The 144,179-nt window shown below is 42.2% G+C and overlaps 1 protein-coding gene across 1 annotated transcript; it reads right to left on the bottom strand.

Annotated features, from left to right (window-relative positions):
• Positions 1-47,607: 47,607 nt before the first annotated feature.
• On the bottom strand, positions 47,608-120,253 carry LOC126458207 (uncharacterized). Its single transcript, XM_050095102.1, has 8 exons — positions 120,165-120,253; positions 110,100-110,225; positions 100,090-100,225; positions 98,543-98,667; positions 70,129-70,257; positions 61,214-61,345; positions 60,907-60,960; positions 47,608-47,883 (listed from the first exon to the last, which is right to left on the bottom strand). The coding sequence occupies exons 1-8, from the start codon at positions 120,238-120,240 to the stop codon at positions 47,732-47,734; spliced, it is 930 nt and encodes a 309-aa protein (XP_049951059.1). The 5' UTR covers positions 120,241-120,253; the 3' UTR covers positions 47,608-47,731.
• Between the last annotated feature and the right edge of the window lie 23,926 nt (positions 120,254-144,179).

Below are 144,179 nucleotides of genomic sequence, written 5' to 3'. Positions count from 1 at the left end.
TTTTATTTTTTTCACATATACAGTTTACTTCCAGAGATGAAAATAAATGGTTTGAATCCAGACTCTTTAGAAACTAACAGTTACCCATTGTGCCAGCCAAACAACCATTATTTATATCCCGATAAACTAAAAAATTTGATGATATGTTAAATTTTTCAGAGTTTATGTTCAGGGAGACATCGTTACCCCTACCCAAGAGGTACACCTCGCCATTCACTGACGAATTTCCCCCGTTTTGTTTTCCTTTAATTTGACTCTGCCGTTCGTCATTTTACTTCTATACTTTTCGCTTTATTTTTTTCTCACTTCATGAGCAAATAGTGCGTTAGGAAAAACGTAATAAATGTTAAATCTTCTACAAACAACTCTCTTTACTATTCGAAAAGCAAGCTGTTTATGCGATTTGTTTTTTCCTGTATCGGAGACGCGAGGTTCATCTGCGCAGTTGGTGACTGTGCAGGTTACCGTGTGCCCGAAGGAAAGGAATCTTTCTGTTACTCGACCTACACAGTTGATCACTGCTGTGGTATTGGAATTAAGTGCAGTAAGTGGGAACAACCAAACTAAACACTATTAAAAGTATCAGCTTTTCGTATTTCTACTGGTATTAATTTGCTTACAACCTACTATATTCGCGTAATTCCTCTTAAAGCATTGTCCATAATGTTATTAATTAGCTGTTAAATATGCTAGATGAAATGATAGGTGCTTCCTTACTCTTGGTATCTGGACCGATCTCGTCAAGCATCTTCGCTTCTAGATTGAGGAAAAAGGTCCGAAAGAGATTAGAAGAAGCGTAATTTGGCTTTCAGTGGAACCGAGAAGGACACCCAACATCTGATCTTCACTCTGATGAAGGTCATCAAAAAATGCTACAAATTGTGTTCATCAGAGGCTGGTTACAGGTACTACTTGCCCCATTCCGTAGTAACACTCAAGTCCACACAGGAAGTATTTAGTCGGTGTACAGTGAAGCCTCGGTATGTTTCTTGGAGCTAATTTTTTGAAAGCTAATAATGAGAGAACAAATAGCACGAAACATGAAATAAATGTGATTCGATATTGCATTGCCTGTGTTATTCAGACGAATTACCATGAAATGTTCCTTTGGACATGCACGTATGACCTAAGGAATGGGCACTGTGGCGAATATTGCCGTTATGAAATACAGTAAATGTATTCGCAACTGCGAATACGGACAACCATCAACTTTGTAATGGAGTGACAATGAAAATTCGTGCTGGACCCCGACTCAAACCCGGATTTTCCGCTTACCGCTAGCGCTCGCCTTACGAGATGACTATCCAAGCACGACTCGCTATCAGACACAAACTTCCTTACGTCATCAGCCAAGTGTCTATAAGCTGTACTTGTACATCAGTTATGTATATTTCAGTGCAAGAGGGACGTTTTAATGTTCGCTTCATCCTACTTGTGAATAACACAGGCACTGCAACATGGTACTTATCCGCCGAAACCAGGCAAATGACTTTGAATTAAAATATCTGTCCCCTCACGGGAATGCAGATAATGGATGTACGATTGTAGACTGTAGACGCATGATTTACGACATCATACAATTGATGGTTGTCGACATTCGCAATTGCGGATACATTTCATGAAACAGATGTTGTCACATTTCGGAAAGTTCGTAAACGCTTCCGTTAGGATAAAACTTATAATTTCGAAATAGTGTAGTTCGGAGCAATAAGCCTCAGTTCTATTCTTGCCAGAAATTTACTTACAGCCAGTAACAAACCCGTGTCTTTTTGTAACACCGAAAATGCAGATAAAATGCCTTCTGCACCAGAGAAAATTTTCGCCGTTAATATCCGTTGATAACTTGTACTGTACTTCTGATTCCGGAGCTGTAACCTTATTACAAAACTATATTTCTGATTGTATACAGTTGATTGTAATTATAACGAAAATATTGTAAATTTCTAGGTAATAGCCTAGGGAAAAACTTTATTTAAATGTACCGATAGTAACGACGAAATGTTTGTAGCTGTGCCGTTCATTATCTTTGCGTGTGGCGAGTCTCGGTCGCGCTGCGAGCACAGAGGAAGCAGAGCAGCTTGAGCCACGAAAGAGTGCGGAAGTGTTTGTTGGGAGCTCCCGCCGAAGCGGTGTGCAGCTATGCTCGCGCCAGTGTAGGCGCGCTTGATTTGTTAACCCGCCAGTATTGAACGCAAGGTAGGAGTCGAGAGGCGGAGGAAGTTGCAGTTCCAACTATTGCCTGTCCCATAATTATCCGGGCTTCCGGAGGCGACTCGGGGTTCTCATCGAACAGCAGCAGCTACAGCAACGGCAACTCAGCATTGTCGTCGGCTACATTCTTGGTCGTCCGCACAGCTACAACATCGTAAGACCGTTAAGTGAAAAATTATAAACTGACGTAGGCATTAGCAGCAACATTTATTTCACAAAGTATGAGTAACCTGAATAATAACCTGCAATAGTAATAACATTTAGTGCACCTGTGTTGTCATTGTCCTCAGATATTATTATCAAGCAGGGTTCCTTTCCTTTCCATTCAATCACCGAGTGTCGTAAAATTATGAAAATTTATTAACTATTTACTGCCAGTTTTGTGTGCTTGCTAATGACACGTTACAGTCTAAATTTTCTGTCACAATAACTGTTCTTCTTGTTTTGAACAACAGAGGTTACTTGAAGTAAAGTAAAATTTCACCGGCAAAACTAATAACTAAAGATATAGCACAAATTAAGAGTGCGCAATTTCATTTATTCTGTATTCAGCCTAGCGAATGACTTCTGGTGGCTTGGTATGTATTTTATTGCTGTTATTTTAAAATTAAAATCAGTTGTTCGTTTGCTTAAACTAAATTCAGTTCAATCTTCCAATAACCAAAATAAATTGCTTGCCACTTTCTAAAGTTTGCATTACGTTACACTGAGGTTACTGAAAGTAATCTTTTTTACATAACAGACTTAGTTAAGCTAGTGATTCATTTAACCAGTAATTTCATTTACCGTTATTTTCTAAATTTCAGAATAAGTAACTGCAAACTCAGTGGTTTTTAATCACCTATGTTCTCGTGAACTGTTGTGCTGTGAAAAACCGTGGCAACCTTCTGCTACCACGCCAGTGATTATTTGCTTAAATTTCGTTGCCATTACCTTGCTTAAGATTCTGGAGGTTCATTGCCCTAGTGGCCTGGCGACCGTTTAGTTATCCCCTTTTTAGCTAATCAGTGTTTTCTTTGCGTTATCAGTGATTTTTGTAGTAAATATTACGTGGTACCCCTTCTCCCCCCCCCCCCTCACCCTCTGTGCAATTCGTAAGCGATTGCACTATATTCCACCCATTTCAAAATTATCATCAGTATTTAGCTTTAGTTTAGAATAGATTCTCCCTTCAGAAGAGTTCGTTGTACACTTCGCTCCAACTAACCGGTGTTATTTTACTTCGGTAACGATAGCCTTACTCACTATAAAAGTTCATTAGGCATATGCGATCAAGGTCAGTTATGTCGCATTCCAGGAGGCCGATTAGGAAGGGGAAGGTTATATTCTCATACCGACAACTGCAACAACTCTGACCCCGTGGAGTTGCCCGAGCCACACCGCTCCACTAGCTGCAACAGCCCTGTCCATTCGCAGTTGCCTGAGACTGCCACGGGGCATTGCTGTATATGGTGTCTGTTAGTCGTGGTTCCACTGCTGGCAACCCCTTTTCGCCCGACGAACCGGCTCGCGCGTACGATATGTCACTGGAGTAAGTGCACTCAGCTCCACAGTTCTCCAATAACTTGTTCCTACGGTACAGTGAACATCGAGTTTGTTGAGCTGCATTTGCGTTATGCCGTTGGGAGTATGTAAACTCTTTCACGTGGACCCACAACCAAAAGTCACAGGGCATGGGATCGGGAGATCGTTCTTGCCATAAGGCACGTCCGTTACGCCCAGTCTGATCTGTAAACGTACTTGGATCGATATCCTCGCCAGCAAGCTACATAGCAGCAGAGAGATCCTAGACCACTTCATTCTTCATCTTTCGGACTTGTTTGACCACGCTGGCAGTTCCTGTGCCACCAGAGAGCTGCGTTACATGATGCTTCATTGTTGCTGTAGACGCTCATAAACTCATCATAGACTATTGGAACGTTGTTCGTCTTTAAACGGAGAAAACGATTTACTGCACGATGCTGTACAATATCAATGGATGTACCATTTTACATTGTCTCCACTGTGCACACGGATTTCACTGTGAACCAAGAACGCACACTTACATCTACGAACAAATAAGAATTTATTTATGTAACCACATTTTTATGTATCGATCAGTGAAACTTTAGGGCTATTCTCTTACTTTGACTTTTCCCAACAAATCGTTTGACGACTTCTAGCTCTTTTATCTTTCGGAATGTGCCCAACCTGTCGTACGTGCGTCATTGTGGTGCCATACATTACAGGTATTAGCTGGGCCGGCCGTTGTGGCCGAGCGGTTCTAGGCGCTTCAGTCTGGAACCGCGCGACCACTACGGTCGCAGGTTCGAATCCCGCCTCGGGCATGGATGATATCCTCAGGTTAGTTAGGTTTAAGTAGTTCGAAGTTCTAGGGGACTGATGACCTCAGATGTTAAGTCCCATTGTGCTAAGAGCAACTTTATTAGCTGAATAGGCAAGTATAAGATTTAACAAGTACCTAAATGCTTTCTTCCGTAATTACGTATAGATTACATCACGAATTTTCAAATTCCAGTTAAGAATGCACTGTATCTTCCACAGGTACTTGTTTCAGTTATGCTGACGATGCATTGCAGGTCATTAAAGGTGAAACTGTGACTTCGATATGTATATAAATGTCACAAAAACTGTATTGAAAAGACGGATTTTGTAAACTAATACACTTATATCACTGTCTAGTTTTTACTAAGAATAACACTATGGCTCACATTGAGTAATTCATTTATAACGGCTACCTCGTATTGCAAAACATGACTGTCCAAACATGCAAATAAATCTCTGCTAAGGTATAAATAATCGGCAAAATTCTCAGACAATGTTACTATTTAGAGATATATTGCCATGCACTATCTCATTACCTTAGTAGTATTTTATATATAGTTGTACGTTTTTTTTGCAGCGAATGACACCAAGAGCCCACGAGACGTCGCCGAGTGTACTTACAAAGGGAGGACACTCCTGGAGGGCCAGTTCATTGAAGGAACACAATCTGAGTGCGAAAGGTGTGTTTGCCAGGAGGGATATGACGGTAAGTTAACAAATAATCGTTTATAAACAGAGCACTTATAGAGTAAAGAAATCGGTTTCCCTTTCGTAACTTCAATAAACAGACATAAGAGAATAGAGGCGATGACCTACCACAAGCTGCAAACTACTACACTCCATAATGCCAACACCATGTTACGAAGGCTTTTTCACCAAAGTCTACTCGTTTCATACAAAGAAAAGTATCACGCATACAATACAAGACACACATCTACACTGAAGAGCCAAAGAAACTTGTACAGGAATGCGTACTGAAGTACAGAGATACAGTATGTAAACTGGGAAAATACGGCGCTGCGGTCGGCAACGCCTATAGAAGACAACAAATGTCTGGCGCAGTCGTTAGATCGGTTACTGCTGCTACAATGGCAAGTTATCAAGATTTAAGTGAGTTTGAACGTAGTGTTATAGTCGGCACACGAGCAATGGGACATGGTAGCTCTGAGGTTGCGATCAAGTGGGGATTTTCCAGAACGATCATTTCACGAGTGTATCGTGATTATCACGAACCCGGTAAAACATCAAATATCCGACATCGCTGCGGCCGGAAAAAGATCCTGCAAGAACGGGACCCTCTAGGACTGAAAGAATCTTTCAGCGCGACAGAAATGAAACCCTTCCCCAAATTGCTGCAGATTTCAGTGCAGGGCCATCAACAACTGTCAGCGTGTAAAACATTCAACGAAACATAATTTATATGGGCCTTCGGAGCCGAAGGCCCATTCGTGTATCCTTGATGACTGCACGACACAAAGCCTTAAGCCTCGCCTGGACTCGTCAACACCTGCATTGGGCCGTTGATGTCTGGGAACTTGTTTCCCGGTCGGACGAGTGTCGTTTCATATTGTATCGAGTGGATGGACGCGTACGGGTGTTGATACAACCTCATGAATCCATGGACCCTGCATGTCAGCAGAGAACTTTTCAAGCTGGTGGAGGCTCGTAATGGTATGAGGCGAGTGCAGTTGGCGTGATATGGGACCCATGATACGTCCAGATACGACTCTGACAGATGACACGTAGGTAAGCATCCTGTCGGATCAACAGCATCCGCTCATGTACATTGTGCATTCCGAAGGACTTGGGCAGTTCCAGTAGAACAATGCGACACCCTACACGTTCAGAATTGCTACAGAGTGGCTCCAGGAACACTCTTCTGAGTTTAAACACTTCCGCTGGCCACCAGACTCCCCAGACATGAACATTATTGAACATATCTGGATTGTCTTGCAATGAGCTGTTCAGAAGAAATCTCCACCCCCTAGTATTCTTACGGATTTATGGACAGTCCTGCAGGATTCATGGTGTCAATTTCCTCCAGCACTACTTCAGACATTAGTCGACTCCATACTACGTCATGTTGCGGCACTTTTGCGTGCTCGCGGGTACCCTTCACGATATTAGTCAGGTATACCAGTTTCTTTGGCTTCACAGTGTGAGACTTCTTTTGTTATTTTTAAATAAATCACTCTTCTTACAGTGGCGGTGTGGACATAAACATCAGATATGTGAACACTAATTAGACAGAAAGTAATAACTAACAAAAATCAGCTCTGTTGAACTCATTCCTTCATATCAATTGAAGAAAGATGGATGTACTTTTACAGCATTTGTAGATTTAAGAATAGCAGGAAATAGCAAAACAATATTTAGATATCTGACTTTAGGTACACAATACAAAAAGAGGAAACTTATCCACAATTTGTACGGAAACTGGACTGCAGTTGTAGGAGGTGAAGGACACAGAAGCAGTAATTGAGATGGGAGTGAGACAGGGGTGTAGCCAATCTCCGATGTTATTCACTCCGAACTTAGAGTAAGCAGTAAAGAAAACGAAGGAGAAATAAGGGAAGGCAACTGAAGCTCAGTGACAACAAATAAAGATTCTGAGGTTGCCGATGTCATTGAAGTTCTCTCACATACGGCGAAGGAGTAGAAAGAGCAGTAGAATCAATTCGACACTGTGTTGTGGATACATGCTCTGCGTAGTGGGTAGGTAAAAGACAGCATTGTGCCACAGCAGGTAGTAGCCTAGTCGACTACTTACGAGGGAACAGTTTATTACTGTGAGCAGATCAAGCACTATTTCAGTGCCCAGTCACAGAACCATGTTCGTCGGTGGAATGCATATTTGTTTATGGTACCGAAGGCTTTCCTCAATCTGACACCAAAGTAACACAGTTAAGTGTTACATAGACATTTCTAAAAGTAATTGTTTCTTAGGTTGCCTTATAAGACTTGAAGCGAAGACCGGAAGCACCAGTGTCAAGCGCTGGAGAGGAGGTTTGAAATCGGGTGCACCAGATGAATGCTGTAAATTATTTGATTGATCGGATAACCAGTGAAGAGGTACTGAATCCAAGCGGACAAAAAACAGGTTTATTTCAGAACGTGACTAAGAAAAAGAATCTGTTGATAGAACACATCATGTGGAGCCAGTGAACAGTAATGAGCTAATGAGGGGAGGGATCTTAAAAATTGTAAAGGGACTGAGATAGCAGTATGAATGTTGAAGGATAGACAGCTTGTAGTAGTTATGTGGAGATCAAGAGATTTAAGCAAGTTAGACTAACGTGGAGAGGTGAAGGAGACTTATCTTCAGACTAAAGGCTACACTGGCGACACACTGAAATTGGCCCACGAAATGCTCGCCACCTACCCGTAAACTTGACAAAAGAATTTAGTTTATGCATTTCGCTGCTGTTGTCAAATTCTAGCCAAACTGATGTTCCAGGGACCTTGAAAGAGCCTTGGTGTCGTAGGCACAGCTGTGACTATAGTTCTGGTGGACGGTTTCAAGGTTGTGCGCCAATATTCAGTGAAGACGACAAGTGTTGTGCTAAGGTCTTCCACTGCCGTAAATAGTTCCAAATGAACTTCTAGCATTTTCCAGTTCTAAGCTTTTGTTATGTAAAATAGAAAAACACGAGCGCTTTTGGTATAATAAAGGCCACTTTCAAGCGTCATCAAGTACAGTTTCAGTTTTGTGACCAATATCAAGAATTTAGTTCAGAAAATCTCTTCACTGATTAAACGAACTGTAATATGTTTTATTTTGTAGGTTACAGTATACAATTTATTCATATACTTTATTCTTTTCGCAGCCTTCACTGATCCTATTTCAGTGCAGCATTCTGAGACTTCAACGGCCAATGAAGGTCAGTCTCTAAAATATTTCCATTTAAGTATTTAGAAAAACAGAAATAACGGAAATTTGGTCTTTATCACTACAAAATCGAATATCTAGCTGTTCCGTCAATCAGACAATTTAATGGGGTTTATATTGATGAGGATCCAAAGTCGAGAGATCATATTGGAACTACGAAGTTCAGATATTTTCCTTACCACCATTTATCGACACCCGAACAGAGCCTTTTTTACATTGAGTTAAAAATTTTCATTAAAATACACTCCTGGAAATGGAAAAAAGAACACATTGACACCGGTGTGTCAGACCCACCATACTTGCTCCGGACACTGCGAGAGGGCTGTACAAGCAATGATCACACGCACGGCACAGCGGACACACCAGGAACCGCGGTGTTGGCCGTCGAATGGCGCTAGCTGCGCAGCATTTGTGCACCGCCGCCGTCAGTGTCAGCCAGTTTGCCGTGGCATACGGAGCTCCATCGCAGTCTTTAACACTGGTAGCATGCCGCGACAGCGTGGACGTGAACCGTATGTGCAGTTGACGGACTTTGAGCGAGGGCGTATAGTGGGCATGCGGGATGCCGGGTGGACGTACCGCCGAATTGCTCAACACGTGGGGCGTGAGGTCTCCACAGTACATCGATGTTGTCGCCAGTGGTCGGCGGAAGGTGCACCTGGGACCGGACCGCAGCGACGCAAGGATGCACGCCAAGACCGTAGGATCCTACGCAGTGCCGTAGGGGACCGCACCGCCACTTCCCAGCAAATTAGGGACACTGTTGCTCCTGGGGTATCGGCGAGGACCATTCGCAACCGTCTCCATGAAGCTGGGCTACGGTCCCGCACACCGCTAGGCCGTCTTCCGCTCACGCCCCAACATCGTGCAGCCCGCCTCCAGTGGTGTCGCGACAGGCGTGAATGGAGGGACGAATGGAGACGTGTCGTCTTCAGCGATGAGAGTCGCTTCTGCCTTGGTGCCAATGATGGTCGTATGCGTGTTTGGCGCCGTGCAGGTGAGCGCCACAATCAGGACTGCATACGACCGAGGCAGACAGGGCCAACACCTGGCATCATGGTGTGGGGAGCGATCTCCTACACTGGCCGTACACCACTGGTGATCGTCGCGGGGACACTGAATAGTGCACGGTACATCCAAACCGTCATCGAACCCATCGTTCTACCATTCCTAGACCGGCAAGGGAACTTGCTGTTCCAACAGGACAATGCACGTCCGCATGTATCCCGTGCCACCCAACGTGCTCTAGAAGGTGTAAGTCAACTACCCTGGCCAGCAAGATCTGCGGATCTGTCCCCCATTGAGCATGTTTGGGACTGGATGAAGCGTCGTCTCACGCGGTCTGCACGTCCAGCACGAACGCTGGTCCAACTGAGGCGCCAGGTGGAAATGGCATGGCAAGCCGTTCCACAGGACTACATCCAGCATCTCTACAATCGTCTCCATGGGAGAATAGCAGCCTGCATTGCTGCGAAAGGTGCATATACACTGTACTAGTGCCGACATTGTGCATGCTCTGTTGCCTGTGTCTATGTGCCTGTGGTTCTGTAGTGTGATCATGTGATGTATCTGACCCCAGAAATGTGTCAATAAAGTTTCCCCTTCCTGGGACAATGAATTCACGGTGTTCTTATTTCAATTTCCAGGAGTGTACAAATTTATTCATGATCGAAAGAGAGTACCTCTAAATGAAGAGTGGAAATCGAAAACCTTCTACGCGTAATTTTTCCAAAAACACCGTTTACAGTGATAATGCTTTCTCGGTGTGTCCCTAGACATGATTCAGGTGCCAAACCACGTGAAAAGTCTTTCAAACATGAGTTACAAGACTGTACATGGTCTTTGCGCGAAGCTGTGCTTCCCTCTCCATATCCAAATTTTAAATTATACGAAATACGTCTTGTGTCGACAGCAGTTCTACCAGCTACAAACCTAACTCTTTTCTTTACCTGTATTAACACAAATAAAACGTGGAGCCTCATATTAATGGTACTTGGAACAACAACTTTGTTCCTGCTGTTTTGTTGAAAACTGACATATCTGAGATAGTGGCTGTATACAGAATACATACAGATTCTTGGAAAGAAGGAAACAGCCAGCCACTGTTAATAATGCTGTTTATTTCTACAAATAGCGCTTTTACCGCTTTCGAACCGACAAGTTCTTCTTCAGACGTTTGTTCACGTGTATATTGCATTTGTTGTTGTTTACATTAGCAGTTGGAAAATAACAGCCAACAAACAATGTAAACTACAAGAAATGTAATATAGAAATGTACAACCGTGGGAAGATAAACCTATCGGTTTGAAGCCGGTAATGTCGCTGTTTAAGTAACTACATCTACATCTACACACATACTCCGGAAGCCACCATATATTGTGTGGTGGAGAGTACCCTGTACCACAGCTAATCATTTCCTTTCCTGTTACACTTGCAAACAGTGCGGGGGAAAAGCTACTGCATATGAGCCCAAATTCCTCGTATCTTATCTTCGTGGTCCTTACGCGAAATGTATGTAGGCGGCAGAACCCTTGTGCAGTCAGTTTCACTTTCTCGAAGCAAATACGTAATACTTGCATGTTTTTCGAACATATCGGGAACAAATGTAGAAGCCCGCATTTAATTAAGCTTGGTGGGGATCCCAAACACTCGAGCAGTACTCAAGAATAGGTCGCACCAGAATCCTACATGCGGTCTTCTTTACAGATGAAACACACTTTCCAAAACTTCCCCCAATAACCGAAGTATACCCTTCGCCTTCCATATCACAATACTGACCTCCTCATTCTGTTTCATATCGCTTTGCAAACTTATGCTCAGATGTTTAATCGACGGGACCGTGTCAGTCAGCACACTACCAGTGCTGCAGCAGAGTATTAAAGGTTTGTTTTCCCTACTCATCCGCATTAACTTACATTTTTCCACATTTAGGACTAGATGCCATTCATCACACCAACTGGAAATCTTGTATAAATCATCTTGTATCCTACTACAGTCACTCAGTTTCGACACCTTCCCATGCACCAAAGCAACATCAGCAAACAACACTAGTTCTTGCCCACTCTGCCCGCCAGATCATTTATGTGTATAGAGAACAACAGCGGTCCTGTCACAATTCTCTGGGACACTCCTGACGAAATCCTTGTCTCTGATAAACACTCACCGTCGAGAACAAAACACTGGGTTCTATTACTTACGAGCTCTTTGAACCACTCATATAGCTGTGGACCCTACTCCGTATGCACGCACCTTCGTTAACAGTCTGCAGTGGGGTATCATGTCGAATGCTTTTCGGAAATTTAGAAATATGGAGTCTGCCTGTTGCTCTTCATCCATAGTTCGCAGTATATCATGTGAGAAAAGAGCAAGATGCGGTTCGCACGAATGACACTTGAGCTTTTCAGTCTCTGGGAAATTTATTGTTTTCGAGCTGAGAATGTGTTCAAGTGTTCTACACAAAACCGATGTTAAGGATATTGGTCTGCAATTTTGCGGCTCCGTTCTTTTACGCTTCTTATATGCAACAGCCACTTCTTTCAGTCGCTTGGGACCTTGCACTGAGCGACAGATTTGCTATAAAGTTAGGGGCCAATGCTATGAAGTACTCTTTGTAAAACAGGGTTTTGCTTCCATCTCGACCTGTCGACTTATTTGTTTTCAACTCTTTCAATTACTGTGACGGTCATACGGAAGTCTGTTTACGGAAGTCTGTTCTATGGTCAAACGACGCCATGTTTGTATGATTCTCCTTTGTGAACGGTTTATGAAACGCGAAATTTAAAACTATGCTGTCTTTAACTGTCGCACCAGACAGGTCAAAGAGTGACTGCTTGGAAGCCTCAGAACCGCTTAGTGATTGTACGTGCGACCAGAATTTTCTCGGGTTCTCCGACAGATTGGTTGCGAAGGTATGACGGTGACAGTTCTTGTATGCTTCGCGCACAGATATTTTTAAAGCCGCACGAATCTCTACTGAGCTTTGCCTGCATGATTACCGGTGTCTGGTTTCTGTCTCCTTCTTTGCAATAATCAACTAATGAAAACTTCCTTATTGGCATCTAGATCCAATCAAATGGTTCAAATGGCTCTGAGCACTATGGGACTCAACAGCTGAGGTCATTAGTCCCCTAGAACTTAGAACTAGTTAAACCTAACTAACCTAAGGACATCACAAACATCCATGCCCGAGGCAGGATTCGAACCTGCGACCGTAGCGGTCTTGCGGTTCCAGACTGCAGCGCCTTTAACCGCACGGCCACTTCGGCCGGCAAGATCCAATCACGTACCTGGTATGGCACTTCAGAACGTTACCTATAGTGTATTAATTTTCTAATAAATTTCCCGATAACGGTCTCTTTAGTTTTTGCGATGATGTGGTGACCAGTGTAATTCTGTGGTATCAGGATACCTTCTCAGTTTATCGGAAACAATTTAGCTATGTACATATACACTGATTTTCATTCTCCTTAGAAACGTGAGATTTGGCACTTAGAATCTAGTAGTTTTCCAGTCATCAATTGCTGGTACCTATCTCCATAAACACCTGCAACAGCAATATAGGAAATAGTAATAATGGTAAAAATGTTAGATGAGCTTTTATTATGGTAGATGTGTTTTTTTTTATCAGTCACGATTTTCTTTTATTTGTATTTTACATGAGGGTTTTTTATCTTAATAATCTGGACTATAAGTTGCTTATATCTGTTTACATCACTGAAACAGTGAATTTGTTCAAGCACTTTGACAGTATATTTGAATAATAATATAATTGAATAATGTTAAATCACCATTGTAAATAGATGTAAGAAAATTGTAATCCCGATTATTAAGATAAATGACTACTGTACCAAATTATATCTATGGCATTATCAATGTTAACTACATCTAAAAACAACATTGTAATTGTTTGTTTACGTAAGTTCGTTAGTTTCGATGTATACTCTACACAGAAAATTGTGTGTGATGTTTAATATCTGTAAGATTCTGCAGAAACGGACCGCAAGAAACTGTAAATACAAGCATTTTTACAAATTTCGACACTAACTATACATCAAGATCAAAAATCAATTAAAATTGGGTACTTTTATTTCAGTAAAGGTCACAGAATATTGGAGAATCTCACACATCAAAAACATTGCAAAAAATCTCATAGAACGCAGGGAAAAAACGCACTTTAAAATGGGCACCACACGCGTTGTGTGAAATGTAAATAAAAGAAAATCATGAGTGGTAGCAGATCTGCTCGATTTTTGAAGGTCTTACTCTTGAACAAATCATCCAACTTTTATGAAATTGTAATCATTTGTTTGTCTTTGCATGTACGCCTCATGTATCGATTTCCATCACAATCTGATAGTTCCTTCGTGGTGCGTAGTTTATTTTCTCTTTTTTGCCTTCATTTTCTTGAAGTATATATCAATGTCTGTTTGGACACTTGCGAAGTTGAGAGGAACTCTGGGGACTTCCGTCTGTACAGATTATTTTGCGTGTTGAATCAGTTCAAAATATAGATCATAAATATCGATAACATTTTGCTACGAAGTACACGCTGTGAACAGATAGTTATACGAAATCAACACCCTAGCAAGGGAAATAGAAAATGTGTATGGTTACGCTAAGTGGTCTGAGCGATTGTCACAATTTCTGTCAAAAATAAGACAAGGGAACACAAAATATCTCGTTTGTAGTAACCCTAGCATCATTTTGACTTACTCCTCCCTTGCCTACTAATGAACGTTGGGTTATTATTTCCAGTTTCACTAAATGTACTGAGAAAGAAATCTAAGAATTTAGAGTAGCCCTTAACAGTCTAACAGGTTTGACCTCCTACTGAAATTTTTGCAAAGATAATTTAAATAATAAAATCTAACTGTGTTTCAGATCACGTCAATTTTAGCAGATATTATGCTTTTAACTTCTTGCCATATTTTCAGCTTAATAGTTTTTGTGCAGGTATTTGTTTATAGGTACATATTTTCTTATCTATAGTTCTTTAATTATGATAAACTTATATCTCTGAAACATCGCAGGTGAGTAGTGCTCGTTTGGAGATCACAGACTGAAGATAGGTGACTATTTTCTTTCTTATGGCAGAAACTGCATAAAGTGCACATGTGATACACCACCGTTTATAACCTGTGAGAAGCTTCCTGACAAAGACTGTCCAATAGACAAGAAATTAGATGAAATTATGGAGAACATGTATTGGATATCTATCACAATCAAGAAGAAATATAGATTGTTAAAGAGCAAATATAACAAGAGCTTGTAATTAAAATTACAGAAAAAGTAAATTTTGGCATCTCTGCATTTAATTACATTTTCTATACCACACTACAAACTGACAGATTTACCTTCAGACAGTGTGACTGTATAACAAAAAGCAGTCCGTATTGGATTAGTATTTGCTTTGGTGAATATTTTAGGAACGAAATATCTTCATTCAGACATCCTTTTAAGATGTTTAGTATCTGCACAGTCATGACGATACCATTCAATAACGCTTTCGGCACAAAGTACTGGATGGTATGACGGTGGCTCCACAACAACCTGGGAAACAGGACACTGGAGGAGGAGATGAAAGCTCACCATCCGATTTAGTCTACAGGGAAGTAGAACGTCCGTAACAGCACAGCGATGTGTACAGGGATGAACACATGGACAACTGAGCCTATGGATATGGCGCAGGGTGAATCCAGCGTTAGAACTGCCCCATCTGGCTTAATGTCACCCGATGGTACTCTAACGAACAACCTACTCTACTCCAGCACTTTCTACTTATTTGGATTTTGTTTAATACTTAACACAGTGCCATGGCTCGTGTAAAGTACAAAATTAAAGGAGTACATGTAACTCAGTGTCCACAACAAATCTAATTGAAATACTACAGTACCTTCCTCAGAACGCCACTTACATGTTAACTCGCCAAATTTTGCAAGCATTGAATAATATTATTATTATTTTCTGTGACTTGTCTAAGGCATTTGACTGTATGAAACGCAGTACTCTCCTAGAGAAATTGAAGTTATGTGGGATTGACGATTTAGCCAATCAATGGATAACGCCATACCTAATTATAAGAATGCAGAAAGCTGTAATTGGTAATTCAATTAATATAGTCTGGAGACGTAATTCTGACTGGGGAAAGAAAGTCACATATGGGGTTTCTCAAGATTTAATCGTAAATCCGCCGTTGTTCCTCATACTTGTAAACGATCTTCTATCTAATATAAAACAAACAGAATTAGTTCTTTTTGCAGATGACACTAGTTTTGCGACCAGTCCAAGGTTACATGCGGAACTAGAAGAAATGATAAACAAAGTTCATTATTATTGGCTGATTTTTTGTGAGCGGTCTCAGACTCAATTTTAAAAAGGTACAATGTATTTGGTTCTGCCATCTTGGTGTCCTACACTAGTGATAAGCGCAGCTCCAGGTGAAGAAATAATAAGATGGAATCTTCAAAACTCTTAGGTTTCCATATTGATGAGAATTTAAATGGGAAGAAGTACATTTAGGAACTCCTAAAACAACTTAGTTTAGCCACATTTGCAATTGAGACCATTGCAAATCTTGGGAAGAGACAAATCAGTAAGATAAATACTTTGCCAATAATATCACATGGAATAATGTTCTGCAGTAACTCATCTTTATGACGGGAAATCTTCATTGCTCAAAAACGTGCTGTAAAAATAATATGTGATGCTCACCCATGACCATTTTTAGATATGTTTTTAAAAAATTGGGCATTCTGATTTCTGGTTCGTAGAACATTTATCCCCTCATGAAACTTGTAAATAATCGACTTCCATTCAAAAGGAACAGTGAAGTACAGAGTTTCAATACCAGAAGAAAAAATTACATTCATTACTCCAAATTAAGGCTGTCTTTAGCACAAAAAGAGGTGCACAATGCACAATTTAAAATCTTAGATCACTTACCAAGTGATATAAAATGTCTGTCAGAAAGCAAAGTAAAAATTGAACACAAACTGAGAAAATTTCTCCTTCACAATTCCTTGAATTCCCTTGCATAAGTTCTGTTATTGTAATGTGTATAAAGTGGTGGTTAGCATTTACTTAAATCTGTGCATCTTTTTTTAATAACAAAAAACCTTAACAATGTTAATTTGAAATGTGAATGAAAAATTACTTGTTCTGCATCATTACCATTTGTCATACAAAATTATCCATGGAATATTTGGGCACTGTCTGTTCAATAACCGATAATGCAGACAGCAATGCAGACGCAGTTGTTTCACTATACATGTGGCCACAGATGATTTACACACGTTTCTGGTAACACAACACGTTACAAAATAATAATAAACAAAGAAACACATTGTCCTATATCGCTAATACTTGGATGTGTTAATTCTAGCCTGCCGGAGTGGCCGAGTGGTTCTAGGCGCTGCAGACTGGAACCGCGCGACTGCTACGGTCGCAGGTTCGAATCCTGCCTCGGACGTGGATGTGTGTGATGTCCTTAGGTTAGTTAGGTTTAAGTAGTTCTAAGTTCTAGGGGACTGATGACCACAGTGGTTTAGTCCCATAGTGCTCAGAGCCATTTGAACCATTTGTTAATTTCTAAAATATATTTAACCACATTATTGAAAAGTAAATAGTTGAATGAAGGTAACTCTTCTGTTACGACAATAATTTGCACACGCTCAGACTACTGTTAACTTACATTTAAAAGTTTCATGATATTGTAAGCAACGTACTTTGAATGGATTGCAGTTACTATGAAAATTCACTGAATTTAATAATGAACTACTGGCTTCCAACAGGCTGCCAAAGCTGAAACAGCATTGTTACATTAGACACAGAGATGAAACATATAGACTTAACTTATTCTTTCTTACATTTGTGATTCCTAGACTTACTCTAAGTTACTTTAATTTTTCTTCACTCAGTTATCAAGAATAGTTATGCCGCTATATATTATTAATCAACACTGAAAACTTATTGACACTTCATTATTAATTAATTTCAGTTATCTTTTTTGAAACAAAGAAAATTGGCCATAATAGCGTTTTGTTACGTTCCTTTTAGCTACTTAAACGACGACACTAGGCTATTCAATAACTGGAAATGAATGGCGCCTACATAGGTGACAATGACTGAGGGCAAACATAAGATCAGGTAACTACATTTTTTTGGTACAGCTTTTATCACGGGAATTAAGTTCACTTAGAATGTATCTGAGTAGTGCCTCAGAATTTTTCTAAAGTGAACGAAAATAAAACGCCATTACAATTCGCTGCAGATGTTCAGACGCCGTCTTTGTTGTTGTCTACAATGTAATCACTGCTCCATCTATTATTGCGATCACTCCCTGATTCGCCGTGACCAGGTATGGGGCAGGATTTTGACCTAACTGAATACTCCTACATCTGGCCATACCCGTCATGCTCTTGATGTCCCGCTTGTAACAAGTGCGCCTCACATAGGCCCGACAGGCACTCCACTTGCTTGTGTCCACTCTTACGTCCCACCACCAACCAAGTCACACTCGCGCCAGAGGCAGCGCTCCTACACAAGTCTTCTCTCTCTGCCAACGATACTGTAATGCTTTTCCTAAGTTTCCCTAGTGGCATTAACACAGAATAATTTTAACACAGTGAAGAGTAATCTACACAAGTTACAATACATATTTCATTTTCATTTAACACATAGTATCTAAAGGTTTACAGAATAAAACAAACACGCCATATTTATAAATAAACAAAATTGGCAAACTAAATTTAGGTAGCCCTTCTGTATAATAGTACGACAAGTGGAGTCAAAACAACAAAAAATGTGGAAGATTTTCGGTGCCATAATTTAGTTACTTATATGTAAGGTACAACAGCTAGGAAATGCCACTTGAAACATATCAAAAACAAATAAACATACAGAGGACTCATTTTCTCTAATTTTCTGCCATAGAGCAACCAATCTTTAACGCTTGTAGCTACAGTAGTATAGCACCAACTTCTTTTAAATTTAACCGTGCACTTTTTCTTTGGCATTGGAAAGAACCTACGCAAATACCTACAACGATACAATATATGTGGAACTTGAAGAAACAATGACAAGATAACAGCACTTCAGACTATTGTCTCGCTGTTAGGAGAACAGCTCAAGTGTCTATCCCACTACATCAAATGTATGCATACACGAAACTCGGGTACGATTCACGTTTTAATATCATAGTTGTGGCGTCAAGTTATCAAAATGTTGACCCTGAGCAATGACACATACTGTAGAGCGACTGTGCGCAGAGAATGTAAGCAAGCACGAAACTTAAGTACATTTCGTGTGTTAATTATCATGGCCGTCACACTAGGTGGTCGAAACACTGATCTTGAACACTGATACATACTGTAAAACGATCAGGCAGAGACAATGTAAGCAAACTTGAAACTCAGGTATGGTTAGTGTGTTAATTATTATGAGTGTCACATCAAGTAATCAATCAGTGAGTGAGTGTAGTATAAAAGAGAAATCGATAATACTGCTATGATATAACATCAGCGTTGCAGTGTACAGAGGCTTTGGGGTTACTTATTTACATATCGGTGTAATATGTTCGCAGATGATGCAGTTTCTATAGGAACACTGTAGCGTATTGTTATATGATATGTGGGGCATGTATGATTGGGACAAGGACTGGTAGGAGACGCAGTCATAAATGTATATAACTGTTGCATATAAATAGACATAGAAATCCACGACTACAGAATTTCATTAGCTCCGGTAACAGTAACTACCGCAAAATACCTAAAAATGGCTGTTAATTCTCTTGAAAAGGGATTATTTAATTTAGTATGATAGCTTCATCTCACAGATTTTAATTTTTTTTTCTTCCCAGAATTTTTGGGTTCTTTGTGGAATATCTATAGGTGGGTAAGTGGAGATGGTACGCAGCGAGAGATCTGTGGAGTTTTCTGAGTAACTGTTAGATTGGTACAGGTTGTAGGAGTGGAATAAAAATTTTAAGATTTTTAGCCCTGCCTCAAAAGTCAAAAGGGACTCTAAACCCTTATAAAAATCATTGCGACTATTTGCATGTTGGAAAGCGAACTGAGTACAGCGATGAATATTGTTGTACAACTTTCGAGAGTGTACGTTCTGGGTATCATACTTCGTCCTCCCATATACTTGTCGAAAACTTAGAGTTGATACATAGATTTACCACCAGTAATTCGTTCCATGCAAATGGAGCAGGACAGGGTTCTGTGTTTCGACTGCTAAACACATCCCGTATTAATGTACTGTAATAGATGGCCATACATTGTCGATCAGCGAGTGTAATAGCAATTTCTGCATGTAGTGCACCACTGATAGGGAAGCAAATTAGCCCATGTGCGCTAGAGTATAAGGCGAAAACAAGTGCTACTATGCAGTGATATAAACTGATAATGGAAAACAAGAGGGCCATTGCAGGTACACAGGTAATACTTACAAATTACTTTCCGCTCGAATGGAACAGAGATGGAGGTTAAATGACTGTAGCATGACACACCGCCACAAATTATAAGATGATATACAGGCATTAAAGGTTTTCATTTGTTAAACGAACAAGTTCACGAAATGCTCAAGTCATAGGAGATATACACTTCAAGGTTGGGAAGACGTACTTTGCCTTTAGAAACTAATGTGACATAATAGGCACACGCGTCACTGTTAATCCAGATCTTTTTGATAGTACCAGCATAACGAGTCTCAAACGATGGACATCCCGCGCTAAAATAGCTTGATGGAATTACTCAGCTGACTGTTCAATAGCTTTCTGTGTTGTTCGCACTGGAACCATACGAAAACAGTAGACATTACATCGACGCTCTCATCTTATTAATTTTATTCCGATAGGAAAAAAGAAACGAAGCAAGCAATAATCATTTAAGGTATTGATATATATGCAGTAGGTCTAAGCAAAGTAATGCGGTATCGAATTCTTGTGTCAAAAGTGAAGGTTAGCGTCTGTGTGAGATTTCAGTAGTAATAATAAGCCCTGTATATGTTTACAAAAACATCCTAACTTCCAGCCTCCCTTGTGCTCCGGTGTGCGAGGATATGTGCGATCCGTTCGCACTGTATGCTTACAACTTGCTGTATGATCTGCTGGATTTAAAACATAATGCTAGCAAGTTCGTAATCTGAGTGTTCAGTGGAAAGAACGTACTCGATTTTAGCACAGTTTCTTATCGTGATACTGGTGTATACATACCACAAACATTCATAAATACACTCCTGGAAATGGAAAAAAGAACACATTGACACCGGTGTGTCAGACCCACCATACTTGCTCCGGACACTGCGAGAGGGCTGTACAAGCAATGATCACACGCACGGCACAGCGGACACACCAGGAACCGCGGTGTTGGCCGTCGAATGGCGCTAGCTGCGCAGCATTTGTGCACCGCCGCCGTCAGTGTCAGCCAGTTTGCCGTGGCATACGGAGCTCCATCGCAGTCTTTAACACTGGTAGCATGCCGCGACAGCGTGGACGTGAACCGTATGTGCAGTTGACGGACTTTGAGCGAGGGCGTATAGTGGGCATGCGGGAGGCCGGGTGGACGTACCGCCGAATTGCTCAACACGTGGGGCGTGAGGTCTCCACAGTACATCGATGTTGTTGCCAGTGGTCGGCGGAAGGTGCACGTGCCCGTCGACCTGGGACCGGACCGCAGCGACGCACGGATACACGCCAAGACCGTAGGATCCTACGCAGTGCCTTAGGGGACCGCACCGCCACTTCCCAGCAAATTAGGGACACTGTTGCTCTTGGGGTATCGGCGAGGACCATTCGCAACCGTCTCCATGAAGCTTGGCTACGGTCCCGCTCACCGTTAGGCCGTTTTCCGCTCACGCCCCAACATCGTGCAGCCCGCCTCCAGTGGTGTCGCGACAGGCGTGAATGGCGGGACGAATGGAGACGTGTCGTCTTCAGCGATGAGAGTCGCTTCTGCCTTGGTGCCAATGATGGTCGTATGCGTGTTTGGCGCCGTGCAGGTGAGCGCCACAATAAGGACTGCATACGACCGAGGCACACAGGGCCAACACCCGGCATCATGGTGTAGGGAGCGATCTCCTACACTGGCCGTACACCACTGGTGATCGTCGAGGGGACACTGAATAGTGCACGGTACATCCAAACCGCCATCGAGCCCATCGTTCTACCATTCCTAGACCGGCAAGGGAACGTGCTGTTCCAACAGGACAATGCACGTCCGCATGTATCCCGTGCCACCCAACGTGCTCTAGAAGCTGTACGTCAACTACCCTGGCCAGCAAGATCTACGGATCTGTCCCCCATTGAGCATGTTTGGGACTGGATGAAGCGTCGTCTCACGCGGTCTGCACGTCCAGCGCGAACGCTGGTCCAAATGAGGCGCCAGGTGGAAATGGCATGGCAAGCCGTTCCAGCATCTCTACGATCGTCTCCATGGGAGAATAGCAGCCTGCATTGCCGCGAAAGGTGGATATACACTGTACTAGTGCCGACATTGTGCATGCTCTGTTGCCTGTGTCTATGTGCCTGTGGTTCTGTCAGTGTGATCATGTGATGTATCTGACCCCAGGAATGTGTCAATAAAGTTTCCCCTTCCTGGGACAATGAATTCACGGTGTTCTTATTTCAATTTCCAGGAGTGTATGTATTTCCACCAACATAAACTTGTAAAAAGGAAACTTAAGTGAGGTACTTCAATTACAAGCAACATACCATGGATTTTTCTGTCAGTTTTTGAATTTCCCGCACTTAGATGCTAAGTTTTCTTCCTGCCTGGGGTGGCGGCTCATCTCTGATACTGCTGTAGCTTAATATGGTATATCAGGATAATTTTAGCGATGTCTCGTTTGTGATTTCTAGTGTAATTGTTACGTATGGCTTTTTTAAGTGGAATGGGTTAATACCTACATGTCAATTTATCTTTCTCTGCCTGGGAACGGTGGCTGTGCCTGGTCTCTGTAGCACCTAGTGTTACATCACGACTGGATAAAAAGACCACCTGTGTAATATCAGCAATGTCTTTTGTGTGTTCCGTAGTGCAACTGTAGTACGTTGTTTTGTGTGTGTCGTAGTGAACTCCCAATCATAGGTCTATGTATAAAGAGAGCAATTGCTTAATACTGATACGACCCTTTTTTCTTCATTTACCTGGGGTGGTGGTAGCTAATCTCTGCTGGTGGCACTTCAGTTTCCAATTTTATTCTCAGATGTATGAAAGTTGGACATGAGTGCAGTTGGGGATTATGAATCCTCAGACCCACACACGTTGGCAGTTTACTGCACATAGATGTAAAAAACACTTCTATTTTGAGTTGACAAATTGGGGTATGAATGTATTTTTTATGCACCTCCGTATTCCAATGGACAAGTGCCCAAATGAAACCTGCATCTACAGAGTTTGATTATTATGTAGCATCAGTGTACTTAGTGTCTGACAGAAATTAATGCCACGCGAGATTTCCTGGTCGTCAGGATAATTCACCTTTGATTTTCCACGCCAGAAACACCTATGACGCATTAAAAACGTCACCCTAAAATTTTAGGAAACAAGTCCGATAGTTTACAAAATTTTAGTGATTACGATACATTCGTTTGATTGTCAGCTGAAATAGAGGGCAAATCTTTCGGCAAATGAGCAGCAACCCTCTGGTTCGAAAAGAAATCATCGTCTAGTAAAATATGACGAATTGTGATCTGTATATCACAGGCAACACACATTGGAGGGTCCTCCCAGTGAAGCAGGAAGCCATGCATCATAGGGCTGTGGCCTATGTGGAGGAGAGTAAGGAGCACCTCATTCCGTCTGCGTGGCTGGAAAGGCGAACACCATGGCCGCGTTGTGGACTTAACGAGGCACAGCTTACTACCTCCCTCTTCCAGTCATTCTTCTTCCCATCGATGCATGAGTATGTACGTCAACAGCGATGTGACAGCGTCCTGTGGGATGGCACATTGAACTATCTGCGGATCTTGACTCGCTTCCTTGGCTGCTACTTCTGCCCGTTCATTCCCTGCAATACCTATGTGCCCTGGCACCCAGTAGAAAGACACGTCCTTTCCCCAGTCTTCGTAGTTTGAAGAGGGCGTCAGGGAAACTTTGGATACAAGTGGAACAGACAAGGAATTTAGCGCTCAAAACACATCTCATCTGCTCCAGTACCTGCTATATAGCGTATAATTCCGCATCGAACACAGTAAAGTCTTCAGGCAGTCTGACCTTGAGAATATGATCAGGGAAAACACCCGAGCAACCAAAGGAGTCCCACTTTTACAGCCTTCTGTAAATAGAACTGAAGTGTTGTGGCGTTCAGCTAAAATATCATAAAATAATTTGTTAAAAATATGTGCAGGGGAGCAGCTTCTCCTGTACTGCAATATATCTAAAATTAATCGGGGCCTCTTGAGTAACCAGTGTGGCAGGTGGTTAAAATCCTGAAGTTGGTGTTACACTGGCCCAACACCAAGTGATTCCAGCACACGCTGTACATGGATTCCAAACGGCGTTGTTGCTTGAAGAGGTTTGCAGACAAGACGCTCCACAGGCGGACGAGCCACAGTATGCTATGCAGGTGAATTTGAATCAGCAAGGAACGTACATGCCTGAGAACCTTGAGGCGCTGTCGCCGGATGGTGGGTGTCTGATCCCCAACCCCTGCACAGAGACAGGTTACAGGGCTGATCCTGTAGTTGCCCCATATTCAAACTAAGCCCATCAAGGTAGAGTACGTCAGTAATCTACAGATAAGAAGGCCTCGTTGATCCACACACTGTGCACCCATAGTCTAGAAGCGATCACACCAAAGTCCTATAAAACTTTCCTCTTCCCAAGACGTTTGACTCAGGCACCTTAAGATGTTCAGTGCCTTGTGGGTGCCGGTTTTCCAGGTCTCTCAGCAGTAGGAAATACAACAGTTTGGAGTCAAAAATGAGGCCTTGAAACCTCGCTGACTCTTTAAGGGGTAGAATGATATCCCTCATATGGAAAACAGGTAAATTAAAAGTACGGTGAAAAAAATTAAAATGAACACGCACACACTTACCTGCCGGAAACTGAACACCCATATTTATGGTTGAAATGCCTCTGAGCACTATGGGACTTAACTTCTGAGGTCATCAGTCCCCTAGAACTTAGAACTACTTAAACCTAACTAACCTAAGGTTGAAACGTCCCCTTTGAACAATTATACACGACTGTCCTTGAACTGACACACAATATTTTTTTAGCGCAACGCAATCCGACTTTCAAAATTCCCTACTAAAGAATGGCCCTGACTAACATTAAACTATACCTTTCACAAATCACTTACCTCACAAAAATCTTCGCTGCTCAAGCTACTGCAATACAGCGAGCGCCACTACTGCCAGCTAAATAGAAGATTCAAACTACTGAAGGCACTAACTACTGATAGGGATAGTTAGCAAATGAAAGATATTAATAGAGAGCAAACAATGTATTTACCTTAATATCATCACAAGTCATAATATATATATATATCAGTTCATGACAAATTACAAACCTCCGCCATCTCTCTCCCCACATCCACCACTGCTGGCGGCTCACCTCCAACTGCGCAACGCTACGCGCTGTTCACAGCCAGCTGCCTAACACTACAATGGCGAGTATTACAACAATGCAAAGCAGCCACAGACTGCACACAGCACAGCCAGTGATTTTCATATTGAGCGCTACGTAACGTTGCCAATAAGAAAACATAAACAGCCTACTTACATAGAGAAAACACAAACAGCCTACTTACATAAAGAAAACATAAACAGCCTACTTACAAGGTCATCACACACATCCATGCCCGAGGCAGGATTCGAACCTGCGACCGTAGCGGTCGCGCGGTTCCAGACTGTAGCGCCTAGAACCGCTCGGCCACTCCGGCCGGCCCCATATTTGTGGCTCACTGCTCTAACCTCTGCATTGTTGTCTCTGACGAGTCGCAGTAGGAGTACTGGAGAAGGAACAGAAAACTGCAAAATCGTCCACAAATAAGGAACATTGTCCAGGATCTATTACCGTAGACGTGGTACTGTTTATGGCTACTGCAAAGAGTGTAACACTTAAAACGCTGACATAAGGAATACCATTCTTCTGCTCAAAACGATCTGACAGCTTGTCACCAACTCAGGACCGAAAAAAGCTCTTAGATTGGACGGACCAGGTGAAGATATGAAGGTGCCGACGAAAGCCCCATTGGTGGATCTCTCCTAGAATACATTTGTCTCCAAGTAGTGCTGTACACCTTACTGATACACTATGCGACCAAAATTGTCTGGACACCTTGCTGATAATGACTTAGAAGGTCGTGGCGCCCTCCATCGGTAACGCTGGAATTCAGTAAAGTGTTGGCCCACCCTTAGCCTTGATGACAGCTTCCATTCTCGCAGTCATACGTTCAATCAAGTGGTGGAAGGTTTCTTGGGTAATGGCAGCCCATTATTCACGGAATGCTGCACTGAAGAGAGGTATCGATTTCGCTCGGTGAGGCCTGGCACGAAGTCGGCGTTGCAAAACATCCTAAAGGTGTTCTATAGGATTCAGGTCAGGACTCTGTGCGGGCCAGTGAATTACAGGGAATTTATTGTCGTGTAACCACTCCACCACAGGCCATGCATTATGAACAGGTGCTCGATCATGTTGAAAGATGCAGTCGCCATCCCCGAATTGCTCTTCATCAATGTGAAGCAAGAAGGTCCTTAAAACATCAATGTAATCCTGTGCTCTGATAGTGCCACGCGAAACAACAAGGCGTGCAACCCGCTTCCATGAAAAACACGACCACACCATAACACCACCACCTCCGAATTTTACTGTTAGCACTACAAATGCTGGCAGATAATGTTCACCAGGCATTCGCCATACCCACAACCTGCCGTCGGATCGCTACATTGTGTACTGTAATTCGTCACTCCACACAATGTTTTTCCACTGTTCAATCGTCCAATGTTCACGCTCCTTACACCAAGCGAGGCGACGTTTGGCATTTACCGACGTGATTTGTGACTTATGAGCACCGGTCGACCATGAAATCCAAGTTCTGTCACCTCCCGCCTAATTGTCACAGTACTTGCAGTGGATCCTGATGCAGTTTGGAATTCCTGTGTGATGGTCTGGATAGATGTCTGCCTATTACATATTACAAACCCCTTCGACTGTCGGCAGTCTCTGTCAGTCAACAGATGAGGTTGGCCTGTACGTTTTTGTGCTGCACGTGTCCCTCCACATTTCCACCTCACTATCACATCGGAAACAGTGGACCTAAGGACGTTTAGGAGTGTGGAAATCATACGTACAGACGTATGACACAAGTTACACCCAGTCACCTGAGCTCGTTCGAAGTCCGTGAGTTCCGCGGAGCGCCTCATTCTGCTCTCTCACGATGTGTAATGACTAGGTAGGTCGCTGATATGAAGTACCTGGCAGTAGGTGGCAGCACAATGCACCTAATATGAAAAACGTATGTTTTTGGGGCTGGCCGAATACTTTTGATCACATCAAAGAATATACCGAGACAGTGATGTTTAAGTAGAAGATCTGCAGGTCGCCTCTAGGAAGGTCAGATTGTCGATAGTACATCTAAATCTCCTGAATCCACGCTGAGAGCGACTAAGGAGTTGGCTGACATCTAACATCGAGACCAGGTGACAGTTAACCATTAGTCCCAGGGTTTTTCCTACACAAATAGGTAACGTGCATCTCCAGTAACTACTGGCTCACGTTCGGTCCTTTCCTGATTTTACGAGACGCGTCAAACTTTATTCTCTAATGAATAGGGAAAGTGGCCTGTCTGCCACAGCAATTTATAACATTCGAGGAGGATTTCATTTGCCGCTGCTGTCAAATGGCAAAGCATGCTGTACCGAACTTCACCGTGACGAGGCACAGTTGCAGAGGCCTCAGACAGTGCAGAACCCATCTCTTACATGAAAGGGGAAGTTGTAAGACTCCAGCGGACCCCTGTCAACAGTCACGCTGAAGACAGTGTTGAATCCAGCTTCCACATAGAGAGATGTTAGTTCTAAGGCTCCAACTGGTACCTGTCTACAGTCAGTCCAAAGACAGTGCCGAATCCAGTTCCCACACGGTTAAAGGGCAGTTTTGAAACTCAAACCGGCCCCTATTTACGGTCACTTCATAGCAACGAAACACCAGATTCTGGCTGGCAGTAGCGGTACACGTTGCGGAATGCTGTACCGTCGTCTGGGTGATGTCCCACGGTTTTGTTAGGGGACACCCTTGTTTCAGGACTGCTGCTACGGATGAATGACTGCGTATCCCGGAAATCCTTCTAATGGCTTGCCATACTTTTGTAGAAGAAGTGGAATAGATGATAGAATGCTTGGCAAGACCTTGCGTTGCCCTCGCTAACCACGCCATGAACTTTGGCTGTCGCAACTCTAAAGGCTGTGAGGTTGTCTGTTGTCGTACGGCATTTATATCGTCAAAGAGGCGCATGCCTGACCCAGACTGTTGAGCAACATTCATCCGTACACCAAGGTATAGATTGCCACTTAAGGTGGACTTTGGGATGAATAAGTCAGAGGCATGGTGGATCATTCGCGTGATGTAGTCCAACATTTCCTGGATGCTGCCTCTTTGTTCAAACACAGCTGTCTGTCTGAAGCACATCCAGTTAGGTCTGCTGATCGTCCATACTGGAGGCCTCCTTTCCAGTAATATGTTATCCAATAGGTGTATCAACAGCGAGAAGTGATCACTGGAATGATGGTCATCAGTTGCTTCCCACAGAGCTGGGAAACAGAAAGAGAAGTCGATCGCGGAGGACGACCCGGGAGCAGCCAAGAAATGAATAGGATTGACCATGTTGAGGATGTACTGTTCCTGAGACATCATGAGGCTCTCCAAAACTTGACCCCTATATGAAGTTTAGTTCGATTCCCATCACACATTGTGGGCATTAAAGTTACCGCGTAGGAGAATTGTATAGCGAAGTTGTTCAATAAGGTCTGTGATAGATTGTATAGCTTCCTATGGAGGTAAATACAGTGAGCAGTTAGTGATCTTCTGACCAACATTAACTTCAATAGTCGCTGCTTGTTGGTCAATAATGAAGGGGAGGTACAGGAATGGGGTGCATTATTGACAAACACAGCAACCCCTCCCTTGCCTCTTTCCTCAGTCTGGTCATCCTTGCAGTAGAGGGTGTAGTTCAGAAACACAGAGGCATCGGTGGTTTTAAAATGTGTTTCCTGTAATCAGAAGCACATGGGGTGTGCCCAAGCTAGGAGGTTCAGTTCCTCAACATGAGTCCTGAACCTGTTCATGTTGTACTGTAGTATGGGAACCATTTTTATGGGGTTTGGATTTTCGCCCTGTCTTTGTGCTGCGGTGGGATGTCTTCAATGGGTGGAGGTTCAGTCTTAGGGCGAGATGGTTGCCCTGACAAACTTCACGTTCCGCTGGCTGTAAGATCGACCTGGTCTGAGGTTATACTGCTTGCATTCACTTGTGATGCTGGTAAAACGACTGCAGTGCCACCTAAAGCTTTCCAGCCTGTCTTTTGGTGGTCATAATTTATTATAATTCGTTAAAAATTAATGGTAATGGCACTATAGGTCATTAATTGTGATATTTAGGTAATGAGTAGCGGTGATAGATTATACAGCTTTATATTATGACAGTAACATAAAAGGTCATCAATTTTTACTGTTGCGCTTTTCTGTCCGAAGACTAGTTTGATGTAGCTCGCGATGCAACTCTATCCTTGGCAAGCCTCTTCATGTCTATATCACTACTGCAACCTACACCACTTTCAACCTAGTCACATACTCATCTCTTGGTCTTCAGCTACAGTTTTTACTCCCCACCATCCCCTGCCCCCCCACCCTCCACACACACACACACACACATACTCATGCACACACACTTACCTCCAATACTAAATTTATGATTCCTTGATGTCTCTGAGAGTGTCTTGTCTAATGATTCTGCCTCTCAGTCTACATGTGCCATGAATGCATTTCCTCTTCATTACTTACATGATCTATCCACGTAATCTACAATATTCTTGACGAGCACCACATTCCAAAAGCTTATAGTTTTCTTGTGTCTCAATTTCTTATCATCCCTATTTCATTTTAGTACAAGGATTCGCTTCTTAAGAAACGATTTTTTGCCTTTTCCAGTCTACATTTTATATCCTGTCTACTTCGAACATCATCAGTTACTTTACTGCCATATAACAGAATTTCTTTGATGCTTTTAGTGTATCCTTTTCTAATTTCATTTCCTCAGCACTGACAGATTTACTTCGACTTCAATCCATTATATTTGTTTTACTTAGTTATGTTCATCTTATATTCTCTTTTCGAGACACTGTCCATTCCCTTCAAATCCTGTTCCAATTCCGTTGTATTTCTCACAAGATTACAATGTCTTTGGAAAATATCAAAGATTTTTTTTCTTCTCCCTGAACGTTAATTCCTTCACCAAATTTTTCTATAGTTTCCTTTACTGCTTGCTCACTGTCCAGGTTGAATAAATTTGGTGATAGGCTACAACCCTACCTCACTCCCTTCTCAATCACTGCTTCCCTTTCATGCCCCATCGCTCTTGTAATTGCAACCTTTTTTCTGCAAAAGTTGTAAATAGCCTTTCGCTCCTTATAGTCTACTCCTGCTATCTTCAGAATATCAAAGAAAGTATTCCAGTTAATATTGTCAAATGCTTTTCTAAGTCTACAAAATTATGCTATAAACGTTGGTTTGCCTTTCCTTAACCCATCTTCTACGAAAAGTCGTAGAGCTCTATTGCCTCACATGTTCCTATATTTCTCCAGACTGCAAGTTGATCTCCCTGACATTGACCTTCTAACAGTTTTTTCATTCATCTGTAAAAAAACCATTTTAATATTTAGCAACCATGGTTTACTAAACTGATAGTTGGCCAGTATCCACCCCTGACAGCATCTGATTTCTTTGGAATTACATTCTTGTTGAAGTCTGATGGTATTTCGCTTGTCTCATACATATTACACGTCATGTGGACTTGGAAGTATTACAATCTAAAGCTTTATCTCATGATATTTATTTTATACGTGATATGCAAGTACTGTTTCTTTCTTGTACTGTTAGTCAGTGCTTATACTTAAATTTTAAAAAAATTCCTATAATTTTATACTTGTGTTGTAGGCCAGTTTGACAGTTTTATTTCTGATGAAGGCTCTCATAGCGCGATAGAGTGCTGTTGTTGCTTTAATTTTACTTTGTAAACGGTCGCTGATCACACAACCATGTCCAGAATTTTAAGTATTACAGTCTTCTTGAAGTCTTGACTGTAGTCCTTGGAAATAAGGAGGATATTGAGCACTGACCTTGAGGATGGGCCGGCTGGAATGGCCGAGCGGTTCTAGGCGCTACAGTCTGGAACCGCGCGACCGCTACGGTCGCAGGTTCGAATCCTGCCTCGGACATGGATGTATGTGATGCCATTAGGTTAGTTAGGTTTAAGTAGTTCTAAGTTCTAGGGGACTGATGACAACAGCAGTTAAGTCCCATAGTGCTCAGAGCCATTTGGACCATTTTTTGAGGATGGGCCAGTTGATAGAATGGTACACTCCCATCGTTCAGATGTCTATTTGTATTTCGCATGTTTCATACATCACACCAGGTGAAATAGTGTTGTCATGATTAGCTCTCTCAAGACATCAGTAGTTGTGACTCAAATTATTGCCACAGTATCATATTTCACCTCTCATCATCTAAGTTCTCTTCTTTCTGTACAATTTTGCTTGAAGACCTTTTCCTTTTATAGCTCCTCTACATAAACCTTCCTCCTTTCAGCTTCCATTTATTTTCTTAGCACTGGTTTTCCATCTGAGCTCTTGATATTCATACAGCTGCTTACCTTCTCGCCAATGATCCCTATAATTTTCTTATACTCGTTATCTGTCTTTGCCCTAGTTCGCCCCCAATGTCTTAGTAGTCAGCGCGACAGCATGTCAATCCTAAGGGCCCGGGTTCGATTCCCGGCTGGGTCGGAGATTTTCTCCGCTCAGGGACTGGGTGTTGTTTGTCCTAATCATCATCATTTCATCCCCATCGACGCGCAAGTTGCCGAAGTGTAGTCAAATCGAAAGACTTGCACCCGGAGAACGGTCTATCTGACAGGGGGCCCTAGTCACACGACTTTGCCCTACACATTATTCTTTCGTATCCTTACATTTGTCCTCTAGCAATTCCTGCGTAGCTATTTTGCTTTTCCGGCCAATCTCAATTTTAGACATTTGTATTCCCTTCGCCTGCTTCATTTACTGCATTTTGATATTTTCGTTTCTCTTGATTAAATTCCATATCTCTTGCGATATCCAAGGATTTCTACTAGGCCTTGTCTTTTTATGATCTGCTGCATTCACTAATTCATCCCAGCAACGTACCCATTCATCTTCTACTATATTCCTTTCTCTGTTCAGTGAATCGTTGTCTAATGCTCCTTCTGAATCTCCCGACTGTCTCTGGTTCTTTCAAATTATCCAGTACCCATCTCCTTAGTTTACATTATCTCTGCTTTTTTTTCAGTTTTAGTCTACAGTTCATAATCAGTAAACTGTGGTCAGAGTCCACATCTGCTCATTCCATAATCTCTGCCTTACCATTATATAATACATCGGAAAACTTCTTGTTTCTCCATTTTAATTTCATGTATAAAAATGTCTTTCATGATTATTACGCAAAGTGTTAGCGATGGTTAAATTATGCCTTGTGCAGAGTTCTAGCAGGCGGCTCCCTCTATTACTCCCTTTCTCCAAGGCTGCACACACCTACTACTTTTCCTCCTTTTTCTTTCCCTATTACTGATTTCCAGTCCACCATCATAATTAAATTTTCCTCTGCCATAATTATCTGAATAATTTACTGTACCTTATCATTTTTTTTTCAATTTCTTCGGCCTCTGTAGCACTAGTTGCCGTATACACTTGTACAAATGTAGTGGGTGTTGGTTTCGTGTCTGTCATGCCTACGATAAGAAGTTCACTGTGCTGTTGATAGTAGTTCAATCTGCACTAGCTTGATGTGTTCTGGAGTAACCATAAGCGCCAGAACGCGTTGCAGAAGTTTTCTTTGCTTTTTTTGTCTATTTGTTGCAATTGTATCTTCCAACATGCCCACCAATCCTGTCCCGCCCCCAGCTCCGACGCCACGTAGCTAATGCAGTTGTTTCAGTTACAGACGAACCACATTTCTACCCTGCACAACACGGTGCAGCAGCTACTCGACAACGCTGCGCGCCCGATAGAACAAGCACCACCTACTACAGCTGCTATCCGCCTTTTCGACAGTTTCGTGAATAAGACGAGTAATGGCTCGAGTGGCTGCACCGTTCAATGCGCCTATGGTAGCTCATAATGTCCCAAGTATTGTGAAACTTCCATATCTATTATAGGAAGTGCAGTGTTCAGATTAATTCAAAAAAAATTTCCTAACGCCATTCCGAGTGAATTTGATTACGACCAGGTTATCGTCTCTCTAACAAACTATTATGACCAACGAGTAAATGTGGTAGCAGCTAGGTATCAGTTCTTTAATTGCGAAAAACGGGCAGAACAAACTTATTGCGAGTGGCTAACAGATTTGCAGTGTATGACAAGAAAATGCCAATTCAAATGTGCTTGCGGTTATTTACATTAAGACATTATGTTGCATGATGCAATCGTGTACAATGTCCATGATGTCAAAATCAGGGAACAACTATGGAAACACTCCGATCCATCATTTCAGCAGGTAGTGCAAATATTAGATCAGCATGATTCTGTGGCCTTTCGCTCATACACTCCTGGAAATTGAAATAAGAACACCGTGAATTCATTGTCCCAGGAAGGGGAAACTTTATTGACACATTCCTGGGGTCAGATACATCACATGATCACACTGACAGACCCACAGGCACATAGACACAGGCAACAGAGCATGCACAATGTCGGCACTAGTACAGTGTATATCCACCTTTCGAGGCAATGCAGGCTGCTATTCTCCCATGGAGACGATCGTAGAGATGCTGGATGTAGTCCTGTGGAACGGCTTGCCATGCTATTTCCACCTGGTGCCTCAGTTGGACCAGCGTTCGTGCTGGACGTGCAGACCGCGTGAGACGACGCTTCATCCAGTCCCAAACATGCTCAATGGGGGACAGATCCGGAGATCTTGCTGGCCAGGGTAGTTGACTTACACCTTCTAGAGCACGTTGGGTGGCACGGGATACATGCGGACGTGCATTGTCCTGTTGGAACAGCAAGTTCCCTTGCCGGTCTAGGAATGGTAGAACGATGGGTTCGATGACGGTTTGGATGTACCGTGCACTATTCAGTGTCCCCTCGACGATCACCAGTGGTGTACAGCCAGTGTAGGAGATCGCTCCCCACACCATGATGCCGGGTGTTGGCCCTGTGTGCCTCGGTCATATGCAGTCCTTATTGTGGCGCTCACCTGCACGGCGCCAAACACGCAAACGACCATCATTGGCACCAAGGCAGAAGCGACTCTCATCGCTGAAGACGACACGTCTCCACTCGTCCCTCCATTCACGCCTGTCGCGACACCACTGGAGGCGGGCTGCACGATGTTGGGGCGTGAGCGGAAGACGGCCTAACGGTGTGCGGGACAGTAGCCCAGCTTCATGGAGACGGTTGCGAATGGTCCTCGCCGATACCCCAGGAGCAACAGTGTCCCTAATTTGCTGGGAAGTGGCGGTGCGGTCCCCTACGGCACTGCGTAGGATCCTACGGTCTTGGCGTGTATCCGTGCGTCGCTGCGGTCCGGTCCCAGGTCGACGGGCAAGTGCACCTTCCGCCGACCGCTGGCGACAACATCGATGTACTGTGGAGACCTCACGCCCCACGTGTTGAGCAATTCGGCGGTACGTCCACCCGGCCTCCCGCATGCACACTATACGCCCTCGCTCAAAGTCCGTCAACTGCACATACGGTTCACGTCCACGCTGTCGCGGCATGCTACCAGTGTTAAAGACTGCGATGGAGCTCCGTATGCCACGGCAAACTGGCTGACACTGACGGCGGCGGTGCACAAATGCTGCGCAGCTAGCGCCATTCGACGGCCAACACCGCGGTTCCTGGTGTGTCCGCTGTGCCGTGCGTGTGATCATTGCTTGTACAGCGCTCTCGCAGTGTCCGGAGCAAGTATGGTGGGTCTGACACACCGGTGTCAATGTGTTCTTTTTTCCATTTCCAGGAGTGTACATTTGAGTAGCCAGCTATTTTTCAGGTAGAGTCCCTTAGTCGTGATTGCCCCATTCCACACAGGCGGCGTGCGCTAGCCACGCCGGGTAAACAGAATTCCACGTCGCATACGCACTTCGCTGAACAGGCGGCTACACAGGCGAAGAGAATTAAGTCTTGTCCTCGCTGTTATACACGGAACAAACGACACCACTGCCCCTACCGACAAGCTCAGTGCTACGCTTGAGGTAAAAGGACATGTAAAATTCGTATGTTTGCAATGGAAGAAAGATAAAAATTCATCCCTCTCACAAAACAATGATACACCAGTCAAACCAACTTTCTGTTCATTTATTTATTTATTTGTGGGAACCGTGTGAAATTTCAGTTGGACACTGGTGCCTCTGTCACATTGATAAATCGTCGCACATATGAACGATTAGAATCTCCACGTGCCTGCCATATATCACTCGCATACGCGAGCAATGACTTTCACAGTACTACAGTCACGTAAATGTGAGAAAATATTTGGACTTGATTCTTTTCATTCGTTTGGCTTTAACATGCAGGCCAATGTGTTGTCAGTGTCTGCATTCAATACAGAAGACAGTTTACCTAGCTTGCTAAAAGAATTCCCGGAACTATTTTTTGAAGGTTTAGGCTAAGCTAACGATTTTGTTGCACATATTAAGCTGAAAGACAATGCTCAGCCGAAATTCTGCCGAGCCAGAATTGTTCTCAATGCATTACGGGACAAACTCGTTGCTGAACTTGGAGAATTGCAGCTAGTTCAAAAAAGCACTATGGGACTTAACATCTGAGGTCATCAGTCCCCTAGACTTAGAACTACTTAAACCTAACTAACCTAAGGACATCACACACACCTATGCCCGAAGCAGGATTCGAACCTGCGACCGTAGCGGTCGCGCGGTTCCGGACTGAAGCGCCTAGAACCGCTGGGCCACAATGGCCGGCTATCAGCTAGCTAATGGGCAAGTCCAATGGTTTTACCCCCCAAACCTTCAGGTCGAATTCGCCTCTGTGTCGACTTTTAAGTCTACCGTCAACCCAGAAACGTCATTGATACCTACCCATTGCCACGCCCAGACAATCTTTTGGACAAATTAGGCGCTAGACGCTATTTTTCGAAAACTGATTTGCAAGACGCGTACCTTCAAATACCGATAGATGAAGAACCTCAAGTAGTGTGTGTGGTGAATACTCATTTGGACTTGTTTAAATATTTGCGTTTGCAGTCCTTCCGCACCTGCCATTTTCCAACGGTATTTGGAACAGCTGATTGCATAAATGCCAAACTATTAGAACATACTGCAAATTTACGTGCTTTGTTTCATGTGTTGTCTGAAGCAGGACCAAAGTGTACACTGGACAAGTGTGATTTTTTAAACCTGAGTTGCAGTATCTTCGTCACGTCACTAACAGTCAAGGTTTACATCCCCTTCAGTCGTATTTAGTAGTCATAAGCGGCTTGCCAGCAAGAATGTGCCCTTTGTCTGGACAGATGAGTGCCAAGTAGCTTTTCAAAAACTTAAAGATGCATTGATCAGTGATCGATGCTTAGTTCACTTTGATCCTGAAAAACCAGTTGTATTGCAAGTTGACGCTTCTTCTTACGGAATCGGTGCAGCGCTTTCGCACAGAATTGATGATAAAGACAGACCTATTGCTCTCGCATCAAAATTGTTGGCCAAAGCCCAGTGTAAACTATTGACAAATTGAAAAAGAGGCATCGGCTATTGTGTATGGTGTCATGAAATTCCACCACTATTTGTATGCCAGAAAATTCTACTTAGCAATGAATCAGAGGCCTATGCAGTTCTTGTTTGATCCGGCTAAACCGGTTCCTGTACTAACTGCACAAAAATTGCAATAAAGGGCTTTTTTGTTGTCTCAGTATCAGTACGAGATCGTCCGACAGCTCAACATGGTAATGCAGACGCACTTTCACGTCTTCCAATCGGTTCTGATACAATTGGCTCTGAGCACTATGGGAGTTAACATCTGAGGTCATCAGTCCCCTAGAATTTAGAACTACTTAAACCTAACTAACCTAAGGACATCATCCACATTCATGCCAGAGGTAGGATTCGAATCTGCGACGTAGCGGGCGCGCGGTAGCTGACCGAAGCGTCTAGAACCGCTGGGCCATAGCTGCTGGCAGGTTCTGATACAGACTTTGACACATCGACGCTCAGGATTCTGGATTCCTTCAGTCTTTTCCGTTATACTATAAGAAAATTGCACAGGCCGCGGTAGCTGATCCAGATTTGAACATTTTGCTAACCTACATTCGCTCATCTTGGCGTCGTTTGTTGCATAGCATAAAGAACTCCGTAGTGCGTCTATACGTTGCATGTGGGTATAGCCTCGCCGCACAGACAGGTGTAATTCTGGTTCAAAATGACAGTGGACAGTCACGTGTGTTAATCGCTACAGCTTTGCAAAAACAAGTGTTGTAGTTACTTCACCTAGGACACTGGAGGATTGTTTGTACGGAACAGTTTGTGCGTCGACACTGTACTTGGCAGGGTATGGACGCCCAAATAGAACAGATGACGTCACAGTGTCACGCATGTGCAGAAAATTAGTCCTCACACATTCTTTGCGGGAGCCTTTTGGAACACTCGCTGGCTAATTGTGGTTTACTCATACAGCAAGTTTCCTTTTGCTGTGCCCATGAACTCGACAACATCCCGTAGCACGACTCAGGCATTGTCATCTTTTTTTTTTTTGCGTTGAAGCCTTACCTGAATTAATGGTGTCAGATAATGGACCTCAGTTCACGTCAAACGAATTTCAAACATTCTGTGAACGCAATGGCATGTTGCATCTAACTAGTACGCCGTTCCACCCACAGCCAAACGGCTAAGCGGAGCGTTTTGTCAGAACATTCAAGCAGCAGATGGCCAAACTTCGCTCCGCACGCACAAGGGGTCAAGCATCGTTCACACCTACTAGATGGACCATCACCGGCGGAATTGCTTCACAGCTGCCGTCATGGCACACTGCTTCACCTGCTCCACCCTCCTCAACATCCGGCGCCGCAGGACGACCGCAAGTATCGCTTCGCTCCGCATGATACTGTCTTTTACAGGGATTTTAGCAGCAGCAGACGGTGGGCGCGAGGCGAGGTCGTCCGTCGACTTGGCGCTTGCATGTATCTTATTTCAGGTCCGAATGGCTTCCAGCACTGCCATCAAAATCAACTTCGCCTCTGTCACGTATACGATGATCCTTCAGTCTCTCTTCTCCCAGATTCACGGGCCCAGAGGATAACGCGGCCGCAGCAGCTTTCAGAGGGTGTCATCACGCGATCGCGGGACGACCGCATGGATAAGGAGCCTTCGCCCCCTCCGCCCCCTCTCGTCTTACCGATGGAGCTGTACCCACCCACACCGCAGCAATTTCCGCCCTCGTCATTTTCATGGCAGCAGGAGGTGGACGCGTGCCCTTCTGGTCGTTTTCCGGGGGACGTTCCCGGCAAAGCGCAGGCCGGATGGCCGGACGGCCAGAAGCTGGACGTCTCCTGCAGCCACAGCTTCCTGCCCATCAGAGCGTCCACGCTCCTGGATCCCTCGCTGTGGTCGCACTCCATACACGTCGACGGTCGCTTGCTTTGGGGGGATGAATGTTGTGGGGTAACCACAAGCACCGGGACGAAGATGCGGGTCGCAAGAGCAGAGAAGGCGGCGAGAAGACGGCGGCCAGTGGTGCACGAAACTGGACCGCTCCGCGTCAAGAGCGACACCTGGAGGAAGGGAATATAAACGCCGCTCCTGCTAGCCTCAGCAGTGCAGATCGGCACCAGATCATGGACGTTAGTTTCAGTGACGCGTGTCAACTTCCCTGAATAGCTCACATATCAAGGACTCTAAATTATATTGCTTGTTGCTCCTCGTTTGCAACTACTACTTGTAAATCTCCAAAGGTTAGGTATTGTCAATTGCTTTATAGAAATAAAAGTACTTATATTTTTTGTTTGAATTGTTGTATAGCATTCCAAGAACGCTAAATCCCTTAGGCACCCTATCAGCTACGAGTGAGCAATACCCCCTATGATGAAAAGTTCTTTTCATCGTGTCACCACTAACTCCCACAGTATCTAACTTCAACCTTTACATTTCCCTTTCCAAATTTTTAAAACCACCTACATGATTAAGGAATTTTGCATTCCACGCTCTGCACGTAGCGTGCCGACTCTGCTTTGTCTGATGACGAGATCCGAATGGGGGTCAATTTTATGTCCATAATATTATAGCCAAGAGGATGTGATCATCATTTAACCGTATAGTAGACGTGCATGCATCATAAAAATTACAGCTGTGGTTTCCCCTTGCTTCCTACCATTCTCTGTGCAAGTACAGCAAGGCCATGTTGGCTGATGTTTCAAGGCCAGATCAGTCAGTCATCCAGACTGAAGCAGTGGTGCGGAGACACTGCAGTCAGAGGAGTCAGGATGGAGACAACGCAGCGGAGAGCCAGCGTCATTGTGGGACTGTGGCTCAAGCAGACATCAGCATGGACAGGCGCAATGGCTACAGAGCAGAGAACAGACATCGTTGTGGACTGGCACATCGGATACAGCGAGGTCTGATGACAGCGTTTCAAACCAATGACTCTGTAATGACTGCAGCGGTATGGATCAACAGTCCTACAGTGGATTCAAGACCAGTAGGCAGACGCTGGGAGAGGATTCAGCATGGATGGATGTGATTGCTGTGATGTACAGACACTGTAGCTTCGACCACCATTGAAGTGGACAAGCACAGTGGCTGAGGTATGGTCATGTGGTGGCTTGTGGATGCAGCTGCCCCGAGATGGATGCGGCATGGACAGACAAAGGATTGGACGCAACGGTCCTACAGTCGCTTTGGAACTGACAGATAGCAATGTGGATGCACGTCCCTGTGATAACTTCAACGTGGGAACTGGACACAGAGATGGTAGCCCAGTGAAAACTGCGATATGAGCAGCGCGCCTGCTACAATTGCAGCATCGACAGATAGCAGTATGGACGTGACTATCCTGTGAAGACTGTAGCTAAACATGCAGTGATATAAAGACAGCAACTCTCTACAGACTGCAGCGTGGATAGTGGTGGCGTTCTCAAATTGTGGCGTTGCGTACACCGCTGTCTACCGCTCCCACCCACAATAATTGCACTGCTACTACAGTTGCTGATACTGCGCTGTATGAATCTCAGAGCCGACATACCGACATACTCACTCTCTTTCTAAGATCCCCAAACACATATTTACACACAGTCCTGACATGAACCTAAGAGTGAACTTGTTTAGTTGAGTAGGTAATTCGTTTATTAGTGTTCTGCACATATTTTCTACGTGTACAATTTTCTGGAAAATTTCCTCTTTGCCAGTTCTTTGTTCTTCGTCTTCTGTATGGTCTTTCAGATTGCTGTGTTGTACATAACCTATTGGTTCGCACTTCCCACTGTCTTCTTCAGCCATCACACAATGTATCACGGAAAATGCTTCTTTATTCTCTGTTGTCTTTCAGACTGCTGTGTTATACATAACCTATTGGTTCGCACTTCCCACTGTCTTCTTCAGCCATCACACAATGTATCACGGAAAATGCTTCTTTTTTCTCTGTTGTCTTTCCTGTATAAAGGTAACCTCTGTCGCCCTTCTGAATCTTTACAGCATTTTCGCCAAAATTAACCTCAACTTGATGTTCTGTCAACCCGGCTGCCTCCAGTATACAATCCAGACGTAAGTTTGGTACAGCCAAAGCCTCCAATGCATGCGTTTCTTGTCCTCTTTCCAAAGCCAAAAATACTTGGCAATTTTTAGATTTGATGACATCTCCTATTATGCCTACAATCTTACGTCCCTTGTGGGAAAACTTACTATGTGAACTCCATTTTTCAACATGTAACATTACCTGACTCAAAACTTGTTTTTACTTCTATAGTCTCAAATTTTGAGGTTATTACCAGTGATCTCTGTTCCTTTCCTCACACCTCATTCTGTCACAACAGTTCTTGTTGTTTCTAAATGGTTCAAATGGCTCTGAGCACTATGGGACTTAACAGCTGCGGTCATCAGTCCCCTAGAACTTAGAACTGCTTAAACCTAACCAACCTAAGGACATCACACACATCCATGCCCGAGGCAGGATTCGAACCTGCGACCGTAGCAGTCGCACAGTTCCGGACTGCGCGCCTAGAACCGCGAGACCACCGCGGCCGGCTCTTGTTGTTTCTCCTTTAATTTATCTGTATATTTCATTAGTATTTCTGCTGGCCTTTCATCTCCAGTTCCACATTGGGCCTCTTGTAGAGCTACTACTAGCTATTCAGTTCACGAATATAGCCTCCTCCTTTCTCTAGTTCTTCAAGAGTTTCATATCAGCCTTTGTCCCACTTATACTGTATGTCCTCTGCTGTGGACAAAGCTTGCCTCGGGCCTCATTCATAGAGGTCCCACTTCTGCCAAGCACGCACACTATGGCCATTAATACCGTCCCATCATCAATACTGTTCTAGCAATAGTGGACACCGGAAGATCCTGCGGAAGATCCCAGCAGAGGGGTCAAAACGCCGATAGTTTTAGAAGAAATATGACGCGGGCTAATAACCCAGAAGATTTTAACTTCAGGGATCATAATCCTGTTGTTCATTACTTACCCCTGTTTCTAAGTAATTTCTGTACTGCATGTTTACTCCATGTTGCATGTTTCTCTGGGCATGCACTTCTTTTTGGATCTAGTCGATTCCTTTAAAACCTCCTGTGCTGTTTCCATGGATTACACTACTGTTCCTGCTAGTGTATGTTCCATGGCAGTCCTTTTATTAAAACTAAAACTATTCATTTTTCATGTCGTTGACACATGATAGATTTATGTCTTATTCCTTACCACCGAAACTCTTTAGCATTCTGTTCTCTCTTGAGCATCTTGGTCCAGTTATTAAAGTAAATTTTATTTCAGTCTGTTTTTCTTCTGCCCGGTATACCTCTAGGAACGCTGCGTAAAAATTGGTGTAGGTCTTCGTTGCCTTTCATAACAACATGTGTCACACATCGGTTTCTCCACTTAGCTTCCTTGACCTTTGTGTCTTCTGACCAACCCACAAGCCAACCTCGTTTGAAGTTTGTTCAAATTGCGACTGGGTTTTTGGAGCTTTGGGGATCAAATTTGTAATTTGACTCAACCGAGAGACGTCACAGCCTACATCTATACGTCCACTTAGTACCCAGTGCGACTGCGTTAACTGATCCTTAACCCATTCATGCATGGTTTCTTCAGTATTCTTAGGGTTCTCAGCAATTTCCTTTCTGGCTGTTTACACTTAATTATATAATTACAGAGACATTTTGCGCAAGTTTACTACATTCACCTTGAGTCTGGTTACATCAATGTACCACTTGCACGTTGTGTTCTACAATCGAAAAATGGCTCTGAGCACTATGGGACTCAACATCTTAGGTCATAAGTCCCCTAGAACTTAGAACTACTTAAACCTAACTAACCTAAGGACATCACACACACCCAGGCCCGAGGCAGGATTCGAACCTGCGACCGTAGCAGTCCTGCGGTTCCGGACTGCAGCGCCAGAACCGCTAGACCACCGCGGCCGGCTGTTCTACAATCGCATTACCTTTCTTAGATGATTCAGTATTCACTCGGATATCCTCCCTAATTGCCTTAGGCCGATTGAGCGGGCCCGTTTCCATATCAGAAAGTTTTCCTGAGTATTTGCTCCTAGTTCCTCACATTTGGCTTTACATCGTTTTATTGACTCTCTAATTTCCTCGTGCTCTTTCTTTATCTTTTCAAGTTGTTCCTTCCGCCTCCATTTTCCTTTCCAAGGGTGTCTGCCGCCCATCCTGTTTTCTTCCCCACTGCGCCTCCTTCTCTTTTCTTGACTGCTGTGCCTCTTTTATCATTAGTACATCCACTCACTAATAGTGGTTTTGTGTGCTTGTTGACCTTCACGCATCCATGACAACATCTAATGCTATCTCCTATTTTGATGTCGCTGTTTTCCAAATAACCTGACTTCCTAGATACGTCCATTTCTTTCTTCGTTTCGTCCATTTTTTCCACTTTATTCTTGTCTCATTTCTTATCTGTTCCGTTAAATACTCCTTCAGTTTCGGCCATAAGTGTAGTTAGTAGCCGGCCGAAGTGGCCGTGTGGTTCTAGGCGCTACAGTCTGGAACCGCGTGACCGCTACGGTCGCAGGTTCGAATCCTGCCTCGGGCATGGATGTGTGTGATGTCCTTAGGTTAGTTAGGTTTAAGTAGTTCTAAGTTCTAGGGGACTGATGACCACAGCAGTTAAGTCCCATAGTGCTCAGAGCCATTTGAACCATTTTTTTAACTGACGTTGGTGACATCTCGTGAGATTGATGGGAGCTACGAGCAGTTCAGCTAACAGGCGGTATCTGGCGGGAAAATCAGTGAAGTAGACAGCCCCTACAACTGCAGAGTCCATTGTAGCTTGACCAGAATCTGCGTCGGCTCTGCTAGTCTAGAGGTCATACTAGCGGTTATGAGTCAGATTTATAACCTAGCATTCACCTGTCAGTGGTGCGGAGATTCCCCAGAAAAGACATATGGTTCGGATTCCGCATTAAGCAGAAGGTCCTCTTTCCCCAATTGGATAACTGTGGTGGGTTAGGGACATGCAAGTCACTGAAGTAACGTTCAATTGAAAGGCTTACACCACGCCTTTGAGCCACATGAGGTTATTATTACCAGAATCTTATATGTCTATACATATATTCTTGTACATACATACCTATGCAGAAAACAAAGTTAACACACATTTTAGAGGCTTCTAGTTCACTCAAGATTTATTGTTGCGATAGTGGATATGGAGCACATCAAATTTTTACATTTATGGATCAATAGCACAAACTGTTCTCCAGTACCAAGTATTAACCTATGGTGAAACACCGACATTATCACGTGGTGTATGGAATATGTTATGACACGCCTGCTGCACCTGTTCACGCAGTTCTGTAAGAGTTGTTGGCTGACGAGTCACACTGTCACTTCGCATCCCACCATAGCACAAACGTGCTCCACTGGAGACAAGTCCGGAGATCGTGCTGGCCAGAGAAGTTCCTTCTTGTCTTGCAGAGCACGTTGAGTTTCAAGGGAGATGCGTAGGCGAACATTATCCTGTTGGAACAACACATCACCTTCCTGTTGCAATAGCGGCAAAAGAATGGGTCTAAGAATATTCTAAACGTACCGAGTGTTGGTTAGCGTTCTCTTCAGAAACACCAAAGATAAACTAAAGTTGTAGGTTATCCCACCCTAGACCTTAAGGCCTGGGGAGAGGCCAATGTGTCTTGGACGAATGCACTATATAAGACAGTACTCCAGGTCTACGGCGTAAGTGCAGACGACCACCACTTGCGTGCAGCCAGAATCTGCTTTCTTCGCTGAAGACCACGGGGCGCCATTCCACCTTCCAAATGATCCTCTGACGACACCAATCGAGCTGTGAACGTCGAGGCTGTGGCTTGAGCGGAAGATGGGCCAGAGATGTGCATGCCCGTAGTCCCACCGCTAATCAACGGTTTTCAACAGTTCATGTTCACATATCTTGCCTCACAAGCCCTCCTATCTGTGCTGTGGTAGCTGTACGATTTGCCACTGCTGCCCTTATAGTACGATGATCCTGAAGGCCGTCTGTGCTGCGTGGACATCCAGAATTTGACCCTTTTCAAGGTCCCTCAGTTGACTGTAAGGAGCATTAGTGCGTCTTTGTGGCATGGTTTTCTGTTTGCTTCATACGTTTGCATCACAATGAGTTTTCTGCCTGTGACCATTACCTCTCAAAAGGTAGGCACATTTGGCGCACTGGTAGCTATGCTACTATGCTATCTATTGGAGGGTGACGAAACCATTATCAGTACATCTCCTATCCCCCAGCAGCCATATACAGTCAGAGGGGCAAAATAAACGTTGTCTTTCGAGGTGTACAAGCCTTTTCTTTTCATATCACTAAGAATAGAAACAGACAATCTCGAGAGGGTATTGATCTTATTTTCTAGGAGTTGTTGAAGGAGGTATTTTTCGTAATAACACACCTAACGGGGTGAAACAATGCTCAAAGGTTTTCGAAAATATGTCGCTATTAAGGCAATTGTCAACCTAGACTCACCGGAATTGGTCATAAACAAATAAATACGTGTTTAAGCATTTTTGGAACTTTTTAACCCGTATAAGGATTAAATAGTGGGTGAAACTTTTTTTAATAGATCACTATTAAAGAGCTACTAAAGTATTTTTAGAGCTATATCCATAAAAAATGGTGCTTGACTTCTCAGTTGAAAATAAAAAAAAAAGTGTTTCAGTGTTTTTGGAAATTCAACCCGCAAGAGGGGGAAATACGCCCTGACTAATTAAATGAATCATCATCACCAAGCCTAAACTCCTAATGATAGAAGCTTGAAATTTGGGCAGGGTATTGATCTTATACCTTAGGCATCGTTTACCAAGGAATTGTTCGAAATTCCGCCCGGAAGGGGGTAAAGTAGAGGATGAAATGCTTTTCGAAGATACGTCGCTTTTAAAGCAGTTTTGAAGCTAGAATTACGAAAATTGATATTTGGTCACTCAGTCAGAAATAAAAAAGTACGTGCTTCAGCAATTTTGAAAATTCAACCGCGGAGGGAAAGAAAACTGGGTCAAAAGTATTCTGATTTGGAGAGGATGCTGATCTTATACTGTAGGCATCGTTTAGTTCTGGATTGTTCAGAATTCGACCACTAAGGGGAGAAGTAGGGGATGAAAGGATTTTTAAAAATATGTCGCTATTAAGGCAATTCTGAAGTTAGAACTACGAAAAGGGGTATTTGTTTCCCCAGTCAAAAATTAAAAAAATAAAAATAAAAAATACAAAAATTTAAAAAAACCTGCTCCAGCATTTCTAAAAGTTTCAACCACTAAGAGAGTAAAATACTGAGTGACAGCTTTTTCTAAAATAAATCATTATTAAATTACAATTAAAGCTACATAGAAGGAAATATATCTGAAGGAATATATCTGTTTTAGTGTTTTTGGAAATTCGACCCCTCAAGGGGTAAAACAGGAGTAGAGATGTGTTACAGAAATATTTCATTATGAAAGCATTTTTGAAACTAACTGAAAATTTGTATTTTGCTTCTTTTGTGTGTGAAATCTTATGGGACTTAACTGCTAAGGTCATCAGTCCTTAAGCTTACACACTACTTAACCTAAATTATCCTAAGGACAAACACACACACCCATGCCTGAGGGAGGACTCGAACCTCCGCCGGGACCAGCCGCACAGTCCATGACTGCAGTGCCTTAGACCGCTCAGCTAATTCCACACGGCTTTTGCTTCTTTTCCCACTATCTGTTTTCTGTGGCCATTCCACTTAAGGTTGCTCTGGATAGTTACGCCTAGATATTTTGCGGCATACTCTGTCTCCAACTGTTTGTCGTCAGTAGTGTAGCTATACAGTACTAGATTTCTTTTCCTATGTATGCGCAATATGTTACATTCATTTACGTTCGGGGTAAACTGCCAGAGTCTGCACCATTCATCAGTTCTCTGCAGGTCGTTCTGTAAATTCTTACTATCTTCTGGCGTTGTTGTTTTGGTATAAACAACTGCATCATCTGCGAATAGCCTTAATGCGCAGCCGACGCTTTCTACTAGATCATTTATATATGTTGTGAACAGCAACGGTCCTATCACACTTCCCTGTGCTACTCCGGATATTATCTTTACATCTATCGATTTAATTCCGTTAAGAGCGGCGTGTTGAGTTCTGTTTGCAAGAAGGTCTTGAATCCAGTCGCAGGTCTGCTCCGATACTCCGTAAGCTCTTATCTTTTTTCATTAAATTTCAATGCGAGACGATGTCAAATGTCTTACTGAAATCAAAAAACACGGCATCAACCTAAGCGCCTTTGTCCACTGTACTGTGGATCTCATGGAGGAACAGAGCGAGCTGAGTTTCGCAGGATCTGTGTCTGCGGAATCCATGTTGGTTTTTATATAGGAGCTGTTCAGTTTCCAAGAATGTCATAATTCTTGATCATAAAACACGTTCCATAATTCCACAACAGATTGACGTCAACGATGTAAGTCTATAATTGTGTGGGTCTGTCTTACGGCCTTTCTTAAAAGCGGCAATGACCTGCGCTTTTTTCCAGTCGTTAGGTACCTTTCGTTGCTCACGCGAACTACGATAAATTACTACTTGGGGGGGGGGGGGGGGAGTTCTTTCACATAATCTTTATAGAATCTTATAAGTATCTCATCTGATCCTGCAGCATTTTCACTATTAAGCGATTGTAGCTGCTTTTCAGTTCCGCGATCGGATATTTCAACATCTGCCATTTCGACGTTCGCACGACGATTGAAAGGAGGGACAGTGTTGTGATCTTCCGCGGTGAAACAACTTCGGAAGACCGAATTCAGTACTTTGACCTTCTCTCTGTTATCTTCCGTTTCGCTTAGAGAATGAATAGACGATTTTGACCCACTTATTGATTTTACATACAACCAAAATCTCTTATAGTTTTTATTCAGGTCGGTTGACAACGTGTTACTTTCGAAGTCATTGAACGCTTCTCTCTTTGCTCTCCTTACGCTCATTTTCGCTTAGTTCAGCTTTTGTTTGTGGCATTAAGAAATTTTAGCATTTTTGTGAGAAGGTAAGAAACATATTAATTTGTATTAATGAATCTGAAATTTTTGTGTCAGTAAGAATGGGATGTTTTATTTTCAATAATATTTTACAAAACATTTGTGCTAATATAATTGTTTCATTTCTAGACTATTCATCTAAATCAATACAAAATCCAATGTATTTTTCATTTTAAAATGTGTTATAATGTGTATCCTACGGGTTTCATCTGTAATTCTTTTTCTCATGTCATAATACTGATTTTAAGAGTGAATCGTTCTATAAATTGTGAGTTATACGGAAGATAATTAAATACACAATGTCTTCATGTAGATTTATTCCTTGTAATCTTTATTTAAATGCCATCTTTACATTTTCCTTTCTACATTCTATATTCCGTTGTTGTTTGTGACTGATAATCAATAGTTGTGATTCTTACATTTGTCTTACTTCTTCGTCGTAGGGCAGTAAGAGTCTGGAAGCTTCTCGCAGGTTATGAACGGTGGTATATCGCATGAGCATTTGATACACTTCCCTCCAGTTGATAGAAGTTCGTCGCCAATCTTCAGTTTGTGATCTCCGAACGAGCACTGATCACCTACAACGTTTCACACACATGAGTACATCCTTACGTCTCGATGAGAGATAAGCGGAAATAAAACAATAAACGTTGTCAAACACATACACAAAAATTATTAGGGTGAAAGTCACATGAGAAATTATAAGTATTCGTAATTCTGTGTGAAAACATTTCACAATGAGTTCAGATGTGTTAAACTGTTATATGCACAGCAGTAAGGGCACTAATTTGAAAAACATGAGCTCCGTTTTTCAGTGCATGTAGTAAAATTGAAAGAAAAAGTCCATATATACATTAACACGAATGGCTGGCGTCAGGAACTGTAATGCTTCTATTAGTACGAATAGGACAGTAACTACATCATGGGCTGAGAACTGCCAGCGTAACCTTATTCATTTTTCATGTGTCTGGCTGATACGTTTTTATTGAATGAATGTCAAATCACAACATCTCACTCGCAAAAGCATAATTATCCTCCTACTAAGGACATTTGTAATTCTGAATCTGCATGTTATCTAATGGGTAAAACAATCTTTGCAGATGAAAATTCGCCAGAGTTCCTGTTGCACATTGCTGAACAGATAATAAATATTTGCTAGAACTACGTAGTTTTGTTAACCCTCCCTTGATGAGTTGTAAATGAATCTGTAGGTCATTAGTTATGCAGCTAGGAAATTGAATCACCAGGAAAAACCAGAAGGTAACTTCCACTTGTTCGTTAACATAATTCAAACTATCATTAACATCAGTTTTCTGCTCGTTCAGCAGGTCATTAGCATCTCCATTTCTTAATTCCTTTGCATATCTATCCGTCCAACACATCTTCCAGAACCTGAAATCTCCTCCTTCCTCGCTTCCTCCCTCAGTAACGTTCTCTGTCCTCCCACTCCTCTCAGCAACTCCTCATTTCCCCCTCATCCATATAAGTAGTTCTTTTCTTCCTCCTCCATGTCTACATCTGCAATGCCTGGAGCTTTGCTCTGTCTTTTTTCCTCCTCGTCCACCTTCTAACGCCATACAGGAGGATACTCATCAGTGAAAAATATCTTGGTCTGGCTACTTTCCGCCACTAGTACTTATACTTTCTTTTGTAAACTAAGACGCATTTTTATCGGTGCATCCTATATGTTTTATGTTTTAGGTGTACTTCACCATTTGTGTTAGGGAATTTGTGTATTTAATAGTTATTTGTTTGTTCGCCCCGAAATCTCCATTTCCTCTCAGCTAATCATAGGTTAGTCTCTCAACTTTATTGGCAGCGTAGGAGAAAATTGCAGTATTAATAATGACGTTTGCATTATAAGCTATAATCAGATGAGAGGAATCGCATATTTTTGCAGGACATGAGAATAAATGTTAAATCCACTGAACGTCATAAAGATTGATATGCATCTGGAACAAAAATAAAGATTGTGGTAGGTCTGGGGCGTTTTAAGTTATAGAAAGATCTTTCTCAAATACTTATGGATATTTCTGTAGAAATCTCTCCTTTTATTACAAAATGTTTCTTTCTCCGTGCATGTCCCTTTCTTAATATTAGCGTCTGTTTTGCGTCCTATGTGTTAAAATATTTGCACATCTTATAATGTATCTTCATTCAGTATTATCCTTGCCTTCCCATTTCCTCGAAGCCTTATTTCTTTTGTTTCCTTGATGTCGATTTTCAATCGGTAGTTTCTTCCTTTTATCGATTTTCGTTCGTTAGTTTTCCTCATTTAATCCCAACGATCACATTTTTCTGAACGACAAGTGTCGTCTGCAAACTTCAAACTTTTACTCATTTTCAGTTAATTAAAACCTCCGGGCTAAGAGGCCTTGGTCGAACAGTAGAGTTTCTTCCTCCTGACGTTGCGTTCCCAACTGCTGGCAACGTCTTTCTTTTCCTGATTCAGCTCAGTACTTTCTCCTCGCAGTGCCACAGACATTTTTGAGTCAAATGAAAATCACCTGTCGGGTAACGTACACGGCCCTAGGGAGCTGGTCACAGGCGGTGCAGTTTTCCGCTGGGAGGTGACACTAGTGGAATCACTTTACCACAGGCAGAGCGACTTACAGAAAATCGGTGTCTGGCCCAAAAACTGACACTCGTGTCCACGATTGAAGCTTCGGCAGCTGCTCCTTTCAGCAGGAATCATCCTCGGTCTGAAACTTGAACCTCGCCACTGCCTAAATTTTGAACGTAAATCAGCAATGGCAGCCGAAGACTTAGGCATAAAAAGTTATCCTCGTTCTACCAAAGGCCTTGTCAAAGAGGCAAAAAGGGCGGAGGAGCAGACAGAGATTCAGGGCACTCCCTTGGCCTTGGGTGCAAAAGGCAATCGAAACCACTGAAGGGAAGACACATAATGTACATCCACAAGACATGTGGTCTGTAACTGAAAAATTGTCATGATGATCTCTCCACTGGCATCTCACCATACTAGTCAGCTATCCAGATCTCAAGGAGGGAACAGCCATTGTTGAGGTGCACATGAGAAAAAAGACTGAATAGCCAACGCAAGGGTAACATTCTACGAATCAGGACGAGGTATGTAATATGTTTGAACGTCGTAGGGAAAATAGAAAATCTGAAAAGAGAAATGCTAAACCTCAATATAGATACAGTGAGAGTCAGTCAGAAGAGTATAGGGTAATATCAACTGTAGCAGAAAATGGTATAAAAGGAGTAGGATTCGTTATGAATAGCAAGATTGGGGTGAATCAGTTATTCTGAACAGTTCAGTGTTTCTTCCCATCATCAACAACAGAAAACCAACAACGGCAACACTACGTCAGGTATACATGCTGACGTCGTAAGCAGAAGATGAAGAGATACGGAAAGCATATGAAGATAGCAGACGTGTAATTCAGTACGTAAAAGGAGATGAAAGTCTAATATCCATGGGGATTAGAATACTGCAAAAGGCCGGGAGATAAGGAGTGATTCTAGTTAGATTACATCACGGTCAGGCAGAGATTCCGAAATCAGACATTCGATTATAAGGCGAAACCATGAGCTAAGATCACAATTTAATAAGGATGAAGAGTAGTCTGTAGTTCAAGAGACTAGTCATGAAGAGTCAATGCACAAGCAGGTGCGATACAGGAGTATTAAGGAATGAAGACACCATCTTTTAATTCTGTGAGGCTAAAGATACTGCGATAAAGATTAGCTCAGCAGGCAGTTCAGTTTAAGCGTAATGGAGATGTCTAAATAGGGAAATAGTTGGAAAGAAAAACACAGGTACAAGGAAGATATTAGCTAAGAAACATTGGGTAACAGAAGACGAACTTCAGTTGATCGGTGAAAGAGGAAAATTCAGGATGAAATAAATAGGAACTACATGGAAGCTAAGGTGAAATTGCTGCCTGACGGTGAAATTAAAAGAAAGTGGTGGTAACAGAAAGAGTGAAACGGGAATTTCAATGCTAAATGCAGAGGAGAGAGCGGATAGGTGGAAAGAGTACATTGAACGACTATGTGGGGAAGATTTGTCTGGTGTGATAGAAGAGTCAGGTGTCGACAGGGAAGGGATGAGGGATCCAGTATAAGAATCAGAAACTAAAAAAACGTTGAAAGACTTGAGATGAAATAGGCAGAAGGGATGGATAAGATTCCACTGGAATTTGTAAAATAACTGGGGAAAGTGGCTACAGAACGACTAATCACGTTGGTGTGTAGAACGTATCAGATTGGTGATGGACCATCAGATTTAAGAAAAGCTTGATCTACATAATTCCGAAGATAGAAAAAGCCGACAAGTGCAAGAACTATCGAAAATCAGCATAACAGCTCACATCCAAGTTGCTGGCAAGAATGACATGCAGAAGAAATGGAAAAGGAAGTTAAGGTTTTGTTATATGACCATCAATCTGACTTTAGGAACGGTAAAAGCAACAGGGAGGCAATTCTGACGTTGGGATCAAAAATGGAGGCAAGACTGAAGAAAAATCAAGGCACGTTCATACGACTTGTCGACTAGGAAAAAGTGTTCGATAATGTAAAATGGTGCAAGATGTTCGAAATTATGAAAAAACAAGGGTAAGCTATATGGAAAGACGGGTAATGTACAATATGTACTAGAGCCAAGAGATAACTATAACAATGTAAGATCAAGAACTATGTGTTCGGATTAAAAAGGTGTATGACTGGAATATAATCTTTCGCCCCTACTGTTCAATCTACACATCGAAGACACAATGACGAAAATAAAAGAAGGGTTCAAGAGTGGAATTAAAATTCAGAGTGAAAGGATATCAATGATAAGATTAGCTGATGACATTGCTGTCCTCAGTGAAAGTGAAGAAGAATTACAGGATCTGCTGAACGGAATGAGTACAAAATAGGGACTGAGAGTGAATAGAAGAAAGACGAATGTAAGGAGAACATCTACATCTACATGGATACTCTGCAAATCACATTTATGTGCCTGGCAGAGGGTTCATCGAACCACCTTCACCATTCTCTATTATTCCAATCGTATAGCGCAGGGAAAAAACGAACACCTATATCTTTCCGTACGAGCTCTGATTTCCCTTATTTTATCGTGGTGATCGTTCCTCCCTGTGTAGGTGTCAACAAAATATTTTCGCATTCGGAGGAGAAAGTTGGTGACTGGAATTTCGTGAGAAGATTCCGTCGCAACGAAAAACGCATTTCTTTTAATGATGTCCAGCCCAAATCCTGTATCATTTCAGTGAGACTCTCTCCCACATTTCACCATAACACAAATAGTGCTGCTCTTCTTTGAATATTTTCGATGTACTCTGTCAGTTCTATCTGGTAAGGATCCCACACAGCGCAGCAGTATTCTAAAAGAGGACGAACAAGCGTGGTGTAAGCAGTCTCCTTAATAGATCTATTACAATTTCGAAGTGTGATGCCAATAAAACCCAGTATTTGGTTAGGCTTCCCCATAACATTTTCTATGTGTTCCCTCCAATTTAAGTTGTTCGTAATTATAATTCCTAGGTATGCAGTTGAATTTACGGCCTTTAACTGATTTATCGTGTAACCGAAGTTTAACGAATTCCTTTTAGCACTCATGTGGATGATCTCACACTTTTCGTCATTTATGGTCAACTGCCTACATAAAAAAAGGGAAGTAGCAGATATGAGAGCAGCGAGAAACTTACCAACAGGATTTGGATCACGAAGTAGACGAAGTTAAGAAATTCCACTGCCTGGGTAGCAAAGTAACCGATGATGGACTGAGTAGGGGGACATGAAAAGTAGACTAGCACTGGCAAAAAGAGCATTCTTGGCTAAAGCAAGTCTGCTAGCCTCAAACATAGACCTTAATTTGAGGAAGAAAGTTCTGAGACTGTACGTATGGAGTACAGGTTTGTATGGTAATGTGAGAAAACTGTAACAGAAGAGAACTGAAACATTTGACATGTGGTGATACAGACTGTGAAATATAGCCGATAGCGATAGGTAAATTTTTTTATATCTTTTCCGTCATTTCTTTTCCTTTGTTACACTAAGTATTCATATCTTTGGTGTAGTGTATTTCGGTGTTGATATTAAAAGGTAACTGCAGTTTATTTCATTTTCTTTAGAGCATAAGTATGTTTCCTTATTATTTCTTGAATATGGAAAGACTTTAATTTGTTTTATTTTATTTGCATTTGAAATATTAACTGTGATGTGAAGAACTGCTATGTATATTGTCTCCTCTCCCACTGCGCGAAGTTTCTGGGAAATCGAGTTGTGGCACTTCCTGTGTTCTCCTGGTGGGTTTTGTCGTGTAGGCTGTCTAAGTGTATGAAGTGCACTTACTTTGTCCGTCTCCTTAGCATCTCCGATAGTAACAAGTCATCCAACACAACCATAACTATCAGCTGTGGCTTCAGGAACGTAAATAACGGCCCCGCAGACTCCTCAGAGTGGTGGAGGAGGAGGGGGTGGCGGGGGGGGGGGGGGGGAGGCGGGCATTACATACAGCGCGCAGATTCCACAAGCAGAGTCTTCACAAAATACCGTCGCCGGTAGATTCGCAGCCGGCAGGGACTGTGTGGGGAGAGCGATGGTGGTGGGGGTTTCGAGCAGACGCTGTAGGGGAAATGCTGTTCTGGACTGAAGCCTACGCTCACATTTTTTGTATATACACTCCTGGAAATTGAAATAAGAACACCGTGAATTCATTGTCCCAGGAAGGGGAAACTTTATTGACACATTCCTGGGGTCAGATACATCACATGATCACACTGACAGAACCACAGGCACATAGACACAGGCAACACAGCATGCACAATGTCGGCACTAGTACAGTGAATATCCACCTTTCGCAGCAATGCAGGCTGCTGTTCTCCCATGGAGACGATCGTAGAGATGCTGGATGTAGTCCTGTGGAACGGCTTGCCATGCCATTTCCACCTGGCGCCTCAGTTGGACCAGCGTTCGTGCTGGACGTGCAGACCGCGTGAGACGACGCTTCATCCAGTTCCAAACATGCTCAATGGGGGACAGATCCGGAGATCTTGCTGGCCAGGGTAGTTGACTTACACCTTCTAGAGCACGTTGGGTGGCACGGGATACATGCGGACGTGCATTGTCCTGTTGGAACAGCAAGTTCTCTTGCCGGTCTAGGAATGGTAGAACGATGGGTTCGATGACGGTTTGGATGTACCATGCACTATTCAGTGTCCCCTCGACGATCACCAGTGGTGTACGGCCAGTGTAGGAGATCGCTCCCCACACCATGATGCCGGGTGTTGGCCCTGTGTGCCTCGGTCGTATGCAGTCCTGATTGTGGCGCTCACCTGCACGGCGCCAAACACGCATACGACCATCATTGGCACCAAGGTAGAAGCGACTCTCATCGCTGAAGACGACACGTCTCCATTCGTCCCTCCATTCACGCCTGTAGCGACACCACTGGAGGCGGGCTGCACGGTGTTGGGGCGTGAGCGGAAGACGGCCTAACGGTGTGCGGGACCGTAGCCCAGCTTCATGGAGACGGGCACGTGCACCTTCCGCCGACCACTGGCGACAACATCGATGTACTGTGGAGACCTCACGCCCCACGTGTTGAGCAATTCGGCGGTACGTCCACCCGGCCTCCCGCATGCCCACTATACGCCCTCGCTCAAAGTCCGTCAACTGCACATACGGTTCACGTCCACGCTGTCGCGGCATGCTACCAGTGTTAAAGACTGCGATGGAGCCCCGTACGCCACGGCAAACTGGCTGACACTGACGGCGGCGGTGCACAAATGCTGCGCAGCTAGCGCCATTCGACGGCCAACACCGCGGTTCCTGGTGTGTCCGCTGCGCCGTGCGTGTGATCATTGCTTGTACAGCCCTCTCGCAGTGTCAGGAGCAAGTATGGTGGGTCTGACACACCGGTGTCAATGTGTTCTTTTTTCCATTTCCAGGAGTGTATTAAACGGAGCCCTTGCATGCGCACATGCGTGGTGACCATTCAGAAAGATGTTCCGTCACCTCTTCTTTCGTTAGTATCTAAAAGGAAATCCTCTGAAAATGCAGCCATTCATTTCCCCTTCATTTGTTAACCATTTTTAACTTTCAGAGAAGTATCATGAGTGACGAATTTTGAGTAAAACCTACACATTTCTCTTATTTCCATGTTAAAATTTGCCTCTATTTCCAAAACACAGCAGAGTTTACACAATGTCACCTCACTAATATGTTGTGCACATGCAACAGCGAGAGAATTCCGCAACAGTGGTATCTGAAGTTCATTGAGAGAGGAACTGACGAGAAGTAAGGTCAGTAGCATATTTTTAAAAAGTACATCCTCAGTACAAAATAGACGGGCAATGCCTTCGCTAATGTCGTTCCAAACCTATAGAATTTCTCGTTTCACCAGCTATCTATAGCCCCTAAATATCACCTTTCACCGAAAAGATCTGTAGTCAGTGGAATAACATGGTTGATAATAAAGTTTTGCATAATAACCACATGGCAAAATACTCTCCTCTTTGCGTGCTATCATTTGCCAAAATCTCATTTCCATATGTCAAACCGTTTACGAAATATGAGGAATGTTGAGAATATTTCACTGTTGCTTTATCGCTGGCGCGGCGCGATCGCAAATGAGCGTGTCACATCAGCTCAATTTTCTCGAGATTGGTGACAGGTAAGGACCTCTACCCAAGTCCAATGAAAAAATTCAGTATCTTAGCTAAATTTCATACGCAGCAACATATTACGTAATACGCACCAACGCAAAATCATAGCGAACGGTATTTTTCATTGCAAACTTTTTCGAATTTCGCGCGGTGTCTTCTTCCATGTAAATATCACAGAAACTTTGACCATTAATGAAATGACAGGCACATGATCCTGAGCCTGACGTATAAAGATGTAAGTAACGCAGAAATTCATAGTTCCTGTGAAATCGTCTGATAAATATTCCAGGGCGTGGCCTCGATTTTGTCATCGACCAGCCGAAAGGTGGCAGACACAGTCGGCCTCCCGTTCCGAACAAAAGAATGAACTCGCCCTGCGCACTGGACGCAAGTTGGTCACTGCGCATCAGCCACCTTACCCTGCGTGGACTCAACTAGTTTTCTGCACGAGTGGCCGGAACGCCAGCTGGCGCTCTAGAACGCGCTGCGTTCTTCATTTTGTTTCCTTTAACTCTCGATGACAACAATAGACGCCCCTACTAACAATCCCATACGTTTATTCGTATTTCTGTGACAGCCACAGTCTTAAAGGGCAAGTAAATTGCTAATAGAAAGTGACTCTTACTTTAAAGTTGTGTATGTAAGTTGTCTGACTAATGCAATTATTTTCTCTGCATTAATGTAAAACGTGTTGGTACTTTTTATTGTACTGACTGTTCTTAAACTTTTGCATTAGTTAAGTTCACAATGTCAAGGAATAGGCTATATTTAGGTGGTGTGCGAAAGAGAAAGTAAATAGCCTGCTGAGACGAAGTAGCCAAAAAGATACTGAAAGTACATATAGTCTTCCAGTGATCAGCTACACCTCAAGAACAGACATGTACTAAAATTAGTAACGAGATTGAAATTTGGAAAAAGTTTGTCGATTTACAGTTGAAAATGGAAGTCAATATAGTTGCAAAATCGAAACTGGGAAAGATTCTGACTTTTGCAGTTTCATAGGGGACACTAAAACTGCTCAGGAAATGGAACAAATTTGGCTACGCTATTCCCCTACTTTAAATGCCCCTTAATTGTGTAGCCTGCTGATTACTCGGAAATGAAGAAAAAAATGGCGTCATGGACACTTTGACGACTGGCAAGGTCTAAGCAAGAAGATAAAAGTATGAAAAAACTTTCGCTACACATTTAAATGTGTGTATTACTTACAGCATGTGGAAACGTGGCAAAACCATTAACACAGATTTGTGTAATAGGTGTGATGAAACGGAAGCCATTACGAGGGCAGTTCAATAAGTAATGCAACACATTTTTTTTCTGAAACACTGGTTGTTTTATTCAGCATTGAAATACACCTGGTTATTCCCAAATCTTTTAGCTACACAACACTATTTTTCAACGTAATCTCCATCCAATGCTACGGCCTTACGCCACCTTGAAATGAGGGCCAGTATGCCTGCACGGTACCATTCCACTGGTAGATGTCGGAGCCAACGTCGTACTGCATCAATAACTTCTTCATCATCCGCGTAGTGCCTCCCACAAATTGCGTCCTTCATTGGGCCAAACATATGGAAATCCGACGGTGCGAGATCGGGGCTGTAGGGTGCATGAGGAAGAACAGTCCACTGAAGTTTTGAGAGCTCCTCTCGGGTGCGAAGACTTGTGTGAGGTCTTACGTTGTCATGAAGAAGGAGAAATTCGTTCAGATTTTTGTGCCTACGAACACGCTGAAGTCGTTTCTTCAATTTCTGAAAAGTAGCACAATACACTTCAGAGTTGATCGTTTGACCATGGGGAAGGACATCGAACAGAATAACCCCTTCAGCGTCCCAGAAGACTGTAACCATGACTTTACCGGCTGAGGGTATGACTTTAAACTTTTTCTTGGTAGGGGAGTGGGTGTGGCGCCACTCCATTGATTGCCGTTTTGTTTCAGGTTCGAAGTGATGAACCCATGTTTCATCGCCTGTAACAATCTTTGACAAGAAATTGTCAGTCTCAGCCACATGACGAGCAAGCAATTCCGCACAGATGGTTCTCCTTTGCTCTTTATGGTGTTCGGTGAGACAACGAGGGACCCAGCGGGAACAAACCTTTGAATATCCCAACTGGTGAACAACTGTGACAGCACTACCAACAGAGATGTCAAGTTGAGCACTGAGTTGTTTGATGGTGATCCGTCGATCATCTCGAACGAGTGTGTTCGCACGCTCCGCCATTGCAGGAGTCACAGCTGTGCACGGCCGGCCCGCATGCGGGAGACCAGACAGTCTTGCTTGACCTTGCGGCAATGATGACACACGCTTTGCCCAACGACTCACCGTGCTTTTGTCCACTGCCAGATCACCGTAGACATTCTGCAAGCGCCTATGAATATCTGAGATGCCCTGGTTTTCCGCCAAAAGAAACTCGATCACTGCCCGTTGTTTGCAACGCACATCCGTTACAGACGCCATTTTAACAGCTCCGTACAGCGCTGCCACCTGTCGGAAGTCAATGAAACTATACGAGACGAAGCGGGAATGTTTGAAAATATTCCACAAGAAATTTCCTGTTTTTTCAACCAAAATTGGCCGAGAAGAAAAATGTGTTGCATTACTTATTGAACTGCCCTCGTATTTCTAGAATACCGTATCTAACGAGAACATCAGCTACGTGACGAATTGTTTCGGTGATCTCATGAATATGCCATAGGGAATATAGTGGCAACTTTTTAATTATAATAGGTCATCGCTCTAGATATGATCCTGCTCTGATGACATATCTTTCAAATGAAAAAAAAAGCTAAAACAAAGTTTTCAACCCACAAATTGAGAACGAGAGAATATAACTGCTGAATGGTTGTGTTTTAGAGCGGATCATCGGTGAAATTAAACAACAGCCACTCTGTTCTCTTGTAGACTCAATCCCTCATTTGTCACGGAAGTGATGTAAGATATTTGCCCTTAGATTTAAACGAACTAGATACACCCGGACTTTGAAATAAATGAATCGTTTTCAGGGTTTCGTAAAGTAAGGGGTATAATGCTGAGAGTTTTGCAAAATAAATAATAACTGATTTAGAGACGATGAAAATACAACTGGGTAGATGTATAGATCAAGGATAAGATGGTGCTGTGTCTATGAGTGGTAAGTGCTTTACGGTCAAAAATATAACTACAAATCCTGAGTTTACATATTGTTCAACAGAAAAGCTTAATCTGGTGCTAACTTAACTGTCGTGAATACAGCGGAACTGCAACAGTTTCATGAGAAAATACAATGCATTTATGTTTTCTTTACTCCTTCACTGTTTCGACGTCAACAAGTAAATGGAACTGTAGCAAATGACAGACGAGTTACAACGGCTGTGAAGAAACTGTGCCCAGCCAGATGGCCTTCCAGATGTGATTCTTTGTTATCAATAAAACAGGAGTTTCATAAAAATTTTGTTGTGCCTATCTTGTCTCATTATAAACACCAAGAAGAAAGCAGAGAGGGAAGTAGTGTCTAATCTTATAAAAAATTGGAAACATCTGGCATTGTCCTGCCTCTGTATTTTAAGGTGAGCTTTGGAAAACATTAACCTACCTTCCCAACTACCGTAGTACCCAAATAATGATACAGATATTACCTCTCAGATCCTTCAGACTAAATAAAACTACTCACCTTATGATATAATTTTAAACTTGTAGCCGAAGAAACGAAAGTACTAGTGAATGTTTGTAGCATTGACACAAAGCTGACCTAAAGTGTAGAAATTTTTGGACCAGTTTTCCGCAGATCTTGAGTTTTGAATAAACTAAAGTCTTTTCAAGTGCCAGTTTTCAATGATCATATGTTAAATACTTTATCACCCTAAAGAATGCTAATGATTATTTTTCTTTCTTACGTCCTGTTCATCTTTTTAAATTAAAAAATGAAGATATCCAGGAAAGAGTGAAAAAAGTGATTAGAAAGTACTAATACGATTTCACGTGAACCTTTTAGCTTAGAAACTCTTATGTCGAAAGAATTTGAAAAGAAAGGACACGTGTTGTCAGTTAAAGAGCTTGTAAAATTTTTGGCTCTTGCAGGTACATTTCCAGCAAGCAGTTTAGCCCTGATGTTTGCACAGCCCGACAGCTGTTCTTGACTCTGCCAGTTATATCCGCCATGGCAGAGACATCATTTCAGTGTCCGAGTCCAGATTAAGTGCTTTAGCAATTCTAAGCGTTGATCTTGAAACCTGCTCTATTTACTTTGATGCCGTTGTGAAAATGTTTTTGAGCGCTATGGTAGGAGAATGGGAAAGATGTGTATGTTTTAACATGAAGCCTCATTTCACAACACTGAAGACTTTGTTCGTTCTACAAATAATGTATCGATAAGTGAGTTTATTTCCCTCTTCCCTTGAATTATGGCGTCTGAATGAAGAGTTTTTTCGATTTGTTCTTTAATTTTTGTAGTAAATAAGGCCCACAAAATTTATTTGCAGTGGGTTCCCCAAAATCTTACTTACGCCATTGTTATTTTGTATACTACTACCGTTCTAGATATTTGTTTGAAGACGCCGACAATTACAAGTAGCTTTGTTTTGTGCAATGATAACTTTTTACCTTTTGTGCAATGGTAACTTTTTGTGTTACTTAATCCATGCCGGCATCCGAACACCAAGGCTGTTTTGGTAATACATATCACTGAGAAAACAACTTCCACCAACCACACTTTTTAATGTTGTATTTATGTTACTGTGAATCATGTCAAAAATTTTGATAAACTTATCTTTCACCCAGTTTCAATCAGTCCGCTGGCGATCGTCATTGATATTTATCGAAAAAAACTTACTAATAATTTTTCAACCGACAAAAACGGATGCTGCATGAAACAGTTAATTAATGGTTTTTGTAGCCGTAAATAACAATGGAACTAAGGCAGTATTTTTATAATCATTGTTATGTCTGATTTCCTAAAAGCTTTAAATTAAATGCTGTAGAGACTGACCTTCGTTCGCCGTTGATGACTCAGAACGCCTTACTACAAAATCTTCAGCGGAAGCTGCGGAAAGAATAAAGTACACCAATAAATTCTATACCGTATTGTCTAAGGAACGATGTATTACAGGTCAGTTGACATGTAAAGACATTTGCAGAGTGACTGTGATAATTCTTCATGTTGTAGACACAACCGAAACTGAATTTGCTGACGTTTAAAACATGCATTTATTACACCGAAAGACGTGAAGTTTTTTTCTTCTATAAATAAAAAGCTACAACTGGAAATTGACACAAGTTAATTTGGTGCTACTTACGGCAGTGGAACTCGTAAGTACAGCACTTGTTTTCTTCACTGTACAGTGGCGCACACGTACGTAGCTGTGAAATGGGCCACGTCAGACGATACCTGCAGCTGGGTCTGCTGCACCACGGCCCTTTCAGCGTTCCTGTAACGTAAGTGTAGTCAGTATTTAACGACAGCAGTACGTGCATACACTAAATACTTCTATCAACTACACGGATGCGTCACTGCTGCTTCTTGGGCTGTTGCTTCTTGTTCTCTACAGTCTAAACACTGGCTCAGTTTAGCTCTGCAAACACGTCTAAAGTGCCCAAGTCTGTCCATGCCCACGTAACTACTGTAATCTATATATCACCTTGAATGCTCTTGCAGCATCCTTGTCTTTCAATCATATCTCCCTTCCAAACTCCCCACCCACAAGCCCGTTCTTCACACTTCCTTCCATTACCAAATCAACTATTTATTGATGCTCCAGGATTTGTCCAATCAACTTATCCGTTCACTTTGTTCCATGTAACTCTTTTCCTCCTGGAATGATTCAGTAACTGTTCATTTGCTGGTTGTCCTGTCGACAAATCTAATCTTCAGCATTCCTGTGTAACAGGTCATTTTAAACTGCTATGTTCTTGCCTTGATACAAGCATTCATTTGTCATGTTTACCGTCCACATGAGGCTACACTGCAAACAAATATATTCAGAATGTACTTCCTAACACGTAAATATACACTCTGAGACAAAGAAAACGTGTCATGGAGGAGCTATGCAAATCGGTCGCAAATTGATATAGATGTATCGACGGAAAATTCAAAATTGTAAACTTTGGCGGTCGATGGATGAATTTGTTGACCTGCAGCGCAAATTCACTGCACAGGTGGCAAGGATAGTACACAGGGGACATGTCAGTACCAGGGCATAAAATATTCGTGAATTTAATTTCGTGTACTCAGTTTGACAATGACTATGGCACAGACAAGCGCGTGAACAATACACGCAGATGTCAGCATTTCAGTGAAGATATGTAGTTGGGCTAAAAGAAGCTGGTTGGGGTGATCGGCGAAACGCTCGACGTTTCAATACGAGCCACGCTACTATTCGACCATGTTGGCAGGAACAGGTGACCCATGACCTAACACATCGTCAAGAAAGAAGCGGTCAACCTAGAGACACGACACAACGTGAGGACTGAGCAGTCGCCAGAGAGGCATTCAGAGCCCCGGTTTCAGCGGTATCATCGATATGATGTGGAACTGGTGCCGAAGTGACCACAGGGACCATCAACAGGCTCCTCACGAGAAGGGTGCTGATCTCATGGCGTCCGCTGCGCCGACTGTCGTTGATGTCTGCTCATTAACAAGCCCTTCTGTGGTGTTGTCGGCACACTCGGCCTGAATCTCATCGACTGGGTTAGAATTATCTTCAGTGATGAGTCACGCTCCGAACTGAGCCCCGATGACCAGCAAAGACGCATCTAGAGGCGCCCCAGACAGCGGTGGGATACCGGCCTCACTGTATCCCGCTGTACGGCCCGACAACCAGGACTGATGGTCTGGGAAACCATTTTATTTCATAGCAATACTCTTTGGTTGTCATCAGCGACACCCTTGCGACATATATTCTACGCCTCGTTTTTTTTTCAGTTTCATGGAAAGCTATCCTGGACTTACTCTGAAGCAACATAACGCCCGCCCGCACAGGGGAGAGGTTCTACTGCTTCCTTTCGTGTTTGCCAAGTCCTACCTTGGCTATCGTAGTCGCCGGATCCCTCCCCAGTTGAGAACGTATGGAGCTCTATGGGAAGGGCATCCAGTCGGCTCGTTATTGTGATGATGTACCGGTTCAGTGGGACAGAATTTGGCACGATATCTCTCAGGACATCTAACATCTCTATCAATCAGTGCCAAGACGAATAACTATTCGCATAAGGGCCAGAGGTGGACAATTCGGTTATTGACTTGCTCAATTTGTGGCGCTCTTTCTATATAATAAATCACCCAGTTTGCCTGGAACAGTAACCACTTGTTTGTCTGTACGTGTACCTCACATCTACCGATTCCGGATCCATTCGGATAATTCCTTTGTGGTGCAATCCTTTTCTTTCTTATTTTTTGTCTTAGCGTGTATACTGCCTCTCAAAAATGTGAAGCAACCAGAAGACACGGTAGAACATCAAGGTAATTTTGTTCACGCACAAAACTTAGGGTGGAGAGTAAATAAATAAATATGATGCAGTTCTTTGTGACACGTAATACTTCCAGCACAGCGGATTCTTTTTGTTGGCATTTTGACCTGTTACCGGGATTTATTGGGTATATAAGGGGCGTAAACACCATCAAATGTTAAGTGATCACTGTGGACAATACGGAGATGTAGCGTGGTCGTGTGAGACGGCGTTATCTGCACGTGGCACAGTTGGAAAGAGGCTTTATTCGGGACCTCTACCTGGCCAACTGGTCACATCGTTCAATATACTGATTTGTGGGGCATTCAGTTGCAACAGTGGCGCAATGCTGGAGTACATGGAGACGTGAGAACACGTTCTGGTCGATCATGTCAGATCACTACAAGGAAGGTTCTTCGTATTGTGCACCCAAGCACATTGTAGCCAGTTCACACCCGCACGTGACAACCGAGGACATGTAATGGACTTCCTGCAACTTCATGTGTCATTCCACATTACTGATCGGAAACCAGCCACAGCTGGATTACGGAATTAGCATATGATGCGTAAGCTTCTGTTAACACCACAACACAAACGGCTGCTATCACAGTTGTGCCATGACTAGGAAAAACAGACAGCTGATGAATGGCATCACACTGCGTTTAGTGATGAATCGCGGTTCTGTACTACACCTGACAACCACAGCCGGTGAATATGAGGTGAGTATGACGGCGATATGCGGAGAGGGCCCCATTTCTCTGATACTTTAGAGGGGTACAGCAATATTACTCCTGGCGTCACGTTATGAGGAGCCACTGGATCTAGCTTCAGGTTTTGGTTGCACTGACTGAAGTAACTCTGGCGGCATGTCCATGGTGCACATCCTCTGTCCTCTTTTCTTATCTCTCGCACAATATTACTTTTCAACAGTAGTATGCTCGTCCACAGATAAACCGAGTTTCTATGAACTGTATTCAAGGTGATGAGGTATTCACTTAGCCTGCAAAACCCCTATGTCTGTCCCCGATAGAACGTGCGTGGAAGCAGCTTGGACGTAAAGTACATCCCAGGGCCAGTATACAGGACATCAATTACCAGTTTACTTGTGGGCCAGCTTGCCACAGAAGAGAATACAACGGCTTTACGTAAGCTTTACCGAATCAAATCGCTGCATGCCTCAGAAGCGTGCGCAACGTCATAGCAGCAGCTGACTCATGTTGCCTAGTCATTTGCAAATTTAACTCGATCATTTATCACTGAAATAACATCATATACTCTTTTAATTTGTGAATTTTCATTTCTTATCCTCCTCCCCTTCTTGGTCCTTTAGCTTTTTTTGCTTAATGTGTTTTCGGTGTTAAAATACGTCTCCTTACTCGGAAAATAGTCTCTAGCTGTTGCAAGTGAGGATTTTATATTCTCTATGGTGACGTTCCTCTCAATTCCTTTGGTCGCCAAACGGGCTTAAACCATTCCCTGTAAAGGAGATTATTTCTTTAAGAGCAGTTAATGTATTCTGCATATGCAAAAGGAAACTGAAAATGTAAGAGATCAAAATCAAAAAACGAAAATTGGAGTATAGACTGAAAACAAATGCTGCAATGGAAAAATATAAACTGCATTTGGAAAGAAATCTGCCTGTGCCAGGAACACAAGATATCTCTGTCTACTGTAATAGCAGTGCAAATTGATCAGGTCTTGGAGTACATGCAGAAATCAGTGTCTACATGGATGTTTCCCGTATTAATCTAAATTCGAAAAATCTGTATACAAATATCCGCCCCCATTCGGGCTGGTTTACAAATGATGGTGTTTACATTTAAATGTGGTGGACCGAACGCTGTGCACCTACCAACAGAACAGCCATTTGTGGAGTTTAAAATTGGCATAAACGCTACTTATAAAGGTCACTTGTTTCCAAGGTTTATAAACTTTAAGTTTTATAAGAAAATGCCACAAGAATGTGATGTAGAAGAGCTAGTAACATACAGTCAGAAAGATCTGGAATGTTTTAAATGCATTGTTATGGAGAAAATAGAAGAGAAATTGAAGTACTGGATACCCTTACCCACAGTCATATTGCAAGAAGGAGCAGAGTTTATTCCTGAAGGCGTAAGAGAAATATTTTTTAGAGAAATTTATATATGTGGGGCGAATCACCTGCAACAAGCTTCACAAATATTGCGGAAATGGAAAGTGCTATCGATGTGCGGTTTTCACAGAAACAATTGATAGTCATGGCTCTGAATATAGCCAATACACAGATTGTAATAATACTTAGAAAGTGTATTTTTTGTGCAAACATACACTTTTTTAATGGAACAGTGCGCATTGGCATTAAGAAACTAAAAGTAGGGTAAATCAGAATGTCAATCCTGTTTGTTGCAGGATCCTAGTACGAGTCGTTTAAGAGATATCGTATTTTGAAACGTTTCCACGCCGACATTTGTTTGTGTCAATCAATCTACGTAGCTGCTGGGTTCGATATTGTTATGTTTGCTGACAGTGTGCTTGTGTGTTCCCTGAGTGCACCGCGACTTGCTAGTCAGTTAGTGTGTGACAGTCCAAGAAGCAGGTTGAAAGCAGACGATGAGATTTGCCAAAGCATAAAAAGCCAACAGGCTCATGGTATATGGAGCGTTGCCTTCCCTAGAAAGCTGTTCGTTCTTGTACGGTTTATTTGGAAAGATAAGCCAATAGACGTCAACCATCTCCGAAACTATTTATCAACATCTTCAACCAGTTACGTGAATGTGGCAGTTTGATCTCTAGACAGCGTAACAGAAGGAAACAAGTGACGACATGAGAGAGGGAAATCAATGTTCTTGCTGGCGTTGCTGTTGATCCGCACGTTGGCTCCCACGCAATCGCACGAGGAACTGGCATTGGGCATTATCAGGTAAGTGTCGTACGTATCGACATATGTTCCATGCCTATCACATCTCACTCCATCAATAGCTTCAAGGAAGCGATTATGAGAATTGTGTTAACTTCTGTACGTGGACATTAATACTAGATATTTCAGAAAAATGGTTCAAATGGCTCTGAGCACTATGGGACTTAACATCTATGGTCATCAGTCCCCTAGAACTTAGAAATACTTAAACCTAACTAACCTAAGGACATCACACAACACCCAGTCATCACGAGGCAGAGAAAATCCCTGACCCTGCCGGGAATCGAACCCGGGAACCCGGGCGTGGGAAGCGAGAACGCTACCGCACGACCACGAGATGCGGACGATATTTCAGATGTATCATGTATCTTGTTTAGGGATGTACCCATTTTTACCAATCATGGCCAGTTAAACCACCGAACCACACTCCGCCAAGTGGGACGTCAGTGTACATGGAATGAAAACGTGTGGTTTGGGATACTGAAAATCAGGTCATAGGCCCGTTTGTCATAGATGGAATACTGAACTCGCACAAGTATAGCTGCGTGCTAACAGACCATCTTCCACGGATACTGGAAGACATTCCTCCGGAGACTAGGAGAAACCTGTGGTACCAACATGATGGCTTTCCAGCTCATAGTGCACGAATTGCTACAGTATGTCTTCACGAATTATTTACAAATCGTTGGATTGGACGCAGAGAACCTGGACCTTGGCCGGCCCGTTCCCCGGATTTGACGCCTGCAGACTTTCTTCTGTGGGGAAAGCTACAAGACGCTGTCTGAAAGAACGTATCAACTGCACCCGTTGATATTCAAGGCCGTATTACTGCAGCCTGCTCGTACATATCCGCTGAAATGCTAGCAAGTGTGCAGCAGACGTCCATACTAGACAGGAAGCGTGCACTGCCGCTGCCGGTGGTCATTCTGAACACAATTTGTCAAAGCTTCACCCTCCATTGCTGGTTGTGGAATGGAGTCGAGCTCGCGGCCGCGGATTGTATGTCCAAGGGCTTTTCCGTGGTTATTTCCGGTGCGGTTCTCCTCTTGCTACCTGCAACGGTCGTTCGCTGCAGCACGGTAATCCTTGATCCGTCCACCTTGAGACTTTCTTCTTTCTTGCTGAAGCTAGTCGCATGTTTGTGCATTTATGTAGCTTCTCTGAACAAGCTGGTGTGATAGCTCTTCTCTACAGCCAGAATTACCGTGTCGGCGAATTTTACTACGTGGTCAGCATCATACTGTATTGTGGCTTATACTCTGTGATCCTCTTCCGCATGTGTATGGTTTTCGGCATACTACTGGCATTGCAAGTGGGTCCCTTTTTTCCTTTGCCGGTCTTTTGTGTCGCTTTATAACTAGACTTTACGCCGTGCTTGCGCAGTGTACGACTGATTCTGTCATTCAGTCTGGTAATGTATTACAGAAAGACCGCACCCGATATTTCCTTTTTTTATGGCTCACTTCGTCAATTGCTTGACTCTGTTACACTTCTTATGTAACTTTCGAAGTGTTGCATTTTGCGTCTGAGGTGCTGCGTCTCACATATTCGTCTTGCTCGCGTCACGAGCGTATTAATCATCCCTCTTCTGGTCCGAGCGGTGATTTGACAGTTTGTGCAGGTATCGGTCCGTGTGTGTCAGTTTTCGATATACGCCGTGTCCCGGGATTTTACCATCCCTTGTCACCAGCACATCTAGAAATGGTAGCTGTTTGTAGTTTTCTACTTCCATGATAAATTTTATATTGCCATGAAGGCTGTTCCACACAACGAAGGTGTCATAGAAGTATCTGTACCACGCATTAGATTTACAAGGTGCTAACTCCAGTGCTTGTACTTCAAAATGTTCTATGGACAAGTAGAGCACCACTGGACCAAGAGGACTACGCATGGCGAAGCTTTCCACCTGTTCGTAGAAGTTCCAATTCCACTTGAAAGAGTTCGAGATGAGACTTGCATCAAAAAATTTTGATTTATTGCTGGAAAATGGAACCGATGTGCTCCAGAGAGCCATTAGGAGACGAGGTACTGGCGGAATTGAACCTGTGAGGACGGGTCGTCAGTTGTACTTGGGTAGCTCAGTTGGTAGAGCACTTGCCGGCGGAAGGCAAAGGTCCCGACTTAGAGTCTCGGTCCGGCACACTGTTTTAATCTACCAGGAAGTTTCATATCAGCGCACACTCCGCTGCGGAGTGAAAATGTCATTCCAGAGATGCCAAGCGTTTTGCCAGTTTATACGTCGGTGGGCCAGGAGCGCTATCATTCGATCTTAATGGAACGTTATTCTTACGAACCGTTGGTTATCCACACAGCCGAAGTGGTAGGGTTTCTCTGTTGCGCATGTTCTTCTGTATGTCCACCGAGAGAGAAGACGCCTTGATTAACCGATTCATATTCCGTGTGATACGCTGCTTGAGATCTGCGCCTAATTTTCGGTACGTCGTCGGATCTAACAGGCCCCGGATTTTCTGTTCATAATCTTGGATCTTCGGTCGCATTTCCCTTATCGGCGGGCAGTACCAATAGACTCCTGTCGGCGTTAAGATTCTTATTAGCTTGTACCTCTTCTGTCTTCAGGTTACAAGCTGGTGGTTTTGCTCGGCGCAGTATCCTGGCTGTTTCAGTGCGTATTTCCTCTGTTTTTTCACAAGTTAGGGCCCGAATGGCCGCTTCAGTATTAGCAATGATCTCCTCCGTAGGTATAGTTGCGTGGATTGTAGCGAAATTGCCTCCTTTTTGATGGACAGATTCTTCCTCTTCCATCAATTGTCGTTTACTGAGGTTGACCACTGTGCGTGGAATGTCAGGAATAGCCTTGTCAGTCTGTTTCCGGCATCTTGCAAACTTCTTCTTCTGTCGTTCAGTGCAGCTCTCGAGTTCGTTCTGTATGTTCCTGCATGTTGTTATTTAGTGTGTGCTATTACAGCTATTGTACATGTGTCAGTGTGAGAACTTTCCAAGATACGATATCTCGTATACGACTCGCACTATAATCCTGTAGCAAACACATTTAACATTCTAATTTATCCTAAATTTAATTTTTTAAGGTCAATAGGCCTGTTCCACTAAGAAAGTGTATATATGCACAAGAAATGCACATTCTAAGAATTATTACAATCTGTTGATATGCTAACAGTACGAGCCCTGACTACTAATACATTCTGTGCAAACTGCACATCAATAACACTTTCCATTTCCACAATACTTGTGGTGTAAGTTCACCCTGTATACTAGTATTTACTGTATTTATAAAATAACTGGTAAAAATGATTTGAGTGATTCGGGTGCAGATTTAAATTGCAAGTTAAAACTTATCTGGATTCTATTAAAACTACACCAAACAAAAATAATAAAGACTTCTTTTCAGTGCTTAAACGTACATATAAAAATTAATAACAGTTTTTGTTTGAGAATATTTGTTTCTCATTCACTACCATGCAAAAAACCATAAACGTCTGCTGCTCACAACTATCTAAATGTGAGTTTGGGCTGGGGAAGTGGGTTAGTTGGCTGACCTTGAAAAGCGGTTGGAACTAGGTAGTTCAAACTGCAACATTTGTCGTTTCTTACCTGAATGATAATACCCCAGCACCTATACATAAGGCAATCGGTCCGGAAGAGAGGGAGATGGAGAACGGGTGGGTAGGAGCTCTGATTACAATGGAGACTCCGCCAAAGGTCGCTTCTTCTATTACTCACCATATCATACATACCATGTCGGTAGAGTTCAGTGCAATGGTTTGCAATTTGTATTAGTTTTACGTAGGTCTCGGCCTTCATGCACCTATTTCTATTTACTGGCTATAAAGTAAAAGACACCAAATAATTTTGACTATCGTTATTATTTCTGTAGACGCGAAATTGTTTACTCACCGTCATACCCCTTCTGGCAGACACATCTCTGGCACTCAGACACGGTTCCGTCAATGACCTGGCCCTCCAGGAACGTCTTGCCTTCGTAAGTACACTCTGTGACATTCCGTGGGCTCTTGGTGTCATTTGCTGCAAAATAAAATATACGTATTTAATTTACTAACAGTTTGATGTAACGCACATAAATGAAGATAAAAGTGTCTAAACTGCTATAGTCTATGAGTGTTTAGCAGAATTTTTGCACCCTAGCAGAAACGTATTTCTCTTTTCGCATGGTGGGCGCCTTCTGAAGCAGCTGTTACGTGTCAGTTAACTTCATGTAAGCTACGATGGTTATTCTTCGTAAAACCAAAACGGTTAAGTAAATGGAGGACTTAACAGCAATATGTGTCTACTGCCTTTATAATGTCGTTTTTACTATATCGATTATCATGGCTTCAGCCTCTATTTCAAGGCCTCCTTTCCGGTGTCATCACACCAAAAACGGGTATCTCCGGAAGCTTATGGGCAGTTTTAATTAACACCTCCAAAAAATTACTTTTGTAACTAATTCTTTTTTATTCGTTTTAATTTTTTATTTTTATGTTTATTTTTTATTTGTTATTTTTTGCGTGCGTTTGTTTGAAATTTCCTGGCAGATTAAAAGGAGCGCCGACCGGAAGTCGAAACTAGAAACCTTTCCTTTCGCAGGCAAATGCTCTGTCGTCTAAGAAATCCTTCTTTTCTTGCATATTTAGGGCCTCCCTTTTCCCATCACAGCCTGCAAGGGTACAGTACCCTTACATAGTACCGATCATGCACTATGCAGCGATCATAAAATTAAAGCAATGACTGCAGTGTAGTCAACAATGTGCGAGTAGGTGAGCGAGAGTCGAGTGTTAAAGAGTCCGTGAGTTGAAATCGGGTGTGCGAGAGGCTAGAGCGGGTGCTCGGTAACGAAGTTGGAGATTAGTGGCAGAATATAGGCGTAATGGCACACAGTATTTGACTCCTGTTCAGTGTTTCTAAATGTTGGTTCACGAAAGGGTGTTTTTAATTAATAAAATCCAGTAATTGTGAAAGGAGATGATATCATTCAGTAGTTTTCCTTAGATTTCACAAGAATAGAAGGACAAGACAGTAAGCCTCTTGAAAAGGAGCTATTACCTATTATTGTAAAATAATTAAATATAACTTCACATTCAGCGTATGCGAATAATAAATTTCGGCACGTGCGTCGGACTTCGATTCCACAGCAATCTTCGGAAACGACGGAGAAGACGGAGAAGACAACACAGCAAACGGTGAGTCTGCAGCATTTCAGCACAGCAGCTCTTCGAAATTAAATGAATTCAACGTTGTGTAGGAATGAACAGGAATAGGAACAATCAATAGTGATACTGACTTTTAAGTAACAAGTGAACGTTTCAATTAAGTGCAGGCATAAGTTGTAACGAACAGTGATTTTTGTGAACAGAGTTAATATGGCTAATTCAGAACAAAACGGTAGTGTTACTGAAGGTGAGGGAGGACGATTTAATAACGTGGTTGACGGAGAACAAATTAATGTGATGGAAAATACTACAGTTAATTCGACAGAGGACATTGGTACTGTCAGTTTTGATTTACCTAAAGAAGTTCAACACCAGTGGCTTTCCAGCAACAGGAAGTGCTATTGTCAGTAAAGACTGCATGTGTCAATTGTTAGAAGCATTCAAAAATGTTTATGAGCAAAATAGACAGGTGCGAGTAGAAATAACAAAATTTTGTGAGGAACCCAAAAAGTTCCATGAGGAAACCAAAAATGATTATCAGACACTAACTAATGCCATTAGTAATTTGCGAGCGGAGTCACCAGCTCATTTGAACGAAAGCATGATGAGCTCCGAAAAGAATGTCAAGACAGACATATGGCCATTAGCAGCGAAATTTCATATCTTATGGCTCTGAGCACTATGGGACTTGACATCTATGGTCGTCAGTCCCCTAGAACTTAGAACTACTTAAACATAACTAACCTAAGGACATCACACAACACCCAGTCATCACGAGGACGAGAAAATCCCTGACCCCGCCGGGAATCGAACCCGGGCGCGGGAAGCGAGAACGCTACCGCACTTCAGATCTTAAAATACAGGTTAATGGACGGTGCAGGCAAACGGAAGATTCTGTTAGTAAAGTTAATGACAAAGTTAAGGTCCAAGATGACGAAATTGTCAAAATTAAAAGTTCTTGTAAAACAAAAAAGGGTCAATAATTAAGATGGTTAGCGGCGTACAAACGCGATGCGATGAAGTAAGTGATGAGGTGGATGAGATACGAGAAAAGGTAACAAACGACACACTGTCAAAAGGAATTAGTAAAGAAATTTTGCGTGATAAAATTAATGCAGTATCACGGGAATCAGATAGCAATATTGTTGGTTTGACGCAAGTAATTGTTGACAATGGTCTGACCGGTTGAAAATTTCATGACTATGAACCGAAACACCCACTTGCGTTCATTAAACAATTGAAACATGCGTTTCGGAGGCATTATAAGGAACGTGCTAAAATCGATACTTTCGTCAGTCACATGAAGGGTGAGGCACATATTTGGCGTATAAGTGTATCCGACAATTACGCCAAGTATGAAGAATTTGAAACAGCATTCTTGAACAAATTTTGGTTTAAAGGAAAACAATGGGATGTAAAACCAAAAATTCTCACACCGCCGAACTATGCAAGACATCACGGTAAATGCGTGAATTTATGCAAAGGTACTGGAATGACAATGCGTACTTGGACGATCCGGTTAAAGAAGAAGAGCTGATGCTTATATTAATCCAGAAATTACTATCTTTGGTGGGTGAGAAGTTAGCACTCACACCACAGGTCATAATGGAGCAAGTGTGTTTGCTAATTGACCGGATGGAAGTGCTCAGTGTCTAACAGGAACAACGTGAGCGAAACAGTAACAGTAATCACCCGAATCGTCAAAAAGGGCCCATCGCGGGAAGAAATTCCAAGCTGCGGACTACCGAAAGTGTTTGATCGCCGAGATGATGATAGACACAGAAGAAACAGATACAATGTACAAGACGGATTCACGTCAAATCATCCGCCGAACTGGCCACGCAATTACAGAGAAAGACAGCATCGATCGCCAGAACGGGCAAGAAGCCGCGATCTCAATCAGCGAGATTCTGAACAGTTAAACTAAGCAAAGTTTCGGAGACGACCCGCTCCGAAATTCTGTCACAGGGACAAGGGTCGGATATTATGATAAATGCCATAAAGTGTGAACATGTAAATGACGTCAAAGAGGATTTGTGCCGAGAAGATGAAGAAACTACTAAAGAAATTCTGATGCCATTTGAAGAGGTAGAAGTATGTGGTATTGTTGTGGATGCATTAATTGATTCAGCTAGCTAGGGAAGTGCTATTTTTGAAAACCTATCTGCTCAATTAAACAATCTTGTAACCATTCCCACGTTTCCTGTTAACGGCGTACGTATTGTCAGTGCAGTTGGAAACCGAAGCAAACCAATTAAAGGACCACTAAGATTTCGTATTCAAGGGGACTAATACGAGCACAGTGTGTTAATCGTTGGTTCTCTCAATGTCGCACTAGTTCCCGGAGTTGATTGGTTGTCAGAGATGAGATGCGGTATTAATTTTGAGGAGAATAGACTGCGGACGCGGAAAGATAATGAAGAAAGAAGAATTGTATTTAAGGGATTTATTGTGGGTGATGATAAGGGCGCTGCGAGCGTGAAGATAAGGATGATTCGTTATAGAGGAGAAGATGAAACTGTAACTTTAAACAGTTCTGAGAACTACGCTAAGCAGCGAGAGAGGAACGATAAGGCTACTCTAAATTGTGTTCGAACCAAGATTCGAGTATTGGTGGATTTGACTGAAGCAGAACAAGAAGAACTGAGGGAACTACTGAGAGGCTACGTCGACATATTATCAAAGGTAACGGGATTAATTGAAGGATGTGTTTGTAAAATTAAAGTAAAGGAACATGAACCATTCCGCAGTAAGTCATACGCGATACCACTGGCAAAAAGGGAAGCTGTTAACAAGGAAATACAGAGGATGCTGAATAATCAAATAATTGAGCGCACAGATAGCGAATATTCAAACCCAATACAAACTGTAGCAAAGAAGGATGGCACAGTTCGCATTGTTCTTGACGCCGGTGCAATGAATCGCATAATTTTACCACAGCGTGATCAGTCAGAAAATCTGGAATTTTTGTTACAAAGATTTAAAGGAGTCCAACATCTAAGTAGCCTTGATTTAACTAGTAGTTACTGGTAATTACTGCTACAAGAGAATAGTAGGAAGCATACAGCATTTCTTTATAATGGGAGAAGTTACCAGTTTCAGAGAATGCCTTTTGGTCTGTCGATTTCTTCATCGGCTTTTATGAGAGCACTGGACAAAGTTTTAGGCGAAGATTTGTCGAAATATGTGGACGATATTTTGATTAGCACAGCTTCATGGGAAGAACCTGTGGAAATTATTCATCGGGTACTTCAGGCATTTAGGGAAGCTGGAGTGGTTGTTAACCTGGAAAAATCGGAATTCGCCAAATTGCAAATTAAATTCCTTGGGCATATTATTTCGTCACGAGGGATTGAACTGGATCCAACAAAAGTGGACACAGTAAGAAATTTTCAGTCACCTAAGTGCCGTAAGCAACTTAAGTCGGTTTTTGGCTTCTGCAACTTTTATCCTCATTATTTTTCCGGATGCTGCTTATCTTCTTATATCTTAATGGACTTGCTGAGAAAGGATGCTATATGGAAATGGACTCATGAACATCAGGAAGCATTTGATTTAATAAGAAACCAACTGTGTGAAACACCTGTCCTTCACCACCCTGATTTAAGTAAAAAGTTGTAGCTTGGGACCGATTCAAGTGATTATGCTCTTGGCGCGGAATTATATCAAGTAATTGAAGTCAATGGAGTTATTGAACATAATACTATTGCATTTGCGAGTCGCGTACTCACGAACTGGGAGCGAAAACATACTGTCACGAAAATAGAAGTTTCTAAAAGTTTCGTTTTCACCTATTTGGAAGGCATACTGTCATAGTGACAGATCACAAAGCATTATCATTCTTGATGAGTTGCAAATTGATGCACAACAGGCTAACCCTGTGGTCATTAACGCTTCAGCAATAAAGTTTTGAGATTCAGTATAAACCAGGAAAGCAGAACGTCGTGCCGCATGCTCTGTCAAGGCTATCAGAAGGAAAACATTAAGGTTGCGCATCCATGCCAGAAACATATAAGGATTCATTTTATGCGAGGTGTCGAAGGCGAGCTTCATATACGCAATATTCTGCGGAACATCTACATCTACATGTATACCCCGCAAGCCACCCAACGGTGTGTGGCGAAGGGCACTTTACGTGCCACTCTCATTACCTCCCTTTCCTGTTCCAGTCGGGTATGGTTCGCGGGAAGAACGACTGCGGAAACAAGAACAGGATGCAGACGAAATATTGAAGATGATTAAAGAAAAATATGATGATCCGAAGGCCGAGGGTAGCCACAAGATACGTCAACATTATTTAAAACAAGATGGCGTCGTTTACTGTCGAAGCGACATGAATTCTGATCATTGGAGGCCATGTATACCCAAACATGTTATGGACGAATTAATAATATATGTGCTCGTGAGCTATGCTCATTTTGGACCACGTAAATGTATACTAAAATTGCAAGAGAACGTCATCTTCGATAACATGGCACGGAAAGTACGATCAATTTTAAAATCTTGACGAGATAGTGAAGCCGATTACGTACATAGTCGGTAATTTAGTACTCATTCGAACTCACATTAAATCGTCAAGTGCAAATGAAGAGATAAAAAAGTTTCATCTCTACCACCGAGGACCATTCAAAATTAGAAAACTTGTTCACCCTAACTCGGTTGAAACTGAAATGGTGCATCTGGTCAGTATCATAGCCTACAACATGTAGAAAACTGCATCATTTGTAAGAAGTGTTGCAAGACAACAGATGCTCTGTCGAAAAGTGAACGTTGTGTTATTTGTGAACGTATCATTTTGTCTGTTTGAAAGTAAATGGACAATAGTCGGTAACTATTGTGAGTTCATTATAGTGGACAATAGCAGATAGCCATTGTGAGCTAGGTGTAATCAGTTTTCAAACATTTTGTGCCATCAAGAAAACATTGTACAGTGCTTGAGCCACAGAAACGTCCATAAGCAATAATAGGGACGCGTGGTGCGAGAGTTGTGTTTACTACACACTGATGTGAACGCGCGGTGTGTTTTGTTTCCCAACCGCCAAATTCCCATTCGTGTTTGTATGTTGGCGAACCGACATGGAGCCACCGACGTGAAGCGATGCGCGCGCAGCTCGGTCGTCACATGTCGCTAGTACAGCAGTGGATCTGCAACGCCTCCGAGGACAGCACGCAGCGCGACCATCGCTTGTTCCAGCGCTGCGCTAGTGCGGAACCATGGGATGCTGATCAACAAGCTTCATGACGCGGGAGTCGCTGTCATGACGCCGTAACGAGAATTCCACCAAATTGCAGAGACAACGATTCTACAGACCCCAGCGGCTTCTATGCCACAGCCTTGTAATTCATCGAAAGCAACGAATACGTGTGTTTTGCATCGCATCCTACAGGAAAGTAAAAAAGCTGAGTAACCAGTGATGTGGTGGTGTATCCACAGCCCAGTGCATCTTGAACCAGTGTGTTTGCTTGTGATTTACGACTCACCGTATAGGCAGGGACGTAAAGCAGAGTAATTAGATATGAAGTGCTATGTAACAAAGCGTCTTCCAATGTGATTATTTGCTTATGGTTTACACTCCAAGGTTTGTGCTTTTCGCCAAATTTCTTGTGTTTCTCACCCTGTAAACTCTGTGCCAAAATCTAACAGTAACAGATTTTCAAAATATGCTGCCACTAGGACTATAAATTTTTGTGGGGTAGTAACAGAATATTTTCCTGTCAATACTGTGCAGTAGTTAGAGTGGTCTGTTTATTATTTTGCTTACTTTTGAATCAGTTAGACCTATGTTTCTATTCATTGAATACAGTGATTTATATTCAATTCATTCTGACAAATTACATCAATAGTCAATAGTAATAGACAATTGTTAATTAATGTGTCACATTTAGCCATGCTATTTCAATGGGATGTTACAGCATTTGGTCTCATGCTGCTATGTTATTTCAGTGAGATTATGCAGTATACACAAGCATTTGTGAGTAACCTGAATTATCTTATTGCTAACTAGTGATTGATTGAATGAGCTAATTGATTTTAATGCAGTGTGATACTAACTTTAATTTATTAAATGCCATTTTCCATTTGCAAATATAAACAAATATTGTAAATAGGGACTCCATTGAGAATTATTCTTAATCAGTTGAGGTTCTACATTGATAAACAAATAGTTTTGACTAACTACTGTAATTTTATAATGTTAAATTTTACATTTTTTGTCTTTTTTGTCATTATATGTATTTTTTTAACTTCAGTATTCAGATCTAATGTCACCATTACATTTTATCGTATTAAAGTATTATTTTGGTGGGGATACCTAAGGGCACAGTACCCTTACATAGTATCGATCATGCACTATGCAGCGATCGTAAAATAAAGACTGCAGTGCAATCAACAATGTGCGAATATGTGAGCGAGAGTCGAGTGTCAGAGTTCTTGAGTGGAAATAAGGTGTGTGAGAGGCTAGAGAAGGTTGCTCGGAAATGAGGCTGGAGTTTAGTAGCAGAATATAGGCGTAATGGCACATAGTATTTGTTTCCTGTTGAGTGTTTATAGATGTAGTTTTATGAAAGGATTTTTTTAATTAATAAAATCCAGTATTTGCCAAAGGAGATGTTATAATTTAGTAGTTTTCCTTAGTTTTCACAAGAACATAAGGGCATAACAATAAATTTCATGAAAGGGCTATTACCTATTATACTAAATTAATTAAATATAATTTCATCTTCAGCCTATGTGAATAATAAAGTTTGGTGCAAAACTGGAGGGAGGTTATAAGCCCTTCATTCACTCACCACACATCACTTACTCTGGCCTAGCTTCTCCACTGTTGAACTGTAATTCTTTCTAGTGTACAATATTTTCTCTGAAAAATTAAATCCAAATTGTGAGGTCCTCTTGTAATTCATTCTAAAATTTGACACTTATTTAATGTTATGTGCTATTTGTTGTCTCACTACTAGCATTAAAAAAGATTAACTCTGCTGACCCCTACCGAGCCTTCAGTAACCTGCTCAGACCTCATTTAACATAGAACCTACACCCAGCTTTTAATATTTATGGCTCGTGGCAAACTAATCTTGTTGTCCCTGAGTGTAATGTGCGCATTACACCATGTGCTTTGTCTTTATCACTTGTCTTCGTTTCTGCATGCTCGCAGTAGTGGCAGCACCTTCTTGAAAAAAGCTATTTATTACACTGTAAGTATGGCTTCACAAAATAATTGTAATTTCTGCTTGTTTCTAGCAATTTTCTACTACAGTGTTTTCGAATATGATATTATAATATACAATAAACAATGAAAACATTGATTCTTTATTTCTACAGTATATGTTCTTTCTAATGTTGCACTGGTTCCACACTCGCCAACAACTACACACCCATAAGAGAGAATACATCAGGAAGAGGAGACAGAAGAAGAAGGAAAAATCTGATAAAGATGATGCAGGTCCAAAGAGGACGTGCCCCAGAACAACAAAGCCTGTGCCACCTAAACAGAATTGATGTAAGGCATTTCAGATGTAGGTTGCCTTGATATTAGGGTTTCACATATGTGCAGTGTGCAACATGAAAAACATATCTCTCTTTCACAAAAAACTGGTTTTTGCAATTTCATAAAAATGGCAAAATTATGAAGGATTTTCTGACTTTGTTTTCACATTAAATAAAATAACTTTTCAGGTCATTTATAAGAATATTTGTGTATTTCAATTATCAGTTCATAAAACCCATGAAAGCAAACATTAAAATCACTTTAATACTGGGACAAAAAAAAACAAATTAGCCTCCAGACATAGCACAATCTAAATGTAGTAAAATTTTAGTAAAAATAACTCCAGGTTTTTTATTTTAGTATTTGAGTTTATTTCATTCCAGAAAAATGCATTGACCATCAACATACATTTTTCATTTATGAAATCTAAGCTCAGAATTTTTTTCCTTTCATTTCCCTCAATCCACATGTGGAGGGATGAGCTGTCAACAGTACAACATTCCACTCTTCAGCCAAGAGCTTTAAAAAAAGTAACAAAAGCGAAACAAAAATTATCAAAATGCGAAGAATTATCAGTGATTTTAAGAAGTACAATTGAGTTTTGTCAGCAATTACATTGTAATTTTAAAAAATATTAAAATGGGAGGAGTAAATGTTAAAAAACACAATATATGTGCAGCTATTAACATACTGCCGAAAGGCAAACAATCTCTAGAGAAATAGCGCTGCACTCTGACTTAAAATCTGCAGGACCTGCAGTGGGAGAAATGGATTTGGGAAGGAGAGAATGCATTCTATAGGACTGACAGCTATGGGCTGAAAAATACAGGCAGTCCTTAAGGTAAGGAACTGCTGGAAAGAAGGCAGATGTTGGGATGAGTAGCAGGAAAACAGATGGTGAGGAGGAATCTAATGAATGGGCGGATACAAAGAATGGACAGGATGGGGAGAGGTGGATAGAGAAAAGGGAGGGGGTGATCTGATGTGAAGTGAGTTCAACAGGCAATTGTAGCTGGTAGGATAAACAAATGGTGGGGAGGGGGGGGGTGCGAGAAAGGTCAGTGTCTGGGATAGGATCTGGAGTGTGTGCAGCTGGAGGGATGATGTGATGTGTTTGTAAACGTGGGGCATTAAACTGGGATTGGTGATCACATGGGAAACATTATGCTTATTGGAATCTTAATTTGCAGTTCCTATCAGATATGCAGAGGTTTTCGATGCAAGTGAGGAAGGGTGGTACTTTGAAGAACTGGTGGAGGAACTATCTGAGGTGGAGTACATGACATTCAAGAATTTGGAGGGCATGACAAGCATAGACAAGGACAGGTCAGGTCAGGTCAAGGTTTTCCTATGTGTGGAGGACAGTAAGTGTAATTACCAAGTTTAGCCAGGTAGCAGTTTTAGCCTATTGTGGGCTTTGTGTTGGATTGTTAGTAGGTGAGATTTTCATTTTAGTTGTCGGTCAAGGTGTTTTACTTTATTACTGAATTGGATGCGATGGTCATAAATGGTAAGATACAGAAGGTGATCATTTTCCATTCTGTAGTTATTGCCTCCCCCCCATGAACCATGGACCTTGCCATTGGTGGGGAGGCTTGCGTGCCTCAGCGATACAGATGGCCGTACCGTAGGTGCAACCGCAATGGAGGGGTATCTGTTGAGAGGCCAGACAAACGTGTGGTTCCTGAAGAGGGGCAGCAGCCTTTTCAGTAGTTTCAGGGGCAACAGTCTGGATGATTGACTGATCTGGCCTTGTAACATTAACCAAAACGGCCTTGCTATGCTGGTACTGTGAACGGCTGAAAGGAAGGGGAAACTACAGTCGTAATTTTTCCCGAGGACATACAGCTTTACTGTATGATTGAATGATGATGGCGTCCTCTTGGGTAAAATATTCCGGAGGTAAAATAGTCCCCCATTTGGATCTCCGGGCGGGGACTACTGAAGAGGACGTCTTTATCAGGAGAAAGAAAACTGGCGTTCTACGGATTGGAGCGTGGAATGTCAGATCCCTTAATCGGGCAGGTAGGTTAGAAAATTTAAAAAGGGAAATGGATAGGTTAAAGTTAGATATAGTGGGAATTAGTGAAGTTCGGTAGCAGGAGGAACAAGACTTTTGGTCAGGTGATTACAGGGTTATAAATACAAAATCAAATAGGGGTAATGCAGGAGTAGTTTTAATAATGAATAAAAAAATAGGAATGCAGGTAAGCTACTACAAACAGCATAGTGAACGAATTATTGTGGCCAAGACAGACACAAAGCCCATGCCTACTACAGTAGTACAAGTTTATATGCCAACTAGCTCTGCAGATGATGAAGAAATTGATGAAATGTATGACGAGATGAAAGAAATTATTCAGGTAGTGAAGGGAGACGAAAATTTAATAGTCAAGGGTGACTGGAATTCGTCAGTAGGAAAAGGGAGAGAAGGAAACATAGTAGGTGAATATGGATTGGGGGGAAGAAATGAAAGAGGAAGCCGCCTTGCAGAATTTTGCACAGAGCATAACTTAATCATAGCTAACACTTGGTTCAAGAATCATAAAAGAAGGTTGTATACCTGGAAGAATCCTGGAGATACTAAAAGGTATCAGATAGATTATATAATGGTAAGACAGAGATTTAGGGACCAGGTTTTAAATTGTAAGACATTTACAGGGGCAGATGTGGATTCTGACCACAATCTATTGGCTATGAACTGCAGATTGAAACTGAATAAACTGCAAAACTGGGAATTTAGGGAGATGGGACCTGGATAAACTGAAAGAACCAGAGGTAGTAGAGAGTTTGAGGGAGAGCATAAGGGAGCAATTGACAGGAATGGGGGAAAGAAATATAGTAGAAGAAGAATGAGTAGCTCTGAGGGATGAAGTAGTGAAGGCAGCAGATGATCAAGTAGGTAAAAAGACGAGGGATAGTAGAAATCCATGGGTAACAGAAGAAATATTGAATTTAATTGATGAAAGGAGAAAATATAAAAGTGCAGTAAAGGAGGCAGGCAAAAAGGAATACAAACGTCTCAAAAATGAGATCGATAGGAAGTGCAAAATGGCCAAGCAGGGATGGCTAGAGGACAAATGTAAGGATGTAGAGGCTTGTCTCACTAGGGGTAAGATAGATACTGCCTACAGGAAAATTAAAGAGACCTTGGGAGAGAAGAGAACCCTTGTATGAATATCAAGAGCTCAGATGGCAACCCAGTTCTAACAAGGAAACCTTCCCATCGCCCCCCCCCCCCCCGCCCCCCCCCCAGATTTAGTTATAAGTTGGCACAGTTGATAGGCCTTGATAAACTGAACACAGATCAATTGAGAAAAGAGGAAGAAGTTGTGTGGAACTGCTTTAAAAAAATAAGCAAAATATACAAACTGAGTAGTCCATGAGCCACATAAGCAACATCATGGACAATATGAGCTCTCTAGCGCCGTGGTAGCGTGAGCAGCTGCTGAATGTGAGGTCCTTGATTCAAGTCTTCCTTCTGGTGAAAATTTTACTTTCTTTATTTTTGCAAAGTTATTATCTGTCCGTTCCTTCATTGACGTCTCTGTTCACTGTAACAAGTTTAGTGTCTGTGTTTTTGCGACCGCATCGCAAAACCGTGCGATTAGTAGACGAAAGGACGTGCCTCTCCAATGGGAACCAAAAACATTTGATCGCAAGGTCATAGGTCAACCGATTCCTCCACAGGAAAACACATCTGATATATTCTATACGACACTGGTGACGGCATGTGCGTCACATGACAGGAATATGTTGCCGACCCACCTAACTTTTACACTTGGCGAATGGGTAAAAAGATTCTTCTACCTTACCCGATTTAGGTTTTCTTGTGGATGTGATAATCACTCCCAAAAAAGTGATGAAAACAGAAGAGTTTGTCACATAAACTGAAAATAAAAAGTTAAACTTTTCACTCGATGGAAAATTTATCCAAGGACCTTTCGTTCCGCAGCTGCTCACGCTACCACGAGACCACGGCGCTCCTGCGGTCACAGTATCCTTGATGTTGCCTATGTTGTCATGGACTACTCAGTTTGTATATTTTGCTTATTTTTTCAATAGTTCCACACAACTTCTTCCTGTTTTCTCGATTGATCTGTGTTCAGTTTTTGAAGGCCTATCCACTGTGCCAACTTATAACTAAATCTTAGGGTGGGTGCGATGGGGAGGTTCCCTTGTAAGCAAAGAAGGGAAGGCAGAAAGGTGGAAGGAGTATATAGAGGGTTTATACAAGGGCGATGTACTTGAGGACAATATTATGGAAATGGAAGAGGATGTAGATGAGGACGAAATGGGAGATAAGCTACAGCGTGAAGAGTCTGACAGAGCACTGAAAAACGTGAGTCGAAACAAGGCCCCGGGAGTAGACAACATTCCATTACAACTACTGATGGCCTTCGGAGAGCCAGTCATGACAAAACTCTACCATCTGGTGAGCAAGATGTACGAGACAGGCGAAATACCCTCAGACTTCAAGAAGAATATAATAATTCCAATCCCAAAGAAAGCAGGTGTTGACAGATGTGATAATCACCGAACTATCTGTTTAATAAGTCACAGCTGCAAAATACTAACGCGAATTCTTTACAGACGAATGGAAAAACTGGTAGAAGCGGACCTCGGGGAAGATCAGTTTGTATTCCGTAGAAATGTTGGAACATGTGAGGCAATATTAACCTTACGACTTATCTTAGAAGAAAGATTAAGAAAAGGCAAACCGACATTTCTAGCATTTGTAGACTTAGAGAAAGCTTTTGACAATGTTAACTGGAATACTCTCTTTCAAATTCTGAAGGTGGCAGGGGTAAAATACAGGGAGCGAAAGGCTATTTTCAATTTGTACAGAAACCAGATGGCATTTATAAGAGTCGAGGGGCATGAAAGGGAAGCAGTGGTTGGGAAAGGAGTGAGACAGGGTTGTAGCCTCTCCCCGATGTTATTCAATCTGTATATTGAGCAAGCAGTAAAGGAAACAAAAGAAAAATTCGGAGTAGGTATTAAAATTCACGGAGAAGAAGTAAAAACTTTGAGGTTGGCCGATGACATTGTAATTCTGTCAGAGACAGCAAAGGACTTGGAAGAGCAGTTGAACGGAATGAAAAGTGTCTTGAAAGGAGGATATAAGATGAACATCAACAAAAGCAAAACAAGGGTAATGGAATGTAGTCAAATTAAATCGGGTGATGCTGAGGGAATTAGATTAGGGAATGAGACACATAAAGTAGTAAAGGAGTTATGCTATTTAGGGAGTAAAATAACTGATGATGGTCGAAGTAGAGAGGATATAAAATGTAGGCTGGAATGGCAAGGAAAGCGTTTCTGAAGAAGAGAAATTTGTTAACATCGAGTATAGATTTAAGTGTCAGGAAGTCGTTTCTGAAAGTATTTGTATGGAGCGTAGCCATGTATGGAAGTGAAACATGGACAATAACTAGTTTGGACAAGAAAAGAATGGAAGCTTTCGAAATGTGGTGCTACAGAAGTATGTTGAAGATTAGGTGGGTAGATCGCGTAACTAATGAGGAGGTATTGAATAGGATTGGGGAGAAGAGAAGTTTGTGGCACAACTTGACTAGAAGAAGGGATCGGTTGGTAGGACATGTTCTGAGGCATCAAGGGATCACCAATTTAGCATTGGAGGGCAGTGTGGAGGGTAAAAATCGTAGAGGGAGACCAAGAGATGAATACACTAAGCAGATTCAGAAGGATGTAGGTTGCAGTAGGTACTGGGAGATGAAGAAGCTTGCACAGGATAGAGTAGCATGGAGAGCTGCATCAAACCAGTCTCAGGACTGAAGACCACAACAACAGTTATTGCCTGGGTTTTGGAGAGGTCGATCTTGAGGAGTCGTTGGTTACTCCAGGGGGGAAACTGATGTAGATTGGGAGGGACCGAGCGAGGTGGCGCAGTGGCTAGCACACTGGACTCGCATTCGGGAGAACGACGGTTCAATCCCGCTTCCGGCCATCCTGATTCAGGTTTTCCGTGATTTCCTTAAATCGCTCCAGGCAAATGCCGGGATGATTCCTTTGAAAGGGCACGGCCGACTTCCTTCCCCATCCTTCCTTAATCCGATGAGACCGATGACCTCGCTGTCTGATCTCCTCCTCCAAAACAACCCCAAGATCGGGAGGGATCATTGGGGTTTCTGAAGTATAGGATGAAGGAGGAGGAAAGTGGTGTCATCAGCATACTGAAGGAGGTGAACTAGTGGGGGTGTTACAGGCGTACCAGCAATGCAGAGGAGATAAATGAGAGACAAGGTGATGGAGCTGTGGAGCACTATGTTCACGACTGAGTAATGTACACTCAGACTAAATACCTACACACTGGGCTGTCAGGAGAACTACAGAATGGAGTAAAAAAGCATTCTTTTCAGCTTCTGAGCTATGTGTATGTGTAATGCTTAGCATGCTACAAAACTAGCAAACTGTTTGGAATCACAGTATCATATTACCTCAGCTAAAAGGGACTTGGTTGTAGGCGAGCGGCGATGGCACAGTGCGTGGTCTGAGTTAAGCCAGTAGCTGGTATGTACATCTATATCTACATCTACACACATACTCTGCAAGTCACTGTAGGTGCGTGGTGGAGGGTACCCAGTACCACAATTGGTCGTTTCATTCCCTGCTCCACTCGCAGACAGAACGAGACAAAATCGACTGTTTATATGTCTCCATATGAGCAGTAATTTCTCATATCTTATCTTCGTGGTCCCTACGCGCAATGTATGTTGGTGGCAGTCAGCTTCAAATGCCGGTTCTCTAAACTTTCTCAGTTGTGTTCTTCGAAATGAATGCCTTTTTCCATCCAGAGATTTCCACTTGAGCGTCTGAAGCATATCCGTAACACCTGCATGCTGATCGAACCCACTGGTAACAGATCTAGCAGCTCGCCTCTTAACTGCTTTGATGTCTTCTTTGAATCTGACCTGGTGTGGATCCCAAACACTCAAGCAGTACTCAAGAATAGGCCGCACAAGCATCCTATACACGGTCTCCTTCACAGATTAACCATACTTTCCTAAAATTCTCCCAATAAACCGATGTTGACAATTCATCTTCCTCACCACAGTTCTCACATGCTTGCTCTATTTCATATTGCTTCACAGCATTATGCCCAGATGTTTAAATGACGTGACTGTGTCAAGGAGGACACTGCTAATGCTGTATCCGAAAATCGCATGTTTGTTTTCCTACTTATTCTCGTTAAGTTACATTTTTCCACATTAAGATTCAGCTGTCATTCATCACAGCAACTTGAAATTTTTTCTAGGTCGACTTGTATCAACCTACAGTCACTTATCGTAGATATCTTCCTGTACACCACAGCATCTTCAGCAGATAGCTGCCCACCCCGTCTGCCTGATCATTTATGTACATGGAAAATAGCGACGGTCCTACCACACTTTTACGGGGCACTCCTGATGTTACCCGGTCTCCGATGAACACTCGCCATCGAGGACATCACACCTGGATCTATTACTTAAGACGTCTTCGAGCCAATCACGTATCTGGGAGCCTATTCCATATGCCCGTATTTGGATGTCGACCCCACTATCAAAATGATTTGCTGGTTTGTGTTCAGGTGTGTATACAGTGCTCCACTAAAGAAAACATTGGCTTCATTCACAGATCACACGTTTGTATCAGGTGCGGAGACTTCAGTGGCGACGAGTTCTGACCCTGTCACGTTTATGGCGACGTATTCAACTCTGGTTCCCATATTATGGACTCAAGTTTATGGAACTTTGGTTTCAAGAGCAGTCACTCCAAAGAAACAGTTCGCGGCTTCAGAGCAACGGCACAAAGAACAGCGGGCCGTTCCCCTGCTGCTCATCTCTCAGGAGTAGCTCCCTAGTCAGTCCGTGGCTACGGCTACGTCCTCCCCGCCGTTCGCTGCCTTCGACGAGTCTGCGGAGAGCTGGGAAGTCCACCTTCACCGTTTTGAACTCTACTGTTTTCCTTATGGCATTTTAGGTGGACAGCAAAGTTCTAGGTTTTTGAGTTCTCGTAATCAGTTATACGAAATCGTGCAGAAGCTGCATCGACTCTTGGCCTCTGGTGAACCATCTTTCGTTTAGCTCCGTGCTCTGATAACCAAATACTGCGATGAGCAGATACACCTTAATGCGGTTAGCCTACAGTTTAAGGTGTCTTAAGTGTTGTGGACAACTGTACACTGCTTGGACTTCCGACCTGCACCGTCTCACACGCAACTGCAGTTTCAGTCGCCAGTACCGTGCGGAATCATTGCTTCGAGTTGTGCTTGTGCACTTTGCCACTGCCAGGGAGGTAATAGCTAAAGCTTTGGAGAAGTTCGATCCTAGTCTTGATGAAGTGCTTCAAATTGCAAACACATTCGAGTTCGCTTCTGCAACTCAGCATGCTTTTAGAAATTAAACTAAGTTTCAGCAAGTTGTTAGTCACCGTCCCAAGCAGTGGGCAACTCGTGATTTCTATTCATCATCTTCTAAAAGTGAAAATAAAGTGATTTACAACTGAAGCGGTATTTTCAACCTCGGTTCCAAAGGTTTCTTGAAATTACTGCAACCAGTCGCCTGTTATTTTGTTCTTTAATTTTTTTATTATTCCATTAGCGGTTTTGAACCGCCTAGCGATTCATCATCAGATGCTACATGTATTAAATGTGTGCAGCAACGTGTTACTTGTGGCAAAGTGAGTAAAGTGCAGTACAGTTAACGTTACTGGAAAACATTCATCATGTTTTCCAGAATACGATGTACACCAGCATCCAACCAACGGATACAAATCACTATACGTGACTCCCACACTGCTGCAGAGAGTTAATATACACAACTCAATAAAAGTTTTGTATCACCTCGGTTACGAGAGTTCTGGAACCTGTACAGAAAATTGTAATGGGGATCACCTTCAGAGGTGGTGGTCCAGATTGCTGTACACATCAGCTCCTCTAATACCCAGTACCACGTCCTCTTGTATTGATACAGCACTGTATTTGTCGTGGCATACTATCCACAAGTTCATCAAGGCACTGTTGGTCCAGGTTGTCCAAAACCTCAACGGCGATACGGTGTAGACCCCTCCGAGTGGTTGGCGAGTCACGTCGTCCATAAACAGTCCTTTTCAATCTATCCCAGGCATGAAAGGATTCATGTTTGGAGAACATGCTGGCCAGTCTAGTCGAGCGATGTCATTATCCTGAAGGAAGCCATTCAAAAGATGTGCACGAGGGTGGCGCGAATTGTCGACCATCAAGATGAATGCCTCTCCAATATGCTGCCAATATGGTTGCACTATCGGTCAGAGGATACTATTCACACTGGCGTTATGGCGCCTTCCATGACCACCAGCGGCGTACGTCGGCCCACTTAATGCCACTCCAGAACAGCAGGGGACCTCCACCCTGCTGCACTCGCTGGACGGTGTGTCTAAGGCCTTCAGGGTGACAGGGTTGCATTCAAACACGTCTCCCACGATTGTCTGGTTGAAGGCATATGCGACACTCATCGGTCAAGAGAACGTGATGCCAATACTCAGCAGGCCATTCGGAATGTTGTTGGGTTCGTCTGTAGCGTGCTGCAAGGTATCATGGTTGCAAAGATGGACTTCGCTAGCCAGCCATGGTGGCCGAGAGGTTCTAGGCGCTTCAGTCTGGAACCGCGCGACCGCTACGGTCGCAGGTTCAAATCCTGGATGTGTGTGATGTGCTTTGGTTAGTTAGGTTTAAGTAGTTCTAAGTTCTAGGGGACTGATGACCTCAGATGTTAAGTGCTTAGAGCGATTTGAACCATTTGAACCTCGCTATGGACGTCGCATCATGCACTCTGTTGCTCACACTTTGAGTCGTAACACGACTTACTGTGGCTGCACGAAAAGCATTATTCAACATTTTGGTGTTGCTGTCAGAGTTCCTCCGAGTCATAATCCGTAAGTAGCCGTCATCCACTGTAGTAGTAGCCCTTGGGGCCGGAGCGAGGCATGTCATCGACAGTTCCTGTGTCTCTGTATCTCCATGTCCGAACAACATCGCTTTGGTTCACTCTGAGACGCCTGGCCACTTACCTTGTTGAGAGTCCTTCCTGGCACAGAGTAACAATGCGGATGCGACTGAATCGCGGTACTGACCGTCTAGGCATGATTGAACTACAGGCAATGCGATCCGTGTACCTCCTTCCTGGTGGAATGACTGGAACTGGTCGGCTGTCGGATCCCCTCCATCTAATAGGCGCTGCTCATGAATGGTTGTTTACATCTTTGGGCGGGTTTAGTGACATCTCTGAACAGTCAAAGGAACTGTGTCTGTGACACAATATCCACAGACAACCTCTATTTCAGGAGCTCTGGGAACCGGGGTGATGCAAACATTTTTTCGATGTGTTTATGTACTATCTGATAATGAATCGCTATGTGGTTCAAAACTGGTAACTGAATAATAAAAAAAAATAAAGAACAAAATAAAGGGCGACTGGTTGCAGTAATTTGAAGAAACCTTTATTCATCACAGTCACAGTGTTCCTCATCCATACTGTATAAAAGTTTCATCGTCCTCTGACTCTGCTTCCAGGTCTCAGCAGAGTTCGAGGGAGTCTGGTTGGTCACTATCTTGTGAGAGATGTAAGTACATTACATCGCTTAATCTACTCAGGTCTCAGTGTCGGATGAACTCTTTTGTAATATTAATAGGGCGGGTCAGAATTGACCTCGCTCTTCAGTGTTGAGATGTAGCTTGCACACATCGAAGAAGCTTCAGTGCTGTTCCGATGGCAGTGGCGAACATACCTGAAATCGATGTCCGCAACGTGCAGTCATCTGCTCGGCCAAGCGGCCCTATTTGTGGTATTCCAGCTGACATGGGCGCTGCCGTGTGTTTAACCTCTTAAACTACGATTTAAGTTCCACCGACCTGGGCCCAAAATTTAAACATGATTGCCAGGCCTTCGAGGCATTCCACGGTTCGAAAAATCGGTCCGACATTGTACCAATTCCGTGAGACTTACGGACTGTAATTAAATGTGTAAGATCCAACTGGTTTAGTTTTGTGAAATATTTAATAAGTGGTTACAAATTCAAGTAACAATTGTGTTAAAAATACTACAAAGGATTTATTATCAATCAGTACAATGTAATATAAACCAACTGCTTGAAAAGTTGGTCAGAGGGAAATTAGAAAACGGACTGGTACGTCGTGGTCTGATGACAGAAAGAGACTTCATTCTGAGAGGACGAAACAAATTTGGACACAAAGGAAGGCCAACCATCAAAAGTGATATTGGTGGATTGCTATTGGGCCCATATGTGAATAATAATAGTAATAAACCAATACCATTATCTCAAGTTCCCGAATACATTCAGAATTCACATAATTAGCACTTTAACAAAATTCAACAACGCAAATCAGTAGTCTTCAAAGGCGTGATATGGTTCGAAGTGTATGGTACATGTAATGGAACCCTGCATCTCCCTTGAACTCCCACGTTGTTTCACTAGGTTTCTTTATATTTTATGTGAAAACTTTACAGAGTCTTGATGGCCTTGATTTTGATGCTGCTAAGTCAACACGCTTAAGAAAACTAGCCCAGCATTTCGCATGCTGTATCTCCGGCACATCTCCGTGTGATACCTGCCTTTGTTCCTTTGTAATCTGGTTTTGGTATATTCTTCAGTAAGAATTCGGCTATTTTAATCCTATAATCAACATAATTCTATTTTCTCTCGTTATTTATTCTGTTGCACAAACTGCACGAATTGAAAAGACAAATATCGAAAAGATAAAACAAAGTTTTTCGATATCCTTTCATATATTTTCACATGATTGGGAAGCATGCTAGTACTGGTGTTGCTTATTGATTCCAATCATTTTTTTGTTGTGCTCAATAACACAACTTGGTTTCGATATACGATTGGATCCTTGAGTAGTCATTTCTATTGTTCCCTGTTTTGTCGTCATAATATGAACATCTCGCTCATCCCCATTGCGTCAACAATATTTCCATTTTACAGCTAGTATTCGACTGCAGCTCCTCATTCTGTATTCTTCCTCTTTAATTTTAATTTATAGAATTCTTTTGGGATATTCTTTCTGTTCACAAGCACTGGCCCAGTCTCATTTGTTTTATAACTGTGAGATAGTGTCATAAATAGTTTTGATGAAGGGTACCAATTTTCTAGATGTGAAGTGTGTCCTCTGACCCACTGTGATAGGTCTTTGATAAAAGTTTCGAATTCGTTGTCATCACAATTTATTTTACCGAGGCATGTATATATTTTGAAGTCATACTAATAAACTGACTCTGACTGACATAATTTTTCACGGCAGTGTGTCAGTGTTCGACGGATTGCCTGCTGCGATGAAGCAGCGTTCATGGTCAGTCTTTCTGTGGTCTCGTTAGTATGATTTACACAGACTATATTGATGCGTCCTAAGAGGAGCAACTCACCATTGCGTCAACAATGTTTCTGAGTCGTATTTTTTCGCAGACAAGCAGAAAATTAAAAAATTAGCTCTTTACAGTAATTCGAAGAGTTACTATGTAATGCGTTAAACTGCAATAAATGAATTTCAGTACATCCAGCATGGGATGGTATACATTGAAATTTTCATTATTTCCGTTCTTTAGTGTTTAATGTATGCTACATTAAGTGGACAGCGTTTTTTTTTTATTTTTGTTGCTACAAGCCTCAATTATCGGACCAAGACATGTTACAAAAATTTTACTGGTCTCCTTGTCTATTGGTGAATTCAGCAATCTGAGATATTCTATTCTGTCGTAATTCCTGCTATTTCCGTACAGCTTCCTGGTGGATCTACAAAAAACCATCCTAACTAGGCTTTCAACTATGGACTTACGGAATTCAGCTCATGAGACCCGGAATAATGCATACTTCATGTTCAAAATCGAAGTTTGGAAGATGTTTTTCTCTACGGAAATTTTTGGTGGCCATCCTATGAGTGAAGATGAGATACTGGGTCATCTGTCTGCGGAAAAGCCACACTACGATTTTTCTAATTGATGTGGAGCTGATTCCTCAGTCTAGTTTCTAAGATATCTGAGGAGATCTACGTATGCACCGAGAGTGGCGAAATACTCACCATTTAATCCAGTACCCATTAAGTGCCTGAAATAGCTAATTAATGGCGTTTCAAAGATTCTTTTGATAAACTGAAACACCTTTTTCTTATTGGAAGCACTATTTATTTATGTCACAAACGCGTTTCACAACTTAGGTTAAGACACGTCCAGTGGATTTATTCTGGAATAAAGCAGTTTCTTTTATGCATAACTTACAGAACAGGAAACACTTTCAATCATACGGGCGTGTGATATGTATGCTGCTCCGTATCCTGGATGACATCATCCAAGTGTCCGGACCTTTCGCCGGATAGTTAAGGAAACGGGAAGTGTTCAGCCACATGTGAAACGTCACCCACGACCTGCATAAAATGATGATGCCCAGGTAGGTGTTTTAGCTACTGTCGCGGCTAATCCGCACATCAGTAGCAGACAAATTGCGCGAGAATCGGGAATCTCAAAAACGTCGGTGTTGGGAGAATGCTACATCAACATCGATTGCACCCGTACCATGTTTCTAGGCACCAGGAATTGCATAGCGACGACTTTGAACGTCGTGTACACTTCTGCCACTGGTCACAAGAGAATTACGGGACGATGACAGATTTTTAGCACACGTTCTATTTAACGACGAAGCGTCATTCACCAACAGCGGTAAGGTAAACCGGCATAATATGCACTATTGGGCAACGGAAAATCCACGATGGCTGCGACAAGTGGAACATCAGCGACCTTGGCGGGTTAATGTGTGGTGCGGCATTATGGGAGGAAGGATAATTGGCCCCCATTTTATCGATGGCAATCTAAATGGTGCAATGTATGCTAATTGCCTACGTAATGTTCTACCGCTGTTATTACAAGATGTTTCACTGCATGACGTAATGGCGATGTACTTCCAACATGATGGATGTCCGGCACATAGCTTGCGTGCGGTTGAAGCGGTACTGAATAGCATATTTCTTGACAGGTGGATTGGTCGTCGAAGCACCGCACGTTCACCGGATATGACGTCCCCCGATTTCTTTCTGTGGGGAAAGTTGAAGGATATTTGCTATCGTGATCCACCGACAACGCCTGACAAAATGCGTCAGCGCATTGTCAATGCATGTGCGAACGTTACGGAAGGCGAACTACTCGCTGTTGAGATGAATGTCGTTAGACGTATTTCCAGATGCAGTGAGGTTGACGGACATCATTTTGAGCATTTATTGCATTAATGTGGTATTTACATGTAATCGCGCTGTAACAGCATACGTTCTGAGAAATGATAAGTTCACAAAGGTACATTTATCACATTGGAACAACCTAAATAAAATGTTCAAAGGTACCTACGTCCTGTGTTGTAATTTTTAAAAAAACTACCTGTTACCAACTGTTCGTCTAAAATTGTGAGCCATATATTTGTGACTGTTACAGCGCCATCTATCACAAAGCGAAAAAAGTGGTCCAACTAAAAAATTCATATTTCTTTATGTACTGCACGAATATGTAATAAAAATGAGGATTCCTATTTTAAAAAAAACGCAGTTGATATCCGTTTGACCTATGGCAACGCCATCTAGCGGGCCAACCATAACGCCATCTGGTTTCCCCCTTCAAGCTAGACAAGTTTCGTTCTTTGTAGTTTTTTTCGTTTGACGCTTATTTCGTGGTCACGATCAATGGACCACTCTGTATAGAGGTTCGTGCGTCTGTGAAAATATCTATGCGCGAAGCATACAGCACGTACCACTATGCCGGCCGCTGTGGCCGAGCGGTTCTAGGCGCTTCAGTCCGGAACCGCGCTGCTGCTACGGTCGCAGGTTCGAATCCCACCTCGGGCATGGATTTATGTGATGTCCTTAGGTTAAGGTAGGTTTAAGTAGTTCTAAGTTCTAGGGAACTGATGACCTCAGATGTGTTGTCCCATAGTGCTCAGAGACATTTGAACCTACCACTATCTCTCTCTCTCCCTCTCTCTCTCTCTCTCTCGATGATGTATAAGTGTGTGTGCATTTCTTTCAGCGATGTTTTCATTATGTTAAGGCATTTTGTGTGGTGGGTTTTTGGTTAATCGGAGAGGGTACTGCAGGTCCTTGAATGTGGAACGAACAGCTGTCAGGCAGTGGATAAAACGTTCTGGTGTTCGGCTTTTGGATTTTTCGTTTAGAGGTTATATGGGTGGGGGGGGGGGGGGATTTACGGGAAACGTAAGTGGAAGGGGATTGTGCAGAACTGTTCTGACGATCATATGCTCATTGATTTCTAGACCTGTGTCATCGGGTGGTAATTTGGAGGACTCCCCTAGAGAGGTAACGGATGCACTACACAAAGGAAGCAGCTACTCGGGTAGCAGAGTATTTGTGGAGTGCACATGAAGGTATTTTTAGGCCGGCGGAAGTTTGAGGAACTGCGACGAAATCTCGCCAGTCGATACGCAGAAAGGGAATTCAGACTACGTGCAGAGTAAAAATACTTCGACTGTCAAACTTTATCAGTAAACTGTCCAAGTATTCGTATCAAAGCTCCCGGATTTACTGCCGTCGAGGAAAGTTCTCACGCTTCAATTATTTTCGGGACCGAGAACTGGCTGAAACCCGAAGCAGTAAGTTCTTAGATATTTAGCGGGTCACGAAACGTATGTCGGAAAGAAAGGTTAGACGCCACAATAGGGGAAGTGTTCATTGCAGTTTACGAAAATATTGTCTCTTTGACGTCGAAGCCGAGTGTGGCAGTGAAGTTACCTGGTCGCGTATAACAGGTCTAGGTGAAACCAATTTAAGCGGTGGATGTTTTTACCGGGCACCATGTTCCGCTGTGGCAGTTCAAGATTCATTCAAAGGAAATCTATATCCAATAGCGTATAAATACCCACATCATACAACACTAGTGGGAGGCGACTTTAACCTATCGAATATAAACTGCAACGTCTAGGGATACATTGCAGACAGGTGGGCTTCCGAAGTACTTTTCAACACTTTTCTGAAAACTTGGGTAGCTAGTTCGTCAGCCCACACAGAGTGGAAATATCTTAGACCTTGTAGCTACAAACAGGCCGGACATTCACGACAGCGTCAGTATAGAAACTGGGACTAGTGATCATGACATTATTGTAACAGCTGTGGTTACGAAAGCTAATAAAGAAAGCAATCAAGAAGGTTAGGAGAGTGTTGCTGCTAGAAAGAGCAGATAATCAGTTATCAGCATCTCCCTTAGACACTGAACTGGCAGCACTTACTTTCAGTAGGATGGACATAGAGGACTTATTTGCACAGTAGGTGGATTGAGGACAGAAAAGACCAACCGTGTTTTAAAAACGAAATATTGAAAATTCCGAGGAGGCAAAGGATGTTGCACTCTTAGTTCAAAAGAGAACTCGCACATGACGACAGGCAAAGGTTAGTAGAGATTCGTGCGTCTGTGAAAAATCTGCGCGCGAAGCATACATCAACTACCACCGTCATGCCTTAGTGAAAGATCTGCGCGAGAACTCGAGAAAATTCTGCTCCTATGCAAAACCGCTCAGCGGTGCTAAGGCTTCCATTGAGTCACTCGTTGACAAGTGCGGTGAGGCAGCTGAAGACAGAAAAAGGAGAGCGAAAGTTTTAAATTTCGCGTTTAAAAAATCTTTCAAGCAGGAGAATCGTATAAACGTAACGTCGTTCGACCATCGATCGGATGCCCGTATGAACGACATAGTAATAACCATCTCTGACGTAAAGAAACAACTGAGAGATTTGAAAACAAGTAAGTCAAAAGGTCCGTATGGAACCCCAGTTCAGTTTTACAGAGAATGCTCTAAGGCACTGACGCCTTACTTAGCTCGCATCTACAGCGACTCTCTCGCCCAGCTGAAAGTTCCAAGCGAATCCCAGTTCAGTTTTACAGAGAATGCTCTAAGGCACTGACGCCTTACTTAGGTCGCATCTATAGCGAATCTCTCGCCCAGCGGAAAGTTCCAAGCGAATGGCGCGTAAGAAGGAGAAAAGTAGGGACCCGCAAAATTACAGACCAATATTGTTGACGTCGGTCTAGTGCGGAATACTTGAACATGTTCTCATTTCGGATATAGTAAACTTTCTTGAGACCGAGAGGCTTATGTCAGCAAATCAGTAAGCTTTTAGAAAGCATCGCTAGTGCGAAACTCAGAATACCCTTTTTTCACACTAGGTACCGTGAACTGTGGATGAATGGCAACATGCCAAGTCCATATTTCTAGACTTCCGGAAATTCTTTGAGATGGTGTCCACTGTAGACTGTTAACGAAGGTAGGAACATGTGGAACAGTTTCCGAAATACGTGAGAGGCACCAAGACTTCTCAAATATTAGAACCCAGTATGTTGTCCTCGACAGCCAGTATTCATCAGAGACAAGGCTAAAGTCACTAGCGCCCCACGGAAATGTGATACGACCGCTATTATTTTCTAAACACAAAATGACCTAGGGAACAGAGTGGACAGCAATTTGCCGTTGTTTGCTGATGATGATGTGGTGTACGAGAAGGTGTCGGAGTTGAATGACTGTAGCAGAATACCAGATGACTTAGACAAAATATCTAGCAGGTGTAATGAATGGCAGCTAGCTCTAAATGTAGACAAATGTAAGTTAAGGCGGATGAGTAGGAATCTATAATCTTCGGATACAGCATTTGTAGCGTCCAGCTTACTACAGTCACATAGTTTAAATATCTGGGCGTAACGTTGCAAGCGTTATAAAATTAAACGAGCATGTGAGGACTATGGTAGGGAAGGCGAATGGTCGACTTCAGTTAATTGGGAGAATTTTGGGGAAGTGTGGTTCATCTGTAAAGGAGACGGCATATAGGACGCTGTTCTTATGTACTGCTCGAGTATTTGGGATCAGCACGAGGTCGGATTGAAGGAAAACATCGAGGCAATTCAGACACGGGCTGCTATATTTGGTAACGGTAGGTTCTAACAACATGTAAATGTTACGGAGATGCTTCGGGAACTCGAGTGGGAAACCCTCGAGGGAAAGCGACGTCCTGTTCGAGGAACAGTACTGAGAAAATTTAGAGAGCTAACTTTTGAAACTTTCTGCATAATGATTCTGCTGCCACGGACATACATTAGGCATAAGGACCACGAAGATAAAATACGAGAAATTATGTCTCATACGGAGACATACAGTCGCTCGCTTTTCCCACGCTCTACTTGCGAGTGGAACAGGAAATGACTGGTAATGTTATAGGGTGCCCTCCGTTACGCACCGTACCGTTGCTTTCTGAGTGTGTATGTAGACGTAGATGTATTATCCTACTATTTTATGTATTAATGCGACTAGTGAATCATTTGTCATATATACTTGATGTTTCAAAAGTGATTTCTTTTCGACTTTCGTTTTTTGTATATGCTATTCCTTATTCCGATTATTTTTCTCTTTTTCTCTAGAGTTTGCCTTGTGGTTGTATTGTCTGAGATGCTCTGCAAATGTGAAGTAATTTGTCCCTTACTTACAGACACTCATACATTCTTTTTTGTCGACCATCGAACGTTCTATCTCTTTGCCCGACGTATCTGCCATCATATAAGTTACACTGTAATTGATATACACCTGCATTTTGCTTCATGTCTGCGTCTTTGATTAGTTTTGGGATGCATTATTGCACACAATTGGCTGATGTGTATGTAATGCCCATGCTTCGCCTCTTGAAATTGTTGGTGATTTCGTGTTTGCGTTTGTGTTTCTGCATCTACATCTATGTCTACATAGATACTCCTCAAGCCATCACCTCATTGTTCCTATCGTGTGCTTTCGCTTATATTCTCCTGTATATTCTATGTTCTTATGGTATTGGATGAGTGTATTTGTGTTGGGGTATGTTGTGTTGTTTTTGGTGGTTTTGTGTTTACTGTTACTATTTTTATTTTAATTGGACCCATTCGTTGTGGCTGTCTGCGTTATGCCTAATGCATTTTGGTAGTTTTCGTTGTTAAGTCAATGGACCATGTGTCGAAGTGCTGTTTTTGTGAAGTTGGGTGGTTAAAGGCTTGATGTATGAATGTATCAGTTGTTGTGGATTATGATTAATTTCAAATATGTGCTACGTGTTTCTTTTTTGACTGTTATATCTAAAAATTTAATATGGTATTATATCCTTTTCCTACCTTGAATTTTATCTTTTAAGTACCTTGGCGATAGCAACGAGACGTTTATCAATTTTTGATATGCTTCATCTAATAACCAGTGGAAGTCACTCATATATCTGAACCCAGAAAATTCGGTTGCATTCCTTTGCAATTAGTTTTGTAAAACTGAGCTGTTCAACATGGTTTACGAAAATATTTGCTAACGTTCCTGAAACTGGGGAACCCAACGGTAACCATCCTCCAAATCAGAGGAAACTCAGATTTCGGACGGAATAAGGAAAACTACATATAGAAATTTATTAATGTAAAAACGCATTTGGAACATAAATAAATAAAGACTATAGCAAGAAAAGTCGTTTATATACCTAGTGCGCACAATGGCCATATCAACAATCTTGACATTATAAAGAGTATTTTTACGAGGAACCATACCTTTCTCGTCAGTCTTCACCCATCAAAATTAAGCCGAAATGGACTTTAAAAAACGTCACCTTTCAAACCGTTCAGATTATTTATTCCTACTTACCACAGATAATTCCAGCAAAACAGTCCTGATCAACTCTGAAGCTCGGATAACAGACGGATTCCTTTCCTTCAGGCAACAGGTACTGAACGAAACCAGGGGGTAAACAAGCCCAATGCGCATCTCCCCTGCAGAAAAAGAAAAAGATCGACATGTAGTCAGATTTGTTTAAAGCTTCTGTTTCGAATAAATTGCGTTATTTTTTCAACATTTCATTGTTATGCATTTCCTAAGAAACTACTTGTTCACAATGTAAACGAGAGGATTTCGAGCAGAAAGAAGACGTACAAAATTGAGAGAGAATCGTTTTACAGCAGCTGCTAGTTTTACACCCAGAATAGCCCAGGAACGCTGCAGAATCGAACTAAGGCAAAACCTGATAGGCCAATTTGATAAGTGAAGGACAAGATCTATTCCGTTGATGTTTCCTTAAATATCCATTCTGTAAATTTCATCGTTTCCCCGGGACGTACACTGACTGAATCATTGGGTTAGTGTCATTTCCGAAAGATCGAACACTTGATTTTCATTTTCTGCCAGTGAACCTTATGAAAAAAAAAGTGCTGCGACGTCCTTCTGACTCCACATTACTATACATTTAGGATCCTTTGCGAGTGGCTGCCTAAACCACTTCTTAAGCTACAGAATGAGAAAATCACATCAACCGCAACATGACCATGCCTTGTTGAACGCCCGGAGTAAACGAAAATCGAGAATGATTACGAGAATATGATCCATAAAATGAACATATTGGCCTAGCAAGACGACGTGGTACTGGGTATTAGAGGTACCGATGTGTACAGCAGTCTAGGTCACTACCTCTGAAGGTCTCGCTGTACGGTGTTACAACATCGAATGTGTGACTTTCATGATCAGTGAAAGAGCGGAAGTGATGTTTATGTTGATCTGTATTCCAATTTTCTGTACAGGTTCCGGAACTCAGGGAACCGAGGTGATGCAAAGCTTTTTTTGGTATGTGTATTTTGCTGCCGAAATAGCAATAACTTGAGTGTCTCGTTTCCTAATGCACCTGCATAGCATCACTGATTAACATTGAGTACATTTAATCAAACTTCCTTTACGTTTGTTGATATTCATGCCAGAACCCCTTTCCTCTTCTCAGCAAAAAATCTTTTCCCTTAAACTGATTTTTCAATTGCTTTGCCGCCTCGAAAAAATAAGAATGCAACCGGCAAATCGTAGAGGTTTTTCTCTCATCTCTCTGAACATTAATTCCCTTCTCAAACGGGTATTGAGATAATTAATCTATTGCCCTCTAATCATGCACAGACAAATACAACACAGTTTTTCTTAGCACTAAGTATACTACAGTGTATTTTACTTCATCTGATTAAAAGACGACACAAATCTAAAATTTAAACTTGTTGTTTGAGACAGCAGTATTTTAATGTGCTCGTACTTGAGTAACTTTCCCCCTTTTCTGTCTTAGACTACCAGAGAAATAGTCTTCTGCAAGTACTGACGCAGTTTCTGCATGCAGTGACTACAGTTCTAGAACTGTTATTACAGGGCAGAATGCGAGTACTAACTTCCAGGGTCCTTCTTCATGGCTTTGGCAGACACACCCTGGCGTGCATTCAGACGTTGATCTATCATTCCATGCCCCATCTTCATACGCCTTCCCGTCGAGGTGACATTTTGTCTTGTCCAGTGATAGTAACGAACCTGTAATGAAAGAACATTTAAGGATAAAGCAACTGTCGATGGTATCATCTATTCAGCTTGTGTCTTTATTGATGAAGTAGTATGTGTAACAAAACTAGGATATATATCATATTTTTTTGAGGGAACAGTCCACTGAAATGCCGGTTTTCGATGTCCATGGAGCACAGTGCAGGGCTATTCACAAAAAAACCTCCGGGATTTCAGAAGACGACTTGAAAGGCATATGCACAGAGTAAATTAATTCCCGTGTTGTGAAAAAATAACATATCGAACGAGAGATGGTCAAATGTAGTATCGATTGTGTAGTAGCGTCGCTGCTCAACAGCGATCACTGATTGAAGGTGTTATGGGTGATGTGTTAGAGTAACTTTAGATCGAGAGAAGTATTGAGGACTCTCAAGCGTAAAGTCGTGTTGTATCTGATGTGTGCTGGATATATACTTACTCGCTACGGGTAGTAATGATTTTTTTTATTTACAATATCATATGATATTTGCTAACTGTAAAAGGAATCTCAACAGAAGTTGGAAATAACTGAGGTAAAGAAAGTTGTTTTGTTACTGATGCAATGCGCGTTTCATAAATGATTGAGTCACAACCCAATGATTTTGTAAAGCTAATCGTTAATGTATAATCAGTTTATTAAGAGTGTTAATTGTGACCATTATTATTTCCAAAAAGTCAAAATACAAGTTTTAAAGTTAGTATCATATTGTTACTCACCCAAGTTAGTACCAGTTCCCACCCATGTCATTTTTTATTATTTTTCTCAAGTAGTTATTGTCTCAGTCATATTCGATTTTTTTTAAATGTATGTTAAGCAACAGCCGTGCACAGTAGCTGTTTGCTAACTATACAATTTAAAGTACTAACAGAGAGCAGTGCGAAGAGCGTTAGCATTGAACAGATAAATGTAATAAATTTTATTATTTACGTGGCTATCATACATTAAGTACTGGGGCCATTATTTTCAAATTGATCAAGGATTTTTTATTACCAGGGTCAATTTCAGTTTAATAGTGTTTGCACTAGATTCAGTTTTTGTGTTACGTAAATTCATGCAGTTTTGGTTTGGTTTAAAGAAGTTCAGTACAGGGCAAAGCGCATAGCGAAGAGCTAAAATCCACGTGCACATGCCGTTCCATTCTAACAGTCGTGATTCAGACTACTGTCAGTTAAGTTTCACTTGGTCACAACTTTGAACAGATGGAAATTATTTTTGGAATCTTTTGAAATAATATTGTCAGGCTTACGGCCTGCTCTTCCTTACTTAGTTAAGTGTAGTTAGTAATTTTGCGCTGCGCATTTACTGTTCTGTGTCAATTATTTCTAACAGATCAACGGCAAAAATGCTCTTTATCTCTTTTCTGTTTTTCTTTCGTTGTATTTGTGCATCATGCGCGTAAAACGATTACTAGTGCTATGCGTAGCTCAGTCATGGACAATGCCGAAAATACGCATTTGCTAAGTAACTCTGTTGCAAGGAATACCAATTCTAACAATTCTCCATTGACGAAAGTGAATCACATGACAGTCAAACTGCCTTGAATTTTCTTTACCTACCGATATCACCATTAATCAGACGGCACATTCCACAAATGAGGATGAAGCTGATACACATACTTCCCATGTACAAAATTTGCACTCTGATCGCTTACCTTTAGAATCCAATCAAACTAACAATACCCAAACCTCAACAGACATGTCAAATGCTGACACTGTTGAACATATTACGCCAAATTCTTTAAATACTGATGGTCAGTTATCGAATAATGCCATTATGATGATGATTCAACAAATCATCGAGGGCAATAAAAAGTTACAGCAGAAAAAAGACAAACGTTTTACTCAAATCAGTGACACAATTGTTTAATAAACTTTCACATAAAGAAGAGGAACTGGCACCCAATATAGAATAACAAATTAACGAATGTTTTGAACAACAAGAAACGCAAATTAACAAATGTTTTGAACAACAAGATACGCGGTTTAATGAACGCCTCAACTAGCCCTTATAGACATGTAATCAATTTCAATATCAAGTTACACTTGCAATCCAAGCGCAAAATGAAACCATTCACCAACAAAAGATCGAATAGATACACCAAATTCTCGTTCACGAGAAAAATTCATAGACAGTTGCTACAGTAAAGTTTTCGGTGACTTTAAAACCGTACATGACGCGAAGACACAGCTTCAAAGCGATTTTACAGAGCATAAAACACAAGCAGAAAATCGTTTGAGTCAACACGAAACACATCAGGAAGAAATGCAAACTGTCACCGGTAGACTTGAACAACTAGAATATGATACTGATTCTGCCGTAATCAAATCTGGCATAAGGAAAATTAAGAAGAGTACAAAGAAACTGCATAAATGTGCAAAGAAACTGCAGAAACAAATGATTTCCATTATAAGTATTTCTTGTCAGTAGGTAAGTTTAAGGTACTCCGCAATAACAAAACAGATGTGCATCCCTTAGACGGGGTACAACCATTTCCATTCTCGTTACCACCTAACAGACCTATTACCAACAAACTGGAACTTCGAGCCATGCTCCACCAAGGGATTACAGATACAGCTTTTATTCTGTACATAAGTCCACTGCACATTCTTATTAAAAAGGATGGATCATTACGCCTTGTTCTCGATTCACACCAGATCAACGACATTATAGTAACGGAAACTGATCGACCACAGACTTCAGACGAACTTTTACAGAAATTTCATGATACATCCGTTTATTCAATGCTAGATCTACAATGGGGTTTTTGACAGATTGAACTTCAGCCGAACTGTAGAAAATACATGGCATTTCTCTGTTTTGCCAACTGCTGTCAGTTTTGTAAACTGTCATTTGGTTCGACAATATCTTCTGCTGCATTCAGACGAGGTATGAACACAGTAATATTGACTGAATTGAAAGACAGAATAACCACGTATATTGCGAGATTTTAACTGCGGAACCCACTTAGACTGACCATAACAATACTCTTCAAGCTTTACTTCAGACATTTCTTCAGCAAGGCCTCACAATTAATCTTAGTAAATCCCACTTTGGTAACACTTCTATTAAATTTATAGGTCATGTCATTTCTGCCGATGGCATAGCGCCCGATCCAGAAAAACTTCAAGCAATTCGAGATATTATGAGTCCACCTTCAAAAAAGAAACTTCATAGCTTCCTAGGGCTGATCAACTTTTTCCGTCGCCTCATTATTCTGCACCAGATACGCCGAAATTATGTCAGTTAATTGGCAAAAATACTATCTGGACATGGAATGAACAAGCTCTTTCCGAATTCTTGAATTTTAAGGATGCACTCTTGAATGCACTGATATTATCGCACCCTGATCCTACTAAGAACTTTTCGATCGCCACTGACAGTTCCAAAATAGCCCTCAGGAGACAGAAGATAGAAGAGATAGAAGCAGATGGCATCATTGTTATTAAAAGCATTTCATGTCTGCTTCAGACATACGTTGTTGTTGTTGTGGTCTTCAGTCCTGAGACTGGTTTGATGCAGCTCTCCATGCTACTCTATCCTGTGCAAGCTTTTTCATCTCCCAGTACCTACTGCAACCTACATCCTTCTGAATCTGCTTAGTGTATTCATCTCTTGGTCTCCCTCTACGATTTTTACCCTCCACGCTGCCCTCCAATACTAAATTGGTGATCCCTTGATGCCTCAGAACATGTCCCACCAACCGATCCCTTCTTCTGGTCAAGTTCTGTCACAAACTTCTCTTCTCCCCAATCCTATTCAATACTTCCTCATTAGTTATGTGATCTACCCATCTAATCTTCAGCATTCTTCTGTAGCACCACATTTCGAAAGCTTCTATTCTCTTCTTGTCCAAACTATTTATCATCCATGTTTCACTTCCATACATCGCTACACTCCATACGAATACTTTCAGAAATGACATCCTGACACTTAAATCAATACTGGATGTTAACAAATTTCTCTTCTTCAGAAACACTTTACTTGCCATTGCCAGCCTACATTTTATATCCTCTCTACTTCGACCATCATCAGTTATTTTGCTCCCCAAATAGCAAAACTCCTTTACTACTTTAAGTGCCTCATTTCCTAATCTAATTCCCTCAGCATCACCCGACTTAATTAGACTACATTCCATTATCCTTGTTTTGCTTTTGTTGATGTTCATCTTATATCCTCCTTTCAAGACACTGTCCATTCCATTCAACTGCTCTTCCAAGTCCTTTGCTGTCTCTGACAGAATTACAATGTCATCGGCGAACCTCAAAGTTTTTAATTCTTCTCCATGAATTTTAATACCTACTCCGAATTTTTCTTTTGTTTCCTTTACTGCTTGCTCAATATACAGATTGAACAACATCGGGGAGAGGCTACAACCCTGTCTTACTCCCTTCCCAACCACTGCCTCCCTTTCATGTCCCTCGACTCTTACAACTGCCATCTGGCTTCTGTACAAATTGTAAATAGCCTTTCGCTCCCTGTATTTTACCCCTACCACCTTTAGAATTTGAAAGAGAGTATTCCAGTCAACATTGTCAAAAGCTTTCTCTAAGTCTACAAATGCTAGAAACGTAGGTTTGCCTTTCCTTAATCTTTCTTCTAAGATAAGTCGTAAGGTCAGTATTGCCTCACGTGTTCCAGTGTTTCTACGGAATCCAAACTGATCTTCCCCGAGGTTGGCTTCTACTAGTTTTTCCATTCGTCTGTAAAGAATTCGTGTTAGTATTTTGCAGCTGTGACTTATTAAACTGATAGTTCGGTAATTTTCACATCTGTCAACACCTGCTTTCTTTGGGATTGGAATTATTATATTCTTCTTGAAGTCTGAGGGTATTTCGCCTGTTTCATACATCTTGCTCACCAGACATACGTAGTGATGTTCAAAAAATATTCAAGATAACATGACTTAAAAATATAGTCCTCGATTTGCAGACCATCCAGACTGTAACTTTACCTCAACAATGATTTTATCCTTGCCTTTTTCACCCATTACTTTCAGTTTTATACTGATGATATAGCTACACTACGCTTTGTGTAACAATGCATATTATTATTTATAACTATGGAAATGAGCGTTATATAAATGGACACTTGATCTCACATACTAGTGCGTTGTAAATGGACACTTGATGTCATACTAGTGCACTTAAGCGCTACATTTCTTAACAAATTTGTAAATACTTAGTAAAGTTTTCCTTTGACTCTGTATTACATAAGTCAGATTGTTTTAATTCGCAAGTACTTTTAAAGACGTAGATACTGTAACTGACAGCAGAACCAGACTGGAACTACTAACAGACTAGTTAATCACCGTTCGCTGACACAGGTTTAGACCAGTATTCAGAAACTTTACCTCAGTGCCATGTTACCACATCATCACCACACTGAAGTTGAGTAGCTGCATTACATTTTAATAAATGATTGTTAGTTGTTACTCACTGTGTTGTTAACACTGTTTTTGCTGTAGTCTATTTGCTCTGTGAAAAGGAAGTTGCTGCCACCTTAATATAGCAGCTGCTTTCTGTGGTACTTCCTGCTACTTTTATGCTGAGTGTCAAACTTAACCGGTCGCAGTGGCCGAGCTGTTCTAGGCTCTACAGTCTGGAACCGCGTGACCGCTACGGTCGCAGGTTCGAATCCTGCCTCGGGCGTGGATGTGTGTGATGTCCTTAGGTTAGTTAGGTTTAAGTAGTTCTAAGTTCCAGGGGACTGATGACCTCAGAAGTTAAGTCCCATAGTGCTCAGAGCCATTTGAACCATTTTTGTCAAACATATTTCGTAAATACAACGCAAGGAAAACTTGGTCGTGTTCAGGATGGAGGTACAGTACATCATACTGACTATCCTCTTGCATCATAATACGAAAGCAACTAACATAGCGAGTACCCCAGAAGGAGAAGGTTGTTTTCCCGTGCTACAGTAGCTATGGGCAGAGTTCATTTCACGCACAGTTCCGGATTGAGTGTTATGTGCGCCTGTCAGGCTGCACATTCAGGTGCAATTTGTTGAAGAGGGAGGTCTGTGCGTGTGAGGGGTAGACTGACAGAGAACCTTGGGAAATCCTCTTAACGACTGAGCTATTCAGCAATGTGCAACGCATATTCTCAGCTGTGGCTGTGCCTCTTACCAGATCCTGCAGGGGCTATCCTGTACACCTGGATGTGCTAGTACTCCTGGGAGGATGTTTGGAAGACGAGAGACAGACACTGATGGTATTGTAACTGCTTGGACAGCTCTGTATGTTAGATCATCGCCTGTGAAGGACTGCGTTGTGTGTCCGAGTCCCATTCCCACCCACAGTTTACGACTGCCTTGAAGTTACACAACAACGCCCACTCCACTGCAGACTGAAATATTCATTCCGGAAAAAGATCCTGAGGCTGTGACTAAGCTATTTTTGTCCAGGACTGCTGGTCGTGCAGATACGCAGGAGAAGTTCTCTTAAATTTAGGAAAGTAGAAGTGAGGTACTGGCCGAAATGAAACTTTGAGACTTGGCCGTCATTTATTAGTGAACGGCTTAGATAGTAGGAGAAAATTCCACCCCCCTCCCCGGAATATGTGGTTTTTATTTCGAGTCCCAGTTCGGCACACAGTTTTAATTTATAGTTCTTCCTTCTGTCAGTGCTCCGCAGATCTCAGATGATTCATGAAAGACAAACAGCCAAAAGCCGTTATACTAATTTTTTATTACTTCTATTTTCTATTTTAAATTATCAATTGCAATCTCAGATGATTCATGAAAGACAAACAGCCAAAAGCCGTTATACTAATTTTTTATTACTTCTATTTTCTATTTTAAATTATCAATAAGTTCATAAATGTTATCGGCATTACTCGTCAGAGCTAACCTCACTGCAACAAAAAAACACAACAACACTGATGTCTGGTGATACATACAAGTACCCTGATGACCTGGGATGCCCACAGTGCACCGTTTGGGTGTGACTGATAGGTAATGCACTGGATTGGAGATCTTTCGGAAACTGAAGGAAGTTGACCATTTAGAGAAAATTCTCATCTGCTTCTTCTTGTTTTTTTTCGATTGATAAAAGTACGTCTCTCTCAAAGAGGAGTTCGAAGAAGGAATACCCCTACGATCAGTCGGTTTGTAGACCGAAAATACTTTTCACAAGCCTATTTTCTGCCAACCATAAGACATGTTGGCACTAGTTGCTCTTTTATTCTTGTATTTTTTTCATTAGCATCACATATATTTTTTACTGCGCGTCTCCGTATCAAGTCTCTGAAGTTATATTCAACAGTCGTGCTCAGCAGCCACTCGTTCACTATTTCCACAGCCCCTTCTTTCTATACAAGTCCCATTTCTCACACAAGACGGATAGAGCAGGCAGTGCTGTTACTAGAAAAAATCATACTGTCTTCTCGTTATTTGTTCTGCTGGTAAGCTTTCTGTTCATAGTGTCATACATCAGCTCAAACTTATTTGACTCATACTTGTTTCGTAACTAAAACAGCATTTTCTTGCTGCAACTTTATTTTTCCCAGACGCGTTTCGCCCTTATTCTGAACCTACAGGCATCATCAGCGGGATCTATAACGATACAGTTTTGTTATTTTTAGATTATCAAACAGTTCAAGCCGCAATTTTTTACGTAACGCAACTAAGTAATTACTTACGTTTGATGTGATCTGCGTTTCATCTTATCTGGCCTGGAGGTTGCACTACCACTTTTTACCGACACAAACAAACTTATTTGACTCACTTCGGCGATCCTCCTCACAGAGCAACAAAAGTCCTGACTTGGCCGACTACTTTATTGCAAATCGTAATCTTTGAACGGTTCCGACTTTTTCTTTTCAATACCAATACTCACATGAATTTATAGAAACATCTAGAACGCAGATTAAAGCTGTTAAAGAGATGATGAGTGGCCAGCTGTAGCAAGTAAAATTATGATTTAAGTTCTGCTCTGCAATTAAAAAATGTTTTATATTGCCTGAATTTTCTTTTACAGCTGCGTCAATTACACTACTGGCCATTAAAATTGCTACGCCACGAAGATGACGTGCTACAGGTGCGAAATTTAACCGAGGGAAGTAAATGCTGTGATATGAAAATGATTAGCTTTTCAGAGCATTCACACAAGGTTGGCGTCGGTGACGACACCTACAACGTGCCGACATGAGGAACGTTTCCAACCGATTTCTCATACACAAACAGCAGTTGACCGGCGTTGCCTGGTGAAACGTTGTTGTGATGCCTCGTGTAAGGAGGAGAAATGCGTACCATCATGTTTCCGACTTTGATAAAGGTCGGATTGTAGCCTATCGAGATTGCGGTTTATCGAATCGCGACATTACTGCTCGCGTTGGTCTAGATCCAATGACTGTTATCAGAATATGGTATCGGAGGGTTCAGGAGGGTAATACAAAACGCCGTGCTGGATCCCAACGGCCTCGTATCACTAGCAGTGGAGATGACAGGCATCTTATCCGCATGGCTGTAACGGATCGTGCAGCCACGTGTCGATCCCTGGGTCAACAGATGGGGACGTTTGCAAGACAATAACCATCTGCACGACCAGTTCGTCGATGTTTGCAGCAGCATGGACTATCAGCTCGGAAACTATGGCTGCGGTTACCCTTGACGCAGCATCAGAGACAGGAGTGCCTGCGATGGTGTACTCAACGACGAACCTGGGTGCACGACGGCAAAACGTCATTTTTTTCGAATGAATCCAGGTTCTGTTTACAGCATCGTGATGGTCGCATTCGTGTTTGGCGACATCGCGGTGCACACATATTGGAAGCGAGCATTCGTCATCACCCGGCGTGATGGTATGAGGTGCCACTGGTTACACGTCTCGGACACCTCTTGTTCGCATTGACGGCACTTTGAAGAGCGGACGTTACATTTCAGACGTGTTACGACCCGTGGCTCTACCCTTCATCCGGTCCCTGCGAAACCCTACATTTCAGCAGAATAACGCACGACCGCATGTTGTAGATCCTGTACGGGCCTTTCTGGATACAGAAAATGTTCGACTGCTGCCCTGGCCAGCACATTCTGCAGATCTCTCACCAACTGAAAACGTCTTGTCAATGGTGGGCGAGCAACTGGCTCGTCACAATACGCCAGTGACCACTCTTGATAAACTGTGGTATCGTGTTGAAGCTGCATGGTCAGCTGTACCTGTACACGCCATCCAAGCTCTGTTTGACTCAATACCCAGGCGTATAAAGGCCGTTATTACGGCCAGAGTTGGTTGTTCTGAGTACTGATTTCTCAGGATCTGTGTACCCAAATTTCGTGAAAATGTAATCAAATGTCAGTTCTAGTATAATATATTTGTCCAATGAATACCCGTTTATCATCTCCATCTCTTCTTGGTGTAGCAATTTTAATGGCCAGTAGTGTATATATTAAACAAATATTAGAAAGTTTCGATGATATGCACCACACATTAGTGTCACCCTATGGTTTGTGGCTGCATGCGGGGATCTGCCCTTGTCCTTCCTCATCACCCTCTCTCCTTAGCGTGAACACAGACTGCAGGAAGGGAGTGTAAGTACCTCACGAATTCCGCTAAGAGAGTGGGAGGGGAATGACTCAGTGTGTAATTAAAGAAACTGAGAAACTGGGTGGGCGTCGCTGTATTAAGGTACTGGACAACTGTATTTAGGGTTAGGTTAGTTTTCCTAAATCGCTATAGGGAAAGCTAGGAGGAATTCTGCTACGATACTATGACCAATTTTCACTCCTAACATTGTTAAACATAGTCAGCGCTCAGACTCTGTTGATATCTATCTAGACGAACTGTTAAGCTACAGCCTCCCCTGGATTCTGTTGTTACTTTCGTCAAACAGCATTTGTTGGTCGGTTCCCCGGTGATTATGCGGTACTCACTGCAATCGAAGCGTGTAGGGCAGCATTCGCTGGAGCCGTCACTGCGTACACAGCCAAGATCCTCATAGTAGTGTATGGTGCGATAGTTGGGGCAGTCCTGTACTCTGCATGTTGACGTATGTGAACCTGAAAAAGAAATGTAAGAATCCTTCCTTAGACTCGCTACCTGGTTGCCCGCGTCAGTACAAGATACATATTTCTTAGACGCTTCCCGCATATCCGGCGGACATGCAGAATATCCGCTTCTATGATTCTCTTTCCGAATCACGTTGAATAAACTTCACTGTAGTTCCTCAAGGCAAATGCTCGACATCACTATGGTAAACAGTAGCAGTCTCCTGTAAACGTAGAGCAATTGCCTTGAATTAATATATAACCGATAATAAATAAACGAACAACTGTATTTTCATCTCTGATTTATTCCAGAGCCAACGGGATTCGGCTTTCCATTATGCCATCATGTTGCCCTCCATAGTAAGTAGCTGATCTTACAATGGAAGACAAAATATCATGCAAAAGCGAAACAGTATCCACATACACGCTTGTGTAGATACTGGTTCCCTTTTGGATATTTTGTCTGGCAGTATAAACTCAGCTACTATGTTACTATAGAGGGCCCGATCATTGCATAAGAGAATGTCGAATAAAGTGCAATTCGAAGACATATGGTGAACACATTGTGCTGAGGCAAACCCCAGAAATGCTTTCCCAAAATGTCCATTCACAAGAATGTATTCGAAACATTAAGGCAAACTCGCAATTGAAGTGCTGCCACAAGCACTGTTCCTTCATGTCTACTGTAACTTGGTTTTTACGCCATGAATGACCAATACAAACATTATGTTTAAGAACCTTTATTCTATATCACGTCATAATTATTATATTACTTTGACAAAACTAAAAAATAGTGACATGCTTACAACACTGACGTACATCTTACCTAAGCAATTACATGCTTCTTGCACAACACCTCATAAGACATGTTATGTAAGGATAAGTTTGTGTGTCAGTAGGAACGATTTTAATTTGCTTTCAGGCCTTTATCAGCCCTATGCTTTCCTTCTGTAACTAGGTAAGTCCGTTATTGACAAATTCCATGCCCAAGTCTACATCAACATTTACATCTTTACTCTGCAAATCACAATGGAATGAATGGCAGAGGGTACCACTTGTACCAATTGCTTTCCATCCGAATCTCATATGGAACTGAGGCAGAATGACTACTTAAAGCAAGCCACCGTGCGATTCATGTAATCTTGTCTTCGCCAGCGCTATGGCAGTGATACGTAGGGTATGTACAGTTTATGCTACTACTGACTGTTGCAACATTGTAACTAAGCTCTCGCGGAATTATCTTCAAGTCTCTACTAATTCAGTGTTTTCAGCCTACGCCCGGGATGGTTTACGCTAATGTACAACGTGTCAACTGAAACAAGAAAACTGTAGATTTCTTTAGTAAGTATAACAGTTCACTTGTATGTAGATAAAACGAATTTCATGAAACTGGATCTGCTTATTCACATCTTATCTTATCAGATGCTTGGTGTCCATATGTTTGTCACAGCTTGCTATTGAAGATAATGCACGATACCTTCACCTGACAGAGCAACAGCCCTTTTCGTCAGCTCTCAAACGATGCTTTGGTGCCGTTGTTCTACAGTACTTACCAGTCTTTTGCTGGAGGCCCTTGCACGCACTCTCTCAGACCCCATCCAGCTTTCGGACGCTCCCTGCCCTTCTTTTACTTCTGCCAATTTTTCATTGAACTGAGCTATGTCCCTACTTCGATACTGCCAACACACTTGCCATTCACGAAGGCGATCTATGGCTTCCTTCAGCAGCACAGGTCAACGAATGTGGTTGAGGGGCTGCATTCCCACGTCGACTGGAGTGCCGTTTGGCGATCGGTGTGCGCTCCTTATCTTGACACTGACGTCCAATCTGCATGGTACCTTACTGTCAATGGAAAGCAAATATGCCCGTCACGCCCTCACGGGATTCACCTCGCAGACACCCCGTTGTGTGTCGCCTGTGGTGTTCTAGACAAGGACGAGCATCGCCTGGTGTGCGGATTGGCGTGAGGTGTCTGGCTCTTGGTGCGACAGATGCTGGCCCTAATTACCCATACGATTCCTCATCAGATACCTACTCAACTGCTCCTCTTTCCGGACTCGGGATACTTCCGACAAACGAAGAGAAACACCGTGAAGTGTCTTTTCAGAAAAGACACACACACTGATCGTTATCAGCAGAAATATTCTAACAACCACCCAAGACATAAAAGAGGGGTAATTAAAAAATTAATAGACAGGGCGCACAAAATATGTGAACCAGCTCACTTAGATGATGAGATTGAACACCTTACAGCTACCATCAAGAAGAATGGGTATTCCAACAGATAGATCGTGCACTACGCTCTAGACTGACAACCAGGACGGACGAGGATCGACACCAACCCAAGGGGAAAGTGTTCTTAGCATTTATCAGTAAGGTCACTGATCGCATTGGAAAAATTTTAAGCAGGTACGATATGGTAGCTGTTTTCAGACCGACTACGAAAATAAAAGAATGTTTAAGATCCGTAAAAGATAAACGACATCCTATAGCTACACCAGGTCTCTATAAAATTCTGCGCAGTTGTGGAAAGGTCTATATAGGCACAACAAAAAGAAGCATCAACACCCGTCTGGGTGAACATAAAAGGAACTGCCCCCTCGGACATATTGATAAATCGGTTATAGCGGAACATGTGTTTCAGGAAGGTGATCATGAAATAAAGTTTAGGGAGACGACCGTCATAGCAAAGACGTCGCGTTATTATGGGCGAATGTACAGAGAGGCAATTGAGATTGCCAAACACTCCAATAACTTTCATAGAAAAGATGAAGGCATTAAGCTGGATGGGATATGGATGTCAACATTGCAGCAACAGCGTGATAATCGATTAATTTCAATTGAGGAAGTTAGCAATATCAGAGATCATAGCACAGCCGACGTCACGTGATTGACAGCGGCGCCCTCTGCATGGCTTATATATACTGCGCTCACTCGCGCTCTCGTTGCAGTTCGCCCATTTTCCTCGGAGGATGCCTTCCGCAGTCGAAGGCGAAACGTCAGGGGAGATTTTTATGTACTGACTACGGCATCTCAGCCCGGAAGTGTTAAATGATGACAACACCTGCCGTGAGAGCCTTCATTCTATGATCACCGCGAAGTGGATTTGTGGACACACAGTGCACAACGAGTTTGCTCACGACGAGAAATATGTCCAAATTCTTGGCATTTCCTTGATGAACGCCATTGCATAGTTGTCCACAATTTTTTTCAAGTTTCCTTTGTAGTGTTCCTTAACGCCAGTGTTGGGGTGTTCCTGCAATGAGAAGTTGATCCACGTCTTTTCCACTCTTAGAACCGGTTATTCTCTGGACATTGGAAAGTTCTTCTCCAAAAAACTATGCTACGACACTCTCACCGAGTCCGGCGACTTGCCGCACGCTCCTCCCCGGGACGTCGGTTTTCTGCTATTCTCAGAGGACTTAATAATATTTTTGTTTTTAGAAAGGAAAATGAGTAAATGAATCATTGACGTTCTTTGTACCTTGACTCCCTATTCCTTACGTTCCCCTTGGTTGCTGTGGGTAGGGAACGGAACATGGTGGCCAGATATCGGCTTACGAACCGTGCGCACTTTGCCCCACCTACTTTTTTGGGCGCCATGAAGAGGCTTTTGGATCTAAAAAAAATGATTTAATGGTAGCGTCTTATCACCCAAAGGCCATATAAAAGACAGCAGAGGAATGGACAGAGGTTCGGGGCACTCTTTTGACCTTGGGGTGGAAAACTGGGAGGGGACTGACAGGGAAGGGGTGACCATTAAGAAAAGATTGGCGGTCGGGTAACGTTCTACGAGTCTAGGGGCGCAATATCAGAATTTTTTTATATGTGGCAGGGAAGCTAGGAAATCTGAAAAGAGAAATGCCAAGACTCATTTTAGATACAGTGGGGATCTGTGAAGTGAAATGGAAAGAAGGCAATGGTTTCTGGTCAGAAGAGTATAGGGTATATAAACAACAGCAGAAAATGCTGTAACGGGAGTAGGATTCGTCAAGAAGAGGAACCCAGGCCAGAGTGTAAGTTACTGTGAACAGTTTGGTGGTAGGGGTGTTCTCATCAGAATCGACAACAAATCAATGCCGACAACGATAGTTCAGGTATACAAGCCGATGCCGCAAGCTGAGGATGAAAAGGTAGAGAAAGGACGTGAGGATACTGAAAAGGCAGTACAGTACGTAAAGAGACATGAAAATCTAATTTTCATGGGGGATTTGTAGGCGGTTGTAGGGGACGGAATAGAAGAAAAGTTTATAGGAGAATATGGGCTTCGTACTAGAAATGAGAAAGGTGGATAACTAATTGAGTTCTGTAATAAATTTCACCTAGTAATCGAGAATAATCTGTTCAAAAATCGGATAAGAGATGAAGGCGTACTTGGAAAAGCCGGGAGATACAGGAAGATTTTAGTTAGATTACATCATGGTCAGGGGGAGATTCCGAAATCAGATACTGGACTGTAAGGCGTAACCCAGTAGCTCTTACTGACTGAGATCACAATTTTGTGGTGATGACGAGTAATCTGAAGTTTAAGAGACTAGTCAGGAAGATTCAAAACGCAACGAAGTACTAAAGAATGAAGCTATGCCTGAAGTTCTCTGGCACTATAGAAACTACGATGAGGAATGGCTCAGTAGCCAGTTCAGTTGAAAAGAAATGAATATCTCTAAAAAGGGCAATTACAGAAGCTGGAGAGAAAAAATCAAGACACTTTCATAGGATTTGTCGACCTGGAAAAAGCGCTCAGCAATTTCAAATGGTGCAAGATGTTTCGACATTATGAGGAAAATCGGGGTAAGCTATAGGGAAAGATGGGTAATATACGATACGTACAAATACCAAGAGGGAATAAGAGTGGAAACCGAGAACAAAGTGCTCGGCTTGAAAAGGTTGTACGACAGGGATGTAGTCTTTCGCCGAAGAAGCAATGATGGAAATAAAAGAAAGGTTCAGGTGCGGAATTACAATTCAAGGTGAAAGAATACCCGTAATGGTATTAGCTGATGACATTGCTATCCTCAGTGAAAAGAAGAAGAATTACAGACTCTGCTGAAAGGAATGAACGATCTAATAAGTAAAGAATGTCGACTGAGATTAAATTTAAGAAAGACAAAACTAATGAGAATTAGTAGAGATGAGATCAGCGAGAAACTTAACATCAGGATTGATGATCACGAAGTAGATGAAGTTAAGAAATTCTGCAACCTTGGCAGCAAAATAACATATGAAGGATGGAGAAAAGAGGACATGAAAAGCAGACTAGCACTGGCAAAAAGGGCATTCCTGGCCAATAGAAGTCTACTGGTATCAAACACAGGCCTTAATCTGAGGAAGAAATTTCTGAGAATCTATGGTAGTGAAACATGGACTATGGGAAAACAGGAACAGAAGAGAATCGAAACATTTGGGATGTGGTTCTACAGAAGAATGTTGAATATTACGTGCGCTGATAAGGTGATAAATAAAGAGTTTCTAGACAGAATCGGCAAGAAAAGGAATGCATGGGAAACACTGACAAAAAGGAGCGCCAGGATGGTAGGACATCTATTAAGGCATCAGGGAATAACTTTCATGGTACTAGGGGGAGCTGTAGAGGGCGAAAACTGTAGAGGAAAGCAGAGACTGGAACAGAGCCAGCAAATAATGAGGAGATAGATTGCAAGTATTACTCTGAGATGAAGAGGTTGGCACAATAGATGAATTCGTGGTGGGCCGCATCAAACCAGTAAGATGATTGATGACTCAAAAACAAGAAAAAAAAGAAAATTTTGCTAGTTTTCTGACTGCTGCTTTCAGGTATATCTGTCTAATGTATACAGATGATGGTTATTTGTGTTTGTCCCGTAACTTGTAAATTTGCCTAATGCAAAAGTTTCTCCCGAATACAACATACTCTACCTTTGTGACTGAAAGTATATGACTTACAATAAGACATTCATTTGAGCTCTGCTAATGTGAAATCAGTGTAAGTCTTCGAACATTTCGTAGCGCCTGCCGATTTTTGCTGGTGTAATGCATACACGTATGACGGTGTAATATTCTACCACGATACAGAGACGAACTAGAATAGTGGTGGAGATAATTCTCCACTGGTGAATGGTTCTAGCTATGAAAGCCATGAGGCCAGAGCAGGTGGAAAACATGTCACATAGGCATGACCATTTACAGGAAATAAATACCCGCCCTGGCGAGCTGATCGACAGTTCGTATCTCGTCACTGAATCCATTCTTACGCCGATTCTCAAATACAACTGTTACTTCGTTTCCAGGGACGTAGATTTTTATTTGTAAATCTGTTTGATTGTGTATCAGAGCATCTAGGCTTTTCTGATTTACGCTCACGCTATTTGCAGTTATAACGTTCGCACTGTACTGCCTAGGTCTCCAGACTTCGATAAAAGACGGAATGTTCTTCCATCATATTGGCCAATATGTCATACCATTTCAAAACTCTAGGCAGCTTGTTTACAAGAAGTAAGTTTTGAAAATACTATTTGGGAAGTTTACTGGCAGATACTGCTTTGGAAAGAATACATCTCGGGCTTGATGGAAACTTCAGTGATAGTTGAAATACAGAGTGACCAGCAAAAAACAAAACCCATAACGCTACCGATACAGAATCGGTGCCTTATGTCGGAATCAAATTTTATGAATCGTATATAATTTAAATGTTGTATTACTTAGCATTTCCGTTATAAATTATGTTCAAAATGGTCAGTGTGGCAACATTTTTGCTCGACTGATCATGTTGATGTCAATTTCGTTTATTTCTCACTGTACTTCTACCTTCAGTTCATCAATATTGTAGGATTAAATGCATAAATTCCAAAGGAAAAAACTGAAAATTGACAACTGTGGGGAATGTGCAGTCCACTGCTGACATCTCGTTCATTTGTGATAGCTGCATTAATGACATTCGGCGAGACGTTTGACGTATGACACGTTGCTCCGTCTTGTTGGAAGAAACTCTTTCATTAACAGTCCAACGTGCACAGAATTCTGCTATAACTGCGAGGTAATATTGTCTATTAACAGTGTGGTAACGTAATATTGGTTCCAAAACACGATTATGTGAAACAGCAGACAAAACACCAATGTTCTCATCGTGTGGTGTGAGCTCGAATACTTCGTGAGAATTCCTCGCCATCCAATATCCGGTGTTCCGAGAATGAACAAGGCAAGAGAAGTGAAACCATGCATAGTTTCACATCGGATACACCGGATCTACTTGTCCCCCGACAAAGTTTTCGAGAAGCTAGTTGCAATTGTCATTTCGTGTCCTTCAGCTTTAGCATAGTTTTAAAACTGTATGCTTGCTAATTTACTTCGTGAAACATTTTACGACAAATTATATATTTAACACCAGGCTATCTTTTTTTTAACTGACTGGAATACTTTTTTAAATATTGGCAACGGATTGTGGGCTCCTATCAGAAGTTTGACTATATCGTTTTGCATTTGAAATATATCTTGTTTGACTAAACCTCGTATGCTACTCTTCGTATGGATACTGGCCTTGGGAAATGTTTCTACAAACACTTGACGTGCTTCTTGAAACAACTGAGAAGTACCATATGCCTCAACCATAGCTATCCCCTCCAGGATTCGATAAGATATTTCACATAAAAACAAAGCCACTCACAATCCTGCACTGCTCTGGGACATATACTATACTGATACGCAGTCTTCTGACATGAAACCTTCCCGCAGGTTAAAACTGTGCATGGGACAGGGACTCGAACCTGAAAACTTTGCCATCCACTGGTAAGTGTTCTGCTAACTGTGCTATCCGAGAATAACCCACGAATTGCCTTCACAGTCTTTTCCGCCGGTACCTCGTCTCCTACCTGCCAAACTTCACAGAAGTTATGCTGCATACCTAGGTACTGGTGGAAGTAATCCTGTGAGGACAGGTCGTGAGTCGTGCTGAGATAGTGGTTAAGTAAGTACCAGGCAGTGACACACTAAGTAAAGCAAATGATAGTTCGTGTCCACCTGTCCTGGAACTATGCAGCATAAAGGTGTGCACGGCAACGAGTGACGGATGCACTAATATCAGGGTGTAATGACGGAAAAGAGACATATTTAATACCATTTCACTCTCTGCAACCCGATAAAAAGTTTCATAGTAACTACTGCCTTTACATCGTTGGATTCATTTGTTTTTTTCTTCTTTATTGCTGCTCTACAGCCTACACACTTTTTTAAAAAACGGAAGAAGAAAGCAACAAGAAAAACAGGCGATAAAATTGTGACTTAAAGTGTAAAAATGGCGGAAAAACGCGGAAAGGTAAAATAGAAAGCAAAAAGGGTTTGGCAATGTTAATAAAATACACAGGAATCAGACAAGTAACATAGTAGACACACAATTAAAAATCATGGCGACAGTCTGGTTTCTGTTTGCAAGAGATAAAAAATCACATCCAGCGACAGTTCGATTGCCGTTCGCAACACTTCCCAAAAGACACAATACGGAACACTCACTGGAAAAACACTCACTGTAAAACACTGCACGAAAATGGCGGCACAAAGATGACACTCCCGAGCCAGATTGGGGGGGGGGGGGGGTCCTGGAGGAGGGGGAAAAACAAGGAGGGAGGAGAGGAAAAAACGAAAAGGGGGGGAACCAAGGAGGGAGAGGACTCATAAGGGGGGAGAGGGGCAGGGCAGATGTGAGAGGGAATGAGAAGAGACAGAGGAGGGAAATGCAAAAGGACTCGGGGGAGAGCAGGGGGCAGAGAGAGGGGAGGTTGGGTAAAAGAGGATGGAAGGGGGGGAGAGGGAGCCCGGGAAAAGGAGAGAGGAAAGGAGGGGGAGTGAGGATCTGATAGGAGGGTAAACGGAGGGAGAGAAGGCATCATCCAGGAGGGGGAGTTGATGGAAGCCACCTTGGAAAAGGGGATGAAGGGTGTAGAGATGGAGGGTAGGGGGGACACAACGGTGAAGGCGTGGCAGGGGGTGGGGATCGGAGAGGAGAGGAGCAACCAGGGGGTGAGGGGGATCAAGGCGGCGGGAGGTGTAGAGGATGCGGATGTGTTCGACGAATAGGAGTGGATGGGGGAAAGGAATGAGGATCAGCTACACTGTTACAGTTACAAAGTGAGGCCATTGTTTTTTTTTATTTTCTTGCACTAATTAGAGAGGAGCGTATGCGTCCTACACCAGCAGCTGCAGACGGACGTGAAATTTGGATATTATGAATACAGGGCGGTCCATTGATCGTGACTGGACCAAATATCTCACGAAATAAGCGTCAAACGAAAAAACTACAAACAACGAAACTCCTCTAGCTTGAAGAGGGAAACCAGATGGCGCTATGGTTGGCCCACTAGATGGCGCTGCCATAGGTCAAAGGGCCGAGGGGTTCTAGGCGCTTCAGCTGGAACCGCGCGCCTTCTACGGTCGCAGGTTCAAATCCTCACTCTGGCATGGATGTGTGTGTGATGTCCTTAGGTTAGTTAGGTTTAAGTAGTTCTAAGTTCTAGGGGACGGATGACCTCAGATGTTAAGTCCCATAGTGCTCAGAGCCATTTGAACCATGTGACATGGCGCATTATCCTGCTGAAAAATGCGACTGCAGTCGGGAAACATGAGCGTCATGAAGCGATGAATGTGGTCTGCATTGACCGTGATGGTGCTTTGCATGAGCTCCACTGGACCCATGGAGGCCCACGTCAATGTTCCCCTGAGCATAACGGAGCTGCCACCAGAACAAACCATTGACCAAATTTTCGCTAATTTTTTTTCTTCCATGGCGTTTCCCCTGTGCGTCAGTAAAATGCTGTTCGAATTTGATATCATTCTGAGTAGTAGTTCTCTTTGCACAGCGTTTTGAAACTGGATGTCCTGTATACTTTTTGTAGGGTAGTTAATAATCACCGCTGGAACAATCAGATGGTGAATTGTCTGTGTGTGTGTGTGTGTGTCTGTGTGTGTGTATGTGTGTATACTCACTGGCGGGGACCGTGGCGACCAGCAGCAGTAGCAGTGAGAAGGCAGACACGTGCAGCAGCACCCAGAGGCCGTCCATGCTGGATGTCGAGTTGCCACTGTGGCGTCTCATCAGCGGCGGCGCTCGCTATATACGGCACAGCTACGGGAGGGGGAACCGGATGTTAGGCTAGCAAGCAGCCTCCGATTCTCTGACGTCACTCACGACCGGATGGATTCGCACCTTCTGGGAGCAACTGTTCCGAAAAGCCGACCGACGACAAGGAGTGCAATTACATATGGATAACCGTGAACTTGATTTATTTCCTGCGGACTGACATCAGAAGTGTCCAACATGTATCGTCTTAATAAAATTGTGTAATTTAATTTAATTTATTTAATTTATGTTTACTCATCGAAGGATCATCTCACAATGATACCGGAGCTGTCAATGTGATACAATACGAATCTAGAGCTCATAGTATACGTCACACGGAATAAGTAACATGCTTTATGGGCATACAACAGATGGCCTATGATGATGGGGCAAGTACTTGTCCGTGGCCTTTAGGATCCATCGCGGGATTTCCCTATTTTAACTCACTTCCAGCTTGTTGGACGACAATAGACAGCAACTTGCCACGGTTCAGTGAAATTACAGAACCGCCAAACTTGCACAGGTCTGTTGCTATTTAAATAGCTACGAGATTCGGACTTCTGTCCATTATAAAGCCGTCCACATGTCACCATAATGTGTGTACGCTAGCCATGCTACTGCCACTCATAAGTGGTTAAATGCAAGATACTATTTGCGTACGACAGTCCAGTGCTGTGTGAAGCAAACCAATGTTCTGTTATGGTAGAACATACATGGATGGCATAATAATACACTAAAGTGAGAAACTGATCACCATTTAAATAAAAAAAAACTTGTGTGCAAGTTTGACGGTTTTGCAGTTTCCCTGAATTCAGGAAAAACCATGGAAAACCATGGAAAACCCAAATCTGGATGGGCGGACAGAGCAACTCCATCCTTCCAAATACGAGATCAGCGTCTTAACAGATGCTTTGGCTCATTAAGCTACCCGATATTGAACGATGTTTCTTGATTTACTCGTACACAGAAATTGTTCCAGGTTAACTCGTAATAAAATGAAAACCTAAAGATACTGGCGAAAAGGATTTCGTCAGTATATTATGCTCTTGCGGTTTCTGAATCAGTTTGTAACGGCCAATTTCTTGTAGTGGCGTACTACGCCTGTGTACGCTCGAATTATTATTCTGAACAATAAATTATCGTTTCCACAGTTCTGTCGGGTGAGCGGGTCGGTATAAAAGTGGTTGAGTGTCAGACTAAGACAATACAAAGATCAGGTCGAAAGGTGTCCGTGTCGGCATTTGTTCTGCTATTTCAGTTTTTGGGTCCCTCATCATTTCCCGGTTCGATAGTCGTAGCTTTGTAGCATGGAGGAGAGTGTTTGTTGTGATCGCCGGCGACGAAGGCCTGGGCACGCAACATTGTCCTTGTGGGGTCCTGCCCACCCGTCTCTTACAGGGTGCCTAAAGGATGCTGCTTTCTCGGATAGCTATACAACAATTCAAGCAAATCACATTAATGGTATTTATTACAATAAAGTAGATTGACAATATTTAACTTTGGTTTACAATGTCATGTCATACGCTATTGGAGACATGCAAATAATCGATGTATTTCGCTATATAGAATGTCCATGCAAGTAATGGATATGGATCACAAGCAACATCTCTTCTAGTGCTCCCTTCTATTCCGGGTATACTAGTGTCCGTCTTCTACTGTCAGGCCGAAGCTGGAAGTGATGATGATGAGGTCCCATACTCCGAGGAGCGTAGGGGACGATGCGGGAGACCCGCACCGCCGTACTAGGCAAGGTCCTAGCGGAGGTGGTTTGCCATGGCCTTCCTCCGACCGCAATGGGGACGAATCATGATGAAAACGACGCAGCAGCCAGTCATCTCGAGTCAGGGAAAATCCCTGACCCCGCGGGGAATCGAACCCTGGACCCCGTGCGCGGGAAGCAAGAACGCTACTCAAGACCACGGAAGCTGGCAGAAGCGGTTCTTATATTCTCTTCGGCTAGATGCCGCTCCTGCAGTGGTGCGGTCCTACTGGCTGACGTCGTCTCACAACCTCCTCTGCTCTTGCGTTCTTCATCTTCGTGCCGTCGCTTGTCGTTACACCGGAGCAGTCCCATTCTATGGAAAGTATTTGGGTCGTGCGAGATTTTTGTAATACTGCTGGGTCAATTCCTTTTTCCTGGTCGCAATCGAATTAGAACCAGCCATGAGTGAGTAGTAGCTAGCGATTCTCTCCCCACTTATCTTTCATTCTTCCAAAGTTATTTTTCATACTTAAAAGCCTTATTAGAGCTGGGTTATGGGTATCCGAATGCGGGTTATGCTTATGTAGACAGTATATATTTTCTTGGTTAAAAAATATTTTGTATCAAAACTACTGTGTGTTATGTCACGTTATAGTTCTGATTACTTAGTGTGGTGTGGATTGAATAAATTCGTCAACTTCAGAATGTCTGAGTTCGTGGCGTAAGTACGTTACGTTCTGCAGATTCCTTCTCTACCTCCTGTTCCCCGAAACCACCAATACAGTTACGTCTGGCAACTATTTGTTTGCGACATACAATGTGTTCCCGTAAGAGCGTGCAAAAATATAACAGTATAGATAATGCTCCACTGAACAGCGTGCGGTAGGGAACCTGGGGGCTACGTAAATATGTAGGACGCTGTAGCAGAGGCAGCGAAAAATTCTAAGTCCCAATCAAGGTCACGCGCTGCTCGGCGCGTAACACATATCTAACACGTACTTAACGTATAGTTTCTCTAGCATTACAGTTTTCCATCTTATTCACAACTAACATGCGTACAAGTTTCCTCGTACTGTGCTGTTTATTTACATGTGCATTCTTTATTTCCTGCGAGGAAACAAGGAGAATAAGCCTGATTACTGGGAAGTTATGATGCAAGATTTGTTTACTTTACTTATCCTTGAGATGGCTCTGTTGTATCGTATTTACAGTGTCCCCTTGGCTGTTCGTGAGAGGATGTGGATACAGCATGACGGTGCACCGCCTCGCTTCGGTGTAGATGTCCGCATCCATCTCAATGCTGTATTTCCTGGTCGCTGGATTGGAAGGGGAGGTCCTATTCCACGACCAGCGGCGTCACGCGACATGAATCCAGTTGATTATTTCCTATGGGTGTGTCTAAAGTCACAGGTATATGAGATCCCAGTGGACACGGAGATGGTATTAGTTGCCAGGATTGTAGCTGGCTGTGATGTGATTAGAAACACACCAGGGGTATTTGTCAGTGTGGCTCAGAATCTTGTTTGCCAATATTACGCTTGGATTGAGATTGATGGCTGTCAGTTTCAGCACATTTTGTAAGATACAGCACAAATGGTACATTATTTGCGTCCATTATGATATTTTCAGTTAACTGTAAATAAAAAAATACTTAGTAATGTGATTTTATTCCTGTTATCTCCTTAAGCTGGCTTCCCCGCACCCAGGTTCCTACCTCAAATTCTTCAGTGCAGCATCCTCTATGTCCTGTTAAATTTTTGCACACTCTTACGGATACACCCCGTGTACAAAATGGAAAGATGTTTCAAAGGTTTGCTGTCGTTCACTGTAGTCACCAGCGCTGTGGGTAATATTTTCCGAGCAATGTGGAAGTCTTAGGATACTATTGGCAGCCGCAGTCGTATTGATAGTTCGAGTGCAACGGTGTATTGCCATAAGATTCTGTGTAGCAGTTCTGAAGCTAATGGCACCAAGTGCTTCCTTCAATTTTTTTATGTTGTCTCGTTGTCTCTGTAGAGCTGTACCACAGGAGCAAGGAGAGGATGTTGTTTGTGGCCAGTGTCCTCTTTCTATAACACAAACTGCACGCATAGGTTAACTGGGTGCTTCATTCATATGAATGGAAAATTTACTTAACTCAAGACATTCATTGTGGTACAAGCTCTTCTGTATACCTCACGTGTTGCTGAAGTACAAAGTCAGCTATGTTCACAATTATCGTTGCCATGTGCTGCCTGTGTCTTTGTTATCCGCAGAGCAAACTGCTACTGCGATTCCCGCTGGGCTGCGACTGATGACACTGGAACGCACTCTGTGCTACAGACTGCGTCAGACTCGCCCTCCAGTCCGCAGCGGCGATCTTAAATACTGGCAGCCGGGAGAGCATTGGCGGCGCGTTTCCTACGAGTCTGTTTTTGGCCTCTGTCGATCTTCTTGCAACCTCTATGGTGCATGGTGTGCTGGCGACACTTTACGTAAGCACAAATTTAGGAATGAAGTAGAAGTCACTATGGCTTAAGTCCGGGGAGTGTGGTGGATGGTGCGGCAGTTCCCAGTGCAATCGATTCAACAACTCAGTCACAGCTTCCGCCATATGCGCCCCAGCATACTCCTTCGAAATGATGGGTGCCTCCTGCAGAAAGTGTCGCCATTTCTGTCGCTAAGCTGGTCACAGGCTGTGATCCAGAAATCAGCAGCTCAGAGAAAGAGGTGGTGACTCTTTCTGCAGGTCCCGCTCATTTGGATCAATGTAGGGCAATGCTCGGGAGCATATGGCGTAACTTGTAACTGATCTGTTCGATCAATTGAGTTGGAAAGTGCTCTACCACACACCACACTCAGTGGATGTAAGTCCTTGTAACTTCCAGTTCACTCCTATGCTGAAGACGGCATTCCTGCAATTTGCTTCTGAAGTGTTACAGAGATTCGCCAGGCAATAGACCACTCCACTCAAACTGTTAACAAAACTGGTGCTGTTAAGTGTATCTTACGACTTCCACATAGCTCGCATCAGGCTATGCACAGTGCTAGTGACCACAATGAAGAACTGAAAAACTTTCACACATCTATCCATTTTGTGTAAGTTGCAAACAAATAGTAGCCAGTATTTAAAATTCCACTCCTCATATCTTCCCTTCATTATTTTATTACTGATATGGGTTTATCTTGTTTAATGCAGTGATTGGAATTAATAATTATTCTTTCTGATGTTACATGTAATTAGACAGAAGTGATTTTCAGACTGTCACAATACTTTTCATTAAAAGTATAATTTATTTGTACTCAGTGGAGAGATATTCACAAGCCTTTTCAGTATCTTGTCTTTATTAAATGAGTATCACTTTCAACCAAAGTAGTAAATTTTCCTACCACTACATTTTACCAGCATCCATGGTAGTTTCATACATGTATTATCTGAGACCGTTAATATAGACAAAATTTCTTTGCATAAGTAATCAGAAATTTGTTATCGACCAAACACACAGGCAACATCACCAAATAAAGCACATTCCACTTGATTTAAAACGCACTTAATTACAGAGCCACAATAACGTTCGATCTTTTCACCATGAGAGAATACACGCTGCAGTTCTGAAAGTACTCTCTCGCAGATCGCTATGTAACGGTAAAACATTTTCATCGTGTGGTGTGATTAGTTATTTCTACAAATAATTACAATTATACTTAGGTTGGAACTTAAATAGTGGCAGCACTGCTGTAGAGACACTATGCAATGGAATCAACTATTGTTGATGATAGCACACGATGTTGACATACCTACCTTACTTCTTAGTAAATGGACTCGCTTGTCCCACGTCACCGGGGTGCGCACAATCGATGGAAACACAGTCACTTGTGAGCGAGCGGTCTAACATAACAATGTCACTATGTTTTCGAAACAGGAACAACGGAGTTGGATCAAGATTGAATGTGCCAGAGGTCGTACAGCACGACAGTTCATCAAGGTCTTCAAGAGGCGTGCGGGGAATCAGCATTTCCGTACAGAATAGTGGCACGTTGAGTAAAAGCATCTGGCAGGTCGTCCTAGAGTCTCTCAAGAAGAAGTGCATGCTGTTGCTGCGTTAGTGGACAGTGATGGACGCCATACGGTTTGTGAGCTCACCCACGAAAACGTATTAGCGCATACGAATGTGCTTCACATCCTGGAGGAACGCCTGGGCATATGAAAAATTGCACCACGATGGGTTCCGCATGACTTGACGGAAATGCAGAAATGGATGCGTTACGACGCTGCTCAGACACCCTTGGAGCGCTATGAGCCCGAAGGAGAGGCTTTCTTACGCCGTATAGTAACACTGGATGAGACATGGGCCACATCGTACGAGCCAAAACTGAAACGCCAATCCAACGACTGGCGTCATTATGGATCGCCGCGAAGGTCGAAAGTGCGTCAGAGCCCCAGTATGGTGAAACTTATGGTGATTCTCGTGTACGACTGTGATGTTATCGTTACGCATTACGTTCCTCCCCGGCAGACCATCAATGCACAGTATTACTGTTCGTTTTTGGAGCATTAACTGCGACCAGCTTTGCTAAAGAAACGGCGACACTTTCTGCGCAACCTACCCGTCATTTTGCACGACAATGCGCGGGGGCATGCAGCGCAGGCTGTGGTTGCTCTGTTCGGTCGATGGGATTGGGAAGTACTGTACCATCCAGCATATTCCTCGGACTTAAATCCTTGTGACTTTGATTTGCTTCCGAAGATGAAGGAACCATTTTGTGGCATTCGCTTCAGAATTGTTCCAGAGATTCGACAGGCAGTAGATCGCTCCATTCGCACCATCAACAGAACAGGCTCTGCTGAGTGTATACTACGCCTTCCACAACGCTGGCAACGGATTCTACACAACGCTTGTGACTACATTGAAGGACAGTAACAGGTGCCCACATGTAACTCTATTGTTTCTATTGTGAATACGTAGTTGCCACTATTTAAATTCCAACCCTCGTACATAGTCGGACTTCCTTTTGCCAGGTAGAGGCTACAGACACGTTGTTGACGGCATGTGGAAGTTTTGGCCTGACCGCGAGTCATGCTCAGGTAGCCCAACAGTAAGACGACCGCTCATGAAAACGGGAAATCCGGGTTCGACTCCAGGTCCGGCATACATTCTCGTCGTAGTCATTCCATTATGCAGCTGATTGTGGCCCATATTCGCAAATGCGAATACATTTCATGTGCTTGTCAAAAAGTCCTAGCCACTGAGCAACAGCTATTAAACAGAGGTAGAATCCTGGTCTTCAAACCAAACCGCAACGTTAAATTAGTAGTTCAAAGTATAGGAATAAATCTTCGTTAATAGTAAATAAAATGGACCGAGCCGCAAAATGAAACATTCACGGATATTTTGGAGAGAGAGTTCAATAACTGGGTCAAAAGGCAAAGCCGTCAGGTTGCTATAAGGTGAAAGGGGGAACAGCAAGGAGATTTAAACAGAGTCACTCGAAGACATTTTCTCAACAAACTCAGGTCACTGAATCCTTTGTTGAAGGAAAATTAAGTTATAAATTGGTGAGTCTGAAACAACGACGTATCTAAGGATCATTGCCACGTGAGTAGCGAACTGATCGCGGTGCAAGCAGAAGTTAGCGCAATAAAATTAGAGCTCAGGAAGTTGAGGGAGATAATACCTCACCGCAGGATCTGCAGCAGAAAATTTGAGAACGAACTGCGACCGTTATCCCTCCCTGGGGACTTCATAAAAATTACGGCTCTACAGCAACTGTTTCGAGTGTCTGCCGTACCAATGAGGAGGTATGTCCCATTAAATTCATGCACCAACAAAATCTAGCAAAGTAATCAAGTACCACAATAACGACGATTTTCTTAATTAAAAATATACTGACAGCAATCTTTAAAAGAACAGTTAATCAAAACCATTGCATTTCTTAGTTCCCCAACACAATTATGCAGTGCGAGTCGCAAGCACTCAAGTGACTATTGATCAACGTACGAATGTTCTTTTAGCTGCCATATTCCAGTCTACATACATCATCAAACTCCGAACTTCCTCGGAAATGCTTCAAAGTCCAGAGCTGCCTACAAGAAATCAAAGACATTAGGTGCTTGGATAACTCCGACATCTGTAAGAAATAATTCAGATCCACCGAAAATCGAAAATTGTTCAAAATCTAGCACCGGCCAGGATATCTTTCCGTGTTCCACAGTTAACAACTAGCAGAATTCCTCCAAGTCCTCGCGTGCAGGTGTTTCACTGTTCGTCCGCGGACACTCGCTGGCATTACCATCTAGAACACTGGCCAGCAAGAAAATTCTTGCCCAATCGCCCCTCTTTGGCGCTTTATTGACTGGAGCCCCGTTTCTCAGTACCATACAGATTACAAATTGCTTCGTCATTTAGAACTCTGTCAGTTTACACAGGGCTATTATGCGTTCACTAGCGTGCACTTCGTAATGTGTTTAGCTTTGTTGTTCGTTGTATAGTCAGTGTAGTTAATTTTGTTTCTAACAGTGAATGTCAACCTACATATCTGATCCTAAGAACAACACTTCCAGAAGACAAGTGTGCTATGTCATGTGGTAATTATTTTTCTCTATTCCATCTCCAAAGGAAGCAGGTGCTGACAGATGTCAATATTGCCGAACAATCTGTTTAATAAGTCATAGCTGCAAAATACTAACACGACGTCTTTACAGGAGAATCAAGAATCTGGTAGAATCCAACCTAGGGAATCTTCATTTTGGATGCCGGAGAAATTTAGGAACAAGCGAGGCAATGCCGACCCTGTGACTTATCTTACAAGTTAAGTTATGGAAAGTAAAATTTACGTTTATAGCATTTATATACTTATAGGAAGCTATTGAAACCTTTGGAGTACTATCTTTGAAATTCTAAGAGAGCAGGGGTAAAATTCAGTGAGCGAAAAGTTGCTTATAACTTGTACAGAAATCAGACGGCAGTTATAAGATTCGATTGGCATGAAAGAGAAGCAGTGCGTGAGAAGGGAGCGAGACCGAGTTGTAGCCTATCCCTACAATATTCAGTTTGTATATCGAACAAGCAGTAAAGGAAACCAAAGAAAAAATTGGAATAGAAATTAAAGTTCAGGGAGAAGAAGCAAAAACATTGAGGTTCGCCGAATAGATAGTTGTTCTCTCAGAGACAGCAAAGGACTTCGAAGAGCAGTTGAACAGAATGGTCAAAGTCTTCAAAGAAGTGTATGAGATGAACGTCAACAAAAGCAAAACAAGGACAATGGAATGTAGTCGACTTAAGTCAGGTGATACTGAGAGCATTAGATTAGGAAACGAGATACTTAAATTAGTAGATGAGTTTCGTTATTTGGGAATCAAAATATCTGATGGTGCCAAAAGCGAGGAAGGTATAAAATGTAGACTCGAAATGCTAAGAAACGAGTTTCTGAAGGAGAATGTAGACATGAGTGTTAGGAAATCTCATTTTGAAGGTATTGTATGGAGTGTAGCAATGTACAGAAGTGAAACATGGACGACAAACAAGAAGAGAATAGAAGCTTCTGAGCTGTCGTGCAACAGAAGAGTACTGAACATTTGATGGGTAGCGCACGTAACTAATGCGAAAGTACTGAACAGAATAAGGGGGAAAATTTATGGCACAACCTTACTGGAAGAAGGGATCAATTGGTAGTACACATTCTGAGACATGATGTGATCAACAGTATAGTATTGGAGGGACAGATGGGGCAGTGGGGTTTTAAAAATTGTAGAAAGAGACCAAGAGATGAACACAGTAAGCAGAATGAGGGGGATGTAGGTTGCAGTAGTTACTCGGAGATGTAAAAGTCTGCAGAAGATAGACTGGCATGGAGAGCTGCATCAAACCAGTTTCCGAACTGAAGAACATAACAACAGCAACTTTTATTTTCAAAATTCTTTATAACTTCTATTCCTAAAATGTAAAATTTAATTGTTGTGCAATAATCCAAACATGCTTTAAGGTGCGAGCAAGAAATATTCTCCCATTCTGTCACAGTAAAACAGAGAATAATTATTATTTCAAAAATTGCTTATAATAGTTTCAGTCCAGACATATTTTATAAGTAATAAATACCAGGAAAATTAAATAATGTGCAAATAATCAGCAACTTAGAACATTAACATCGCAATTGATTCTTACAACTTGCCAATAACAGGTTACGTGGTTAGTTTCATGACACTATGGAAAAGGTTCGTTATTCCACACTGTGAATCAAATTCAAGATACTATTGTAGTAAGCTTCAGAAATGACATTCATAAATGAGAGGAACAGAAAATTTACGTATCTTTTAAGTAAACATTTGATATTTATAATGATTCTATATTTCTTGCTTGCTCAACGAATAGGACTAGTGAGGATAAAACGTTAACGTTCTAAATAGTATTTGCCTCATAGCAAATTCCTGGCAGAGGCATTGTTGAAAGAGTTGGGTGGTATGCTTAAACAAATGCCATTGGGTGCGATTTTGTATAAAAAATATCTGGCTACAAAAGCTGTGTTCCTTTATGAGGCTGCCCAACGTGTAAGAAATGCAGTTGTGATGACATTGTCTTGGAATCAAGTTGAGGAGCTTACGCTTTTGTTTAATACAGCCTATCACGGTATCCATCCAGAAACTCGTATTAACTCTGTAAACTTTGTGGAAATTCTGTCCCCCTACACAATAATTTGTAAAGAACATTCCATCACCAGAAATGGTTTTGAGTTTAAATTTGTATAAGGGAAAATTGAGTCAGTGATTCCTGAACACACGGTAAAGAATTAGGTCAATAGGAGATTGGACATCAGGGTTAATGGTCATCAAGTAGATGAAGTTAAGGAATTCTGCTACCTAGGCAGCCAAATAACCAATGGCGGACCGAGCCAGGAGGAGATCAAAAGCACTGGCGAAAAGGGCATTCCTGACCGAGAAAGTCTACTAGTATCAAACATAGACCTTAATTTGAGGAATAAATTTCTGAGTATGTACATTTGGAGCACAGCATTGTATGGCAGTGAAATATGGACTGTGGGAAAACCGGAACAGCAGGGAATCGAAGCATTTGAGGTATGGTGCTACCGACTAAAGTTGAGAATTAGTTAGACTGATAAAGTAACGAACGAGGCGGCTCTGCGCAGAATCGGAGAGGAAAGGAATATGTGGAAAACAATGACAAGGAGAAGGGACAGGATGATACGACATCTGTTAAGACACAAGGGAGTGACTTCCATGGTACTAGAAGGATCTGGAGAGGGCAAAAGCTGTAGAGGAAGACAGATACTGGAATACGTACAACAAATAATTAAGGACGTTAGGAAGTGCTGCTATCAGATGAAGTGGTTGGCACAGGAGAGCAATTCGTGTCAGACCGCATCAAACCAGTCAGAAGACTGATGACTCAAACCAAAAGGAAGATGGGTGACTAAAAGAAATATAATTATGTGGATTTCTTTGTTGCTATTAAATTTGCTATAAAATAGTCAGCCACTTCGGACGGTAAGTTCTAAAACCAGATGTTGACGACTGGGACATGAACTCCTTCAGAAATGGCAAAAAAATGGTTCAAATGGCTCTGAGCACTATGGGACTCAACTGCTGTGGTCATAAGTCCCCTAGAACTTAGAACTACTTAAACCTAACTAACCTAAGGACAGCACACAACACCCAGCCATCACGAGGCAGAGAAAATCCCTGACCCCGCCGGGAATCGAACCCGGGAACCCGGGCGTGGGAAGCTAGAACGCTACTGCACGACCACGAGATGCGGGCCAGAAATGGCAGTGCAGAGAAAAAAAAATATGTTTAAAGCTGATGGTATTGCATGTTCATCAAGGTCTTGACAGAGTCTTGACACAGCTAGTATTATCAAAGGTTTGTGCATCAATAATGTTTCATAGGCTGCAGTTTATGTTTAAAATGAAATTCTTACTTGAACTTCTTAGAAATCAATATTTTCAAAATAAAATAGGTTAAAATGGAAGTGTTTTCTACTAGTCCCATTTCATCCTGATCAGTGTGCCAATCCACTATTTGAAAAAATAATCGTAACATTAAAACTTCAGATGGGAATAAAAAGTATTAATCTATATATGACTATTGACTCTACTTGTTGTTGTTGTTGTTATTGTTGTCTTCAGTCCAAACACAGGTTTCACGCTACGCTCCATACTCCTCTGTCCTGTGCGAGTCTCTTCATTTCCGAATAACCACTGCAACCTACGTCTTTCTGAATCTGCTTACCACATTCATCTCTTGCTCTCTCTCTCTCTACGATTTTCACCCCCTACCCCCCCCCCCCCCCCCCACACACACACACACACATCCGTCAGATAGTTAACTAGTGATCCATTGACGTCTCGCTGTGTGTCCTATCAGCCGATCCCTTCTTTTGGCCAAGTTGTGCCAAAAATTTATTGTCTCCTAATTCTATTCAGTACTTCCTCATTAGTTACATGATCGATCCATCTAATTTTCAGCATTGTTCCGCAGCACAATATTTCGACAGCTTCTATTCTGTTTTTGTCTAAACTGTTTATCACCCACTTTTCACTTCCATACTTGGCTGCGTTCCAAACAAATACTGTACTTTCAGAAATGTCTTCCTGACACTTGAATCTATACTCGATGTTAACAGACTTCTCTTTTTCAGAAATTATTTTCTTGCCATTTCCAATGTACATTTTATATCCTCTCCACTTCGGCCATAATTACTCATTTTGCTGCCTAAATAGTAAAACTCATCTACTACTTCAAGTATCTCGTTTTCAAATCTGATTCTCTTATTATCATCTGACTTCATTCGACTACATTCGATGATTTTTTTAATGTTCATCTAATACCCTCCTTTCAACACGCTGTCCATCCCGTTCAACTGCTCCTCCATTCCTTTGCTGTCTCTGACGTAATTAGAATGTCATCGGCAAACCTCTGTGTTTTTCTTTCTTCTCCCTGAAATTTAATACTCCAAATTTTTCTTTGGATTCCTTTACTGCTTGTTCAGTATATAGACTGAATAACATTGGGAATAGGCTACAACAGCCTCACCCCCTTCGCAAACACTGCTTCCCTTTCATACCCGTCGACTTTTATTTCTGTAGCCTTGTTCTAAATAGCCTGTATCATACCCCTGGTACCTTCATAATTTCAAAGAGAGTAGTCCAGTCAACAATTTCAAAAGCTTCAAAAGCTTTCTCTAAGTCTACAAAGTCTATATGTAGGTTTACCTTTCCTTAATCTGTCTTCTAAGTTAAGTCGTAGGGTCAGTATTGCCTTGAGTGTTCCTACATTTCTCTGGAATACACACTGATCTTACCCGGTGTCTGCTTCTATCGGTTTTTCAGTTCCTCTAAGGAATTCGTTCTAGTGACTTATGAAACTGCTAGTTCACTAATTTTCACACTGAGCAAGTGCTTTCATTCGATTTGGAATTACCACATTCTCCTTGAAATCTGAGGGTATTTCGCCTGTCTCATACACACATCCATGTGGTAAGTTCAATGTCACCTCACACCCCTCGCCCTGGATTATTAATAATCAATGTTCGTCTACTCCCCCCTCCCTTTAGTTATGTATGACATGTATCACTCAAGATCTATATGCTGCAGTGAAAGAAAAAGTTTTGTCTGAGGCCACGGTGTGGACATTGGTTTTAATAACAACAATAACTTAATTTTATTACTAATCCTATTATATATGTTCTGGCATTCAGGATTTATACACTGTAGAAAGAAGAGCCAGAGCACCAGAGTTATCCCACTTAAGAAATGGAAACAAATACTTCACTGTGTGTGTAAATGAATAACATCTTACCATCTACTGCAAAATGACAGTTAATATTAATTAGAGTTACTTTTAAAATGCCGCGTGTGGTTTGATTAGTGTGATTTTATGAAATTTACAGCATCCATGATTACTTCTATGAGTGTATGATGTCACAGGGTATGTACTGAAATATGTTGCCCTATTTGTAAAAACACTGTAATTTAATTGTGTCATGGCATATTGTACATTTTGTACATTTGTACATGGTTTCTTGACAAACTTTGTTTTTCTAGAAAACATCGCATCTAAACATTGGTGTACTTTTCTTTGCGAGTTCACCTAGGCCCAGAATCGTAGAGAATTCTCGTCATCAAAGTGCCTTCCTCTGCCACTTTTTCTCTGCTCTGTGGCAAAAGCTTGAAAATTTCTCTTACCAAAAGCAGATGAAACACTGCTGTTGACATTTTTCGCCCTGTGAATTCTCTAAGAAACGTAGATTGAGTAAGTAGAAAAATAACTTTATATACGACTTCACGCTTTTCCGTACTGATATGATTCTGCTCAGTAGTCTGTCACCAAGATCAGCTACCCATATATTCGAGTTATGTACGACCTTAACACAATGAGGTTCCCTAATTCGTTCACCAGCCTTTCTGTCAGTCTTTCTGTCTGAAACGTTTCAGCAGTATTATAACTGGTCAGTATTTACACTTTTGTCACATTACTTCACGGCCAGAAATACATCAATGCACATAAACTGGATTTCTCCTCTTTTCCGTTTGTCTTACAGATTTTTCATGTTGCGTTAGTCCCTGTAAACAGTACCATAAACAGTACCACATGTGGTCTTTCCGTTGTTATGAAGCCTGAGGAACAGGCCTTTTCCTGAGTACCAGTTATCGAAGTAAACAGTGTTTCTCTGTTTCAAATACGATCTGATGAATGTTGCAACTAATTCGCCGCTTTCCCCAAATTTTGGAAACCAATTTTCGTGGTTACACCCGTAAACACAATACAACCCAGAACTTAACCAGTCCGACAGTAGCACGATACAAATGTCTTTTTCCTAACCTACTTCTCCATGATTTCTTCCTCTGTGCAACCACGACAGCTTGCGACTTTCTCAGTCAAAAGCGAAGATGAAAACAGCAGCATAAATAAAGTCACAGCAGCAAACGCTCACGGGCCGAACGTTGTAAAGTTTCTGAGCTCTCAGGGTGTACGTACGACTGCTTGGGCACTCTACCTGGACGCTGAAGGTCTCACGCGTTAACGGGTCCCAAGCATACAGAGACGTGAGCAGCATCTTGCTTATATTAACACCTATGTAGAATAAAGGCGTTGGCAAGTGGGGGCACGCAAACTTATATACAGCATCCGACAGAACGAACAAAGGCACATTTAAACGCGTCCAGAGCTCTTGGTGACTATAGCAGCAGCACACAAAAACATGCCTAGAGCAGTTAGAGGGTTAATGAAGCACAAACAATGGCAAAAACAGTGTTCCACTATCTTTAATAACGCTACTTAATTTACCACTCGTAGGCTCTAATTGTCATAAATCTTGCATTCTGCTTTTTCCTACTCACAGTTCTTGTTTACATGACCTGACTCCCCAGGGTTTCCACAAGTTATTTTTGGATAGCCCTTTCTTAAATATTTCTGATGTAAATAGTCTTTCATTTCTTTGTTTGTTGGAAACCTGCCCTCTTATTCACCCATCTAAACTTTTATTATTACAACAACCTTCCTTTATGGCCTGCCCATCCCATCACGAATCCACGAATTCAGTAGCCTGAATTTGATAGATTGCCTCATGTAATGGTGCTAGAGTTACAACGGTATTAGATAATACTGCTCTTCGTCTACTACCCAAGTAAAATATGACATATCACTATTCTTCACTGTACCAGAGATCCGAAGTTTCCACACGCTTTTTAGTTCATTCTATGTTCTTCACCACTGATTTCTGAGTTCCCTGTTCGTAGCGATTCTGATTATATGCTGACTCCTGTAGGGCTCTGGGAGGAATTATATGGCAGATTCTAGCCCAAAAGGCTCTGAAATATGATTCTCTGGTACAGCGTGTAGTACCTCATCAAACAAACCACTTTTACTTCATCATTCTTAACACATCCAAATGTCTCATTTCCCTAGCCCGCTCTCTCTTCCCGAATTCAACAGCAAAATACAGAAACCTAGCTATCTGGACTGCCGAATTCAAGGACAAATCCGTATATTCACGCAAATAATCCGGCAATGGATTTTAATTTTCGAAAATAGAGTTTCAGGGATAGCTCTCCAACCAAAACAACTTCGATCTATCTGATTGGGTTCATTACAAGATTAACTTATCTTCCTATTGTAAGTCTGAAACAGTCCACTTTGCAATAACTTTCTAAAGAATGTTCCTGGCCTCCATCCACACCCACCAGGTAACGCACTGTATCCGCATAATGGTTAAATGGACCTGTAACCTCTGTTCTTGATTTGGACTACAACCCCCTTCTAATTCAGTCACGTATAAAATTTCTCAAAGGTGACAAAAATGCGGCAGTAGCCAAACTTTACAATTCTTGTCTCCCTAATTTATGGTCTGTATATTCTGGCATACTTGCCTAAATATATCTCGAGAGGTTTCTTTTGGTCCAGTCATCCTTCTTTGTAACCCATAAATGAGATCACTTCTGTGAATAAAAGCTGAATCCTTCACATCAATAGGCATTCTGAAAAATAAAAAGGCAGTATAGCAGCCAGTACTTAATTCAAACATGAAACAACGCAATCAAACACCTCTGTTATCACTTCTATGTGGTACTACTGGACGTAGGATGCAAGCCTGGAACTTAGTGGCTGACTTTTACGAACTGAAATATTTGATATACTTATTTAGATAAAACTAACAAGTCAAAATTTTAGTCTTGAAGATTCACCTGCTACCAAGTAGCTAATGATTTAAACACTTACACTTATCTCACTAGTCGTTTTACTCATTGCTGAGTGTAGCGATCTCATTTCCTCATTCATTCTCACGTAGTTGAAATTTCGGACAGATGGCTCCATCCACAGCGATCTTCGGCCTTTCTCAATATGATGGGAAGAGGCAGGCTGGTAATCTTCTTCGCTTGATACAATAATCTGTTTTTTGCTCTCCCACGTAATCTTCTGCCCTCAATTTTTCTCTGCTCTATGGTCTTCTCTAAACTATCCCTTTTACTTCTCAAGATGTGCCCAAGGAACTGAAGGTGTCTTTGGTCGACACTAAAAGATAATCTTCTTGTTGTGGTACAGAGATACGTACAAAAACTACTAACAATTCAACTGTGGGATTTGAGAATAGCTGTAAAAGCGGCAAGCTTAAGACCAGAGCTTAAAAACAATATTTTGAACAAAACTGCAAACCTAGTAAAAGAGAAAGGGATTAATATTTATAGCCTTTTAACTAAAAATTTAAGAAAAAGTTATCTCTTTATGAAAGATCTTTGATTGATCCAGGTTTGGAACCCAGACAATCTTGCTCAAACTTAGCTGGTAGAAACATCCACATTCGCTTTATTACACGTGCAAACTGTTAATATAATTCTTTGGTTAAACACATCATCATAATTCATACATACAGTGTACAACAAACGCAACCACTGCCCAAATGTTTACCTGAAACAGGTTATATTATACACAAGACACAGGGACATGTTAGAAACATCAGTTTACGTGCATTTAGACAATCCTATATTGCAACTTGTAATCGAATTACTATCGGCTAGTTAACCAATTTATATCAGCTTTTAGCGAAATACACATTTCATTCACTGTGATTAAGGTGGGATGTAAATCTAGCTTCCACCCACAGTAAAATACTGTTTGTGCACCCTGTGTAACGCAAAATGAGCTACTACGTCTCGGCAGCAAGACTTGTTGAGCTTCCTGGTTACAAGCATTCAGACAATCTTAGGCAACCAAACGATTGTGATTAAGGTAGAGCAGAATTAGCAAAAGCATGCCTTACAGTACCTGACCGAAGAACTCTGCTACTAGGAACATTTTACTTGCTGGTCACACAGCAACTTTCGCGTCCAACATGTCAGAATTCACATCCACAACCGTACACTCGAAACCGGCGAGACACCGATTCCAAAAGCCAAGTGTGCTTTCTGTCCGACAGAACAGGGCGCTACGTCAGTTGCAGCAAACCGTCGCGTTGTTCAGTCCACAATCAACAGCCAACACTCAGCTCACAGCCAACACCCACTACATCACTCAGAGCCGCGAGCTATCACTGTTTCTACCATCTGGAGTAAATACCGTCTCTGCTCAGTGATTTATCGAACTAGAATGGCGCCAACCTTCTTACCACTACCAATAAACGTGCGATCCTTGGCACAAGTACTACAGCACGACGATCACTATTACCGATTAAGAATGTATCTCATTCTTTGTACCTGATGAACGAACACTTAAAAAATATCGAAATCAGAAAACAACACTGGACTTGTATGTGGTAGGAAGGCAGATAAAATGCCCGTCCATTCATCCAGATTTAGGTTTCCCAATTATACCTTAAAACGCAGAGAGTGAATTCTGGGTTAATTACAACAGCTTCCAGCGAACTATACGATTCGTTCACTGTAATTAAGGTGGGAAGTAAATCTAGGGGCATGGAAGACCTCTTTCTCCGTGTTGGATATATTTATTTAGATAACGATGAAAAATCACAGTTGTAGCTCTGGAGATTTGCTTGGTGCCAAATAACTTATGGTTTAAACATTTACGATTATACTACAGAGATAATTTCAAGTCCATCAAAAAGTGTAAAGGCAAAGACGCCGACACTATTTAACTTTAGATGTTAAGGACAACTGTAAAAACACCAAGCCTATAACCAGAGTATTTTTAAAATAACAAAACTGTAAAATCAGTAAGGTTCAAATGGCTCTGAGCACTATGGGACTTAACTACTGAGGTCATCAGTCCCCTAGAACTTAGAACTACTTAAACCTAACTAACCTAAGGACATCACACATATCCATGCCCGAGGCAGGATTCGAACCTGCGACCGTAGAGGTCACGCGGTTCCAAACTGACGCGCTTAGAACCGCACGGCCACACCGGCCGGCTGAAAATCAGTAAGGGAAGAAGGGACTAATTACTAGCACATCGTCTATAATTATCGCGTGATCGACGTTATTTTCAACTATTAACCTTTACTTGAAAAATATAATAATTAGCCTTTTTTACACAGTTTTGTTTATACCAAGACTTTCACCCACCGCCAAATAGTGTAATGTATTCTTCCTCACTATGCCGTTTTTCTTGACTAAATTTTCAACGGTGCAGCTTACTTCTGGTCTATAATTTGTGATTCTTTTATATACATAGCACAAATAGTTTTAATTTCATTAGTGATCCACCGCAACTATCAGATTAGCAGTCACTTAAAGGGAGATTCGATAAATACTTAAGTGAGATTGTAGTGTTTCGGACGTTGATTGTCCTAGAACGAGCAATACTGTTGTACCCACAGTGCCAGATCATAGCCATACAGAACAGTCTTGAACAATTTTCCCTGAGATAGCCACGTCACTTCCTTTTAGTGTTTGTCCTGAAAAATGTTTCAATCTACACGTTCTTTGAGATATCTAACTACATCTAGTTATGCATTTGACGAACTACTTTAAAGTACGTGGTCGAGAAAAGTTCTGTAGTTGTCTGTATTACTGTAGATGCTGTTTCATCGTCTCAGAACACTATTCTCTTGCACGGCTTGGAAGTTCCTGTTGATGTTTCGTCCGTGCTTCCGATTTAAATTTGGGTTTTTCGAATCGAGTCTTAAGCAAAAACGCAATGAATTTCTTTTTGTTTGCTCATACATGTTTCGAGCACTCTGTGTGATTCCCTATGCGTCTCGATTTATTGCTGGGAAACATCATACAAGATCATGCTTGCTTTTCTATTTTAGGCCTACAGACTATAACACTTGCATTTAATTTAATTTCTTTCTATTGATCACCTCAAATTACATTACTTCTGAAAATAGTTTTTTAGAGGTCGGCTAACTTTTAAACCTTTTTAATGTTTTGAATCACGTCACCTGCAAACTAGTCGTGAAGAAACTTGCTTACATTTGAAACAGTACCTCCCAACAGTCCCCTCAGAACCCCCCCTCCATTTTTCAAAAATCTCTCTCTTTCTCTCTCTCTCTCTCTCTCTCTCTCTCTCTCACACACACACACACACACACACACACACACACACACATTATACAACATAAATCCTCCCTCAGCAGATACACAAAACCATTTTGATCAAATACTAGTATTCTAAATTAGCGTCGCCGGGGCCGGCCGCGGTGGCCGAGCAGTTCTAGACGCTGCAGTCCGGAACCGCGCGACTGCGTTGGTTGCAGGTTCGAATCCTGCCTCGGGCATGGATGTGTGTGATGTCCTTAGGTTACTTAAGTTTAAGTAGTTCTAAGTTCTAGGGGACTGATGACCTCAGATGTTAAGTCCCATTGTGCTCAGAGCCATTTTAATCATTTAAATTAGCGCCACACTGAACATAAACAAAATGACGAACAAGTGAATATTGAGTTCAATATAGCACCTCTCTGTGCATATACCGACACAACTGTTTGCTTAAATCTCGTTTTGCACAAAATAATTGTAAAATGAAACGTGAAAGCCAAACATAAGAAAAATGTGTGTGAAACGGTGTATACAACCGCAATACAGGAAGAAAATCCACCAGAGATGCTTAACTGGATGGGTAAATGTAGGTACAGTCATATACGCGACCATTGGTTTTGTTGTTGTTGTGGTCTTCAGTCCAGAGACTGGTTTAACGCAGCTCTCCATGCTACTTTGTCCTGTGCAAGCTTCATCACCTCCGAGTAACTACCCCAACCTAAATCCTTCTGAATCTGTTTAGTGTATTCATCTATTGACCTGAGTTTTTACACTCCATGCTTCCCTCTAGTACTACAATGGTGATCCCTTGATGCCTCAGAATGTGTACTACTAACCGATACCTTCGTTTAGTCAGGTTGTGCCACAAATTCCTCTTCTCCCCAAATCTATTCAGTACTTCCTCATTACTTTCGTGATCTAACCATCTAATTTTCAGCATCCTTCTGTAGCACCATTGCTCGTCTGCATTTTATATCTTCTCTACTTAGAAAATCATCAGTTATTTTGCTCCTCAAATAGCAGAACTCATGTACTATTTTAAGTGTCTCATTTCCTAATCTAAATCCCTTAGCATCACCTGATTCAATTAGACTACATTCCATTATCCTCGTTTTGCTTTTGTTGGTGTTCATCTTATATCTTCCATACTAAACATCATAAAATAGGAGACTACTTCTGATTGAACAAAGGGATCTATTTACAAAAAGAAGTTGTACTAATGGGTCCATCCATCAGTGGCCTACTTGCAAACATATTTCTGAAGCACACTGAAAACAAAATACTGAATAAATGTATACATCCAAAACATACATGGTTACTTACTGATAGAATTATGTGGACAACATTTGTTTGGTAGATGAAACGAACGCCTGAATAAGATAACTATACAGTGACATAAACTAAGTTCCCACTAAAATACACTACTGGCAATTAAAATTGCTACACCACGAAGATGACGTGCTACAGACGCGAAATTTAACCGACAGGAAGAAGATGCTATGATATTCAAATGATTAGCCTTTCATAGCATTCACACAAGGTTGGCGCCGGTGGCGACACCTACAACGTGCTGACATGAGGAAAGTTTCCAACCGATTTCTACTACACAAACAGCAGTTGGCCGGCGCTGCCTGGTGAAACGTTGTTGTGATGCCTCGTGTAAGGAGGAGAAATGGGTACCATCACGTTTCCGACACATAAAAGTCTAACTGTAGCCTATCGCGATTGCGGTTTATCGTATCGCGACATTGCTGCTCGCGTTGGTCGAGATCCAATGACTGTTAGCAGAGTATGGAATCTGTGGGTTCAGGAGGGTAATACGAAACACCGTGCTGGATCCCAACGGCCTCGTATCACTAGCAGTCGAGATGACAGGCATCTTATCCGCATGCCTGTAGCGGATTGTGAAGCCACATCACGATCCCTGAGACAACAGATGGGGACGTTTGCAAGACAACAACCATCTGCACGAACGGTTCGACGACGTTTGCAGCAGCATGGACTATCAGCTCGGAGACCATGGCTGCGGTTACCCTTGACGCAGCATCAGAGACAGGAGCGCCTGCGATGGTGTACTCAACGACGAACCTGGGTGCACGAATGGCAAAACGTCATTTTTTCGGATGAATCCAGGTTCGGTTTACAGCATCATGATGGTCAGATCCGTGTTTGGCGACGTCACGGTGAACGCACGTTGGAAGCGTGTATTCGTCATCACCATACTGGCGAATCACCAGGCGTGATGGTATGGTGTGCCATTGCTTACACGTCTCGTTCACCTCTTGTTCGCAATGACGGCACTTTGAACAGTGGACGTTACATTTCAGATGTGTTACGACCCGTGGCTCTACCCCTCATTCGTTCCCTGCGAAACCCTACACTTCAGCAGGATAATGCACGACCGCATGTTGCAGGTCCTGTATGGGGCTTTCTGGATACAGAAAATGTTCGACTGCTGCTCTGGCCAGCACATTCTCCAGATCTCTCGCCAATTGAAAACGTCTGGTCAGTGGTGGACGAGCAACTAGTTCGTCACAATACGCCAGTCACTACTCTTGATGAACTGTGGTATCGTGTTGAAGCTGCATGGTCAGCTGTACCTGTACACGCCATCCAAGCTCTGTTTGACTCAATGCCCAGGCTTATCAAGGCCGTTATTACGGCCAGAGGTGGTTGTTCTGGGTACTGATTTCTCAGTAGCTATGCACCCAAACTGCGTGCAAATATAATCACATGTCAGTTCTAGTGTAGTATGTATGTCCAATGAATACCCGTTTATCATCTGCATTTCTTCTGGGTGTATCAATTTTAATGGCCAGTAGTGTAAAATCCACTATTAAGACAGAAATAGATATGAAATTTAATTTCCTAGACGTCACCATACACAAAATCAACAAAAAACATAATTTTTGGATATTCAGGAAACCTACAGCCAGATGTACAACCATTACAGTAATGCAGTGACGTACAAACTTTCAAGTTTCAGACACAAGTACGTCAGGCTTAACAGAACTGCACTGGACAAACTCAGTTATACATAGATACTATACACAATATACCAAACAGCCAGAAGGTATGTTTCCAATATATCTATAACAACCAAACTGAACAACAAAATAAAAAATCAAATTAAAAAGAAGAAACCTTGAGTAAATTATTAGCCACAACAGAGAGCCACGAACACCAATACATGGTAAACACAGAGAACACAGGGAACCAGCAACACGTTACAAATAACAGAGCGTGGCGCATACTAACGTACAGAACAGAACAGAAAACGTCCACAGGGTGAGGAATGTGCTGAAGAAAGAAGGACTAAAAGTTTCTTTCTGCACAAACAACGAAGTACAGAAGAATCTAAACACTAAGAACGCCTCTGCAGACACATTTTGCGAAGTTGTAATTTGTCATTTAACCTGTAGTTCGTGCCAATCTGTCTACATAGGCCAAATTTTTAGTCATTTTAAAACTAGATCCGAAACCTCAGAGTCCTGAAAAGTGACTGTAGACGCCCCACTCTTGCAGATCATGTCATGCAAGAAACTCATGAGCCAAACAGCATTGAGGCTGACGTCAAGATCTTCATAGAAAGCAATAGACTCTATCAGAAACTCACAATAGAAAATAACTGCCAAGTACAAAAAGCAGTCGTACAAGGAAAGAACAGTCCTGAACGGAAATACAACACTGTGCAACAAAATACAATTTGTAGCTCTCAAAAAATTATGCAAAGACCCTTATCCATATGGCACATAGTATTTGAACATCTTCAAACTTCCAAGAACATCTGATTCTCATTCTCCTCCCCCCTCCTTTCTTCTTAGTTTTCTTTCTCTCTGTTTGTCTGTCTGTATGTCTATCTGTCAATCTCTCTCTCTCTCTCGCTCTCTCTCTCTCTCTCTCTCTCTCTCACACACACACACACACACACACACACGTGCACAAACACGCACACAAACACACACCGTGCGCGCATGTGTGCGGACACACACAGGCACACAGAAACACACAGGTGGATTATCCACGCACATGCACATCACATCAAGTAAGTTCTTCCCCAGCAGCCACACCACAACAGTTTTCACTGAACGTTCGAAACTATCGCTGCACCGGACACAAACAAAACGATGAACAAATGAGAACCGACAATAACACAGTGACTGTGAGTATGAAGTCTTCAGTTTTTGCTCAAGTCCCGTTTTGTGTAAAATACTTGTGAAACAAAAGATGGAAGGGAAATATAAAAAATTGTTTT

The sequence above is a fragment of the Schistocerca serialis genome, chromosome 2, assembly GCF_023864345.2.
Source record: "Schistocerca serialis cubense isolate TAMUIC-IGC-003099 chromosome 2, iqSchSeri2.2, whole genome shotgun sequence".
Classification (NCBI taxonomy): Eukaryota; Metazoa; Arthropoda; class Insecta; order Orthoptera; family Acrididae; genus Schistocerca; species Schistocerca serialis.
The sequence above is the reverse complement of the archived record's forward strand: the minus strand, read 5'-3'. Positions and strand labels throughout refer to the sequence as shown.

What these genes read in the sequence shown, in the direction of transcription:
- LOC126458207 (XM_050095102.1), bottom strand. Translation starts at nt 120,240, where the DNA reads ATGGACGGCCTCTGGGTGCTGCTGCACGTGTCTGCCTTCTCACTGCTA. An exon ending in CATGAAGAAGGACCCTGGAA is followed by an intron (nt 98,668 to 100,089) that starts GTTAGTACTCGC and finishes CTTTTTCTGCAG; the next exon opens with GGGAGATGCGCATTGGGCTT. An exon ending in TACTTACGAGTTCCACTGCC is followed by an intron (nt 60,961 to 61,213) that starts GTAAGTAGCACC and finishes TTCTTTCCGCAG; the next exon opens with CTTCCGCTGAAGATTTTGTA.